The following is a 144,179-nucleotide window of genomic DNA, read 5'->3' as shown; positions in this document are numbered from 1 at the left end:
GCTTCTAACACAGTGCCTAGCACAGAGTAGTGATTTTTAAATTATATTTAATCAATCAATGAGGAACCTGAGACTCAGAGAACTTCCCAGGTTTACCTAGGGTTGCACAGATAGTAGGCTGTGTCAAGGCAGCGCCTCGAACCCAGATCTGCTCAGTCTAAACCCAAGGCTCTAACTATCTTGGTCCTGTGCCTCATGTCCCCAAATAGCCTTCATATTCCTTGTAGGCAGGAACACTGTTTTCATCTTTCCCTAGAACTTGAGTTGGTGATTGATAAATGCATTGAATGGATAAAACCAAAGTACTCATTGGCTAGAGGAGCTCATTTTTATACTCTTTTAGATTTTTCCAATATATAGACTAAGGCTTCAGGTGTCCAGTATCTGTGTTTTGGATAAAACCACCTAAGATTAGACAGAGTAGTGGGTACAAAGTGCCCTGTTCTTCCCAAGATGAGAGTCCTCGACTTTCCTGGGTGTCCTGAGCCTCCATCAAGGAAGGAAATAGGACCGCTTTGGATAATTCTCCAAGCTGAGCCCCATAGAACACGAGGTCGCCTGGTCTTGTACTTCTGTAAGAAGTCTGTGTTCTGAGTTTCCTAAAACTTGGCCTCACTGTCTGAGAATTCCCAATACAATTTGCAGACATTCTAAATCCTGAGTGTCTTAGGGTTCTCCAGAGAAACAGAACCAAGGGGATACACATACACACGCATACCCTCATGCGGAGGGGGGGTGGTTTGTGTATCAACCTCCATAATCACGATTATGGAGGCTCAGAAGTCCCCAGCCTTCCTTCTGCAAGCTGGGGACTTGCAGGAAGCTGGTGGTATGATTCACTGAGTCTGAAGGCCTGAGAACCAGGGGAGCCAGCTAGGAAAATCCAAGTCAAGAGCAGATGAGAGGAGATGACCCAGGTCAAGGGGTGAGGCAGACAAAAGGTGTGAATTCCTCCTTCCTGCACCTTTTGTTCAGGCCCTCCCCTGACTGGATGATATCTGCCACACTGGAGAGGACAGTCCACTTTGCTGAGTCAATGGATTCAAATGCTAATCTCATCTGGAAACTTTCTCACTGAGGCACCCAGAAATAATGCTCAACCTGGGCACCCTGAGGCCAGTCAGGTTGACGCCTAAAACGAATGATCGCACTGAGACAGCTTCCCAGCATTTTCCTGATTTAAAAACAACAAATAGATAATTGCATTTCATTCAGCACTTGAACTCTCTCTGGTAACATGGTAATAGGAAACTCACAAGTCAAATGCATTTAGGGTAAATCAGGCTTCTTCACTTTACTGACAAAATTCCACCTTCTAGAAGAGGAATACAAATGTCTGACCTGTCCTGGTCAATTTAAAATCAGTGATCAATGAGCCGGTCTTTGTGCTTGAAGATGGCAGGTACTTTTTCTCTTGTTTGGCAGTACATGGACACAACAAAAAAGTTCCAGGGGATACAAGTTCTGTGTAACCATAAGCTCTATGCAAGAAGCACCACACAAGAAACAAAGAAAGAGATGGAATGACTCCCAACCCTGTAAGATTAGACTGAATGTATAACATAGAAGGTATAACATAGATGAAGCAAGAACATGCTATCAGAAATGGAGTTGGCATCTCCATCCAAGGAATGTTCAAGAATGATGCCCTGCCCAGTTCAAGTTCATCAGAGCTATTGGCTGTGTGTCCCATGTACGGCTAAGAACTGGTCACACACCTCACACCTTAAGGCTATTAAACAGCAGAGCCATCCAACTAGCTCCCTTTGTTCTGATTCCAGGCTCACCAAGCCAGTACTGACAACTGACTTGAAAACTCTTCTATAGGAAGAGACAGGTACAGATATCATTATAATGTATTTTATCTACACGACAGTTGAGTTTTTCTGTATAAGTCAAGCAAGTGGCATGCTGATTTGATCCACAAGCCTATACATTTGACTAGAGCAAATCTTCCTCACACTTTGGCTCTGCTCTCATGCTGACCAAACCAAGCTGTCAAAAGGCCAGAGGCAGAGCCTAGTCCCTGGGGAGGTCATCAATACCAATACCACTTTAGGTGTCGGCCGACCTCACTCTAGACCCTCAGGTCACGTCCATAACTTCCACTGGAGTTGTTTGGTTTCCGGGGCTGTGTTCAGCTGCCCTGAGCCTCGTCTCCTAGAACCAAGGACATAACTTGGCAAGATGTCTACCCATGAATGTTTTTCCCTTTGATCGGTTACCTGTTATCTTTGGGGATTAAACTCACAACCCAGGTGTCTGGGCACCCAGCTCTGATCAACTGAACAGAAAAATTCTGGTGGAGGCAACCGAACCCTCCTGATTCCACACATCTCCCATGGGGTGGGATCCCCAGAGGGTCAGCAATGGCTTTCAAAGTGAACAGAGGACTTACCAGCCTCTTTTCTCCTCAACCAGGTTCTCACAGGCTCACCTAATGGGCAGCTTTCCCAGGAGGTCAGCCTGCTATTCATATGGGTAACCCAGTGCCTAAGAGTGCTGGATACACAGCAGGGCTCAGTGAGGCTTGGGAGGTGAATGAGGGGGTGGATACATGCATGCTGTTTCCTTTACCTCCTCCTCACGTCGTCTACAAGCACAACACGTCCCTAGAGTAACGTCTCTCTTCACACAAAGTGATTCTCAGTAGCATGGGAGGGAGGGGGTGTCAGCTGCATATCAAAATATCTGAGGCCTCAGATTTGATAGTGCCCCCACGCCCCCCAGGAGGTTCTCAAGTGTCCATGCTAACCTTTGGAAAGGAGGCTACAGAAAGCACTTGCTGGCTTCCCGCAGCTGGGCCCCTGGCCAACCCCGGACAGAGGCAGGCGGAGCCCTGGGAGCAGTAGTGGGGAGGGAGGTGCGGAGCATCCAAGGCGGCCAGGCGCTGCAGCAACTTCCCCCACCCACACGGACCCCGGCGGACTCATGCACCTGGCTGGGGTTCCTCATTCCCCGCATGGAAAATGGTTACGGTAATTTTGTTTTCAGAGCAACCATCTCCCACTCAAACATGCAATGCCCACAGAGAAGCCAGGGGAGAGGTGAGCTCACCACCGAGTGTGGTGCAGCGTTTCCTTCCTGCCAGAGACAGTTTCTGTCCACTCCTCCACCAGTGGCAGGGAGCTGGCCACTGCCTTGCTTCATCCCTCCACGCTGTGGGAACCTAGGCTGAGCCCCGAGGCCACTGTCACCAGGGCCTAGGAGCACGTGGGCACCCAGAGAGCCAGAGACCCACTTTTGTCACCGTCAGCTGGTGGGCTTGACACTTAGATCCTGCTTCACGCATCACATGGGCTTGGTCAGCAGGCTGTCGCACTGAGAGCAAGCACTCAGTTATGACCACCTTATGAATGAATGATGGAGAGACCGCAGAACAGGACTGAAGGACTGAGACAAAGGAGGGCCCACATGAGGCGAGATTCCCTGGATGGAATCTGAGAGGAGGACCCCAAGCACAAAGCAGTGAGCTGAGAAGAGGCCATCTGAGGCAGCACGTTCCTAGGACAGAAAGTGGTCAAGTTGCAGATCAGGACCGCACAACCCACTGGCCTATGTTCACCTGCCCTTAGTCACCATCCCCATCCCCAGGGATCTCCACAACCCCCCCACTTTTCCAAGAGAGGATGTGGGACGTGGCTGGAGTGGCTGACTGGAGGCACCATCATGGCCTCAAGTTGTCCTTCCTTCCACCAGCCACCAGAGCAACAGCAATGGAGCAGGAGAAGCTTACCCCACAGGCATCGCATGCATGCAGCCCAACGCCTTGCACCGGGACTTTAGGCTTGAAGCCTCACTTGGAGACTTTGTAGCCTGGCGTGGCTGCTCAGGTTCCAGTTAATAATCAAAACGTGCTGCCTGCTCACATCTGCCTTGGTCCCGATCAGAGGTGAGAACAGGAAGATCCCATCAGCGATGCTCTGATACCCCACCAGTGAAAGCCTGCTTGGAGCTGTAAACCCACAAGAGGAGCCGTCCCTGGGGATGGAGTGCTGGCCACGTGCCAGCCCTGGTGCCAAGCATTCCAAGGACCCTCTCCCTTCAAAGGAGAGACCCTTAGTATGCCCTTTGTAAAGGATATTTGGAAGGGTTGAGCCCATGCCCTTGACAATGGGGTCACCCCTTGGTCCAATGGGGTTAATTTATTAGAGCTAGGACTTAGAAATAAGTCTGCTGCTCTAGCAGAGAGTTTCCTCCCAGCTGTGAAAATAGGAGACACCCTCCCCACCCAGGGAGCTTGCCACTGCATCCCTTGCTCCACCTATTAAATAAACACTTGCCAATATGCTCCACATGCCTCTCACCAACCTGCATTAGCATCTCCCTGGATGCTGCTGTGAAACATGTAGCATCAGAATAGTGTCCAGAGGGTCCAGTGCTACTGGACACAACGGTCACAGCCTGGCATATAAGAACAGGGTAATTCACTGGCTCCCTTGTCAGACACATAAGACATGGGGCTCCCTGCGACACTCACTTTACAGACAGCTAAAAGCACCCTCAAAGCAAACTAAGAAGTCTTCAAGGACACCAGGATCCTTCCTTTTTTTTTTAATAAGAAGGAAATAAAAAAGCTTTGCAAAGTGCTGAGAGGACTGAAGTATAAAACATCAGAAGGAGAAGCTTATCTGCTGTTGTCCCTGCACTGGGCAGCCTGCTCAATAAGGAGGAACCTCACAGTCCTGCTCTGGCAAGGAGCACCCGTCCCCAGAAAACCCTGGCCTGTCGCAAGCCCAGGTTTCCCCCAGTCTCCAAAAGTAGAGTGGTCCCATGAGAGCTTTTGTAAGCCAAAATGGCATAAAGAAGCAATTTTACCATTAATTTACATGGAAAAAACTTTTTAAACATTTCCCTACTCCCCAAAAAAAACCTCTCTTAGGCATTTCTGATACCTTTCGAATGCATCTTGCTAACAGACACAAAATAAATCAAGATAAAGCACAGATGCTCACAGATACAGTGTAAAGTGCTGGAGGCTAGATGCCGAGCTGCTCGGTGTGGTTCCCAGGGAAGAGGCCTGGCGGGGGCCCCTGGCTGCTTGGGGTGCGGGCTGCCTCTGTGAGCCTCCCTGCAAACTTTTCACCTCTTCTCCGAAAAGTGAAATCCTCGTCGGAGTTCCTCCAGGGAGCGAAAACAGGCACTAAGGACGGTCTTTCGTAGAAGTGAAGTGGTATAACTCGTTTTCAAGAAGCAGGGATGCCTGGATTAAGCTGGGGCTCCTCCCTTGCAGGGGGGTCTGGAATCCTGATTCTCAGGACCTGGAGCATCCCCAGCACCTGGGAGCTTGTTAGAAACCCAAATGCTCAGCCCCCACCGGCCCGGCAGCCCTACTGAATCAGAAACGTTGGGTGGTGAGCCTGGCAATCTGTGCTTCTAATGCCTGCTAGTTGGAGAACCTCTGCTCTAGAAAATGAGAAATATCTGGGTATCTTTATTCTCTCAGGGGCTGCACCCCAACTTCAAAGCCCACAACCATGAGCCAGGGAGAACCTGCAACCAGTGTAGATCAAGCCCATCACTGAACTGTGACTTTTTGAGTCATCTCAGAGATTAGCGTATTGTTTCCCCAGTCACAGATGCTCCAATTGTCCTGAAATCCCATTTCTGGCCAGACTCTGCCTCATGTTCCCCCTGCCAGGCAACTGGAGGCCGGGCTCCCAGAAGGATCAGCGATCATCACACACTAAATGAAGCCTATCTTCATGAAGGGGCTAAAACTACGTCTGGCCCGTTGTAGGACCTCGAAGACGTTGGCTTCTAATGGTCCTTCTTGCTTATTGAGTCTTTCCAGAGCACAGCACATCCTGACTTAATTTCTTAGATGTTAATAAGAATCACAGACCCTCCATAAGTACCTAAAAGAGCCCCAATAGGGGCACAGCCTCCCACTGTGAGAAAACATCCCAAATCATGTTGTCTAATTGTCCATCCCCACTGATGGCTCTGAAACTACATCAGTGCCTTGTTACTAAAATGTACAGTTCGACACTGTTGTAGCACAGAGCAAAGCGATGCTGTGAAAGCACTTAGTTGGGAATCAGTTGTCAGCACGGGCATGGAGATCCCCAGGAATGCCTAGATGAGACAGGAGGAGAGCCATTCTCCACGCGTGATTTGCCTGCTTTCTCTTTAAGGGATGGGAGGAAAGGGCCCCCAGGGTCATCGCATCCCACCGCTGCATCAGCCTTCGGGGACCACCCCAGACCGTGTGAGATCACACGCAGGCACTGCTTATTCAAAAACCGTGACCGTGTGACACTAGGGAGCCAGTGAGGGTGGCTTCAGCGACCAGGAAGCAGTAAGGAGCCCATGTCCAGGCCTGGGAGCAGCTGGTAATGACCGAGTTCTATTTATGGCTGGGATCCGAGGAGGCCAGTGAGACTGGTTCTCTCACGTTCAGTGGAGGAGGGTTAACTGGCAAGTTATCTGGGGGTGGAAGCCACACAGAAGTGACCTCTGCTGGCCTCACTCCTTCCCCTGCAACTCAGGACCGCTTGTTTTCGTCTGTGAAGAGCCAAGCAGGTTTCTCATCTACTTAACTCAGTGTCCTCTGGATCTGCCAGATGTCACTCTGCTTCAGAGGCCACAGCAGCAGGGCTGGGAGGCAAATTATTTTTAATGAGCCTGAAAGGATCCTTCCTGGGACCAACCAAACCCTGCCTCTTAGAGTTCTCTTCCTTCTCTTCCCCGGCAGAACCTCCTTTCTGTCTCATTGTGGAGCCGGCAGGCAAACAGCATGCAGACCCTTCTACCTCAAAGTCTAAGCTCATTAACAGAGACCAAGAGGGACTGGAGAAAACATCGCTGAATGAAATACGTAATTCCAAAAATGAAATAGGGATTCCTTTTGTCTTCTGTTTAATATTCCCTGACACTTGGGCACAAGCATTTAGCAAATTGTGCTAGCCTGTGCATGGAAAGACAATAGAACCTCATCAGAAAGAAAATTTATGTATTCAGTAAGTATTTATTAAACACACATACTTTAAGCCAAGCATTACACTGGGTCCCAGAGTGACACTGCCAGGCAAACTGACATGGTTCTCCTCTCACTGACTTCCGTGTACAGAGAGGACAAGCACTCAACAAATAAACAAGTACATACATAGATATTTATACATGTATATATAATTACACATATACATTCATACACGTATATATTATATATAAATTATATACATATATATATAATTTATATATATATGTATATAATTGGAATTCCTGTTAAGTGCCATGGTGGAGCAGATTAAAGACAATTCAGAGAAGGCCTTGCTGAGCATGTGACCTTTCAGCCAAGACTTAAAGTATAAAAATGGACCAGCCAGGCAAAGATTCAGGCGGACAAGTGTCCCAGGAAGAAGAAACAGTGTGTCCGAAGACCGGGTACGGGGGCTGTTGCATGGGTTTAAGGAATACAGAGAAGCCGGTGGCCCAGGTGCAGGGGGCAAGGAGGGGACGGGAGCAGCTGGAAAGGCAGGCAGGGGTAGACCAGGCGGGGCCTGGCCGGCTGTGGCGCTGGGTCTGGATTTTTTTCCAACACTTAATGGGAAGTCATTGAAAGGTTTTAAGATGGGGTGTAACACAGAGCAATTTACTTTTTAAAATAGTACTTAGGCCACCGTGTGGAGACTGTATCTGAAGGAACAAGAGAAGCGACAGAAGACAAGGAGACTCCTGCCTCGGCTCAGGTGAGGAATGACGCCGCGTGGACGCATGTATTTAGTCCCAGAGACGCGAGATGTGGGCGGACGATGGCGTCGGAGAGGAAGGATGTGAAGGCAGCCCAATGACTCATCACCGTGGCCAGGGGCCAGGTCCTCGGTGACAAAGGCCACAGGGCGGGTCAGGAATCCAGGGGGCTGCTCTGAACGTGCCCACGTGGAGTCAGTGGGTGTGCGCATGCCTGATATACTGCCCCAAATGTTCTCTGCTCAGTGCCGGCTGTTGCCAGAACTTAGAGAACCAGCAACCCAAGCTCTCCTGGTTTCAGCAGCTCTTCCAAAACAAGGCTGGATTTCTGCTTTCAGCCTTTGGGGTTAAAGCACGACCAGCAGCAACTGAAACACTGTTTGGTGAGAAGATTCACCCCATTCCCACACTGAGAGACAGTGGTGGACCCAAGGACAGAAATGTTGAGTAAGGAAATGAGAAGATTTGGACCCTTCAAAACCCTGATAATCCCAGACACGAAGCACCCACAGCTGCTCTCCCAGGTCCCACCTGACAGTGAACCAGCACTGCCCCCGAATGCATGAGTCCTTAACTCGGATGTAATTGTAAATACCTTGGTGCCCAATGAGACATTGATACCGTGGCTTACGTGGAATGCAAATAACAAACCCAAGAACTGGGCCATGCTGGGATACCCCTCCCAGAGCAGAGCAGATGTCACTTTTCAGTTTTTTAGCAGGCTTGTTGGTCTGTGTGCTCTTGTACAGAAGCTTGGAAGGAAGGTCTTTGGCATGGTCTTGGACCCGTGAGAACTCAGTCAGGCTTGCTGATGGAGGGATTGGCTTGAGAGATGGTTTCTGATGATGATGTCGCAAATTTCCGATGCCATTGTCAGGTGGGCAGTTGAATTCAGACCCACCCCACAGGTGAGCTTGGACAGACAAAACGTAGGATCCCCCAGCTGTCATCCATCTAAGGCAAAAAAGCATTTCCTTTCACAACTACTGAACAGAAGTAGCAACCTGGAACCCTGACGTCAGGGAGAAAACGGAAGGACAGTAAAGGCAGGGACTCTTCTGTTTGCTGCCCAGGGTCAAACGCCAGCACCACCACTTACCCACTTCGTGAACTTGGGCACGCTACTTGATCTCTTCGGACATAGTTTCCTTACCTCTAAAATGAAGATGAGGGTAGTGTTATGGGGATCAATGAGATAATGCATGTGATGGGGTTCAGGGCAGACCACCCCATAACGTACCACTGTGGCATATTGGTTATTTTGAATTAAAGTTACTTGAGAAATAGGTAGTATGAAAACAAACCTCTGACCCTCCTTTTGTCCCCTGGAAGCAGGACATTAATCTCCAGGTGAAAGGCGCCTTCCTGCCCCAGGAGCTAGACAGGCACCTTCGGCGCCACTGACCGGGAATCCAGGGCGGAGCAGGCTGTGCAAACAAACTGCAGAGTCTTCAGTAATGCATACCCAAGCCTAAGTTTGTCTCGTCAATTCCTCACGAACTTAATGTTTCTTTGCCCAAAAAGTATAAAAGCTGCCCACTCTGGTCATTCACAGGCCCCGTATCTACGAGACCTCTGCACTTATGAATTAAATTTAATTTTTTTCCTGTTAATCTGTCTTGTTTTAATTAATGAATCAGACAAAGAACTCAGAAGGGGTAGAGGGAAAATCTCCCCCTCCCCAACACATGTAGACTGCTGATGACTGCTCAAGAGGTGATGGTGATGATAGTGGAGGTGGTGGTGGTGATGGTGGTGGTGGAGGTGGTGGTGGTGATGGTGATGGTGGTGGTGGAGGTGATGGTGGTGGTGGTGATGGTGATGGTGGTGGTGGAGGTGATGGTGGTGGTGGTGATGGTGATGGTGGTGGTGGAGGTGATGGTGGTGGTGGTGATGGTGATGGTGGTGATGGTGATGGTGGTGGTGGAGGTGATAGTGGTGATGGTGATGGTGGTGGTGGAGGTGATGGTGGTGGTGGTGGTGATGGTGATGGTGGTGGTAGAGGTGATGGTGGTGGTGGTGATGGTGATGGTGGTGGTGGAGGTGATAGTGGTGGTGGTGATGGTGATGGTGGAGGTGATGGTGGTGGTGGTGGTGATGGTGATGGTGGTGGTGGAGGTGATAGTGGTGATGGTGATGGTGGTGGTGGAGGTGATGGTGGTGGTGGTGGTGATGGTGATGGTGGTGGTGGAGGTGATAGTGGTGATGGTGATGGTGATGGTGGAGGTGATGGTGGTGGTGGTGGTGATGGTGATGGTGGTGGTGGAGGTGATAGTGGTGGTGGTGATGGTGATGGTGGTGGTGGAGGTGATGGTGGTGGTGGTGGATGATGGTGGAGGTAGAGGTGATGGTGATGGTGGTGGTGATGAATGGTGGTGGTGGAGGTGATGGTGGTGGTGGTGGAGGTGATGGTGGTGGTGGTGGAGGTGATGGTGGAGGTGATGGTGGTGGTGGTGGTGGATGATGGTGGAGGTAGAGGTGATGGTGATGGTGGTGGTGATGAATGGTGGTGGTGGACGTGATGGTGGTGGTGATGGATGGTGGTGGTGGTGGTGATGAATGGTGGTGGTGGAGGTGATGGTGGTGGTGGTGACGGATGATGGTGGTGGAGGTGATGGTGGTGGTGGTGGTGATGGATGATGGTGGTGATGAATGATGGTGGTGGTGGAGGTGATGGTGGTGGTGGTGACGGATGATGGTGGTGGAGGTGATGGTGACCTCTCATGGGGAATGGAAACCAAGAGGAGATCCTCCCAGGCAGTCAGCAGGCCCGGGGGGGTTGCTTTAGGCAGCTTCTAGATGTGGCGGCCTGATGAAATGGAGTGATACATGGCAACACAGGCATTTGTGAGCAGGGCTTTACAGAGGCCATGTAACCACGGCTGTCACTCAGGTCACCCAGAGACATCACAGAACACAGAGCTGTAGTAATCTCCATGGTCTCCTTCTTCCCTTGGCGTCAGACATGAATGTGGCCGTGAAGTGCTGTCTCTCTGCTGGCACCTGCAGCCTGTCTTCCTCAGTAATGTCCCCTCCACACCTTGTCTCTTGATCTCCCATAGACCCATTTACAGAAGATGTTACTTTCAGATACTACTCCTGTATTTCTCAAGATAGTGAGAAAATGCCCAATTACATATAAACCAGCCCAAAGAGAACAATGCCAGTTAGACTGCCAGGCCATTAATAACCCAGCGTGAGAATGCAGACCAAGGGGGCACTGAGAGCCTCTTTCTCAGAGGAAAGAGGAGAGGAAAAGAAAGAGACAGAGCCCGGGCTGCAGTGCGCTCTCGTTTCCTCCCAGCAGACACGTTAGTGGCGTGGAGGGTGCCGTCCCACTTGTCCCTGTCTCTGGCAACTGCACTGCTCCATTCTCACCCTCTTCTAGACTCCTGGGGAGACCCTGGCCCCTTGCTGTGCCCCAGCCCCCTTCATTAGGCTCTGGAATATTGGAGCGGGAGCAATGCCTGGATCTGGATCCACTGCTTCGGCCCCCCTCCTCAGACCTAGCGGTGGTCTGGCCCCACGCCACAAAAGCTCTTTGGCAGAACTAGGTGTTGCTCTTCTCTCAGAAACCTCCCGCTATCAGCCAGTTGTTTCTAGACAATTCCAGACAAAGGAAGGGGGAGCTGAAACCTTTCCAAGTGGCCTCTGTCTGGGCACCTCTGACCCGGAGGAAAAGGCATGAGTTTGATGAGAGATGACCCCAACCAGAGCGGAGCTGAAGGTGTGAATGCCAAGCAGACGCTGGGGCAGCTGTCAGTCCCCCAACTCATCCGAGGTTTGGCAGGGAGATCTGCTGTGGGAAGCAAACCTGACTGAAGGAGCGACTCCAGCCAGGAAGTGCCACCTCCCTCATCACCAGCTAGTAGGATGGACCTTGCAAACAAGGGAATCCAGGACACCCGCCAGAAGCTGCTTCTAGTACATCACGCTCAGCCCCTACACACTTACACATATGCATGCACGCGCCTCCCCACACCCCTGCGTCCCCCACCCCCACGCCCCTAAACACCCATCCCAGACCCAGACACATGCACTGACTTTGTTATGCAGGTGACATCAAGGACTCAGTATTAGAAAAACCTGTGTTTTTAGTACTTTTCCAATAGAACCAAGAGGTTGTGTCTTGAGGACATTTTATATAGCTAGTGCAAATTCAGTTCCATGCACCATAGTGAGGAGGATGGAAAGGGAAAGAGAAGAAACCTCAGGCTGACTCTCCTCCGGCCACCAGGGTGGTGCGAACCCGCTGTCAGCCTCAGTCCCCACAGGCCTCTCACGACGTGAGCGGCTCTCCGTGCTGATGCAGGTGCCCACCCGTGTGCCGGGACCTGTGGGTTCCTGAGATGCAGAACCTACAGCACTAAAACCAGGACAGTTCTAGGCAACTGGGACAGGTGGCCACCTGAGAGTATGGTTCCTGTGTTTAAAGAACCTTCTCTGTGGGGAAGGTGTATTTAAAATGCTGTGAAATTACATTTGCATGTGTCCTCGCTCCTGTATATGACATGCTAGACAATACTTTTGATGGTGGACATTCATGCTGTATAACTTGGCCCAGGATTTCTCACACATTAGAGTTTTACGGTAACATCAGAGATTTTTCAAAGATAAGTTTGAATCGATGAGACTTTCACCTTATCTGATGACTTGGAAGCCCATATAAGATACAAACCCACTGCGCAGGAACCGGGCCATCAATAGCTCAGAGTGAAACCTCCAGACCCAGAAGAATGCCGTTCTGTGGGATGCCAACTGGGCCACACACGGTCGAAGCCATGAGTGGCCACGGCTCACATCAGAAACAGCTCTTCCTTGCCAAGCTAACTGCCAGCCCAGCTGCCCACGTGGAGGGCCAACCCTGTATGAGGCTTTGGGTAAGTTACTGACCCCCTCCATATTCTGCCTGCTTGTATTTTAGAACTGGCTTCAGATCACACACTAAGACATTTGACATGAAAGTCTTTTTACAACGTTAATACGATGTCATCTCAAGGAAGCAAAGCCCCACCCCTCTCCCAGGTCCTCCCACCTGTGGTGCTCACCATCGTGGAGGCACAGGGGGCAGCCACAGTCTGTAACGTAGAGATGAGACCCAGGTGGGCAAGCCGGGCCTGTTCAGGACTCAGCTCCTGCCTACCTTGGGAGAAGGGGATACAGACGGAAGGCTGGTGCACAGCAAGTCCAGGGTGAAGTGTTCCACGGCTCTGAGCAATCTTACACGGGTGCTGGTGTGCGGAGGTGGCCCACCTGAGCTGCATTTTGAAGATGGGGCAGGATTAGCACATGGTACCTGAGAGGGGAAGCATATTCCAGGCAGGGCAACAGAGTAGCCAACGGCAGGGACAACAAGCATTTGTTGAGTGCCCCTGTGCAAGGTGAGGGCAGCTGCGGGGTGCCTGCCGGGCCTGAAGCTGCAAAGCCAGCCTGGCCTTCAGTGCCAGGCCTCCTGCCTCTCCCACTCTGTTCCAGCCTGACTGCCAGCATCACCTTCAGGTTCCATCCCATCCCAACTGCCTGGGCGATCTCAGCAACTCTGGCTTTCCTGTGCTAAAGGGCCTCTGCGCAGCCCAGCCCCTCATTGGCGGCTCTCTCCACGCCTCCCCGTGGCTTTGCTCCCAGCGCACCAACATCACGGCTCCCCACGGTGCCTGCCCTGCATTTGGTGGCGAGAGGCAGAGAAGCGATGGGGAAGGGGGGCGGAGAACCGACCCTGGGCTGGACACTCCAGAGAATTGTTTTGGGGACTCGGGTCTGCAGCTGCTCAGCTCTGGGTCTTGGTGGGTCCTACACCTCCCAGGCCTCGGTGTCCCCACCCCGAGTGGGCAGGCTAGCCTTCATTGTGCAACTCATCCATTCAGTACACCTCATTTAATACCGCTGTTCAACACATTCATTTACTCTTCATGAAAGCCTTATGAAGTAAACACTAAAGTGTGGGTCTTACAAGTAGACCCAGGGAAGCTGGGGTGGGGAGTACTTCAACCCCAAAAGTCCTTGCAGTTAGTATCTGTGATGCCATGAGGGTTTGATTCTGAGGCTGAGTGACAGGAGTGGCCAGAACGCTCCCCTGCTGGTTATGGAGTGCTACATAACCAGTTACTCCGAAACCCCCGAGCCTAAAACGGTGACGCTAATCATCTCATGGTTGCCAGTCAGGATCTGGGAGCAGCTTAGCTGAGTGGGTCTGGCTCTGGGTTTCCAGGACGTTGCTTATGGACCAGAGCCGCAGATCAGGAGCTGGGGGAGCCACTCCAAGCCCAGTCACACGGTTGTTGACCGGCTTCAGGGTGTCACTGGCTACTGCTTGAAGGCCTCAGTTCCTGCCATGCGGAGTTCTCCAGAGAGCTGCTCACAACCTGGCAGCTTGCTTCCCCAGAAGGAACGAGCCATCCAAGAGAACAGAGAAAGCCAGAATCCAAGAGAACAGAGAAAGCCAGAAGTCCCGTTGCCTTTTACGACCTAGTCACACATTATTTTATGACAGAGCCACACATGATCAGGCACCTGTTTCTATTCACTAGCAGCAAATCACCAGATCCAGCCCCAGACAAAAGGAGAATTAAGCTTTACCTCTCAAAGGAAGCAAATCAAAGAAACTGTGGTTCATCTTTCTAAAGCCATCATACTCTCCATTCCAAGAGAAAGACGTTAAGCAGAAGTAAATCCAAGGGAACAAAACATTCTTAACTACGGGAGGTAGTGGATCCAGTGGTTAAGAACACAGGCCCTGAAATGAAACAACCAGTTTTAAATTCCAGTTCCCGGTCACTTAACAAATAGACAACCTGGGGCCAGTCCCTTAATGTCTCTGAGGTGCAGTGTCGGTGTCCTCTGTGAAATGATGACAATAACTTCCTCTCATGGCTACAGAAAAGGAAATAACAGTCGTAAAGCTAATGGGCAGTCATGAGCCATCACAGAGTGGTGGTTATTACCATCAGCTGCTTGGCTCATGGCGATCCCCGCCCACCTGCAGCAACAACAGGTAGTTACTGCGTGAGAAGAACAGGAGGCTCTAGAAGAAATATTGATAAATTTGGGAGAGGGGTGAGGTACCCAGAAAACAGGGTGTTTGATTAGTGAGCACCTTAATTTTTGTAGACGCTGCCAATTTCAACGTGATTATTGTGTATGCTTTGCTTTCGTTGTAATTATATTTCTGTTATTTAAATACTACAATGAGTAGGAATATTAGTTTATTATGGCTTAAAATACCACAAAGATTATTACCACAAAGCTTCTTATGGTTTAAAATACCACAGATTTATTCTCTCTCCATTTCTGTAGGTTACAAGTCCCACACAGTTCCCCGTGGGTTAAAAATCAAGGTGTTAGCAGAGCTGTATTCCTTCTGGAGCAATCTGATTCCCAATCCATTCAGGCTGTTAGAGAAATAAACTCAATTCCTTGCAGTTAGAGGACTGAAGTCCCCACTTCCTTGCTGTCTGGAAGCCGGGACCACCCTTCCCTTGTAGAAGCCATTCTCAGTCTTTGCACGCGGGCACCTACATCTCAACAACAGTGACAACCAAATCCTTCTCACACTTGGAATCTCTCTGCCTCCTCTGATTTCAGCTAGAGAAAATTTTCTACTTTTAAGAGCCCATGCGATTAGCTTGGGCTCACCTGGGCCCAATTATCCACAATAACCTCCCTATTTTAAAGTCTGTAATCTACATTACATCTGCAAAGTCCCCTTTGCTGTGTAGTCCAACCTCTTCCCTCAGAGGTTCCAGAAATTAGGGCATGGACATCTTTGGGTTAGGAAGCTAATGGCTTTCCTGATTGTCAACAAGATATAATAGTCAAGAGTCCTAGCCAGAGGATTTAGATTCAAGGACCGGACCCTAGGCCTTGAGAACTGATGAGAGCACCTCAGAGTCCCTGGGACAGGACTAGCAGGTAAGTGAACCAGGCAGAAATTCGAGACTGGGGCAACTGCACAGAAACCCAGCCCTAGCATGGACTCTGAGTGGATGCACAGCATCTGGCACAAGGCAGAAGCCCAATTACCCTACCCACAGGGTCAAAGTAGCCTGGACCAAGGTTGGCCATATGTTGGGGATTTGGGGCTCCTACATCAGGGATCCCCAGCATTTCTTGACCTAGAACTTCCTACAGGTTGCCTTCCAGTGTCTCCAGCTGGAAAAATTTTGGTTGGAAGGGAGAGAGCGAGCTAAGTCCTCACAGCACTCTTCCTGCCAACTTAGCAGGAAATGTAGCGGGGAAAGGGGCATAACTGACAGACAGCCTGGTCTTAGCGACAGTGCCGCTCCACGTATCAAATACCAAGAGGAGAAAGCATCCTCTATTGGTTCATGGAAATGCCCATGTGCTTTCTTTGTCTTTGATTTCTGCACGTGTGTGTCCTTGATTTTTAAGGTATGTGGCTGCTTCAAAAGAAAAAGGAGACGTGGTGGCCAGCTGTGGAGGCAGGGAGGAGGCCAGGAGGACAAGTAAGGCTCTGGTTGTGACGAACGCATGGAAATTGGGAGCATGAGATACAAAGGTCAGAGCAGCTCGAATCTTGGTGGCCCAAAGTCTGCAGTAGTGGACAAGGACTGGTCTGGTGGCAGAAGGAGATGAATGGGCCTCAGCTCAAGTCTCAGGCTTTCCTGTCTTGGATGGCCCTTCACGGGAGGTGGGGAAAGTCTGAACCTCAGCCGTGTGGGTGAGGCCAACCACACTGATGGCCTCCATAAACTCAGTAGTTCTCTGACTCCAGTGCACATCAGAGTCATTGGGGATCTGGTTAAAAATTCAGATTCCTGGGCCCCACCATCAGAGGCTGTTGCTCTACCATGGGTGTTGACTCAAAGCCCTGGAGTTCCAGTGAGCGGGGAAAGGCCAGCTTCTCCCTTTTGCTCTCGTTATACTACCTAAAAATGGCACAGAGCCCACTTCCTGGCACTCAACTAAGGCTTGCTTAGCCCTTGACTAAGAGGCTGGTGGGCCTCCAGTAGGGCTGAGCGTCCCAGCTGCCAACGGTTTACTTGGTCGTTAAGCCCACATTGCAGAAGCTGTGTTCTTGTTCTGCAGGGGCCGGCTGGCCCGGGCCAGCCCGGGCCAGCCCGTGGGGAAATTCCACCCTGGGTCTGTATCAGGAAGGCTGCTGACACTTGAGAGCAAACTGAAAATGTGACCAGGATTAGATTACCTGCTTTGAGCTGGCCAGGTCGGATTTCCAGATGCAGGAAGGCCTTCTGGGGACAAGGCTTCAAATGGCCTGCCCTTCATAGTGTTCTGCTTTGGACCATCATACTGCCTGCAAAGAAAGAAAGAGAGAGAGTGTGTGTGGGTCCAGCTGTGTGAGTGTGTGCACCCAGGAGTAAAGATGTAAGGCATGTACTCGGGTATGCGACAGTGGCAGATTCTCTGGATGAACATGTACAGGACTCTTTGGAGATTGTTTACTTTTTCTTCCTTTTGCTGAGGATAAGACCTTTTTACTTGGTAAATATTGCCTGAGCACCTCCACCATGGGAGAGACAAAAGCCCTTGTACCATCAGAACTCACAGCCTAACTAAAAATGTTTGCAAGACAAGGATGCATTTTCCTCCATTCACAAAGCCCAGACCACTCCCATTTTGCTACAACCCACTGCTGACCAGCTTTTAGGAGCCCAGTATTGTGCCAGGTGCTCTTGGGTATACCAAGGAAGCACAGTAAAGAATTGGGGAGCAAGTGTATCATGCATGAAACTAATCAGTGAAGAATACAAGAGAAATTTATCACGCCAATAATCAGTACATAACCTAAGGATCTTTCTCCCAAATCATAGTTTTTCTCTTGAGTAATGAACAGTTCCCTAAAAGGAAAAAATCTTCAGGGACATTCCAGTTTGACTTAACATTTTTTATAATGTACTTGAATAAGTATAAACATAAAACTCAGTATACATTTTTAAGTAGATAAATAAATACCAAAGCAAATTTATAAGTTATATACCAAAAAAAAAAAACTTCCTAGAAAAACAGTAGTATTGAAACTAACAATACCAATTTAATGATACAGCGTTGCTGAAACCAAATTAGTGGTGTTGGGTTTAATACAGAAAGAGATAGTCTCAGGTCTCGCTCTTTAGGTGGCTTGGCTTTGTAGTCTGACTTCTATGATACCCATTCAGAGAAGGCCCATTTACGTACAAGGGCTGTTCAAAATTTTATTCACGGTTTCAAAGCTCTGTCTGCTAGTTCAGAATATTCAGACCTCATACTTCACGGGACTTTGCCACTTGCATTTCTCGAATGCCTACTTGAATGATACATCATCTGATGACACTGCGAAGCTCTCTAATTCAGTTAAAAATGAACATTGTGACAACTCTTGGGCCTGCATTAAATTGAATCCCAGTATTGCTTGTATTAGGAGAAGAAAAATTCTTTACTCCTCTAAATACTTATAATAAACTACAAATTGCAAAGTACTCAACTCAGCTGAGCCACACAATGTATCAGCTTATAGGTTGTGATGGTTAATTTTATGTGTCAACTTGACTGGGCACAGGGATGCCCAAACTGTTGGTAAAACATTATTTCTGGGTTTGTCTGTGAGGGTGTTTCCAAGAGATTAGCATTTGCATCAGTGCACCAGTAAAAAAGCAAATGCAGGTGCTCTCACTAACGCAGGTGGGCACCTTGTGTTAAGGGCCTGAATAAACAAGGTGGAGGAAGGGTGAATTTGCTCCCTCCTTGAGCAGGAACATCTGTCCTCTGCCCTCGGGCATCAGCACTGCTGGGTCCCAGCCAATACGACTCAGACTAGGACTTCCACTCGGGCTGCCCCGGTTCTCAGGCCTTTGGAGTTGGACTGGAACTACACCACCAGTTTTCCAGGTCTCCAGCTTGCAGATGCATATCATGGGGCTTCTCAGCTTCCGTCCTCATGTAAGCCAATCCCTCATAATAAGCCTCGTTCTATAGATCTCTGTGTAGCCTATTGACTTCTTGTCTGGAGACCCCTGATTAATGCACGTGTGAACACGCCGTGGTTCTTTGGCACTCAGCTGGCCTGCACCGCTGTACGCCAGGCGCTGACTCAGTCCTCCCGTGTCCCTGCCTTTATCTGAAGCAACAAAGCTTCATTCATACACTGTGATTTACTTTGGCTTCTACTTGGTGCAATTGCAAGCACAAAACTATTATGACAGTTTTGGTTAAAGACTGGTCATTCAGTAGATCTTAGATTAATGTTTTTAGATTTTCACTGAATTAAAATCACAAAGTTAAAAGATTATTGTGAAGAAGTCACAAACCCCTAAGAATGCTGAGATGCACTCACAACCGTCCATTCTGACCTTCCATCTCCCCTCTTTCTCACTGCCAGTCTACCCAGGGGTATACTCACAAGAATTAGGTCAACTAAAAGGATGAACTCAAGGTTGGAGGGAAGAGGTAAAACTGAGCACCAAATAAACACAACTTTCCCAGAGTCCAGAGGGAAAGCATCTTTAAAACATGTCAATACTGACAGTTCACCAAAGAATAAATTCAGATGGCCAACAGACACATGAAAAGATGCTCCACATCGCTTGTCACCAGAGAAGTGCAAATTAAAACCACAATGAGATATCACCTCACACCAGTTAGGATGGCCACCATCCAAAAGACAAACAACAACAAATGTTGGCGAGGTTGTGGAGAAAGGGGAACCCTCCTACACTGCTGGTGGGAATGTAAATTAGTTCAACCATTGTGGAAAGCAGTATGGAGGTTCCTCAGAAAGCTCAAAATAGAAATACCATTTGACCCAGGAATTCCACTTCTAGGAATTTACCCTAAGAATGCAGCAGCCCCTTTTGAAAAAGACATATGCCCTCTGATGTTTACCGCAGCACTATTTACAATAACCAAGAATTGGAAGCAACCTAAGTGCCCATTAGTAGATGAATGGATAAAGAAGATGTGGTACATATACACAATGGAATATTATTCAGCCATAAGAAGAAAACAAATCCTTCCATTTACAACAACATGGATGGAGCTAGAGGGTATTATGCTCAGTGAAATAAGCCACGCAGAGAAAGACAAATACCAAATGATTTCACTCATCTGTGGAGTATAAGAACAAAGGAAAAACTGAAGGAACAAAACAGAAGCAGAACCACAGAACCCAAGAATGGACTAACAGTTACCAAAGAGAAAGGGACTGGGGAGGATGGGTGAGAAGGGAGGGATAAGGCAGGGGAGGAAAGGGGACATCATGATTAGCATGTATAATGTGGGGGGGACATGGGGAGGGCTGTACAACACAGAGAAGACAAGTAGTAACTCTATAGCATCTTACTATGCTGATGGACAGAGACTGTAATGGGGTATGTAGGGGGGACTTGGTGATGGGGAGAGTTTAGTAAACATAATTTTCCTCATGTAATTGTAGATTAATGATACCAAAATATAAAAAAAACATAAATGAAAAAGAAAAAAAAAATAAAAAATAAAACATCAATACCTCCACACTGGGTGTACCCTTAGTTCTTAACCTGGCTCCCAGACCTAGAATTTCTATCCCTCTCAAAATATCCCCTTTAATCCCCAGTTGGAATCTCCAATGCCTCGGGAAAACAAGTCCCTGAACACCAAAAGTCGCCACGCTGCCCACCGTCTCCTTTCTCCCCATTAGTACATTTCTCAAGTATAGATCACTTAGTCTTGAGGAGAGTCCTGAGAATTCTTCTAGTTTATTACCAAGATTACTGTCTTGCCAATGGCTTTCAGCTCCAGGCAAGTTCACTATGGATTCAATGTGACCGAAAAAATTGACAGCAAAATGTTCTTGAGGTGAAAGGGTTATACCCAACTTTATTTCCAGGTGGCAGGTCAGTCACTAGAATCCCATTCACTCAGAGCAAGTCCGCATGCAGCAAGCCGGTCTCTGCCTTTGGGCCCCTCTGTCTGCACAGCCATCCCACACAGCCATCCCCTGGGCCTCTGTCCTCGGTGCTGCCACCACTCCAGCCTCTGCTCTGCTGTCCTGCAGCCTTGCAGCCCTGCCACCGTGTGGCACCCAGAGCACTGGGTTGAGCTCTATAGAGTCAATAGCAATGTATTGCCCACAGGTGTGCAGTGAGCTAGTCAATCACAGCCAGGTGAGAATCCTGGCCACAGGAACTCTCATTTTATATACAGTTACTAACCCCCAAATCCTGTAGAGCAATACAGTGGGAACACCTTTGGAATTCCTTGTGGGTCCAGAAGGATCTACTTAGGTCAAATTGCCTTTGTGATCTCTCACCTGAATGGGTTTTAGGCATGACTGTTCCTTTACCTGTTGGACCTACTGAAACAAGTCCATTCACACACACTAATTCTCAGAGACAGTATGGTAGCTTATACTAGAAAGGAAATATTTCCTGTGTCATAATCTCCAAAGGGCCAACTCCAACCACAAGTTTAGAAAAATCACATTATTATACAGAATAACATATACTTTCTTTCTGTATTCCTTTTCAGGCTTACAGAATGAGAAAAAGATTACACATTCCTTAGGAGCTATTTCCAACAGGTACAAAAGAAGCTTTGAACTGATCACTCTAATGAGGACCATCTAAATTCTCTTACAGTGGCTTTTGCCCTTGGGAGACTGGCCACAGAGGACAGCAAAGGCTGTGAGACTCACTTCCAGTTTCAAGTATTACAGATTCTCAAACCAGGCAAACATCAACATTTTCTAGAATTATCAAGGAGGCTTTGAGGACAAGGTGCAGGTTGAGTCAAGACTTGAGGGATAAGCAGGCTCACCACAGGTATCATGGAGATGTGAGGTGGGCAGATGGGGAGGAAAATAGGAGTGAAGGACATGGAACAACAGGAAAGGCACAGAGCTGGTGTGGGCCGGTGTGTGAGGACACAGGAGCAGGGGGAAACAGCGGGAGGTGGGAGTACACAGTTAGGATGGGCAGCTTACAGGGCCACTGAAATACCAGACTGAGTTTAGGCTTAGTCCAAAAGGCCATGGGGAACCACTGTATTTCCCTGAGTAGAGAAGAGAGAATTTAGAAGTGAGGTGCTACTTCAGACAGATAAAAATCTTGCAGAGGTGAGCAGAATGGATTGGTCTGGACCCAAGTTAAGGAGCTATAACCAGCAGTAATCCAGCTGATGAAGCCCTGATTTTAGACTTTTGTTCCACGTGGGCAAGTGTTGTGTCACACTGCGATGAGCCCAAAGTCTACAAGTGTGTCGCACATGGAGGAGATGCTCACTCCTTCAACTCAACAGGCAAATCACATCCAGTCACCAGGAGGTGTCAACAGTGAGGCCCTGTGCAGGATTACAAAAATCCCTTCCTGTATCCAGATAGATACCACTCCTGTACACCTATGGCTCAAAGAGCCATGATCTTCTGTTTCCTTTTTATGAAAATAGTTCCCCAGGGTCCCTCAGCACTTTCCCAGTCTAGCCTGGAGCAGCACAGAGATGAGGCAAGAGGCAAGCCTAATCGTTCCCAGAATCTCCAGGGTAGGAATACCTCTGCAGGCCCTCCCATTCTGTGAGAGTGTCAGCTACCTATTGCCTAACAAACAACCACGAAACGCCAGTGGAGCCCAAAAACAGACATTTCCTTTTGTTCATGAATCCACGCATTGGCTGCTCCGTCCCGCTGATCTGAGCAGGCACACGCATTCCTGGCAGGTTAGTTGAGGTCCAACTGGTTTCAGATGGCCTCGGCTGGGATGACTCAGCTCCGTGTCTCTCCTCCTCCAGAAGGCTAGTCCGGGTTTGTTCACATACAGTAGCAGGTGTTGAAGATAAAGAAGGAAGGAAACAGTTTTTTTTTGCAAATCTATACTCTCATCCAGTTTGCCCATGTCCCAAAAGCCACCACAAGTCACATGTCCCAGAATTAGAGTGGGCAGAGATGGCAAAGTAACACAGCACAGCATATAGATACAGAGAGGTCATTAATTGGGAGACAGAGAGAGACAGAGAGATCATTAATGAGACCAATCTGTCTCAGTGCCTAAAAGAAAAAAGACTGGAAGAGATTGGAATTCCAAGCACGGATCAAGACCTGGACTGAGAAAGGAAATCTCCAGGGTAGTGTTAGGAAGGAAATGATAGAATTTGTCACTAGGAGAAATGAGTCTTTAGTGTTAAAAAGACTGATAAGCCTCAAACTGACTCTGGCTCTGTCTTGCCTTCTCCACACCTGTGAGCAGTGCAGGCTTGGGCAAAGAGTGGCTATTTCAGTTTTCACTGCAGGCAATCATAAATGCATTTGCTTTCCCTACCAACTGCATCTTTCCCTTCTGCATTTTTCAAATATGGTCTGTTCATCTTAAATAAACTCTCACTTGATTTCATCGGCCTCTCCACTACTGGCATTCTCAAAATGTAAGGAAGAGACTGAATAGATGGGAAGCAAGAAATACTGGTAACCTTACATGATTGCTCCCTTCAAACCAGCATCATGAGACTAAGTTGGGAGGAGGAGGAGGACTCGGTCATGACTGCTGGGGAGAGGCGAGGAGGGGTCCCGACCTACCTACTTCATTGGCAAAGACTGCAAAGGTTGGAATGTGAGGCTATCATGCATCTTTTACTCTTGACTATGAGATGTGGAATCATCCCACATGCATTGGATGTCTGCAGCCCCCTCAAAAACTGACAGGACAGGTTCATGCAAGAAATTCCCAGGGATGATCCCTGCAGAAGGAGGGCACCCAGAACAGAGGTGTGATGTTTAGGAAGGCTCTTTGTTTCCTTTTGAGGCACAGGATGATTGAGGCAGGTGACTGGAAGCAAGCAGAGAGCTGGGGAACACCACAAGAAGCCTGCAGGAGCTGGGAGCAATCGGCATGTGAGAAACGGGGTACTGAGAGCGTGGGGACAGCCTCCAGGGAGGACCCCCGGAGGAGGGCTCAGCTCAGAGAAGCAGGGGAAGAAACTGAGGAGCCACCATCAGAAGAGAGCTCAGCAAACAATGCCAGAGGTGACGGCCGGAGGGAGCCCTAGCCAGGCCGGGAGGCACGGCAGCTCTGTTCCAGCCAGGGTCAGAGAGTGGAGCTGGCATCTGTGACCAAGATGGGCCAAAGGAAAAACCTTGGCCTCAGGTGGGGGCATTCAGGTGGACCGCCAAGTGGATCACCAAGAGAACAGGCATGCCGGGGCCTGTAAGTTAGCCGAAGCAAGGAACTGGCCAGGGCCGAAGGAGATGACGGGGGTACCTAAGGGGAGTGGTCACTGCCTCCCTCTGGGCCAGGCTGGAAGAGGGACAAGGGACTGTGTCTCTAAGTTACCACCTGAGCAGCACGTGTGCCCTCTAGCCCTGGCACTTGCAGTGGGACTTAAGTGTGGAAGCGAATCGGTGATGTGCAGAAGCAGAGAATGGACGAGCAGAGGTGGAGGAACAGGAGGAAACCGTGAGTTCAGAAGGAGAACTCTGCCACCTTCTGTGTCTTCCATCTGGAGATGGAGGATGCTCTGGTGACTTATCAGAAGCAGGGCATCTGTTATAATTTCCTCTCCATCTATGAACAAAAGACTCACCAGCAACAGCGCTTTTTCTACTCCATTCCCCCAGGAGTGAAACAATTCCTGCTGACTCATATGCTCACAAAGATACATTTGTAAGGTAGCAGGCCAGCGACTTGACCTTAACATTGCTCAGCTCAGACTAATTGCCCGAAAGCAATGGATTACAACACGAAGAGGAGTCCAACTCTGGCTGCCAGGTCAATAGCTAACATTTTTCTAATTGTCACCTTCTCCTAAGAAGAGAGCGCCATCTTGTGTAGACACACTGAAGTTCAGGATGTGCCAACCCATTTTTTTTCTTTCAGGTCACCAGGTCTCTACCAGGTCTATGCCTCGTTTGATTTCCAGACTACACTGAGACATTGCATCGTATGAAATGTAAGGAGTCCCCGAGCATGTTAAGCTGTTGCTCAGTACAGGAGACAATGCTAAAGATGTAACTGATCCCAAGAGGGTACTTTTCAGTATAGTTTTTGAAGACCAGTGGCTTGTCTTCTTCAATTTGGGGCTTATTAAAAGTAGAAAATCTGCCTACCTGATATTCTCCATGTAAAGCACGTCTGTGGATTAACAGTGTTCTACAGGCTCTTCTGTTCAAGTCTGAAACATCCCGTTGAGCTTTCTCCCCGAGTGGGGGTGCTGGTGAATGCTGCCAGGAGCGAGCCAGAGGTGTGGGGGGTAAGCGAGCCCCCAGGGCGAGGGTGGCCCTGCTTGGCAGCATTTGCAACTTCCCCCACAGCTGATTTCAAGCACCAGTGTGACATCCCGTCTGCGGAGCTGGGGAGGGATGCGTCCCACCAGCTCTGCAGCAGGTGCAAGTCGGCTCCAGAGCACCACCACCACACAGACTCCTAGCTTTGGGCTCATCTAGGGAGAATGTCCCCCACTCACTGCTCAGAAGTAACCAGCCAAAAGGCACAGAAAAGCTGACGGAAACAGACCTGACTTGGGGACCCAAAGAGCTACAAAAACACCAGGCAATGCCAAGAAGTGGGTTGGGAAACAAAGAAAAGTTTCCTTTCCACCTTTTACAAAGACACAGAATTCTGGGGACAGGGTCCTGGATGCTGTGTCCTGGAAGAGTTGACTTTCACCAGGGGAGTAGTACATGGAGGTGCTTAAAACGGTGCCTAACATAGAGCATGCGCTCAATGGGTTGTTGGGGTCGCGAAGATTGCACCTTTCTGAGGTACCTCAATAGGCCACTATCTTGATAAATTTGTTATTTTCTTCAAGTTAGATCCAAGAGGAATAATGATATCTTCTTCAGCTTCCAACAGATATACTCAGCATCTCTAGAAGGCCCTGGATATTTTCATTTGAAAAGGGCCAATAGTGAGGTTGATAACCACTCATTCAACCAGCACAACACTTCTGGAGAAAATAGCATTTAGTGAGCACCTAAAATGCCAGGCGATTAATATAAGATCACATTCCTTTCTTGAAGCAACCCTGTAAAGGGGGTGTTATAACTTTCTTTTCACAAATAAGGAAACTAGGATTCTGAGATGTTAAGAGATTAGGCCAGAGCCATTGGTAAGACAGTGACAGACTTAGGGTGATTCAAATTGGGACCTTTTGGGCTCAGAATACATCACCCTCTCCATGTGTTTATACAGACTGTGAATGAGAAAATTAAGAGCACAAAGAAAGCATTTTCATCAGGTCACAGACCCCACTCTGCAGATCACATCACTGTGTGTGAATGGATGCGTGCGGTGCACAGCCTGTGTGCGTTTCCCTCCCCTCTTCTCTGTTATTTGTACCACAGGATCCTTTTCTTTTTTCCCAGCTTACCCCAAAGCAGAAATAAAAGTCCAAAGAAAACACTCACTTCCACTTGAATGAAAGATGAAGACCGTCTCCTCAGAGGCCTGAAGAAGGCAAGAGAACCGACGGCAGCCACTGAAAACAGGAATGGAAGACGGTCTGAATTCCAGGGGAATGAGGAGCACTGCAAACAGAGGAACAGAGACCCTGCTTTCAGAGAGAGCCAGGGAGGAGAACAGGCCGCCCCCAGTGGAACGTCCCTGACAAGTTCTCCTGTGATGATATCCGAGACATACCTAAGTCCCTCTGATCCGCAGGTGGGGACCCTGGGGTAAAGGACACCCTTCTGTGCGGGCACAAAGGGACAACTGAGTCCCTGGGCAAGAGGATTGTACAGAAACCAGTGTGGGCATTTTCCTGTCAGCAGGGACAGCATGGGACCCCCAGCTGCCTCACAAGTAACTACAAAGCCCCCCATACCTGCCATATATGAACAGTGTAAGCGGTGCTGGGCATAAAATTATCATCTCAAAAAGCTACCACCAAAATTTCTATTCAAGAGGAACCTCTTGGTCTGGAAGAGTAACTTGGCAAACGCCCAGGCTCAGTGGTGAGCCCGAAGGGGCATGGATGCAGTGGGCACACGAGCTTCTGAGGAGAAGGGAGCCAGCGCCACACTGCTGGAGAGGAGGTATGGTGGGGTGCTGGAGGGTCAACAGGACAGGAGGGTGTCAAGTCAGCGAGAGGAGGGGAAGCTGTGTGGAGGGATGGGGCACCCGCCTCTACGGAACATACTCAACTGGTATGAAAGGGACTGTCCCGCAGCTGAAGCAGCAGCTGTGGTGACCTCTGGGCAGCTGAGGTGGCTTATTTGAGTTTAGATGATGGAGGGAGGAAACGTAAATCCCAGCACGGGAAGGCTCAGAGATCACTTCACAGAACATTCGAGCTTCGCTACCCAAGAAGGTGCTGCAGTGCGTGTGCTCAGAGGCCCTTCTCCACATTGTCACCCATTAGACATCACCCCACCCTCTCTCTGCTGGACACAGTCAAGTGTGAGAGGGAGAGAAAGGCAGGTTTCTCCCTGGTTCTTCTGAAAGTGTGGAACAGCTTGCAGAGAAATGTCAGATGGGGGAGAGAAAAGATTTCCCCACCCTAAAAAGAAGCCTCGCTGGTTATGTTTGCCTTCCATCAAATGACCTCTAGATATTGCAGAGGACTAGAGGGCTAAATATTTCGCCCCTTACAATTGATCAGGAAAAAACCCTTATGTAAATTTGGAAGACTCAGGAACAAAGAATCTACTTTTATGCATGGGAATAATTGGACTATTTTGGCATGTCTAAATGTGAGTATTTCAAAGACACTCCTCTGCCTAAAACCAGGACAATCCTTGTGGTATAACTTGCATTGAATCCATTAGAAATGCAACTCCAACCAGCTGCCAGCGGCAGGGTCAGCGAACAGCTGGAAGACGGCCGCCCTGAGCTTCGGACTGTGAAGGGACAGCGGAGGTTTTGAAGGCAGAGGGCACTGTCCTGCAGGAGACGGAGCTGGAGCTTGCCCTGAGGGCTCCTCTAGCTTGCTGAAACTGCGGAAACTGGAAGGGAGGGCTCCCATCCAAGCACTCCAGAGGCAGCCAAGATCTTCCCAGCCTGCGCGACAGGTTTCTCTGGTTTGATTGTTTGCCTTCCTTTGATCCTGCTGTTCAAAGGAAATAGTGTGTGTTGATGTTTTGGATAAAGAATGTGCTTTCTGGGTGATCGAATTCATCATGCAGTAGAATGAAAAGGTAGCGAAGGGGCAAAAGGAAGCAGGTCTCATGGACTACCTGGATAGAATGGGCACGTGTGAGTTTTTCATACAATGTTGTATGAATGTGGATATGTCATTCTGCTGTCCTCCATCTGACCCCTTAAACTGTGGGCAACAAAAACATAACTGGTGTGAAGAATAAATGTTACATGGGGTAGAGATGAGGGGTGGGCACATGGGGAACTAACAGGCTTGACACAAAAAGAAGTAAAACATCTTATCTCAATCCTCTCAACTGCCTAAAGAGCAACTAGTATACAAGCAAATAAAAACAAAACCAAACTAGTTTTGGTAACTAGTATATGAGCAAATAAAAACAAAAACAAAGCCACCACGTGGCTCACAAAGAAAAGCCACTTAGCTGGGAAGCATTAGACACAAGACTCGAGTCCAGTTCGGTCTAAGGCCAAAGGCCCTTCTCTTTCCTGCCTCCCAAAGGCACTGAGGACTCTGGAAGCCACAAAGCAGCTTTGCCATGTGTGGAAGTTCCTGGTCTGGCAACCTTAGGCCGAATGTACTCACCCCTCAAAATCCTTAGCTTAACAGAGGTCTCAGAGACTGAGAATAGAGGTGGTATGGGTGAGATATTCTTAGCTAACCTACTTAATGTCATTCTGTTTGGCTATACTATTTGCAGTATGGTATTAGGTAAGGTAGGTAATGGGATTTTGCCCTTAAGAAGGTTAAACTTCCACCCCTAAGTAGCTGTGGTATGCCAGGATTAGAGAGTGATTTTGCCTTCTAAGACAGGTCAGGGCCCAGAAAGTGGGTTACTGAGGGAGCACAAGTTGACACATGCCCCAAGTCCAAATCTGGAAGAAGTGGGCAGAGAGGTGAGCCAGAGAGGTGGGTATTAGCCTCTGCCCCTCATTTTCATTTCATTTGGCTTGGACTGGTCTTTAATCACAGTCTGTGCTGCTATAAGAAAAGCTGAGGCTCTGTCTACACCAGCCTGAAACAGCCTGGAGATTGTCAGCCATTCAGCTCTTCGCTACAGATGCCAATGGTCCCTGTACGTGCTGAGGTTTTCATCCTTCACCCAGATGTTTGGGCTTATATGTTCAATACACAGAGATGCCAGGGTTCCAGACATTTGTACTGGGAAACACTGGGAATATACACACAATTGGCATTTTGTTCAGATAAGTGGCATCACAAAAAGACAATTAAGTTTTAGTAATAAAGTCTACGAATGGATAGGGATGGCTAGTGGTAGGAGGGACTTATGCTTATCTAGGTCATGTGTGTATTTTTAAAACCTGTGAACATTTTATTGGGCTAAAGTTCTGCTTGGCCTGAGGTCACCCACCACGTGGTCAAAGGAGGACCCACAAATCAGCAAGGTCACAGCTGCCGGAGCTGAGCTGGACTCAAATTTTACCTAACGTAACCAAGAACAGGCAGGGCAAGTAAAACTGTTCTAAGGAGGTTTTTGGACCAGACTAGAGAAGCCAATTTTATTGTCAGAAAAAAGCCCAGGGGTAAGGAATCAAGTAACAGTCACACAAAGATCAGAAGGAGGAGAGAGGAGGTCCAAGACCATCTCTGAATGGGGCTGATGTGACTGAGCCTCATCTCGATTAAATTCAGGCTAAGTGCTGGTGTGAAGGCGTAGGACTGGCGAGGACCATCTTGTAGGGCATGGAACCTCTGGGTCTGTTCAGGAACAGCTTTCTCAGGGGACCTACCTGACCCCTGAGATTTACACTTCAGCCCTTCCAGGGCAAGTCCTCTTTAAGGCAAGCTCAGCCTGACAAGGGCAGATGGTTTGTTTTGGTGTCATCCAGGCCAAGGCACCACACCCCTACCCAGTGGGTGGAGAGGATATTAAAAACACATGAACACAGCCCCCATTAAACTTCAGGTCTTGGAGGAGGTAGGAACAGAAATGTGGTCTAGGCTAGAAATAGATAGCTAATCGTTAAAATCACGGGCCTCAGATTCAGACAGACCACTGTTCAGATCCTCACTCTGCAACTTAATAGGTCTTTGGAGATAGGGACTAACTTCTCTGAAACTGCAGCAGCCCCATCTGTAAAGCAAGCATAAAAATGGCACCTACACCTCAGGACGCTTATGAGGCTTGAAGCGCATGGCAATTAGCTGACGTACCCTGACAGGTGCTGAGTCATCACACACTTGGCAAGTGGTAAGAGCACACTTGTTTGTTATAATAACCATCTACATTCTGAAATACTTACAAAGGAAATATAGTATAAAGAATGTTAACCAAGCAACACAAAAGACACGTTTTTTAGACTCAAGTTACTACTCATGAACCTTCAGCAAAACAATGGTATATGGGATATGTCTGAGGAACAGGCCCGGGCGTCGTGGGGAATGCAAAGATGAACTCGTGATGCTGTCTGCTCTTGAGGAGTTTCTGGTCTAGGAGGGAAGATAGGCAGATAGACACAAAAATAACTGCTAACTATCATATAAGTGAGTGTGTGTGTGCTGAAATCAAGATAGAAAGAGAACATTACGAGCAAGAGGGGAAGGCCTCTTTGCATCTGGACGAGAGAATGGAGCCTCGTGGAGGAGGAAGTGTGGACGTGGCAGACACTGATGGTGGGCTCAACCCACAGCCATTCCCTCCTTCCTTCCCGCTTGCTCACCTCCCAACCTCTCACTTTCGCAGCCTCCCAGCAGCTAGAGTAGGGGAGGCCATGTGAACAATGCTGGACATGTAACTTCCCCAAAGATTGTGGAGTCTTCTGAAAATGATTTACCATTTGATAAAAAAGGGGGGAGGGGCAATTCATCACTGGTGACACCTGTGCCTTTCTTCTTACTCTGAACATGGACAGGATGCCTGGAGCTACGGCAGACACTTTGCAGCCATATTGCTACATGCTGAGATCATGGAAAAGGATCAACAGGACCTGGGCCTCTCATGACACGGCTGAGCTGCCGTGCAGCACTGAACTGCCCACCTCTGGGCTTCTTATTACCTGAGTGACAGAATGTTTTCCTTGTGTAAGTCACTACCGGTTAGGATTTATGTTACCTGCAGCTGAATGCATTCCTCATGGATGAGAGGAGCAGAGAGCAAAAGCACAAGTGGGAAAACACAGAGCACTTACCAGGGAAGGTGAATAAGCCCTGCTTTGTCAAAGCACGAGAAGTGAATGAGGGACCACAGAAAACCAGACCAGGAACCTAGGCTGGAGCCTTGTGTAAAATAACAGGGGGTTTAGATTTGGCCATGGGGGAGTTAATGAGGCTTTTGTAAGGGAGAATGATGCAATAGTTTGGAAGATTAAACCGTGGGCAGTTTGGTTTGTGGGGCAGAGGTGCTGGAAGCTAGGAGGGCTGTCGGTCAGCACGCTCCAGCAGGCCTGCTGGGGAAAGGCGGGGAATGCCTGTCCCGGGTGGTGGAAGTGGAAAAGAGGGTGGTGTAGGTCCAGACTGAATTCCCTTTTAATTTTGCCTCAAATATGGAGAAATTTAGCTCTCAAAGCAGAACTTACAAGGATCTTTTTTATGGACTACCTATATTTCAACCAAGAAGAACTCTGTGACTTGCTATTTCTCTTAATGTAAAAAAATAAATATGGCTAGCACCTGTGCCCCAGAGTGCCACCGTCTCCCTGATGCCTTCATCTGCCACCCAGGAAGGATCCGTGCTTCAGATTTACTTGCTGGGAAAATAAGACCTAGAAAGTACTAGAGATGTGCAGGAACAGAAGTACAAGCTGTCAGCACCTACCTTGTGCCAATCCCAGTTCTAGAAACATCCACCTCACATTTACCAGCTTTCAAGACCCGTATTACTCTTCCTTTTACAGCTGAGAAAACTAAGGGTGAGAAAAGTTGTGTCCCTTACTCACATTTATATACCTATTAAATGGCAGTGCTGGAACTGGGTTCCAAACTGAAAATACTGTGACAAGGCTCACAGCATGGGCTATAGACTGAAGTGTGTCTCCCCAAAACCTATATGTTGAAGTCCTAATTGGCTAATTTTATGTGCATTTTGCCTCAATTATTTTTAAAGTGCCAGAAACAGGGTAGAGAACAGAGAAGAAAGGGGACCTACAAAGACATGTGAGGAAGCACACAGCGGTGAGAGGGACACTAGCCCAGGATGGGGAGGAGAACAGCCCTGCCACAGCCAGCTGAGTGACAGGCAGTGCTGAGTCACCCGCGCTCTCCGGGCGTCTGTTTTCTCCTTTGCTAGGACAGCCGGCTCTATAAGTAAACACTATACAGAGGTTAGCTATTGCTGGGAATTTACTGTTATTAATTTTTTGTGTGTATATAGAGGAGTGTGTGTGTGTGTGTGTGTGTGTGTGTGTGTGTGTTTCTCTAATAGCTTTCTCCTAGATACATCCTGGTCTTTAAATCAGTTCACTGGTTCAATCATAGCCAAATCCCAAGACAAAACCCAGTGTCAGACAGGCCAGAAGAGCCTGCTATTCTGATAAATGTTTTTATGTTGAATTAGGGGAAATAAAAGGCAGAGAAGAGGCAGCAATTGGTGAGTTGAGGGAGCAGACATTTTTCTGGCCAAGACTGTTAAAGAAGTATCTTTTTCTTCCCCACCCTGCAAAGCTAATAAATAAGCCACTGTATATGAGTGAAGATGACATTGTTTGTGCATATGATTTGTAAGCGGTGAGGCTGAAGATCTGATATGTAGCCATGGGAGCACATAAGGGCGAGAACTGGCTGAGGACACTGGCTATGATGAAACCGATACCTGCCCTGCCAGGGAGCCCACGAGGTTAGGGCCGCGATGGCCAGGCTGCATGACTGTTTTCCCCAGGATGACAGTCCACGCTGGAAAGGCTGCAGGCAGTGGTGACTCTGCAGGACACAGCCCCAGACACATTCTGGAGGCTGCAAATCTCCAGGGCAACATAGAGCTGTGGCGTTACACCCTGCTCCACCTTCCAGAGAACAAAGCCCAAGTCCTCCCTCCTTCCCCAGCCACGCTGCAGAGAAGGGCTCCAGCTCCCCGAGGCAATGCCAAGCAACCCGCGGGCCCCAGCAACCCGGCAGGGCGGGGCAGGCCATGGTTGCATGGGAGGCTCCCCTGGGATGACAGATTCTGCTCCAGCGTGCCACCCTCTCTTGCCTGCCAACAGCTGGCTAGCCCTGGGAGCTCTTGCGTACAAGGAAAAGAAATGCACAGATTCATGTAGAGCCCCTGCATTCTGATGGTACGAGCTCTGCCTTGGCCAAAAACACTTGAACAAGGGGAAAACCCAAGCTCTGTTCACCTGGGGTCTACACGGCACTCAGCCGGCTCAATGTGCCAACTTCTATACTGACAGAAACGATAGCATGTTTATTCCACACCCAAACACTCATTAGCACTGACAGTGTTACCAGCACAGTGAGAAGCTCATAAGAAAAAGAAGGCATGTCCTCTGACTTACGGGCTTAATTTGTTGATTCATGGAGTCATTCCACTTTTGAGCCATCTATCATGTGCCAGATCCTGATGTTAGCAGTTTAAAGTCAACATAAGGAGGGAAAGTGCTCATACCACTAACAGCTAGAGAATAATCTCAAACAGACACATCATTGCCGGCAAATTGTGACAAATGCTGGCACGTGTTTCAGGTTTGCCCATTTGAGTTAATCATTATACATGAATCCAGGCACTTCTGATCTAGAAAGGGACCGAGTCACCACTGAGTCCAGTGGTCCCTACCCAGGGGTAATAATACATCTAAAAGATTTGAAAGCAGGGTCTCAAGGAAGTATTTGTACACCCTAGTCACAGCAACATTACTCCCAGTAGCCAAAACATAGAAGCAACCCAAGTGTCCATGGATGGATGAAGGTGGACAAGCAAAATGTGGTTATCCACAGAAGGCAGTATTATTCAGCCTTAAAGAGGGAAGAAATTCTGGAGTATGTTACAACATGGATGAACCTTATAATGAGGACATTATGCTAAATGAAATAAGCCAATCACAAAAACACAAACACTTTATGATTTCAGTTATTACAAAGTACCAAGGGTAGTTGAATTCACAGGACAGAAAGCAGAATGGTGGTTGCCAGGGGCTGGGGGAAGGGGGGAGTGCGGGGTGTCTAATAGATACTAAGTTTCAGTTTTGCAAGATGAAAAAGTTCTAGAGATTGGTCACTCAACAATGTCAATGTACCTAACACTGTTGAAATGTGTAGTTAAAAATAGTCAAGATGGTCAAATGTCATGTATATTTTACCACAGAAATGCAGGTTCCTGGGCCCCTCCCAAAGATTCAGATCCGACTCAGTAAGTCTGGAGTGGGACCCAGGAACCTGTGTTTCTAAAGCTCCTGGGGAAAGGCTGATAGGCAGCCAATTTGGACGCCTCCAAAATGAAGAGGAAACTGCAGTCCACGGTAGTAGTGATTTGCCAGAGGTCACCCTGCTCCCCAGGGGCTGTGCGGGGACAAGCCTAGATTGGTGGTTTCTGTCCATGGCCTGACATCTGAGTCACTCACTGGGCCCTGACCCAGGCCCACTAAATCACGATTTCTGGGAGAAGAGGCCTGAGCAGCTGAGATGTGTAAACACTCCAGTTCTTAAACTTCTGATGTGTGGCCAGAATTGAAGGCTTCTCACCAAGCCTTCTGATTCTTTTCACACTCAAACTAGACATGGAATTACTGCTGTGAATTGGGACTCATGGGTCTGCTGTTCACGAGGGCTGCTACCAACGGAACCTGCAGCCAATTCTGGTGGGTTAGCAACCCTGGTTCTCATCCTCTCAGGAAATAGTTTTTGATAAACCAAAAGACCTCATGACTGTATATTTTGGGGTCTACTACATTGCCTCTGTTTCCTTGAAGCAACTGAGAACACGGTACTTAGAGAACCAGACATGGAAGAAGGACAAGGTGTAACTGCTGTGTTTCACTTCATTAGCCTGGGATGCAAACGAAAGTCACACTTCTTATAAAGCCTCTAAGCCCCCAGCAGCCCAAGTTAGTAAGAAGCTGAGACCTACTTTCAGAACTTACTTGCAAAACTTGGTCCACAAAGTCCCAGGATTGCTCATGCAGACCAAAGGGCATCCTGCCTACTCTCCCCACCAAGCAGCTGGGCACTCGAGCTTTCCTGCTTAAATCAGATCAGATTCCAAAGGGCCATCACTGGTCTCAAGTTAACAAGACATCTCTGGACTCACTGCCATCAACAGAATTGTGAAGCTTCAACACCACTTGTGGATCACACATGTCCTTTGGGCCGGTCTTCTCTAAAATATGCCAACGTGGCTGTCATTTAAAAGATAAGAGACAACACATGTTGGCAAATGTGTAGAGAAAAGGCAGCCTTTGTGCCCTGTTGGTGGGAATGTAAACTGGTGCAGCCACTATGGAGTCTGGAGTCTGGAGTATGGAAGTTCCTCAAAAAATTAAAATAGAAATACCATATGATCCAACTATCCCATTTCTGGGTATATATCCAAAGGAAATGAAAACAGGACCTTAAAGAGGTACCTGTTCTGCCATGTTCACTGCAGCATTATTCACAATAGACAAGACAGAGAAACAACTTAAGTGTCCATCAATGGATGAATGATGGATAAAGAAGATATGACGGATAGAAATATTACTCAGCCATAATAATGAAGGATATCCTGCCATTTGCTACACCTTGGATAGATATTGAGGACATTATGCAAAGTGAAATAAGTGAGGCAGAGAAAGACAAATACTCTAAGATATCTCTTACATGTAGACTATAAAAAAGTTGAAATGAGTATAGAGTAGTGGGACTGGGATGTGGGGAAAATAGGGAGATATTGGTCAAAGGGTACAAACTTCCAGTTGTAAGATTAACTGTAGGAATTGAATGTACAGAAAGCTGATTATAGCTAATAATGTATTATATACTTAGTAGTAGGAGAGTAAATCTTAAGCATTCTCACCATAAAAAAGAAACAATAATTGTGTGGGACAGTTGTATTAGCTAACACTCTGGTGTTAATGGTTTTGCAATATACAAATATATCAAATCAATACACTGTACATCTTCAGCTTACACAATATGTCAATTATATCTCAATAAAGCTTGGAAATTAATTAATTAATAATAGACTAAGCCAGTATCACCTACACTGAGCACCTGTTGAGGCAAGAATCTTCCTTCCTGGATGACCTCTGCAAATATCTTTAAAAAATCCTTAGGAACTCCAGGCCACTGTACCTGCAATCACCCCCTTGAATTCACACTTTGATGCTGAGAAGATTTGAACAGGCCTTGAATTATGGGCCACCAATGGCTTGTGATGTTTCCACAGCAACATTTTCACTACCTATAGACTTTAAGGCCCTGAAAAAACTCCCAGCTCTCACTGGAACCAATGTTAAGCCAAGACTTCTGACAATGGTAGTGAGTCTCTCATCACAGCTGCAAATTTTGATTCCATCAGCCACTTTTCCTTGTCTCCTTGTGACCTGACAAGCATCTGGTGTGTTGCTTGATCTACTCTTTGCCCTTCTAACCACTCCAACTGTCTAGTAACAGTTCGCTACACATACGCACACATACAGCAAACTAATGAACAGTAGGGCTGCTAGGAAGGGACCTTGCGTGCCCTCCACCATGGCCGCCTGCTGGGGAAGGCAGAGTGGACACACTGTGGCTCTGAAGCTGGGCTGTGGTTGGAGGTTCGGACATGGAGATGTGCCTGTGCTCTGCTCAGTCACCCAAAAGCCCTATTTTCCATCCTTGATTCCTCTACTCCTAAAACATGGTGTCACTTCCATTACCACGGGTCCAACAGTCCAGGACAGGCCCATTTACCCCAGGAGTCACCAGGGCAATGTAGTAGAGACTTAAATCCACATAAATAGAGGCAGTAAAACATACAATGCTCAACTGCAGCTGGGGACCGTGCAGGGGCCTATCACCCCCCAGCACTGCCCCCAGCCATGGTTCATCCCATGAAAAGGGGTAGGAACTCAAACTTCAAATGTTACAGGTCCAATAACCCACTCTGTCCATGCACATACCCAGGAAGATACCCATAACACACACACAGCCATTTTTTCCCCCAAAGCCACATTCATGGCTCCAAGATTAGTTCCTGAATCAGCCCAACACTGTGGCCAAAATCAGCTCTCTCTGAGTCGTAGGCAAGACTAGGCCATCCTATGGTGAACTTTCCTTCAGAGCCTCCTGTTTCCTTTCCTGACTTCTGATCTTTGTTTGGCAACTCTATGTATATATTGTAACAATATTGAATTTTTTCCCATTTTTACTGCGATATAACTGACATGTAACGTGTAAGTTTAAGGTATACAACATAACAATTTGATATATGTCTATATTGCAAATGATCACTACAGTAAGTTCAGTTAACATCCAGAACCTCCTCTAGTTACACATTGTTTTCCTTGTGATAAGAACTTTTAAGATCTACTCTCTTAGCAACTTACAAATAGATACCACAGCATTGCTAACTATAGTCACGATGCTGTACACTATATCCCCAGGACTTATTTCTCTTATAATTGGAAGTTTATACCTTTTGACCACTTTCACCTAATTCTCCCACCCCACACCCCCTGACTACAGATCTGATCTCTGTTGCTGTGAGTTTGATTTTTTTTAGGTTCCACATTTAAGTGAGATCAGACAGTATTACCCTTCTCTGAATTATTTCATTTAGTATAATGTTCTCAACGTCCAACCATATTGCTGCAAATAACAGGATTTCCTTCACTTTTATGGTTGAATATATTCCTCTGTGTATGTGTGTGTGTGTGTGTGTGTGTGTGTCTGTGTGTGCACATGCGTGTGCATATACACACACCACATTTTCTTTATCCACTCATCCATTGATGGACACTTAGGCTGTTTCCATGCCTTGGCTACTGTAAATCATGCTGCAGGTATCTCTTCAGGACAGCGATTTCATTTCCTTAGGATATATATCCACAAGAGAAACTGCTGGATTATATGGTGGTTATAATTCTAATTTTATGAGGGACCTCCATACTGTTTTCCATAGTGGCTGCACCAATTTTCATTCCCATCTGAACTTTGTAAAGAAAGGATTAGTCTCCATTATTCCCTCCCTGGAGACAGCTGTGCTCCGTATGTAACCATACCCAACTTCTCTATTACAGTGAACTTGCTCTGCATGCACATGACTGAAGAGCCATCCCATTGATTTTCCTAGAACAAGACAAGGGAAAGTAGTTAGAGACAAAAATGGGGAAGGAAGAAATAAGACATCACTGTTCACTATGATTATGTGCCAGAAAACCCAAGAAAACTGACAGAACTTTCTCAGACCATAAGAATATTTAGCAACAGGACAGGCTACAGAATTATTAAACAAACAATAACCAGTCAGAAAATATCATGGGGAGGGGGGGCGGAGAATACCTCCCACTTACAATAGGACCAGAGAGCAAAAAGACTAAAAAAAAAACTTAATCAAAAATGTTCAAAGCCCATAGGAAGAAAACTTGAAAAGTTCTGAGAGAAACAAAAGAAGACTTGAACGAGTAGACATACTACATTATGATATGTCAATATTCTCTAAATTCATAAATTTAAGGTTCTATTAATATTAAGTACCAATAGACTTTTTTTTAACCCTGGGGCTAGAAAAAGTGATTCTAAAGTCCTCAGAGAAAAATAAAGTAGAAAAATTCTGAAAAGCAGGAGCAATAAATGATATTCACATATATTATTAGGCCTCAAAATTTTAAACTGTGTGGTACCAGTATATAAATAAGCAGACAGACAAATATAACAATAGAAAGTTCAGGAACAGTCTCAAATACATAAAGGAATTAGGTATACAATAAAATTTGAAAATCAGTGGGAAAGACATAAACTTTTTAATAACAAGTGTTATTACAACTGGGTAGACCATCTGGAAAAAGTTTGTAAGCCATGCCTTATGTCATACACCAGGATAATTTTCAAAAGAATCAAGAATAACTTAAATGTAATGACCAGAGAAACCTATCAGAAAGCATGGGAGAATTCTTTTATAACCTCAGAATGGGTAAGACCTTTTTAAAATGATTCAAAATCCAGATGTCATGAAAGATAAGATTCAACATTTTTGCTATATAAAAATTTAAACTTCTGCATGGTTAAAACCAAACACCATATGAACTATTATAAACAAAGACTAATGACAAACAGAAAAATTTTTGCAACTCACATCCCATAAATACAAAAAACTCTTACAAATTGACAAGTTAAAAGATCAATGGCCCAGAGAAAAATGGGAAGAGGAAAGCTCACTGAAAAGGACATAGAAATGCCCTAACTCAGCCATAATAAGAGATGCAAGTTAAAGCCACTGAGATACCATTTTTCGACTTAACAGATTGGCAAGAATCCAAATGTTTAATAAGGCAGAAGCCTGTGGAGGAAGCAGGTTCTCTTGCTCCTGGCTAGTGGGAGTGTAAACTGATACAATCTGTTTGCAAGCAATTTGGCAATATCTGTTAAATCACAAAGGCATGTTCCCTTCTGCTCAACAATTCTACTTCCAGGGATTTATCCTAGAGTCCTTTTATACACACCCAAAATGACCCATGCGCGATGTTATTTACTGATGCGTTGTATGCAGTGGCATAAGGTTGGAATCCAATTAGATGTATATCAATAAGAAACTGATTAAATAAATTGTGGTACAGCCACAGAATGGAATATTGTGCAGCCCTAAAAAGGAACAAGAACCCTCTTAAAGAACTGACATGGAAAATTCTCCAAACTAAGATGTGAAGAGGAAGAAGTAAGGTATAGAATATAAAGAACACTGTTCGTTTTTTTAATTTGGGAGAGGAAAGACGATATTCCTATTTGTTTGTACCTGTTTTCATAATGCCTCTCAAAGGATACCTTAAAAAATGAGATAGTATTGGATACTTGCTGGAGGAAGGGAAACTGGGAGGACTGGGGACAGATTTAGGAAGGAGCCAATTTACCTCATCTATATATAGTTTTCCTTTTGAAACTCTGCAAATATATTATCTATTTTAAAAAGAAAATAGTAATTTTTCTAAAGAATATTCTGAACAAGGGGGATGAAATGGTAGTTCCCTTGCTTACACAAGTTGTTAAAGCCACTCTCCAAAACATCTTGTCATAAAAGTGAGTTGCGCTTCTGTCTGCATATTGCATGGGGGCCACTGTGCCAGCATATTCCACTCCTTATCCCCAATCTCAGCCCCTAGGACTGGGATAGTGGGCCATCAGCTCACATTGAGATAAAAATTCCTTTTGGAGCAAAAACACAAAAGAATAAAAAAGCCCAAATGTATCTAACATCTTCCACTGGTTCTCCATAATCTGTACTTTCAGATATGATGCTGATGTTCAACAGTTTTCTCAGAAGCAACATTTTATCCTGACGAGTACTCCACCGCTTGCTGTCTTACTTTTGGATACATTATGGTTTCGTTCTTCTGTCTTAGATAACATGGATGTAGGCACATTTATGGATTACTTTCTTCCATGAGAACTGTGGCTATTTAAGCCCTTGGAGCAATAAAACACCTTGACTTGGGCTTCCACTGAGTTCAGATGGGGAAGTGGGGCCATTCGTGGTTGCCCTTTGTGGACCTACCTCTGCCCTAGACATGTGTGCTCAGCAAAGAGCATGTTTGGAAAGGAGAGTTTGCTCTCTTTCTGGGTGGCCATGCCCCTTCTGTAGTAGTTCCTATTTTCTCAGCGAGGTGTCCCAAGGTAGCAGGGTCAAAGGCAAGGACTGGGGAGGGGCATGAAGGGAGCGGTGTGGCTCCACATGCCAGGAGTCACCCCCACCCCCTCCACTGATCTCTTTCACCTTGTTTGCCTGCCTAAGCCATATTCATGCTTCGCGACCCAAATGAGGTGTCAGCTCCTTTACGAAGCCTTCTCTGACTCTCCTACTACATGAGTGCCCATCCTTACTTCTTCATCAGTTTCCTGGGCCGATCTTTTACCAAAGCACTAATTACACTATAATTATCTTACTGCATGTCTACTATCTCCTAAACTGTAAGCTCTCTGAAGCCAGGAACTGTGCCTTATTCATCTGAGTCCCCAAAGACTAAAAATATATCACCCGGCACACAGTAGATGCTCAGCAAAGATTTGATGTATGAATGATGAGGTCAGAGAAAGGAAATCTGACCCACCGATCATTAGGAGATAGCAGACACAGCTAACAAACCCAGGGGGATTATTTAAGCCTGGGAAATACCCAGGTACACAGGCTGTCCATGAAATTCCATCTCTGGCAGCAAATCTTTAAGGGGGTCATTTTTGCTTCCCGTGGATAGTTGGGCATGACCCAAGTAGACATGACTGCAACAATTGCACCTGCATGTTTCCCCATAAAGCATCTGAGTCCTGGAAACTGACCCGTGGGGGCTGAAGAGTGCAGAAGACAAGAGAGTGAGGCAGTCCCAATGGGAAAAGCCCTAGTGGAAAGCTGAGTCTCAAAGAAAGGACATTCAAGACCTGGATTGTTGGAGAAGAGGGGAAAGTGGACAGAGGCAAATGACAGGGTGGCCAAGACAGGCCAGTCAGAGGAAGAAGGGGACCCCGCTCTTTCCCTCCCACCTTCCTCTTCCTCCCTGAGAATGCTGCCTATGAGCTAGAGGGGGATATAAAGTTGAGTAAAAAATCCCACCGTATGATCATGTAGTCATGAAATAGGAAGGGCAGAGGAGGAGCAATCACACCCGGAGCGGGAGGGAGGAACGGCAAGAGCAAAGGTGGAGAATTCCTTCCTGACTGCAGTGCACAAAGTGAGTCGCAGTAGGACAGTCAGGTGGCCGCGCCAAGGCGTCTCCATGAAGTGCTGGGGAGGATGGGAGCTAGGGTGAAAGTTAAAGCAAATATTCCATTTCTAAGCAAGAAGAAAATTCTGTCTTGAGGACAGATTGAACATCAGGTATGAAGTGCAGGAAGAGGCATCCTAGCAGATGCTGAAGTTTCTATAACCTTGACTGAAAGACCGGCTGTGCCCTGGTGGGAACTGGGAATCGGGAACCTAACCTGGGGTTCAGGTGGGAAGATGATCAATGAGGTTAACTATGGAGATGAGTGACACATGGGGACAGGCCTGGGGGCGGGGGTGGCAGGATCATCTCCACTCAGTGGCCTCACTAGCTTTTCGTGGAAGGCACCCTGCCCACCTGTGCCGACTGTGCGTCTGTGCTGCCCAACATCAGTGCGTGTTTTCATATTTTACCTACAAGACAGTTTTTACACTATATGACTTTTAAGTAAACTCAGAAAAGGCTTAAAGTTTTACTGTTATTTGGGGGCTCACTCTTTTTGAACTCAAAGTGTCACTGAGTTTAATGAGCCGCAAATTTACAAGCTCTGAATGTGCTATACCTAAGCTGCTCTGCTCGCCAATTTGCAAGGCGGCTGTTTTTACCTTTGGTCTCATATAATTATGTGTCTGTGTGTCTCACTTCACACCACTCATAGCAACTTGGCCTCTGAATGAGTTTGGTGTTGAGTCAGGCATTCAAACTTCATAGAAAACACCTTTACTTACTGTTGCATTGAAGTCATTTTCAAAAGGAAAAAGCAGCTCAGGATAGAAATATTCTTCTTCCAGAAATACACCCCCTCTCCCAAACCAAGTCAATATGGGGAGGGATCCCTGGAAAGTGCAAGCCCCGGAAGGGTGGGGGGAAGGCAGAGGCTATTTTTAGGCTGTGATATTACCTCCTGATGGGCCAGCCCTTTGGACTGTATTCCTCAGCCCACATTCCAGGAGCTGCTGGCTGGCCAACAGTTATTTTCTGCAAGGAGAAATGCTCTGTCCAGATGAATGGTGGGTCTGTCTGGGGACTTGCTGGAAAAGGTCTTGGTATATTTCAAAAGTAATCCTGGCTGGAGGACTAGTGCTCTGTGTCCAGGCCTGCCCGGGTCTCCTCCCCTCCCTTCTTGCCTGTCCTCCTTTGCCTTCCCTCACCGCCAGCCCTCCTCCCCTTCAATATTCCACCGGAGTTGCTGTGGCGAGGAAGGAAGGGGGCAGATGCACACGCCCCTCAGCAGGAAGGAGGAACTGCTGCAGCCACAGGTTACAGGATCCCCACTGGGATGCGAGGTTGTCGGAAACTAGGTCTTTCAGTGGCTGCAGGCAGGCAGGACCCGATGTACTGACTCTCATGCAGGTGGACTCAAATGTTACCTGGCGTGCTCTGAGATTCTATCTTAGTCATCGAAACAAAAAATAGTATCAGTCAGCATGATTTAATTCAAGACAAAAGAGCCCTGGAACCAGGGTAATGGGGTTGAACAAGACTAAATTAACTTCAAGGCATCGCATCTTATTTGGGATTCAGGAGCCCATTCATTTCCCTGCCTAAAATAGGGCCTGGCTCAACCCCAGAACCTACTGGTGGCCTGCAAATGAAAATGGAGACTGTTCACTGGCCCCCTGTTTGGGTTGGTAGGGTTCCAACTGCCAGGCTGGTCTTCATGAAGTTATTTTTGATAACTAGATATACAAGGAACAAGCACAGGCCCGAGAATGGGGACTCAGAGACCCTCATCTCTCAGAGAAGCAGGTACTTCTCTTGCAAAAATGGTAGGCAGCCAGTAGCCTAGCCTAGAGGGTGTGCCTATTATGAGACTCACCTCAAAAATACCTCAGCATATATATAGGTATCCCTGAACAAACCTTATCTGGTGTTTTCATGTTCGCAATTTTTATATAAATGGAGTCACTGGAGATGTGTTCATTTGTAAATAGCTCCTTTCACTCAACACTGTTGCTGAGATTTTATCTTCCAGGTTAATGCATAAGCTGTGGTTCATTAATTTTCACTCTAAGTAGCACAATTTACACATTCATTTTCTCCTGGGTATTTGTGTAGTTTCCAATTTTGTTGTTATTAACAACAGTTCTGCTTTGAATATTCTTGTGCCATCTCTCCTCATGCTCACTGGAAGAGTTTCTCTATGGGGCAAATAATGAAATTTCTGTACAACTATTGTATTGTGCATCTTTAGCTTTTCTAGAAAATGCCAGCTTTTTACCAAAGTACTAATTTACACTCCCACCAGTAGTGCTTTGCTTCACACTGAATTATTTTTTGCCAGCCTGGTGGTATAAAATAGTATCTCCTCCTTGTTAATTTGCATTCCATGATTACGAAGTTGAGCATTTTTCATATGTTCTTATCTGTGTTTCCTTTTCTATATTTTTACTGTTTGAATGTCTTCTCTATTTGCATATTGTGTGGTTTACCTGTATATATTCTGGATAATATTCTTTTTTTGCTTATCTGTGCTACAAATGGTCTCTCCCTGTTTGGAACTTTTACTCACTCTTTTTATAGAGTCTTATAACAGCTCTTAATGAAGGTAGTAGAATCAGCAGTCTTTTCCTGGATGGCTGGCACTTTTGTGTAATGTCTAAGAAATCCTTCCCTACCCTGAGGTTTTAAAGATGTTTCCATGTTTTTTTCTAAAAGGCTTAAAGTTTTACCTTTCAGTCCTTAACCCAGAATTGGTTTTTACACATGGGGTGATACAGGGCTCCAATGTCATTTATTTTCTACATGGATTATTAAATAATCTTGCACTTGCCCACTTTCCTGAATGCTGCTTTTATCATTTATCAACTTCCCAAATATGCTTAGGTCTGTGTTTGGGCTCTGTTTTGTTCCAGTGGTCTTTTCGTCTATCCCTCCACCAATACCTCACTGTCTTAATTATTATTGCTTTGTAATGATGCTTGATAGCCAACAGGGTAAATCCCTCTCCTAGACTGTGTGGGCTATTCCCGGACTTTGCCCTTCCACATAAATATTAGAATCAGCTTGCCAACTTCCATGAAAAATCGTGTTGGTATTTTTACTGGAAATGCTTTAAATCTCAAACTCAGATTTGGAAAAATGGACCTAATTTCCTTATATTTTTATTGCTGTTGTAAGTGATAGCTTTATCTAATTAAATTTTCCAGATGTTACTGGTATATAAAAATGCAGTTGGCTCGTGCTGGATTTATAACTGGCAAACTTGCTTATAAATTCTAATAAACTGCCTATGAATCTATGCAAACAATCATGTCACCTATGAATGATGACAGTTTTGTTCCTCCCTTTCTAATCCTTACCCCTTATCAGTGTTTTTGCCCTATTGTACTGGCTATAGGAACTGGAGAGGCAGGGATCCTTGTCTTGTTCCTGATTCCTAAAGGACTTGCTTTTTCTATCTCATTGTTAGGTGTATCATTTGCTGTAAATTCATTCTAATTCATGTGCCTTTATTGGGTTCAGAAAGTTCCCTTCTATTTCCTGGTTATGCTAAGTTTATCATAAGCTGATGTTGGATTTTATCAGTCTTTCTGCTTTTATTGAGAGAATGCCATGTGGATTTTCTCATTTGTTCTATGAATGTGGTGAATTATATCAGCCAATCTCAAATGCTGAACCAGTCTTGAACTTTTGGGATAAACCCAGTTTCTACTTAGTGATAATTTGCTGTCTTTTTATATACTGTTCATTCAGTTTGTAATATTTTTATTAGGATATTTGTATCTGTGTTCATGAGTAAAATCACTCTATAATCCTCCCCTGCTTTGGTTATGAAAATTTTTTACAAGCTTCATGAACTGAGCCAGGGAGTGTCCCCTCTTTTTCCATTCTCTGTAAGAGTTTGTGTAGTATTTTAATGCTCTACTACTTGAAGTCTATTGAAACCTACTTATACAACTATCTAAGCCTGGCATTTCCCTAATAGGAAGATTCTTTATAATAATAAAGAATATTTATATAACTAAAATAATAGTTCAATTTATTTAACTCAATCATTATGGAACTATACAATTTTTCTTTTAAGTCAGTTTTGGCAAGTTGTATTTTCCCCTTAATATGTCCATTTTACCCATGTTTCTGATTTACTGGCATAAATTTGTTCTTAATAGTCTCTTGCAATATTTGTAATATCTAATGTCTCTGCTATGTTTCCCTTTTTATTCCTAATATTGACTATTTCTGTCTTCTTTGTCTTTCTAAATCTTCCTGAAAATTTGTTAATGTTGTTAGTAATATCAAAGAACAAACTCTATGTATTGTTTGTCTCTTTTATTTTACATTTTATTCCATTGTTTACTATTTCATTAATTTCTTCTTAAATCTTTATCATTTTCTTTATCCTACTTTATTCGGGTTATTTCTTAGATGCTCAGTTCCTTGATATTTAGCCATTCTCATTTTACACAAATTTAAGGCAGTAAAATTGCCTCCAAATACCATTTAGCTACATCTCAAATTTCGGTATGTAGTATTTTCATTATTTCAAGCTATTTTTCACGAAGCTCCATGATATAGCTCCATGATTTATTACAAAATGAACACTCAAGTAACCACCAACTGTGTCAAAAAATAGAATATTACTTTGTACCCCAGAAAGCCTGTGTCCCTTCTCACTGTACTATCCCACCCTCCTGACTTATGGATATCTTTTCCTTCAGTTTCAACTCTCAAGTGTTCACCCCAAAATGCAGCTGTTTTGTGTTGTAATTTTTTTTGGTTTGGTTTTCTGTTTGTTTATAAATGGTTCATACAGAAACCATATATGCTTTTGAATTCGGTTTCTTTCCCTCAACATTGTGCTTGTAAGATGCATCCACATTACTGATTATAGCTAGAGTTTATTCATTAATTGCTAGAGTTCTCTGTCATATGAACCTATCATGATTTATTTATCATTCTAAATGGGCATTTGTGCTATCTCCAGTTTGGGGCCATTATAAACACTGTGCTCATGAATGAACTTGTAGGTCTCTAGTGTATAGGTACCTGTATTTCTGTTAATAAACATCTGTCAGTAGAATTGCTAGCTCAAAGAGTATGGGAATCTTCAACGTCAGTGAATACTGACAACTGTTGTCTACAAGCGTCGGATCAAATCACTCTCCCGCAGCAAAGCAGCTAGCGTTCCCCAGTCTTATCAACACTTAGAATTGTTTTCCTTTCAATTTTAGGCCTTCTAATAAGAGGGTAATCATTTCTATTTGCATTTTCCTGATTACAGTGCTGGTGAACACCTTTTCGTATGTTTATTGAGCAGAAGAGAATATTAACCACTTCTAAAGAAAGAATTTGGAGTAAATCCCAGTAATATGGAAGACAGATTTGGAGATATGACTCAGAATACAGCATGGGGGAAAATGATGATTAAGTAGGAGTTAAATGACATGAAAGACATAAATATGTTATATTTAACATATAATTACTTGGAATTCTGGAATAAGGTAATATAAACATTGGGAAGAAGTAATATTTAAGGAGACATTAACTGAATTTTTCCAAGAATGGATGAAAAACACATATTGTCAGAATCAGGAAGCCCCATGAATTCCAAGAAGTACAAATAAGAAAGAATCCACATTAAGATTCTTAGAGTCAAAATACAAAATACCAACATGAAAGAGAAGATCATTAACCAGAGAGAAAAGAAAAATTACCTATGCTGGAATAGCTATTAAATTCACTTCTGACTTTTCAACAACAACAAATGAGGCCAGAAGAGAGTGGACTAATATTTTCAAAGGCCAAAGAGTCAACTTATACAATCAAATGTATAATGTATATCCAGTGATAGTTTATTTCAGGAGTAAAGATGAAATGAATATATTTCAGACCAACAAAAACTGAAAAAATTTACTAACAGACATTAGCAGAATTTAGCAGACTCTTACTGAAGCAAAAGACCACATCATTGGTAAAAATGTTGTGGAGGCCATCAAAAAACAAGAAATTCACAGGAACCAAAAAAAAAAAAAGATATAATAGATATCTTTAAGATGTAATCCACTCCTCCTCCCTTTTTTCTGAGAACTAAAAAATATATAATTTTCAAAAAGTTAACAATATGATTCCCATACAAATACAAAGTAAGCATACGTCAAGATTTGTTCAGTTCATTTAGGAGGGAATCAGGAGAGTGGGGCTGATTCAAAGAAGTATAGGTTGAAGGATTATATCATCATTAAAGAAAGAAAATGTTGGAAGAAGATTGCTAGATTAGGTACAAAACTAGTTAATGTGCTAAGGGCAACAAAATACAGCCTTTGGTTATATTTTCTGCCAGATGGAAAGCATTTGACTACCTACTAGACAAAATCTATAAATTACCATGTACCTTCCCAGAGTCTAGACCTTTCATCAGCAGTAGAAAATGAGTCAAATAAAAGTACATTCCCTAGATAATTAATAAACACTGAGGTAGTTTAAAATAATGTTCCAATATGACATTGAAAGCCCAGCCTGGCCTCCTTTGCCTCATTTCCAAATTTGAAGTAATTATTCTTAACAGAACAAGTCCCCCCTAATGAAATGAACCACGGCAGTAAGTCATATCCCATGACTCACTCTGTCCCTGGCTACAGCCTAGGTCACAATGGACGCAGCCTGGACTGCTCTGCTTCTCTGCTGGTTCTGGGACTCGGGGCATCTGCAGGGCTCCCCCTTGAACGATGGAACAAAGTCTGCCGTTTTGTGGCAGCTGTGTTGTCTGGGCTCATACCGGAGAAGGAAAAGCTGGTCTACAGAGAAAAGGAAGCACAGACCAAACATGGAGAAAGAAGCAACGAGTCCAGGGGACCCCCAGTGAGAAAGAAAAGTGAGGATGAAATACTCATCTAGGTTTTTGGTGTCCGTCCACCCACTTCCTGGTTCCAGGCCTTCATGGGGCTTGGGCTGTGGACCTCGGCCTTGGGTTCTGTGAGATACTGCAGTGCTCTTCCAACAGATTCCCCTGTGTGCTTAAAGGGAGTTAAGTGACTTTAGAAAAGAGAGAGAGAGTAACCCATGAATTGAAAACCCAGATAATCAAGACAAAGAACAATGAGATTTTCCAGTCTCTACGACTCCAGTGCAAAACCCCCTTGATATGCTAAAAAGATATCAGCTCTTCTGTGCTGCCTGGTAACTCCAGGTGAGGGTACTCTGAGTCAAGTGCCACATAGTAGGCAGTCACAGGACTTAGCATGAGCCAAAAGCTGCACCGGGCTGAGCCCATGAACTCACTTATGCAACACATGTGGCAGATTCAGGAAGACAGTCACGTCCCTCCCCTTTTCATCTCCTCGTTACTCATTCAGAAGGCTCACAGTTTATGTCTCACAGCCTGCGGTACGTCCTCCGTTGCCTATATTGGTATAAAGGAAAACACAAGAAAATCTCTGCAGCTCTTTGGTTTGATTTATCAGGTCAATCTGAAACTATGAAATGAAAATGCCCACATCTCGAGGAGGTATTTTCACTTTTACATTGAACATTTTTCTAAAGGTTCAAGCTTCCATCCCAATACTTCCTGGACACCTCTAGAAAGACCCAAGGAAAAAGGAGAGAGACCCACAGGGAGGAGGAGAAGGAGGGGCAGCGATGAATGCATGGGAAGGTGCCCGGGTGGGTACAGGCCCTGTGACAGAGAGAAGGGGGGCTGAGATGACATAAATGGATAATCTACCGCAAACAAGGGAAAGCCAGATACTACCAACTGTTTGCCCTGTAGAAATCTTTTTAAGATTACCCTGGTGCATGTGATGACAAATAGGAAACTAAAAAGGGGCTTTTATGAACAGGCTTCTCAGAATGTGTGAAATAACAAAAGGTCTGGTTTCCCATCTCAGCTCTTTTGTGCAATCAAATCAAACAGAAACTCAGCAGGCCTGAGGGCCTCTGCTGCTTCTAATTAAGGCCCCAAGGTAAGGCAGCACTTCAGGGGGTATCAACCCAGCAAAACACAAATTCCACCTCTGTCTCTAGCAGCAGAAGGCTGATTTGGGCTCAGTATGCTGTGTTTGTTCTCAGCGTGCATTAAAAGTGGCAGGCCACACCTGCTTCCCAGTCACCCTACAAGCAAGTTTGTTCAAACGCTGACTGTCTTGTTCAAACAGCTCAGAGCATGGGTAACAGATGTTAAAGGAAGAATGAGAAGCAAAGCATTTTCCCCCTTTATGTGCATTTTCGTGTGCATGCATGGGTATGCAGGAGGGGTATGTGCATAAAAGAATTACTATTGCTTTCCTGTGCAAAAATGATACCCCCAGGTCACCATCAGCAGAACAAATAGGCATCCTACAGTATGGGAGAATATATTCATAAATGACTCATCTGATAAGGAGTTAACATCCAAAATATATAAAGAACTCATATGCCTCAACACCCAAAAAACAAATAACCCAGTTAAAAAATGGGTGGAGGACCTGAACAGACACTTCTCCAAAGAAGAAATACAGATGGCCAACAGGCACATGAAAAGATGCTCCACATCGCTAATCATCGGGGAAATGTAAATTGAAACCACAATGAGATATCACCTCACACCTGTTAGAATGGCCACTATCCAAAAGACAAGAAATAACAAATGTTGGCAAGGATGTGGAAAAATGAGAACCCTCCCACACTGTTGGTAGGCATGTAAATTGGTGCAGCTGCTATGGAAAGCAGTATAGAGATTCCTCAAAAAACTTAAAATACAAATACCATTTGTCCCAGAATTTCTACTCCTAGGAATTTACCCAAAAAAAGCAAGATCCCTGATTCAAAAAGATATATGCACCCTTATGTTTATCGCTGTACTATTTGCAATAGCAAAGATATGGAAGCAACCTAAGTGTTCATCAATAGATGAATGGATAAAGAAGTGGTACACATATACAATGGGATATTATTCAGCCATAAAAAGAAAAGAAATCCTGCCATTTGCAACAATTGTGAATGGATCTAGAGGGTATTATGCTCAGTGAAATAAGCCAGGTGGAGAAAGACAAATACCATATGATTTCACTTATTTGTGGAATATAAAAACAAAGCAAAACAGAAGAAACAAAACAGCAGTAGACTTCATAGACACTGAGAAGTGACTAGGGAGTCCGGTCACAGGGACAGTAGTACAGCATGGAGAATACAGTCAAGGATTCTGTAACATCTTTCTGTGTGGATAAACAGTAAATGCACTACAGGAAGTGAGGATTTAATGATATGGGTGACAGTTGAACAATTGTGTTGTACACTTGAAACCAATTTAAGAATGTATATCAATGATCCTTCAGTATAAAAAAAATGATACCCCCATCCTTCACAGGTGTCAACTCTAAAATTTTGGGTGCAGGGAAAGAATATATTCGTGAATGACTCATCTGATAAGGAGTTAACATCCAAAATATATAAAGAAAAATATATTTCAGCCGCGCGTCTCAAGGAGAGTGGTTCTCTAACTTAAGCGATCATGAGAACCATCTGAAAAGCCTCTTAACATGCAGATCATCAGCTCCTCCCAGGGTCTCTGATTCAGCAGGTCTGGGGTGGAGTCCAAGAATTAGCACTGCCAATAATGTACCAGGTAAGGCTGATGCTGCCAGTTCAAGGACCACCCTTTGAGAATCACGGTTCTAGGACAATAAAGAAAAAGAGAAAAAGTGCAGAATCCTTATCTAGGTATCCTTAGAGCCAGCCTGCTGGGTTTTTTGAGACACAGCTGGTAGACAAAGAAGAGACGGCTGTGTCTGGACCTGAGCAGGTACGTGAAAGGGGAGCAGGCAGCAGGCAAGAGGGTTTGTGAATGATCACCAAGTATGGAACAGTTCGTTTGAGGAGGAGGCACTTAGCCAGAGGGACTGGGATCCGCGTCTGCTGCAGGAGGGCGTGGGTCTCCTTGACCCACCAAGGCCCTGGGTGGGGCCCTCGCTCCTCGCCCGCTCCCTCCCCCACCCCAGGGGTTTGTCACCCTTCTTGCACCTCCCGTTCCCCTAGCTCCCCTCGCAGGAAAAGCTGGCTGGTGGAGACAGGGGCTTCCTCAGCTCAGCCCCCCGTGAAGGAGGGCTGAGAGGCTCCCCATTCTGGGCTCTGTTGTTTTAAGCCTGAGCTGCAGGGTTCTTTCTGCCTCCAACCCCGTTCCCGGCCAAGCACCCCTCACACCCAGCCAGTCCTACCAAAGGTGGGTCCTTTTATCAATTGTGGGGGGTGAGGAAGGGGGTCTACCACAGAGAGGATGTCAAATTAATTAACCAAGGAGGCCACCAGACCAAGGTGGCTCTCATGCTGTGGCGGCCGGCATAAGCAAATCCACATCAAAAGGCTGAGCACCACCTACACCCAGTCACGAACAGCCACCTCGGCCTTAAGCTATTTTCAAATAATTTCCTCTCTCAGCTTCCATGCTTTCTCTGCGTAAGCCTTTCCCCGGCTCCTGCGGGCAGAGGGCTCCTCATCACTTCTGGTTTGGCACCGCCTGGTTCAGACCGATTTATACTCAAACTCTTAACATTTGTAATATGCCTCACTGTATCTTTTAACAAGGGAAATAGGAGTACAGCATTCATTTGTGCCTGACGTTTCCCCGTCCTCACTGACCCCAGCTGCCCACCAGCTCTCGGTGAGACAGCAGAGCTGTGCTGAGAGAACAGCCGATGCTCCTGTGCGCGGCATCGCAGTACGAGTACGATACTGGGCAGGACTGACCGCACGATTTTCAGGGCCCAGGGTAGAATGGAAATGCAGGGCCCCTTGTTCAAAAAGATGGCAACAGCAGAGCTTTAAGCCACATATGGGACTCCTTTATGTGTGGGGCTCTGTGGTCGATGTCCATGGGCCTGCACCATGTCATGGCATCTCTGTGGGAGCCTTAGCATTCAGGTGGGGATCTCTGAGCTCCCCCTAAACTGGGCTGCTGCCCCCACGGGGCTGGAGGGAGCCTCCCCATTGCAGGCCCTGTGAAAGGAAGTAGAGGGGGGAGTGAAGTCAGTCTAGCAAGAATGCAATCCCCACCCAGAAACCGTCGCGGGCCTTGGGGAGGCAGACACACCGACCGCTGAAGATCAGCTTCTGGAAACAACTGCACGCAGGCGGGATGCTACAGCTGACCAATTATATGCCCAACTCTGTTTGTTTCCCAGCAAAGTTATCCAGGAAAGGTAAACACAGGAGACCCTTCACCTTCCAGGACACTGAAAAGGAGGCTCAGGAACCTTCTGTGTGATCACAGCACTTAGCAGGTTCTGGACGCCTCTGACAATACTCCGAATTCTTATGTGCCAATCAGAGAGTTGGCCTACCACTAGGCCTCTTCATTTTCACCCCTTCTCTCTACCATCGCCTTGGCAGAGCCTGCCACTTTCCAAAGCACACCTCAGCCCCACTCCCCTCACACACAGAGACTCTCTTTCTCTGCCTGCTTCTAACTTCAGCTCGGTCCTCCTTCTCACTCTAGAATTCCAAGAAAAACCAATGTTTTCATGCTACAGATTTTGAAATGCTCATTCTTTACCACCCCTTTCATGAGGTCTTTATTACTTGGGCACCTGACAGTTTCTGCAATGATCCAACCCCAGTGCCATCACTCCCCTGCAGCAGAGTCCTCTCACCTTTGTTGCTATGGTAACTGTCTCTGGGCCCCCACACTGCCATCTGCATGCTTAGGGCACCTTCTCCAATAGTCTCTGGCAAAACAGTACCCACGCTTTCAGACCATCCTTCCCCATTACACCTTTTCCACGTAACCTCACCCACGGCCATCCTTGCCTCATTTTAAGTTCCAGTGTAGCTCCTTCTGCCTGCTCTCTGTGCCAGTTCTCTCCCTGTCACCTAAGCACCACACGGGCACTGCTGCTAGCTCGTCACACATGTGTGTCATGTCATTCCCCACGAAAATGCAAATCTCTCAACACCAGAGACCACAGCTTATGCAGGGTTATTAGCTTTTTTTTTCCCCCTTAGTATAGAGGACAGGATTGGGGCATCAAAATATACACTCTAAAAATGTGGACTTGAAATTAAATGTCTAAAAATGTATGTAAATTGTACCAAGACTACCCTAGGCACTTAATGTTATTTAATTTAACTCCTATATTTAATTCTCACCCTGTACCACTATTACCTTCTGTTGGATCTAATTTTAACAAAATTCCACCAACAGGAAATAATTTGGAAATCTCACACAGCTCATTATAATGGGATTGGCATGTGGTACAAGCACAGCTCAAAATGCCAAGTAAAGGCCTGAACCTCGTCAGGTAGGGTCAGCGGCAGTTTTCCCGGCAGGTGAGCTGAGTTGCGTTAGGAGGGACATGGCTCAGGCTCCAGGCAGAGGACGGGACAGACAAGCCTCACCAGGGGAACCAGCCATTTGAGGGCAAGGGACAAGAGTAGGTCTCCTACTCTAGAGGCGAGGATCCATGTAGGAGTTGTGGGGAAGGAAGGAAGTTGAACTGATGGGTGGATCCCAAATCCCACATCCTCAGAAAAGTCAGGCTTTAATTGTTTTACTATGTATTTTACAGAAATTGGAACCAGGGAGAAAAAGAACAAGCCACAGAAATTCATTCTTGGCTCCTATTAGACAACGGAGCCCCACATCTTGATCTCAAAGTCCGCTTGCTACTGAGCAGGGAATTTGATGACCAGAAGGCACTGGCACCCCAAGTGGGCTTACGGGCCGCGTTGCTGAGCTGCAGGGCTGGAAACATTTGCCAGCAGCCTGCTCTGGTACACTCTGTCCCTGCCCCAATCTACTGCAGTGATTAGCTTCACTTGTTAGTTTCAAGTACATAATCTCCTTGTCACAGCTGGGATCCTTTATCAGAACAGTGGACATTAGGGTTGGCAGAAGCAAGTGATTCTTTTCCGCTGGAATTCCCTGGAACACTAAGTCATGACCCAGAGATCTCAACGAGGCAGGGAAGCTTCCAAAGATGTCTACAAATACGGAAGGACAGCTGTGGTATTAAGAGGTGGAAGTATCAGGTATTAAAAACAAACAAAAGAGTAAAAAGCCAAAAAAAAAATAAGAAAACCCAAAACCCAACAACCTTTGGAATGTTTATCTGTCTTTTCTTCAATTCAGCTTAATGGCTCAGACCAACAAACATAAGTATCTGCTATGGGCCAGGAAATGTAGTCCTGCCCTCAGGAAGCACCCGGTCTGTGGGTGGGAGACTGATAAGCAAAGTGGTAACAAATGCCTAACAGCATCAATGCACCCATAATGCTAACAGCGGAATGGGAATGCGCAGAGGCCAGGCGCCCTAAACCTGCCCCGGTCTCCAGGGAGGACTCCCTGCAGATGTGACTCCAGCACTGATTTAAGAAAGACAAGGAGCAGCCAGCAGCTCTCCTGCAAGGCTTGCAGAGTAAGGAGGCATGGGGTTAATTCTGAGCTTTTTAAAACAATTGGCAGGGAAGATGGCGGCATGAGTAGAGCAGCGGAAATCTCCTCCCAAAACCACACATATCTATGAAAATATAACAAAGACAACCCTTCCTAGAATAAAGACCAGAGGACACAGGACAATATCCAGACCACATCCCCACCTGAGAGAACCCAGCGCCTCGCGAAGGGGGTAAGATATAAGCCCCGGCCCCGCGGGAGCCGAGCGCCCCTCCCCCCAGCTCCCGGCGGGAGAAGAGCAGGCAGAGCGGGAGGGAGACGGAGCCCAGGACTGCCGGACACCCAGCCCCAGCCATCCGGGCCAGAGCGCAGGGCGCTTGATACTAGGAAAACAGGGCAGCAAGAACAGTGAGCAGGCACTGGAGGCTGGGCGACAGAGGGCATAAGAAAAGCGCGCGACCATTTTTTATTTCGCTTTTTTGCTGTTTTGTTTTGGCGAGCGCTTTTTGGAAGTCTTAAAGGGATAGGGACCCCAATACTAGGGAAACAGGGCAGCAAGACTGGTGAGCAGAGGCCTGAGGCTGGCACCCTAGAATAAAGAAAAACGAGGACCACCTTTTTTTTTTAATTAAAAAAAAATTTTTTTTTTAATTTAATTTTTTTTTTTTAATTAAAATTTTTTTTTTTTTTTTTTTTTTTTTTTGGTGGTCGTTGTTTTGTTTTGGCGGGTGCTTTTTGGAAGTCTTAAAGGGGCAGGGCGGGACACTTAATGCAGAGGTAGGGAATCCGGGGATCTCTGGGCACCCTAACCCCTGGGCTGCAGGGAGCAGGGAGGCCCCTTGCGGAGATAAATAGCCTCCCAGCAGCTCCTGCTCCAACGCGACTCCACCATTTTGGAGTAGCTGCCCGAGCCAGGCCACGCCCACAGCAACAGCGGAGATTAACTCCATAGCAGCCGGGCAGGAAGCAGAAGCCCTGTCTGCGCGCAGCTGCGCAGCACAAGCCACTAGAGGCCGCTGTTCTCCCAGGAGAGGAGGGCCACAAACCAACAAGAAAGGAAGTCCTTCCAGCCGTCACTCGTCCCAGTTCTGCAGACTATTCCTATCACCATGAAAAGGCAAAGCTACAGGCAGACAAAGATCACAGAGACAACACCAGAGAAGGAGACAGACCTAACCAGTCTTCCTGACAAAGAATTCAAAATAAGAATCACAAACATGCTGACAGAGATGCAGAGAAATACGCAAGAGAAATGGGATGAAGTCCGGAGGGAGATCACAGATGCCAGAAAGGAGATTGCAGAAATGAAATAAACTCTGGAAGGGTTTATAAGAAGAATGGATAGGATGCAAGAGGCCATTGATGGAATTGAAACCAGAGAACAGGAACGCATAGAAGCTGACATAGAGAGAGACAAAAGGATCTCCAGGAATGAAACAATATTAAGAGAACTGTGTGACCAATCCAAAAGGAACAATATCCGTATTATAGGGGTCCCAGAAGAAGAAGACAGAGGAAAAGAGATGGAAAGTATCTTAGAAGAAATAATTGCTGAAAACTTCCCCAAACTGGGGGAGGAAATAATCGAACAGACCACGGAAATACACAGAACCCCCAACAGAAAGGATCCAAGGAGGACAACACCAAGACACATAATAATTAAAATGGCAAAGATCAAGGACAAGGAAAGAGTTTTAAAGGCAGCTAGAGAGAAAAAGGTCACCTATAAAGGGTAACCCATCAGGCTAACATCAGATTTCTCAACAGAAACCCTACAGGCCAGAAGAGAATGGCATGATATATTTAATACAATGAAACAGAAGGGCCTTGAACCAAGGATACTGTATCCAGCACGACTATCATTCAAATATGACGGTGGGATTAAACAATTCCCAGACAAACAAAAGCTGAGGGAATTTGCTTTCCACAAACCACCTCTACAGAACATCTTACAGGGACTGCTCTAGATGGGAGCACTCCTAGAAAGAGCACAGCACAAAACCCCCAACATATGAAGAATAGAGGAGGAGGAACAAGAAGGGAGAGAAGAAAAGAATCTCCAGACAGTGTATATAACAGCTCAATAAGCGAGCTAAGTTAGGCAGTAAGATACTAAAGAGGCTAACCTTGAACCTTTGGTAACCACGAATTTAAAGCCTGCAATGGCAATAAGTACATATCTTTCAATAGTCACCCTAAATGTTAATGGGTTGAATGCACCAATCAAAAGACACAGAGTAACAGAATGGATAAAAAAGCAAGACCCATCTATATGCTGCTTACAAGAAACTCACCTCAAACCCAAAGACATGTACAGACTAAAAGTCAAGGGATGGAAAAACATATTTCAAGCAAACAACAGTGAGAAGAAAGCAGGGGTTGCAGTACTAATATCAGACAAAATAGACTTCAAAACAAAGAAAGTAACAAGAGATAAAGAAGGACACTACATAATGATAAAGGGCTCAGTCAAACAAGAGGATATAACCATTCTAAATATATATGCACCCAACACAGGAGCACCAGCATATGTGAAACAAATACTAACAGAACTAAAGGGGGATATAGACTGCAATGCATTCATTCTAGGAGACTTCAACACACCACTCACCCCAAAGGATAGATCCACTGGGCAGAAAATAAGTAAGGACACGGAAGCACTGAACAACACAGTAGAGCAGATGGACCTAATAGACATCTATAGAACTCTACATCCAAAAGCAGCGGGATATACATTCTTCTCAAGTGCACATGGAACATTCTCCAGAATAGACCACATACTAGGCCACAAAAAGAGCCTCAGAAAATTCCAAAAGATTGAAATCCTACCAACCACCTTTGCAGACCACAAAGGCATAAAACTAGAAATAAACTGTACAAAGAAAGCAAAGAGGCTCACAAACACATGGAGGCTTAACAACACGCTCCTAAATAATCAATGGATCGATGACCAAATCAAAATGGAGATCCAGCAATATATGGAAACAAATGACAACAACAACACTAAGCCCCAACTTCTGTGGGACACAGCAAAAGCAGTCTTAAGAGGAAAGTATATAGCAATCCAAGCATATTTAAAAAAGGAAGAGCAATCCCAAATGAATGGTCTAATGTCACAATTATCGAAATTGGAAAAAGAAGAACAGATGAGGCCTAAGGTCAGCAGAAGGAGGGACATAATAAAGATCAGAGAAGAAATAAATAAAATTGAGAAGAATAAAACAATAGCAAAAATCAGTGAAACCAAGAGCTGGTTCTTCGAGAAAATAAACAAAATAGATAAGCCTCTAGCCAGACTTATTAAGAAGAAAAGAGAGTCAACACAAATCAACAGTATCAGAAACGAGAAAGGAAAAATCACGACGGACCCCACGGAAATGCAAAGAATTATTGGAGACTACTATGAAAACCTATATGCTAACAAGCTGGGAAACCTAGGAGAAATGGACAACTTCCTAGAAAAATACAACCTTCCAAGACTGACCCAGAAAGAAACAGAAAATCTAAACAGACCAATTACCAGCAACGAAATTGAAGCAGTAATCAAAAAACTACCAAAGAACAAAACCCCCGGGCCAGACGAATTTACCTCGGAATTTTATCAGACATACAGGGAAGACATAATACCCATTCTCCTTAAAGTTTTCCAAAAAATAGAGGAGGAGGGGATACTCCCAAACTCATTCTATGAAGCTAACATCACCCTAATACCAAAACCAGGCAAAGACCCCACCAAAAAAGAAAACTACAGACCAATATCCCTGATGAACGTAGATGCAAAAATACTCAACAAAATATTAGCAAACCGAATTCAAAAATACATCAAAAGGATCATACACCATGACCAAGTGGGATTCATCCCAGGGATGCAGGGATGGTACAACATTCGAAAGTCCATCAACATCATCCACCACATCAACAAAAAGAAAGACAAAAACCACATGATCATCTCCATAGATGCTGAAAAAGCATTTGACAAAGTTCAACATCCATTCATGATAAAAACTCTCAGCAAAATGGGAATAGAGGGCAAGTACCTCAACATAATAAAGGCCATCTATGATAAACCCACAGCCAACATTATATTGAACAGCGAGAAGCTGAAAGCATTTCCTCTGAGATCGGGAACTAGACAGGGATGCCCACTCTCTCCACTGTTATTTAACATAGTACTGGAGGTCCTAGCCACGGCAATCAGACAAAACAAAGATATACAAGGAATCCAGATTGGTAAAGAAGAAGTTAAACTGTCACGATTTGTAGATGACATGATACTGTACATAAAAAACCCTAAAGACTCCACCCCAAAACTACTAGAACTGGTATCAGAATACAGCAAAGTTGCAGGATACAAGATCAACACACAGAAATCTGTGGCTTTCCTATATACTAACAATGAACCAACAGAAAGAGAAATCAGGAAAACAACTCCATTCACAATTGCATCAAAAATATAAAATACCTAGGAATAAACCTAACCAAAGAAGTGAAAGACTTATACTCTGAAAACTACAAGTCACTCTTAAGAGAAATTAAAGGGGACACTAACAGATGGAAACTCATCCCATGCTCGTGGCTAGGAAGAATTAATATCGTCAAAATGGCCATCCTGCCCAAAGCAATATACAGATTTGATGCAATCCCTATGAAACTACCAGCAACATTCTTCAATGAACTGGAACAAATAATTCAAAAATTCATATGGAAACACCAAAGACCCCGAATAGCCAAAGCAATCCTGAGAAAGAAGAATAAAGTAGGGGGGATCTCACTCCCCAACTTCAAGCTCTACTATAAAGCCATAGTAATCAAGACAATTTGGTACTGGCACAAGAGCAGAGCCACAGACCAATGGAACAGACTAGAGAATCCAGATATTAACCCAGATATATATGGTCAATTAATATTTGATAAAGGAGCCATGGACATACAATGGCAAAATGACAGTCTCTTCAACAGGTGGTGCTGGCAAAACTGGACAGCTACATGTAGGAGAATGAAACTGGACCATTGTCTAACCCCATATACAAAAGTAAACTCAAAATGGATCAAAGACCTGAATGTAAGTCATGAAACCATTAAACTCTTGGAAGAAAACATAGGCAAAAACCTCTTAGACATAAACATGAGTGACCTCTTCTTGAACATATCTCCCCGGGCAAGGAAAACAACAGCAAAAATGAGTAAGTGGGACTATATTAAGCTGAAAAGCTTCTGTACAGCAAAAGACACCATCAATAGAACAAAAAGGAGCCCTACAGTATGGGAGAATATATTTGAAAATGACACATCCGATAAAGGCTTGACGTCCAGAATATATAAAGAGCTCACACGCCTCAACAAACAAAAAACAAATAACCCAATTAAAAAATGGGCAGAGGAACTGAACAGACAGTTCTCCAAAAAAGAAATACAGATGGCCAACAGACACATGAAAAGATGCTCCACATCACTAGTCACCAGAGAAGTGCAAATTAAAACTACAATGAGGTATCACCTCACACCAGTAAGGATGGCTGCCATCCAAAAGACAAACAACAACAAATGTTGGCGAGGCTGTGGAGAAAGGGGAAACCTCCTACACTGCTGGTGGGAATGTAAGTTAGTTCAACCATTGTGGAAAGCAGTATGGAGGTACATCAAAATGCTCAAAACAGACTTACCATTTGACCCAGGAATTGCACTTCTAGGAATTTACCCTAAGAATGCAGCAATCAAGTATGAGAAAGATCAGTGCACCCCTATGTTTATCGCAGCACTATTTACAATAGCCAAGAATTGGAAGCAACCTAAATGTCCATCGATAGATGAATGGATAAAGAAGATGTGGTACATATACACAATGGAATACTATTCAGCCATAAGAAAAGGGCAAATCCAATCATTTGCAGCAACATGGATGGAGCTGGAGGGTATTATGCTCAGTGAAACAAGCCAAGTGGAGAAAGAGAAATACCAAATGATTTCACTTATCTGTGGAGTGGAGTATAAGAACAAAGGAAAAACTGAAGGAACAAAACAGCAGCAGAATCACAGATCTCAAGAATGGACTAACAGGTACCAAAGGGAAAGGGACTGGGGAGGATGGGTGGGTGGTGAAGGATAAGGGGGGGGAGAAGTTGGGGGGTATTAAGATTAACATGCATGGGGGGGTAGGAGAAAAGGGAGGGCTGTACAACACAGAGAAGGCAAGTAGTGATTCTACAACATTTTGCTATGCTGATGGACATTGACTGTAAAGGGGTTTATGGGGGAGACCTGGTATAGGGGAGAGCCTAGTAAACATAATATTCGTCATGTAAATGTAGATTAGTGATACCAAAAACAAAACAAAACAAAACCAAAAAAAAGGGCAGTTCCTGTGTGGTAACCTCCAATGAGTTCTACACAAGGGTATAAAGGGCATATAAAAGTGTAGGCAAAGGGTCTGTTTGCATTTATACAGAAGATCAAAGCCTAATTGGGCTACCCCGAAAATGAACTAAGATACGATATGAAAGAGAACTTCCAACATCAGCACTCTCTGGAAGACTCATGCCAGAAGATGATCATCAAAAAACCCCAACAAAGATCCACGCACTGCTACAGCTGTAGATGCACTCATCCCACCAGCTCCTGGACTTGCCATGGGAATGAAGGAGATATCTAAGCTGGCCTGTGCATACAGTAAAACAACAAATTTGACTGGATCTATACTGTTGGAACTCAACCAAGAATTTGGAGAAGTGCAAATTGTAGCACTCCAAAATCTTACAACTACAGACTATTTACTGTTAAAAGAACATAAGGGATGTGAACATTCCCCAGGAATGGGTTGTTTTAATTTGTCTGATTTCTCTCAGACTGTTCAAGTTCTGTTGGACAATATCCACCATATCATAGATAAGTTTTCACAAATGCCTAAGGTGCCTAACTGGTTTTCTTGGTTTCACTGGAGATGGCTGGTAATTACAGATATGCTTTGGTTATGTAACTATACTCCTATTATGTTAATGTGTGTGCGCAATTTAAGTAGTAGCTTAAAACCTATACATGCTGAAGTTACTCTACAAGAAGATATGTCAAAGAAATAATCAATCTTCCCATGTTTTCTTCCGCCTGCTACTTCTATAGCTTTTTTTTCTTCCTTCCTAATTACAACCCTTAAATAGAATTCGTGCCTCATATCAAATTTACCGAGTATCATAATTCTTCCAAGTGGTAAAGATACCTCAAGACAAATGCTGGGCATAGAAGCTACAGGGCATAAATATGCAAAGAAATAAAAAGCTAACCATTTCAAACAATAAGGCTTCTCTCTCACTTGCCAACTTTACATTTCCCTGTATGGCCCCGGAAGATGACTGGTTAGCCAGAGACGGGTAAGATTCCTCAAGGGAGGAACAACCTAAGACAGGCACAGTCGCAGGGGGGTTATCAGGTGAGAAATTGGGGATCAACAGAGGTGAGGCTTCGAACCTCACCCCCCCGTTCTGAGAGAAATCTTCTGCATACGTGGATGTTTTATTGCCCTTGTCTAGCTTGGATTAACACATAGTCTACAGGCACACACCTGATCATCTACATTTGCTCTCTTACAACACTAAACTTTGTTTTCTACCTTTATCTTGTATCTACCTACCACTTCAGCATTTTATTAAAAATAATAATAATAGAGAAATGTGGTATCCACATATAAATCAAGTATAAAAACCAAATGAGTATTCATATTTGAACTGTTTATAGTTCATAATGCATGAGCAAAACCGAAGGTTTCTGTGATGACTGCCCTTGTACTGTTCACTATGTAACTTATTCATTATGTAAGAATTTGTTCTCCATGTAAGAACTTGTTTGTTATGCCTCAGAAGATTGGAGACTGACGAAAATTAGGCTTGGGGTGGATTAATGATTGTGCATTGAGTATTGACCCCCCTATACAGAAATTTATTGTCGTTAACAACCATTTGATCAATAAATATGAGAGATGTCCTCACAAAAAAAAAAAAAAAAAGGACAGACTTCCAATGGTAAAATAAATAAGTAACCGGGATGTAATGTATAGCATAAGGAATATAGTCAAGATATTGTAACAGCTTGGTAGGGTGATAGCTGGAACCTAGAATTATGTATATAAATGTTTTATTACTGTGTTGTACACTTGAAACTAATGTAATGTAATACTGTGCAACAACTACCCTTCAATAAAAAATAATTATCCTAAAAAAAAATAAAATAAAATAAAACAATTGGCAAAATACAAGTTCTCATCCTCTATCGCTTGGCAACTCACCATTGTGCTCATTTCAAAGAAGGAGAAAATGGGAAGAGAGACCTCAGCCCTGCCCCTGATTGCCTGTGGGTTGACGCTGGCAGGGCAGTGCCACCATGGTGAGGCAGGACCCCCGTCGACTTCAGAGAGTGCCCGGTGGTGGCAGACACCTTGTCCCTGACGCTTTCAGCTCGGCCTCCCAATGACTGCCAGGGACACCTGCAGCACCTTAGTGCCAGGGGGGAATAATTGCTGCCAGAAAGGATACCAGACCACTTACAGCCTCAAAGCCTGCCTGAGCCAGAGCTCAACACCAAATCCCTTTCTCCTTCAGTGTGGCAGACCCTCACCATGGAATTTAACCCAGGGCTGCCCAATAGGAAAAAGGAGGCTTGCGTAGTTAGAGGGCAAAAGGGATACGTTTTCCCTTACATTGACTGGAAAATACAAATTAGAGAGAAAAAGAAGGCAAAAAGTAAATAATTGCACAGTGGCTAAAATAATTGTGTGGGCTTTGGAATCAGACAGAGCTGGGTTTAACTTCCTGCCGTGCCACTTCCTAGCCATATGGGCACGGTCCTTGATCCCCCTGAACTCCACTGTGCTCATCTGCAAAGTGGGTGTGATAATAGCACTTACCCTAGAGGGGCATTGTGAGAATTAAATGCAGGAATATGTATTTATGAATGCACATAATGTGTTTGGCTCACAGTAACTATTCAACAAATATTAGCCATTGTTTCTTTTCTATATGCATCCCCTATATGAATGCACAGGATGCCTGAATCCACCAAGGTTTTTACCTGAATCACCTAAACAGTTGCCTTTATTCAGTTAGAGACAGCCAATGATTTTTTTATGCTAGTGGGTTTTTCTTCCTTTAGCCAGAAAATGAGATCCTTTCTAGCAGTGAAGAGGAGTTCGGCGGAAGATGAGAGCTAGAACAAACACAGGTGGCCACCACAGAGCGGGTTCTCCATTCCTCTGGGGCAGAAGGGGCATATTTAATGGGACTTAGCCTTACTGCTCAGGGCACATTTGGAGATGTGTGATGTCTCCCAGTGGACAATCCCTTCGAGCAGCCTGCTGGACCAGGGTGTCCCAAGCCCTGGGGTGAGCTTAAGCAGAGATGAGAGAGCCTTCACTGCTCATTCATTTGGACTATGTCACTGTGACTCTGATTAGAAGCTACTATGTTCAAGGCTCTGCTTTATAAATCACTGTCACAGAAAGGGACAACAGGGGCAGAGTCACCAACAATAGGGACTGCCCCTTTTTTATGAAATCAACACTCTCAATCCACACTTGTAATCATTATCAGCAAACTATACTTATAGCTATATAATAGCTCAGCACTTGAAATATGCATTCATATCCCTAAGCTCCCTGAGAGAGGCAATCTGGGGTTTTTCTCCCTGTCTTACAGAGGAGAAAACAATCTCTGAGAGAGTTCAAGTACTTTCAACTAGAAAAGGTAAGAAACCACGGCTTGCCTCCTGATTCCAAAGCTCTGTCACTAAATCAGGCAGCTTTTGGTGTATGGAGGGGACACTGCACACTATTTATTCTTTGAAACCTGGAAAACACATTTCTAAGAGAGACGGCTCAAGTCAAGGTATACCGGCTATGACCCCTAAACCCCATTTACGCCATGATCCATCCATCCAAAGACAGAACTTTGCAACTGGCTTGACAACACTCCAAATTCTGATGTTACCTGAATTAGACATATGCAGTCAGCTGGCCAAGACCAAGTGGAGGGAAACCTCCAGGACTTACAGGTCTTCTAGGGGGAAGAGGACAGCCTGATTCAACCTCAGCAGGAAGCTGCACAGACAGCTCCAGCTAGTCATGCTTTCTGACCTTCAGGCCACACACCAGCTCTTCTCAGGTTTTGGTTTTCAGGAATAAAATGAAACGGCACTGAGTGGAGAGTGAGGATCCTTTGTTTGGGAGAGAAGACGTTCTGACCACCGCTCTCCTGTACAGCATTTTTAGTGGAGGGCTCAGGAAAAGGTCACCCTGTGCCAGAGAGCCCACCAAGATCCCAGCACCAAACTGGATGTGGCTGTGTTCTTGGAACCCTCCCAACAGAGGGGAGGCCCCAGGGGGCACCTAGACAGGGGCAGATGGCTATGGGGAATGAATGAAACACTCAACTACTCATCAAGATGAATGGCAGACAAAACATCCGAATGGTGGGCTTTTCGTCAGGTGGCAAAGAGGCAGCCACAGGATGCCAGGGCTGCCGGAATATTCCAGCCATTTCCTTCTGGGGCACTGCCACTTACTTAACACTGGTTCCAAGCCCTTATTGCTTGCCCTCCTCTACTGGGGGACGGTAGATGCCATCCCTACCAGACGACACACTCCAGCACTGAGTCAGCCTGTCCTGCCGCTTCTGCACTGCTTGTCTTACGCGAAAAGAACCCCGAAGATTCAAGCTGGTGGATAGGGGTTTTCTCACCCCTGCAGCCTAGTGCATTCCACTCAGCCATAGCCCTGCAGAGCCTTCCTCCTGGGCCCTCACTGGACTCCTGGCCTTCGGGAGGAGGGGGTGAGCACAACTGACTGGCTCTGACTCACGCAGAGCAGGACAGGGACTCAGATGCCCTGTGCTCAGCAAAACTCAACCCAAATTTGCCCAGAAGGCTGGGGGTACTTCTGCTCATGGGAGCCCCAACAGAGATGGCAGTAAGACAGGCAGCTTCACCCCCCACCTCCTCTGTCCCCACTCTTCTTGCTCCCCAATCCCCACCCCCTGTTCTCCTGAACTGCCAGACCCTTTAATGTCTGCGCTTTCTCCATATTCTCTCTTTGTGGGTCAACCTGTCACTCAGCCCCCACAAGAATTACCTGTCCTAAGATCCAATAACCCCTAAACCCTGCTCTCAGCCAAACACTGAGTTAGACAGACTCTAAAGAACTAATTCATTCTAAAGGGATAATGGCTTAATATGTTTCTCAGGTACATGGGCTTTTTTTTTTTTTTTAAGGAGAAGATCATTAACCTAAAGGCTTTGGGCAGAGCTTTGGACACTGTGACAGGCAGTGAGGAAACACTTTGCAGCAAAGGGCTGGATCACCATATGGGGGGTGCCGGGCAGGTCCCTCTCCCCACCCACCCCTGGCCAGTATGGTCAGCCCTGGGTCACTGCTTTTCCCTTGCAATCAGAATCTCCCCATCCAGCCTCTGGGAAGAGAGGACAAAGCTGCCCATTGATCATTATTCAAGAGCAAAGCAGACCGTTTACTTCAGCAGGTTCAGAGCCATTATCTCCCCAGGACACTTGCTGCGGTGTGTGCCAGCTTTCTCCAGCCACATTTCCTTCTGCCCTCACATCCTTAAAGAGGGTGTTGTTCCTCGTGCTGCAGCAAGACAAAAGGGGTGGAGAAAGCAATCCGGTTTAGCAATGACCTACGGAAGCTTCTCTCTCCTTCCTGTGCTGCCTGGACTTCGAGGCATTAGGATTTCCTGTCTCTTCTAGAAACTCCAGGTGGATGAGAGAAGGTCTAACAGGACTCCGGCAGCCATCTTCCATTTGAAATAGGGGTAGCCCACCACCCCCAGCTTGTTACCAAGAATTCAGCTCTCTTTTCAGCAAGAGCCTCAAGAAAGGATTGCCAGATTAAAAAATGCCTCGTTAAATCTGAATTTTGGATGAATGACAAATAATTTTTAAGCATGTAAGTACATCCCGTGTAATACTGGGACATACCTATACTACAAATACATCATTCACTCTTCATCGAAAATTTAGATTTAACTGGGTGTCCTGTATCTTTATGTGCTAAATCTGGCACCCGATCATGTCACCTCACCCTCCCCATCCCCATCTCCTGTACCGTCCCCCCCAAAGTCAGCTCTGGCCACCACACAATCCTGGACGGATCACCTGAAGCGCAACGGAATCCCATGGCTGCTGCTGAGGACTTGCGAGCTACATGCCTGAGGCATATAAATGATGCAGATCCGTATTCAGCATTAAACAGTGTCAGAAATAAATCTCCTGGGAGATGCTTCACACCTGGCTGCTTCAGACTTGCTGATGGTCATGCCAAACACCTAAAAATCCAATAAATATGTTCTGTGCTCAGAGAAACCCAGGACCTCTCCTCCAGAGAAGACAGTGGGATTGATGAGAGTGGGGCCTGCTTGCCAACATTAATCTCCCCAGACCCCATCTGAAAACTGTGAGGTTTAGAGCAGACGCCTAAAATCCTGCTCGAAATTCTGTGGGTCTGTCCACCCCTGGTTGGTTGTAAGTCCAGGGTCCCTTCCTGTGGTGCTGCGGGGACCTGCTCCCATCCCAGGGCACCTGGGGGCCCCACTCCTGCCCAGTTCCTTCTCTCCCTGGCAGTCCCAGTGGCAAACCATTTCCCAACTCTCCCTGAAACACGGACGCTTTTCCACCTTCCTAATGTCTCCTCCTGCCCCAAATGTGGGCCTGTGTGAGGACCCCGGGCCTCGGGTTGTCCCACAGGTCCTGGTTTATCCTGTCCTTCCCCAGGAGCAAAGAGCCAGTAATATCAATGGCCATTATTACCCCTGATAGTCACCCACCCAAATTTAGGCCGAAGAGCAGTCCCGTGAATTCTGACACCAGAGGGCCAGGCGTGAGGGCTTCATGACGGAGTCCCTGGTGCACACCAGCGGCTTTGTAAAACTCACTTTGAAAGTGATATTAACCCAATAGTCCCCACTTTTCCCTCCCTGCCGTGCCTTTATTCCCTTTTTGGTCCTGACTTCTGTTTTAACTGGGTTCTCTTTCACTATTTCTGTGCAAATCAATTTGTTCATAAAGTCCTCGGAAAAGTCCATTTAAAAAAAAATTAATTCCCCTGTAAGATCAATCTAACCAGTAGCTTGTATTTTCTCTCAGTCTCTTCCATTTTTTTCTGCCCCAAGTAAACCATAAACATTAAGTTTCAGTGAATTTCAAGATTTTGTAACTTTGCACATAGTCTTCTGAAAGTCCTTTTTATTTCCTTACAAATATATTGTTTGGAAAATAGACACAGAAGGGTTTAGTTACCTACCCAAATTTTGGTGAAAATTTTGGGATTAAGATAAAACAATATGATAGGACTTTGTGGTAGACATTTCAATATTTTACTTTTGACTTTCCTAACACCAAAACTGTCTGATTCTGTAACAAATATCCTCTCACAGCTCCCATGGCTGCTAATTGCAGTATTTCGGGGCTTTTTAAACTATGAGAATCTCAGAGTTTAACATTCCAGAATGCTGGCTTTATCCCCAGCAAAAAAAATCTCTTCAGTATAGTACCTATTCGCACTGTTTGGTTAGAATGAAAAGAAGCCGCATAATCAAGTCTGGAGCTTCACTGAGAAAAGGAGCTCCAGGGGAAGATGCCCCTGTGGGGCTGTGACAGCAGGGGACAAAGCAGATGAAGGCGAGGCCCCCACGTCACTCAGATAGGCAGAATGTCATGCAGGTCATTCTCCTGCCTCTCCTCCAATATGATATTAAATATTCAGTGCATAAAAGTTTGCATTTCAGGGTCTCCCAGGAAGTTATTTCATTCATTCACTCATTCATTCACTGAAAATCATTTTTTTTTTATTACGTCTTTATCACATGACAGGTACTATGCAGGACACAGGAGACATAAAGGTGAATCAGACCCTGTTTGGGACCTCAAAGAATTCACGGATAGAGGCATGAGACAGATCTACAAATCAGTGCATCACGACGCAGCTTCACGCACTGAACTGAAAGACCTGGCTCTGCTGCAGGGGCTCTCAGCTGTGGGCGGTTTTGTCCTCAGAAGACATTTTGCAATGTCTGGGGGCATTCTGGGTTGTCACAACTAGGGTAAGGGTAAGGGGTGCTACTGGCATCTACTGAGTGGAAGAGCCAGGGCCCCACAACAAGGAATTACCCAGCCCTAAATGTGGACAGCACCAAGACCGAAAAGCCCTGTTCTAGATGGACAAACCTGAAGGTGTCGTTTGCATCTGGTTGGCTCAGGAATTGGGTCCACACAGCCACCTGAGTTCTTTTCCTGGTCCTGTCATTGGTTCAGTCTTACCCTAAACAAGTTACTTTGCCCCTTGGCTTAAATTTCCTCATCTACAAAACAGAGTTGGAGTCTCTCATCTCCAAATCCCTTCCTGTCTGAGAATCTATGGTTTCCCTGGGCCAGTATTTGTTCTGCCACTGAAACCTGCTCCTATTAGGAGAATGCCTTGGCCAAGGACTGTTTACTCCACTCCAAGTCAAGGAGAGAAACTGGTTTCCTGTGTTTATCCTGAGTCTTAATCAGGGAGGATGAGTGTGACCTCTACCAAAGACCTCCAGTGAGGAGGCCTCTATCTTTACAGCCTAAGTTTTCCCATCAGCAAATGAGAGGCACTTAACTCGTCTGCCTTCCTGGGTCAGGAGGAAAGGACTGAGTAAATGAAGCAAGATGGAAATCTACCCAGATGGGTAATAGGATACCCTACAACCCAGTGATTAGGTCCAAACCATACACTCCGCTCTTAGCCCTTCTGGGGGCTCTGGGGCATGAAAGGGTGGGAGAACCCCTGCTCAGGATCAGCTCTGGGGCCCAGGGTAGTGGGCTCGGGATGGATTGGTATGTCTTTAGGTGTCTTTAGAATTGCCTGGAGGAGGGCCTTTGTCATTTGTCTCCCCAAGGGGAAGCTAGGCTGGGATCCTCCGCCATCTATTTCAGGCACCAGGGCTGGGTGTCAGTCAAGTGCCCCCAGACCCTCTCTCATTTGTTCTTTCCTTCTCTCTCCCTCTCTCTCTCTCTCTCTCTCTCTCTCTCTCTCTCTCTCTCTCCCTGGCTTCAAACTCATTCACCGAACAGAAACAGCCTTTCAGGGCCAGTGGGCAGGAGAACAAGAGCAGCTCTGGAGCACAGGGAAGCAAGGCCCTGGGAGGAGGGAGGGAAGCTCCCGTCCGGGCCTGAGAGGCCTTTCTATGCTCCTGCAGGGCTGGCCGACCAGGAAGGCTGGAAAAGGAGACAGGGCAGGGCTGGCATCGGCAGCTATGTTCGTTTCTGTGTTACTGTACTGGCAGAACAGCATCAAGGCCTGTCGCTGGAGTCTGTGTCCTCACCACGGCCTGACCACTGAGTGCCATTTGACGTGGCAGAGTCTGTGTGCAATAAACAAATGAACCCTCTTTTTTTAAACAGAAGAAAAACTAAAATCCAGAGACATAAAGTAACATGCCCAAATTACTTAAACTGCTAAGCAAGGGGACTCGTATTAATGTTGCTTACTATTAGATTTGCTTCATTGGGCTTACCAACAATAAATGTTCCTAAGTCAGTTAACCACTTATTTCCCATTGTGTATACATCCACTATTTGGGTTTGGGTGTTGGCTTTTTTTTCTGCTATAATTTACATTTAGTGAAATGTGCTAACCTTAAGTATACAGCTCAATGAAATATATACAGATGCACATGTATACACACACACACACCCATACAGCATGCACCTAGATAAAAATATAAAACATTCCCACCACTACAGTAGTTTCCCTCATGCCCTGTTCCAGTCAGTAGTCACCCTCACCCCAAGATGTAACCACTTTTTTTTACTTCTATCACTGTAATAGTGTTCTGCCTATTCTTCAACTGTATATTAACTCATGTTCTTTTGCTCAATTTGATGTTTTTTAGGTTCATCCATGATGTGTTGGTAATTTGTTCTTTTTTATTGTTGGATAGTATTCCACTGCATGAACATGCCACATTTAATCCATTCTCCTATTGATGGATATTTGCAATTTTTTCAGTTTGAGACTATTATGTTCATTTGATTTTCTTTGTTAATTAGTTTCATCTTCCTATTTTAGTTCAAATGAACTTTGAAGGAAGTCACTCTCCATAGGTCACAGCATGATGAGAGAGAAAGAGGTAGTAGATGACCTCCAAGGTCTTTGCCGCCATGAGATCTGCTAACTCAAAGCCTTCTGTGAGAGCTGCTCTCAAGCCCCTGGTGGCACAGGGCTCATGACGATGTTTTCTGAGTTCTAGAGCAGAGAGTGGTTGCTTCCTCATAAACAGAGATGTGACTCCTGCACCACTGAGTTCACCAACAAAGACTAGAGATCTTGTTTAAGAAACACATCTATTCTCTCCACCAGCCAACATCTATTCTCAAAGGAAAGATGCTCTCTTTTTCTACCCACTGGAAGCAACCTGAGAGAAGCTGGCAGAAATGGTGAGATGTAAGTAAATGTATCTCCTTCAGCCAATTCTTTTGCACGCCACGAAAACAACAGTGTTTTCTCCTTTGAGATTAGTGAGAGAGAGTAAGGCCCACAGGGGGACTACTAACCAGATCTCCAAAGCACTTCATCAGAAGGAGGTTACAAACCCTTACATGAATTCCTAACATTCCTTCTTATTCTCTCTGATTTGTGTTTTGCCTCATCCTAGCACTAACAAGTTCATACTATACCTTGTAAGTCTAACTACATGCACAAACTCCATCATGAAGTCAGGCGTCCACTCACCCACAGAATGGGATTTATACGGCTCCTGGGCATGCAGAGGAAAGATTGGGAACCATCATTTGGATGATACACATTAAAAAAGAAAAAACACTTTCCCTTAAGATGTATTCAACAAATATTTATTGAACCACAAAGATTGAACTCCCAGTGGCCTGAATTATTACCACGTTCTCCAACATCCAGTCTGGGCGCAAGCCAGTGAAGCCTCCCCAGCCCTGCCATAACCCCGGGCGGAGCACCCCACCGGCCGGGCAGTGGGTGAGGGGTAACACAAACTCAGTCCTATTCCCTCTCACCCCTCCTATCAGCCCGGATGCCTCCTTTCTTCCACACCTCTCCTCTTCCTAATGAGTGCCATCTCTCTACTGATCTCCACTCTTGATGGGTTCGCAAAAGTAGGGAAGAGGATGACCAGGTGTAAATATTAAAACTAAAAATAGCCTTTACTAGAACCATCCAGATTCCTATCCCCTCTTTAGGTATAGTGTTTGTCTCTCAAAATCACCCTGCCCGTACTCCACGAATACCTCATCTATACCCACCGACCTCCTGTTTTCCAACCCCTTCAAATCAAGACACATCCCCTCCCACATGCCACCCACTTTGCTTTTCCAAGGCAGGGAATGCAGCCGTCCGTGGTAATACTTGTGATCACATCTCCCATCCTCACACAGGCAGGGGTGGGGCTAGTCTGTCACTTGACTCGTGTTCCTTTCCCTAAGCTGGGCCCACCCTTTTCTTAAAATGATGACGCGTGTATGATTCTAATCAGCTCCTGACAGCCCATCCCAGCTCCCGGCAGCACCCGCTCTGACAAAGCCATCTAAAACCCAGCGTATTTTTCTAACCTCTCCCCATCCTCCAATCCACCTCTTCTTCTTTCAAGAACAGATTCTTTCTCCTGACATTTCTAAATTGAGGAAAAGAAAAAAAAAGAGTTTCTTTCATTTTGATGGCCAATGACAATCAACTAGTTGTCAGTTATTGACTAAAATTTAAATTAAAAATGAGGCAATTTTAGACTGAGTTTGGGTTTTAAGGACAAACCTGAAAGAGCTTCTGAGGTATTTTTTTTGAAAACTCACCAAGAGTGGCCAAGAAGTGAATTTGTGAGGCTGTGGTTATTGGCATTAAGGATTGCAAAGCAGGAAATTCCCTGCATAACTAGTCTCTCTTCCCGAAGCCTGCTGGGATCAGGAAACCCCAACTCCTCCCTGGCTATTTCTCCTGGGTTCCCAGCCCAGCCACCTCTGGGTCCAAGCAGAACTGACCCCCCACTTCCTGTAAGTTATAGCATGACCCGCCACTTCCTGTAAGTTATAGCTTCATAGCATATTTTCACATCCATTTATCAAATCCCTTCTAAGCAAAAGTTCAGGAGGGAAGATGGGATTTAACTTGCAGAGACAACAACCACTTCCTCCATAAAGTCTCAGCAGCATATTCTTCCAGGGAATCTAACCAAAGAGCACCCAAGATGCCTACCCCAGAGAATTTCCATTCTGAGAAATGCCCTCCAGAATCACCCAACCACCACCTCCACCCCTCTGGCGCCAACTCCCACCTCCCCGCCTCCCACACACGTAGAGTATATCAGTCAGGGCAGGCCCAAGGGACATAGCAGACATTCCCCACATCTCCATGGATTAACGTACAGAGGGGTTATTTGTCTCTCACATTTAATGCCTGCAGCTCTTACCAAGTATTACCTTGACTCTCATTTTTTTCCCTAAATTATACATCTTGCCTTCTAGGTCACAATTCTTTGAGGAACTGTGACTTATACATCTTTATGTAACTGAGATGTCCTCCCTTACAGTTTGTCATACAAATAGTATGCTTCAACCAGGTCCCAGGGTCAGTAGTGGCTGAAAATCCAGTCTGTATTTTCCAAGGCCCCTAGTCCCTTGCTTTTCCATATCCAACCATATCTGAGTTCTTCGTGGAAGGCAGGTAGGGGATGGGGGAGGGTATGAGAAGGCTTGGGGAGGGGTCAAAGCTGATTTCGTCCTCTCTAGCTGTGCCAGCAGCAGTGACAGGCTGGGAGCTAGAGAAAAGGTTCACCTTCCTGGGTGTGTAGTCAAGAGAAGCAAAGGGCCTCCCGGAAGCCACAGCAGTGGTCCCTCTGGGCTACGCTCAGTCAAGGAAACGCCACCAGCTGGAAGGGGAACTGCAGGAAGGTGGTCAGAAGAATCAAAATTCCAGTTGTAAGATTAATAAGTATACTAAGGATGTAAAGTACACCATGAGCATAGCTAACACAGCTGAATGATACATAGGAAAGTCGCTAAGAGAGCAGATCCTAAGAGCTCTTATCACAAGGAGAATTTTCTTTCCTTTTCTTTTTATTGTATCTACATAAGATGCTGGATGTTAACTAAACCTATGGTGGTAATCATTTCACAATGTGTGTAAATCAAACCATCACACTGAACACCTTAAACTTACACAGTGATGTATGCCAATTATTTCTCAACAAAATGGGGGGAAAAGAAAAATAAAACTACACCAAAGAGCTGAGCCCCTTCCCTAAGAAGTCCTGCAACTACTTCCCAGGGCAGGCCAACCCCAGGGGACCCGGATCAGGGTGGGCTCCAGCAAGCAGCTCACAGACCCAGAGCATCACCTGCTTCTCTCCCGCCTCAGGCTGGAGGAGCCGTCAGTCCTCTCTACCTCTATTTCTAGCTCGATCGATCCCAAACTTCCTGGTAACTTCATCTGGGGCATCTAGTTGTCCACCCCAGGGACAAGCCATAGGTGCACCCAGCCTGATGCTGACTGCAATAGATGTCCCTAATTCGGAATCTCAGGAGGAGAGTGTAAATACATGTGGCAGATTATATTAATTTTACCAGCTGTTACACCATTTTTCCATCATAAGGGAGAATTATACAACTGTGATGCTGAGCTCAGGAATTGCCCTGAGACTGGTTTTAGCCATTTAAACGTGGGAGGAATTGAAATGTGCCACTTTGGAGCCAAAATCTGAAGAACTAGAGTGTGGCGTACACAAATCTTCTCTCTGCTATGATGACCAAACAGTGCTTCCAATGGGAGCTGCTCCACTGGTCAGGGGCTCAGCTGAAGACCACATGGAGGAAAACCCTGGCCAACTCGTGATGAATATGAGTTGTTATTATTATTATTACTGTTGTGGTTGTAAGTCACTGAAGCTTTGGAGTCACTTGTTAAAGCAGAAAAACCTTGCAAATCCTGACTAATAAAGTGACTACCCAGTCCTTTCCTTGCTGAATACCCTGAGGTTTCTTGTGCAAATTTGACCACTTTCTCCCCAGAGTTTCTCTTGCCAAAGGAAGCCTCTCAAAGGACTCATTTTGCATCTTTCCTCTGGGTCTGCCTGCCTTATGTCTGCTTACTAAATGAGGAGTCCAAACATCTGCCCTGAGGGGCCTGCTACTTGGGCTCCAGCAGAAATTGGCAGTGCCCTTGGCTAAAGAAGGAAACGATAGAGACCTCTCAGGGGACAGTGCCCCCACTTATGCTTTCCCCACAGTGGCTTGCAAATGGTGGACACCAGCAGATGTTTGTTATCTAAGACAACTGAGATAATCTGAGAGGAATTACTAGCAGCACTGGTATAGTTAGAACACCTGGGAGATGTATGGCACCATCTAGTTGTTCCATCTAAATCTCTAGATGGTTTTGTCCCCCTTTTAGCAACCTCCCTCAGGAAGAACAAAACAAAACCCAAAAAAGCCTTAGATGCAAAGGGTATAATTGGTTATTTTTAATGTGAGAAACACAAAGATCCCGGTCCGGACAAGTCAAACAAAAATTCAGTCTCTTCCTCTCCCTGGCCTTCCCTAGACAAGGCACCTGCCTGCTGAAGAGAGATTATGCTGTCATTTGGTCTATATAGCGCCAAGCGGCTGAACTGACTGCATTTCAGATGCTTTAGTGGCCCATAAACCCAGCTGTGACTTTGCCAGGGCAGCCTGAGCTTGACGGTGTTTCCTCAGGGCGGAGATCTGGCCAGTTTTGGTCAGCTGGCCCATCGGTCAGCGGGCCTCGGCTTCACTCCCCCGACTTCCTGCTCTGGCTAGCAGAGCTGGGAGCCACCGGAGGCGGAGGCCTCGCCCCGACACAGGCCACACTGCCCTCCTGTTGCTTTCCCTCTGTGCACAGTGGGCCTCCACGCCACTGGTGGGGGGCCGGGCCCAGCCCGGCCCACAGGAGTGCTCGTCCTGCTGCGTCCCCGACGGCTGTAGCCCTTGAGGGCCAATGGCTTTCTGCTTGGGAGGCTGGCACCCCACATTACAGCTGTGCTTCTGTTGTCATACCAGATTGTCTCACCTGCAGCCATAAAATGGAATCCAGCCTAGAGGTGCTGGCTGTGCAAAGAGGGAGGTTGAGCAAGACTCAGAGATTGGGTGATGAGCCAGAGGGCAGGGCTGGAAGCTAGACACAAAAGTCCTTGCTGTTAAAACCTGCGTCTCCTCTCTTCTTAACTCATGGTGGAAACAGAGCAGTGCCGTAAAATCGTCTGTTCCCAAACTAGAAATGAGAATTAACTTGGAGTCTGTCTCTGCCTCGCTCCCATGCATTCATTCACCATCTTACTGGACAGGATCTACTCCCTTACGCCCAGATCACCGTCCCCCTAGGTCTCTCTGTGCTGGGCTGAGGAGGCCAAATTCTGCAGACCACGTTGCCAAGCTCCTTTGCCCTCCAGCTGCCAGCTGGGTCAGGCTGCTGCAAACGGGAGATGGAAACTGGAAAGTGGGAGAGGGGAGAGGTCAAAGCATGTATTCCCCTCTTCCCTCCCTGCTAGGCCACTGTCCGCACTAGTGGTGCTCTCCTGCCTGGTCCACAGTTCCTGGCAGGCAGCCTCTCTGCTACAGTTCATTGTGAACAGTTTAATCCCGCCCCTCGTCCCTTCAGGCCCCAGAGTAGCGCGTTTGTTTCCTAGGGCTACTGTAACACAGTACCACAGACGGGGTGGCTTAAACCATTATCAACGTATCATCTCACGGTTCTGGAGGGTTAGAAGTCTGAAATCAAGGTGCTGGCAAGGCCGTGCTCCCTCTGAAACAAGGAGGGGAGAACCCTTCCTTGCCTCTCCTGGCTTCCAGTAGATGTCAAGAATCTTTGGCATTCCTCGGCTTGTAGACACAGCACCCCAATCTCTGTCTCCATCATCACATGGCTGACTTCTCCCTGTGCATCTGTCTGCGTCTCCTCTGCTAAGGACCAGTCATAATGGATGAGGGCCCACCCTCAGGACCTCATCTGGCCTTGATTACATCTACAAAGATCCTATTTCCAAATAAGATCACATTAACAAAACTAGGGGTTAGAACTGCAAAATGTCTTCTTGGAAGACTTATTTCAATCCACAACAGCCTCCCACTTATGGCTAGTGTCTGGACTGATTGCTGAAGTTTTTCTCTCCTTTATAAATAGTCCCTTCATTAGATCCTTTTCAATTCCATTTTAGAAAGTGCCACCTGTTTGCCGCCAGGACCTTGACTGACACCCCTACTGCTTGACTGCCTTGCTGGTAGAACATCTACTAAGCGCCAGAAGGTACTGAGAATACAAAGGTTAGCAAAATAGTCCCTGTCTTCACAAGGCTTACAGGCTATGGTTTACTAGGCATAATAAAAATATCACACAGTAAAATTACAACAGGGATGAGATACAAAGGACAGGTTCACAGTGCTGTGAACATGCTTGATTGTGAGGCATCACTAGTTAGAGAGGCCAGGAAGGGTTTCCCAGGGAGAGGGATGACTGGACCAGAATGTGAAGGGTGAATGGAGTCACCCAGATAAAGAGAGGATCTTCAGGCCCCCTGTGGGCTAAGGGAGAAGACCCGGAGGAGCTGTGTCACGGTGTCCGTGTTTACATTATTCTACTACATTACAGTGTCCATATTTCCTTCTAATGGGGGGCCTATTTTCATTCATATCCCAATCCACCCACAAGAGACTCTTTTCTCCCAGAATTTACACTGTCTCCCATTCTCACAGCTGCAGATCAAAGCAGAGAACCCACATGCAGAAGACAGGGGGCCAGAAACCATTCCCAGGGCTCACGGTAAAGAGCAGAGGCCTGCCAGAGAGCGGGTGCCCTAGAAGCCAAGTAACAGACACTCCAGCGCCTCTGGCGTTCAACACCTCCAACGCTGACTCACACCATTTCTGAAACCAGCACCTCCTCCCTCTGTGCTCTTGGGCTCAGCTGGGGACACCCCAGAGCCTCTTGTCTGCTCCCTTCCTGCCCCTCACGACGGGCTTCTGGTTTTGCCTCTGCAGCCTTTCTCAAAGCCATGCCCTCCTCTCCCTCCCCATGAGCAACTGCCCTGTCTCGGGTCCTTATTGTCCGTCTTTCCCTAGAACTTGGCCTCTGTTCCCTCCTTGACTGCCTCTACCCTGTCACATCCACCCTCAACGGCACAGCCACCAGAAAGCTAACCCCTGACAGCGACCCTCGGTGACCCCTGTTCCCACAGGGTACAGTCCAGGCATGAGAGGCGAGGCTCTCCTTGGGCCCTGCCTTCCCACCAGCCTGCCCCCTGCTGCTGCCCAGCTCATCCTTGATCTTCCAAAAAAGGCCAAACCATTTGTGCTTCCTCACATACATCAAGTGGTCTCTCCCCTCTGTGCCGTTTTTCAGGGTGTCCCATCCCTCACCACACCTTCCACCACAATCTAATTAAATCCAACTCATTCCTAAAAATGTAATTCTGTTATCAACCCTTCCAAAGCCTTCCCTGATAGCCCTCCCCTCTCACTTCCTACCACAGGATCCTCTATCATTAGATCTAATATGATGCATTCTACATATCTGTGGAAGTGTCTGTTTTCCCCACAATAATGAAGGTTTTTAATGACAGAGACCATGTTTTATTTGGTTTGATATACTTACTGTATGGCCCAGAAGGATGCTCAACAGCTAGTTGAGTGAGTGAGTGAATGGCAAATAAATGGGTGTTGACTGTGCCATTTCTGTGCTGGAGTCCTCACAGTGAGCACAGTCTTCCCAGACCTATTACTCTCTCATGGGGCCTAGCCCAGCTCTCCCCATAAGGCATCACCCAGCCAATGTCTAGAAGCCACTTTATTGCTATTTTGTTTTCATTTCAGTCCTTGCTAAGGCAGTATACAGAAGCGTTTCCCATTTGGCACTTGTGTGACCCTAGTCATTTATCCTTTCTAAGCTTCAGTTTGCTGCATGTAAAATGGACTCTATTATAGCATCCACTTAAGAGAATGGCTGTTAAAATTGAATGAAAGAAAATAAGGTGTGTGGTCAGAACTCAGTAAATGGGGGATGTAACTAAGCTAGGAAATGATAGCTTCTGACAAGAGATAGACAGGTGGGCGCAGTGGGAGTTCAGAGGTGAAAATGTGCTTGAACACTGCTGCCTTAGGTAGAACATCCCCCGCCCCGAAGTATTCCTACAGCTCTAGGAAGCTCCACTGTTGCAGGTCTACAGCGCTGTTGCAAAAAGGCAGTGCTTTCATTCATTTGCTTGCCAGTCTCAACCAGGATGCACAGAATTGCAGCAAGAACAGGAAAAACATGCAGAGGGGTGAGAAAAACTCAGACCATTAGGCCAGGGTTTCCCGAGAGTTCAGTCAGGCTCCTGCAGAAACTCTAGACATTTGCCCCCTGCTGCCAAGTTGTAATGGTGGGAGAGAAGCCTGGTTTATCAACTTATGACACAAAAATAGTTACAAACACACTCGTTTCCAGCCCAAATCCAAAAGCGAATCCTCTTTTAAGCTTAGTTAAGTAGTAGGTGACAGTTGGATGATTTGAGCCAGCAGATGAAACAGTCCAGGACTGGAAGCCGAGATCCTGATTTCTGGTTCTGGTTTCCCCGTGGCCAGGCAAGTCATGTCCATTTTAGCTCCTTAGCAATTTGCTCACTCACGGGAGTGCTGGCAAGAGAACAGGGGGAGCTAAAGCTTTCTTGGCTTCAGCATCAATCAGTACACATTCAGGGGGCAGCTACAGAGCACCCAGTACCAGGCTGGGTCCTTTAGGCAGTCTTTGCAGATTTAAAAAGAAAGTTCATGAACAGTAAAGGAAACCACCAACAAAATGAGAAGACAAGCTATAGAATGGGAGGAAATATTTGCAAATCATATAACCAATAAGGGATTAATATCTAAGGTATATAAAGAACTCATACAACTCAACAGCAAAAAATAATACAATTTTAAAAATCAGCAGAGGAACTGAATATTTTTCCAAAGAAGACATACAAATGGCCAAGAGACATACAAAAAGATGCTCAACATCACCAATCATCAGGGAAATAAAAATCAAAAACCGCAATGAGATACCACCTCACACTGTTAGAATGGCTATTAACAAAAAGAAGAGATAACAAGTGTTAGCAAAGATGTGGAGAAAGAGAACCCTTGTACATTTTTGGCGGGAATGTAAATTGGTGCAGCCACTATGGAAAGCAGTAAGGACGTTCCTCAAAAAGTTAAAAACAGAACTACCATATGATCCAGCAATTTCATTCCTAGGCATATAGTCTAAGGAAACAGAATCACTCTCTCAGAAAGATCTGCACCCCCATGTTCACTGCAGCATTATTCACAATAGCCAAGACATGGAAACAACATAAACGTCCATCAATAGATGAATAGATGAAGAAAATGTGTTATACATACACACATAGACACATGGAATATTATTCAACCATAAAAGAGAAGGAAAAGATGCTATTTGCCACATGGATGGACTTTGAAGGCATAATGCTAGTGTCAGGCAGAAAGACAAATACTATATGATCTCACTTATATTTAGAATCTGGAAAAAACAAACTCATAGAAACACAGATCAGACTGGTGGTTGCCAGAGGAGGAAAAAATGGGGGAAGGTGGTCAAAAGGTACAAACTTCCAGTTATAAGATAAATAAACTCCGGGAATGTAATACACATCACGGTGACTATAATTAATAATACTATATCATAGATTTGAATGTTGCTAAGAGAGTAAATCTTACAGGTTCTCATCACATAAACAGTGTGTAACTACATGAGATGATGGGTGTTAACAAGACTCACTGTGCAGACCTGGGTGCAGAGCCTGCCCTCTTACCACCCAGCCCTGCACAGCCCAGTGCTAAAGCCACTGGCCACATGTGGCAGTTGATACTTGAAATGTATCTTCTCTGAATAAGCTGTGCTCTGAGTATGAAATTCACATTGGATTTCAAAGACTTGGTATTAAAAAGAATAGAAAATACCTTGTTAATATTGCTATTGATTGCTAGAAATGATATTTTAGATACGTTTCATTAAATAAAATATATTATTACAATTAATTTGCCTCTTTCTTTTTACTTTTTTAACATGGTTACTAGAAAATTTTAAATTACATTTGTGACTTGTATTTTATTTCTGCTGGAGAGGCTGTCCCACACTGATATCATAACTTAGTGCGACTATTAACTCAATCAATATAAGGAGAGGATCTAGGACAGTGCCTGGAACAAATTAACACCCAAGAGCTATTGTTAATATTACTAAGATTCATAAAATTTTCAAATTTCATCATCAAGTTTTTTTGTCAAGCAAGTCTTCTAACAACAGATAGACAAGGGGTTCTGATTGAAGCAGAAGAGATCCCCCTCTATTCACCCCAGACACCACTCCACAGGTGGAAACCCCCAGGGTTAAATCATCCTAAAATGTCCTTCAGGGTTTAGCATTACAACATCTGTCATTTCAGAGAAGGTGAGGAAATGGTATTGGACAAAATCAAGGTGTCTACGGCATGCTTTAAAAATGATCATGCATCTTAAACGATCTGATCACAAAAAGAAATAATTATGTGACATGATGGAGTGGTTAGCTCACACTATGGTGGCGATCATATTGCAATACATACAAGTGTATCAAATCAATGTGTTGTACCCCTTAAGCTTATACAGTGTTATGTGTCAATTATAGCTCAATAAAAATTAATTAATACCAAAAAAACACTAACATTTTGCCTGGGAGAATTCAAGTGTTTGGTCCCAGGTCTACACACAGTCCAGAATCATGGTGTCATGAATGTGAGAGGCGAGAGGATCACCTAAGGGCCCCTGGATCATTATCTGCATAAACAATACCTACATGCCATGGCACCTTTCTACTTCTGCTCCTCCCCACCTGCCAGCTCCCCCGCCATCCAGAATCCAGGGAAGGCTCCCAGAGCTGCCTCTAGGCACTAATATCACTAGGTCTAGCTCCAGGGAAGAGCAACAAGTGACAGTCCAGACGCCACAGTGACTTTGCTGTCCTGAAGGCAACTCTGGGCTCAGCCAGCCCCGCGTCCGCCAGGCAAGCCTCCCAGCGATTGCTGCAACCCTCGCCCCTGGCTGTGGTGTGTATGGGACGGGGACAGCAGCCAGGTCTTCGCCAGGCTCTCTAACAACTTCCACGAGTCTGTTTGCAAAAGAAAAATTCCAGTGGGTGCATCCAACACATGGAACTCAAGTACAGAAATTATATTTATCCGCCCCACTGCCAAGGAGATCACATGCCCTGTGAGTCACTCCAGATGTGCTCAAAAACAGAGTCTCTCTGTGGAAGGCCAGTCTCCCAATTCCGGAGAGAGTCAGATTAACAGGAGTCCCAATCCCCGTTCCCCCCAGCAGGCAGCTTCTGCCTCCGCCCGAGCTGGGCGAGGGCATCTCTGCATTTATAAAGGGGAGGGGTGGTAAGAACTCCACCTCTGCACAGGGAGGACCAGTGTGGGCACACCTGTAGCTCCTGGGGTCCCACTGGGTTTGAGGGCAACTGTTCACCTTTTTGAAGGAAAAGATGTCTTGGAAGACGTTGCTGCTTCTGCTGTTGTATTATGATGCTCAGGCCACTGTGCCCCCCAGGTGGGGCAGGGGTGAGTTGCTTTTGATTTATTTGTTTGTTGGATGTTCATTATTCTTTCTTAAATACAAGTAGGAATTGGGGGGTAGGGGAAGGAAGTGGGGAGAGTGGAGGAGCTGGAAAGAAACTCGAAGTCTCTCTTTTTATCTCATAGCTGACAACTGCTTTATGCTTCTTGACATTTTGGAAGGTGACAGGGGAAATGACACTGAAAAAAATCAAAGCCACTGAGGGAACATGGATGAGGTGGAGAGCGCAGAGGGCATCCTTTCTGACATGCTGGGGCGAAGTCACCTGTGCTTCACAGAATGTGGACAGACTCCCTGGAGTCCCCCCAGCCGGGCAGGGTGGGTGGGGAGCGGTGCCGAGCACTGACACTAACACCAGGGCACTGTGGGTGCCCAGTGCAAAAGGCCTGCTATGCGGGGACCCAACAAAAGGCCCTGAGTGTAGGCTGTGCACTTGGAGGTCAGCATGCTGCTTTCTGAGCGGGGATGGACACAGCCTTCCAGCAGGGGAGAGCTGGCCCAGTGGCAGGAGGGGAAGAGCACCCTTCAGCACCCACGTGTCTGTCCCCCTGCAACTCCCCTGGCCCTGTCAGTCTGCCTGGAAAGGAAAGGGCCCGGCAAGGCTTTTCCCTCACAGCCGACTTTCTTTCCTTGGGATGTAGCTCCTTAAAGTCAGCCTGGCATCTTTTCCCCCATGCCCTGGACGGGCTCGAGTTGGCAGCCCTTGGCAGCCCCTGCAGCCAATTACTTTTGGGTTGCCAAAAGCCAATTACTCTCACTGTTAGGAAGAGAAGGCCGAGGGGTGCTGCCCACTCCTCGCCCATCTCCACTGAAATCTTTCCGCTGCCTAATGTCAGCTGAGGTCTTTCTCCTGAAAAGAACTGGAAAAAGACGTCAGGTTCACAGGTGTTGCTAGACATCCCAAATAGGACAGAGACTGGCATGGCAGCGGCTGAGCCTCCTGGCTCCCAAGGAGCGTCAGGGAGGAAAGGAGTGGCCGGTGAGGGAGGAGAGCAGTACAGAGCAACTGGATCTGAAGTGCAGGGAGGCAAATACCACGGCACTTGTTTGGGGTTTATTCCCTCATTTTTAAGCCTGAAATTAGGAATTTACCAATTCTCTGAGCTAAGCTGTGAAATGATTGCTGCCCAGAGGCAAATAACAAATGTAACATTTTCTCTATCTTCTGATAACCCCTCTCTCTCTCTCTCTCTCTCTCTCTCTCTCTCTCACACACACACACACACACACACACACACACACACACACACACACCCCTCCCTGCTTATGATATGTGCACTAACTTCTAGGGCAACACTTAGAAGTTGAGAGCAAACAGACTTTGGCACTGGGTTCTGCCACTTACCCCTGTGTGGTACTGGGGCCTCCCTTAATTTGCCTATTAAAAAAGGATGACAATATCCACTCTTCCTGACACACAGGCCACCAGAAAGCCAAAAGAGATTACTGGATTTGTAACATGCATGTGAACATAAAGCCATGTTATGAGCTCCCCTGCAAGGAACTCAGAGATTTAAGTTCTGCCTCTCCTTGGCTGTGTGATGTTTGGGAAGTCTCTTCACCTCTCTGTGCTTTAGTTCACTGACAGGTAACATTAACAATAACAACCCTTACCCCGTGTTGTTGTGAAGGTCATATTCAGAAATGCTGATGAAGTGCTCTGTAAATGATGAGGAACCCTATAAACGTTAGCTATTGACTAGCATTTCAAAAAATGAAAAATGTCCCGAAAGAAAGTTTGAGGTTCTCAGCAGGCAGTCCTATAGCAACCCCCTGAGAGCGAGGAATTGGGCCCTGCCCCCTCACTGGGGCAGGTCTGCCCCCAACAGCGTCCAGATAAGACGCGAGGCCAGAGCAGGCGAGGCGGCAGCCAGCGTGAGGGCTGGACGGCAGCCACGGCCACACGGTGCTCAGGGCACACAAGCTGACAAAGTTCCTCTGACCACCATCAGAAGTCTTCCAAGTGGTGAACTGTTTTTCATTTTTAACATTTTTTTCCTAATTATAAAAGGAAAACACAATCCTCATTTTTTAAAAGACAGAATGGGAGTCACACCCAAAGGAAAACAATTTCTCCAAATGTCCTCGCTGTTGCCCTCACCTGCCTCCTTACCCAGCCCCCGCCCAGCTCCAGGACTAATTGAGAATTCCCTTTGGAAACAGAGGGCTACTTCTCCCTGCAAGATCCCCCTCCTCCACCCCAAGCCCAGCCTCCACCCGCACCCGCCCCTGCCCCATGTAGAAGTGTGGAAATAAACCCAAAAGGAACACACCCTGCCGGTGGGACAGCCTTTTTCCTACCATTCTCCCAGCTTCTCCCGGAGATGCTCTCTAGGATTCTGCCCTGGGAGGCAGCTTTCCCCACCAGGGTCGCGGGCACCGCCGTTCCAGCCCCACCAACCCCATGAAGGCCCAGTGACTCACCTGTGGCCAGGGGGCTGCTGGGGAGGCGGCACGCCTGGCCCGAGTCCCGGCCAGCCCAGATCCTGCCAGAGCACCACTTGGTGGGCAGGGAACTAGTTAATCTTAAAAAAAGAAATACATGGATTATGCACTTTATCTATGTTTTTACTAAATACTGTAAATGAGCTCTTGTAAAAGCAGTTTAACAGGGAAGGCTGGCCCTTCAGTTACCTGGATGTATGTCATTTTCCGGTGTCATTTCAGTGTGGTGTGTTTTCTGTCATGACTGTCCCCTGGAGGGAAGGGCCTTTGGCCAGCAGTCAGTGAGTACTGACTGGCTAACTGGACTACATTACTGAGCACAACACACATAGCCACCGTGTTCATGCCACAGGGCAGGTGCTATGCTGACCTTCACAGCTTAGGCAGCCAGATGATGGGCCGTGCCCCGGGTCTCTCAGCTGACTGGATAGAGCTGGGTCTTGACACCCACCCCCAGTATATGGCAGCAGAGTCTAGCTGTCCTCATTCATCCCGTCTCCATCCCTTCCTGGGGTGCCCCTGTTTCCAGCAGCCAGAAGCTCCCTTGGGTAGTGGGAGCTCCCCAGGTGGTGGGACATTCTGGGTAGGGGAGCTGACTCACAGCAGCCCATCAGAAGCACCTCCAGAGGACCCCAGCACACAGGCCAAAGTCTTGGCTAGCTCAGAGTATCACTGCTTCTAAAGGGTTGGCCCAGGAGCAACGAAGTGAATGACATCAGTAGGATCTGGCAAAAGATCTTTTAGAAACTAGAGCTTTTCCTTTCCACACCCACTGTCCTTTCCATAAAGCTGCTTCAAGTTATTCACTAAAAATATGGTTGTACTTTGGCTTGATATGGTGTCTTCTCAATGGTTTCAGCCCCAAGCAAGTCCACTATGGATTCAGTGAGACCAAAGAATGACAATGGAACGCTCCTGTGGTGAAAGGGTTTATACCCAACTTTATTCCCACAGTGGCAGGTCAAGCACTAGAATCCCATCTACTCAGATCGAGTCTGCATGCAGCAAGCCGGTCCCTGCCTCTGGGCCCCTCTGCCCTCCACAGCCGTCTCGGTCTCTGTCCTCAGCGCTGCCACCACCCCAGTCTCTGCTCTCCTATAGCCATGCAACCCTGCAGCCCTGTTGCCGTGCCACCATGTAGCCCAGAGCACTGGGTGGATCTCTTTTATATAGAGTCAATAGCAACGTATTGCCCACATGTGTGTAGTGAGCTAGCAGACCAGGGCCAGGTGAGAGTCCTGGCCACAGGAACCTTCGCTTTATCCACATATGGTCTTCAGTTTGAACCTTTCCAACAAGCTCATTGGTAAAAAATGCTGCACACAGTTACATGGAAACCATAATTAGCTTTGACACTTTTCTGTTATAGTGAACATATTTGGAGATGGGAGGAAAAAAGATTCTTATCCCAGATTATAAAATGTCAAAGAGATCAGTCTGCAAAACAAAGACAAGCTCTTCTACTCAGGGTTTCTGCCTGTATATCTGGGCAAGAAGGTTTGGACAGGCTAAGGTGTGGGGGAGGCAGGTGTCAGTTTTGACTGAGATAATTAAAAATAAGTTCTTGTAGGCCAGAACAGGGGCTCCTCAGGCTTCTGATAATCAGCTGCAAATAAGCTCTAGAATCATCCTGGAAAAGGATTTAGTGAAGCACTCTGAAAAGAACAGTTTAGTGACAAAGGTAGTTAATGTGTTTCTTTAGGATTGTTTATTCATTCAACAAATAGTTATGGGCAGGATGCTAGGTGCCAGGAACGCAGTGGTAAACAAAATGAAATCCCATTCCCTCATGGAGCTCACATTTTAGTGAGAAGGAAACAATTAAAACATATATAAGACATCTGCTTTGCTAGATGGCAACAAATTAGGGACAGAGGCATAGAGGATTATAATTTTAAATAGAACAGTCAGGGAGGAGCTTCCTGAGGAGGTGACTAAAGACCTGAAGGCAATGTGGGAGTGAGCCCTGTAGTCACTGGAGAAAGAGTATTCCAGGCAGAAGGAACAGAAATGTAAAGGTCCTGTGGCAGAAGCATGCCTGGTGTGCTCAATGCACAATGAGGAGGCCTGTGGCAGGGGCGGCAGGAGCCAGGGCGAAAGCAGATTGAGTTCAGACAGGTACCAAGAAGTCAGGTGTATAGTACCTGGTAGCCATCTGAAGAGCTCTGGCTTTTTCTGAGTGAGGGAAAGCCCTAGAGGGTTCTGGGCACAGGAGTGACATCGTCTGACCTTGGTTTTCACAGAATTACCTTAGTCTGCTGTTCAGAATGGAATGAGGGTGGGAACCAAGGATGGCAGTAGAGGCACCATTAGGAGCGATGCTCAAGGTTCAGACCAGGAGGCCAGCAGCGATGCAGCAAGAAATAGCCAGATTCCAGATACATTTTGAAGGCAGAGCTGACAAGATTTGCTGATTAGTTAGATGTGGGACCTGAAAGAAAAAGAAGAATCAAGGAAGAATCGAGGATGACTCCCAGGTTGCTGGCCTGAGCAATGGAGAGGGATGAGGAAGAAGATTGCAAACAAAGCAGGAGTGTGTGTGTGAGTGTGAGTGTGAGTGTGAGTGTGTGCGTGTGGCCTGGAAATATGAAGCTAGAAGTCAGTGTGGCTGAAGGGGGAGAGCCACAGCTGAGGCCGGTGCGGGCCAGGCAGATAGAGAGGGTTGTGCTCTTGCCAGGTGGCTGCAAAGCCCAAGGAGCTGAGGGTATACGCAGGAGAGTGATCACAGGGTCACAGTTATTTGACCTTGTGTCTCATATTATCATGAATTAAAGTTAGAGATCTTTTTAAAGTATGTATGAAGGACTTCAGAATGTTTTATACCAAACGCATTCATTCATTCATAATCAACTACACTATCCTTCCTGGTGTGATTCAGAAGTGAAAAACACCTAGTTAGGGGCAGAGATGTACCTTCAAAAAGATAACATTGTTCACTTTATCAGTGAGATTGGGTTTTTTTTGGAGCCTGAGACATCTGGGTTTCAATCTCAGTCCCCTGGCAAACAAACTGGGTGACCCAGGGCAAGTTTCTTAACCTCCAAATTCCTTCATCTATAAAATGAAACAATTCTACTTACCTCCCAAGGCCCATGTGGAAAACACAAAGCACGCTGACTGGCCCACAGTGGGCTCGTGAGCTGTTAGTCCACGAGCACAGCTATTTTATGAGCACACTGTGGCTCATGAACTCCACATTTTAACAACTTTGGTCTGAGGTCTGAATGCACCTTTCAACAGAAGACATGCACTGAACATGCTATAACATGACTCCTGGATTTTTGGATCCAGCCTGGACTAACATAGTGCATAGTGCAGGTGGCATGATTGTTAACAAGTGAATCATTCGTTCTATGCTGCTGGGTCCCATGTATTGCCGACAACTTCCCAAGGGCTCATTTGTCCAGGGAGTCAGGGAGGAGGGGAGAAGCTCCAGCACCCTCCCCCAAGGCCCAGTCTGCAGCAGACCTTCATGTCAGGAGCCTGGTAATCTCTGGTGTCCCCTGGTCACACTGAGTGGCCCTCCTGGGCATTTTCACATCTTGAAGGAATATCTGGCTATGGCAAAGAATAAAACAAATTGGCTGTTTGACACCAAGCAGAGAGTATACAAAGTCGGTGATTTTGACAAATCTGTCCCAACAGCCTTCTTGTCCGAGGCTCAGTGCTCAAGTGGCACCGAGGAGGGAGTGGGATCCTTCTGCCAGTCTCTGGTCTCCCCCCTCTCAGAGATGTGGATGCTCCTGGCCATCCAGTGGGAGACTCAGGTCCCCCTGTGACCAGCCTTCAGTGCTGCCTGAAGCCGTTCACTGACCACTCGGCGAGGAGAGAACAGAAGTTAAGGGGACCCTATACACCTAGGGGGCAGTAGAAGGGATGGGGAGAAAGGTCAGGAAAGTCTGAAGAGTCTCCACACCGCTGTTTTGTTTGGTTGAGTTGTTTAAAAATAGCTGTTTTATTTTTTAAATCATTCCAAAATATATATTGAGCCTGTGCTGGGAGCCCAGCTTCAGGCAGATGCTGAGGTCAAGCAAGGGAAGCATAAAATGTATTCCTTCCCTCCCCAGAGCCGGCAATCCCGATGAGTCCTTGCAGGGTGATAGACAGCGAAGTGTGAAACGTGTGGAAGAGGTACAGAAAGCATAACAGAGAAGGAACCATGGTGTTCAGTGGGGCTGCGGGACAGGCCTCCTGGGGAGCACGGTGGTTTTGCTAACTATGTGGGAGCCAATCTAGGTTAAAGCTTTGCACACATATACCTCTGAGGGTTGGGCATCTCTTGTTTGGGCCATTTGCACTTCTGGTAGGGTCTAGCCTTCACGGTTACAGACCAGAACATCTGGGGTGACTGTACATTGAACTTTTTACCCAAATGTTTTGGCACGGACCAGCAGCTTATTTCTCGCCCACCACCTCCAGTATCCCCGTGGAGGGGCACTCACTCTCTCCAGGCCTCGTCTTGGCCTGAAGGCAAAGACTTCCATGGCCTAAGTGGGCAGAAAAGCACGTGCCGGACACACAGTCCCAGCAGCCACAGCAATGTGAGGGGACCAGCAGAAGGAAGTGGAACCATGCGGGGAGTGGGCGGAAGGAGTGGTGGTCCATCTTTCAGGTTTCTGAGCTCCCGCCACACTTCCCAAAGCAGCAATCATCCCTTAGTCTAGAGGTTGAAGCTACTTCCAACAGTCTTCCCCTAACTGTGTTGCTTCTTCAACAAGCGTGGGAAAACGGGTTATCGGAAAGCACATGGTCCCGTTATTACACTGAGCTTCGAATAAGGCAGCATTTTCTTCCCCACTCCTTGAGAACGGAGTCCACCTGGGCTGTGCGTGTCGAAGGAGTACGGTGTGCACAGGGAAACACTGAGCCAGCAGACGAAGTTCCCGAAAGGCTGCCATCCCAGGTCTCAGGCGACAGAGCAGAAAGGGCTCTGAGCCCAGGTCCTTCATTCCTATCCCTTTGATTTTGGGGGTGTGAAATTTTTTTAAGGGAAAATACCTTTAATTTCACAGTAAGAGAGGAATTCTGGGATAAGAGTTAAAGGAGTAAAGTTGCTTTTAGATCCCATCCTGAGAAGGGAGTTTCCTCCATCCTTTCATAGTAGGAAGCAAAGAAGGGCAAGCGGACACAAACAGGTCACATCCTGGTGTGGGTGCAGGCCTGGTCCCAGCATCACCGCTCACCGAGGAGAAGCAGTTAAGGCACGTGCACTGCGTGCCTCTAGTCATTTGTCTCCGAAAGCATGACGGCCTTGGTCCCTCCAGATGCTGCTGTGAGGGCCCCTCAAATGGCAGTGGGCTTTGCATGGCAGCAGGGCAGCACTGGCTGCTGGGCCATGGGTCTGGGCACCCCACTGATCATCAGCCCTGCCTGCCCTAATGATCACCTGGGAGCTGTAACAAGTCCTGGTGCCTACATCATCCCAGAGAGGCCCATCGATTGGCCTTGGATGTGACCTTGAGCATTTGGGTTTTTAAAGACCCCAGGAGATTCTAATGTACAGTCAAGGTTGAGAATCACTGGGCTGGCACCGCCAGGGCAGCCCCTTCTAAAAACCCAAGTGCCCTCTGATTCTCAACCTCGGCTGTCATTAAAACCATGTAAGAAGCTTTTTATAATCTTACTGTCCCAGTTGCACCCTAGTTCAGTTAAATCAGAACCTCTGGAGGCAGGACCCAGGCATCCATATATTTTTTTTTATTAAGGTGTCATTGATACACAATCTTATGAAGGTTTCATATTAACAACACTGTGGTTACTACATTCACCCATATTATCAAGTCCCCCCACATACCCCATTGCAGACACTGTCCATCAGCATAGTAAGATGCTATAGAGTCACTACTTGTCTTCTCTTGCTATACTCTAGGCATCCATATTTTTTAAAGCAGCAGCCGGAGCAATGTGGTGATTAGAATCACTGTGGGTGATTCTAATGTGTGGGTGAGGTTGTAAACCTGTGGAGTAGGAGGCACCTCGCTCTCCTGAGCTCCACCAGCAACTACAGGTAGAGGCCATGTATGAACAGAGGCAAAGGTTTCCTCAAGCCTGAAATCTATGATTTGATGGAAATTGGCACTTTCCTGGCAAAGAGAACAAATTCTACTACAATGCTAGGCCAGAATATACTGCTTTGGAGTTCACAGTCTCCTTCCCCAAAAGTGGGTGGGGGAAGCAGGGCTGGTCACTCTGCCTCCTTCACTGCAGGGAATGACCAGCCAACAGCTGTGCCCAGCACACACCCTAGAAGCCTGGGTCTCCAGAAAATCGATTTACCCTAGCCCCTGAGGAGCTTGTGGTGTAGATAAGAAGTGAGTTACAGAGAAAGCAATGTTACAACAGTACTACAGCCAGCCAGTGTTTTCCAGCAAGTGGGAGATTCCTACCAGTGAGCTTTCTCAAGATATGTCCTTTATGTTGAAGATGCTTCATTTTTATCACTTTTGATAGCAATCCTTCTAAAATGCTAATGCAGTTTCCTGCCTTTGTTAACACAGTACCCTGGAAATCACTGGACCCTTTCTTGATGGCCCAAGGGCACCATTATCAAGAAGCAGAGCTGTCTTGCGTGGCCACATGAGTTGTGCTTTGCACAACTTCAGGGGCGCTACTTACCTTGGATTTCACAGACTGGTACAGTTAAGTTGTCCAGTTTTCTGGCAGATCACAATCAAGCGTCTTGAAGAAGCTGCCCCTTTTTTCTATCAACTGGGAGCAGGCTTACCAATTCCTGCTGCACTGCGCCCTGGTACCTAGAGGGGCTGCAGGGAGGACAGGGCTGTCTCCTCCTAGCCTGGAGAACTGCAATTGGTAATGAGTCCTCCTCCACTCTGTGATATTCTGACTTGCCCTTCACGTGTCCTTAGTCTGTTCCTAATTCTTGCTACCCCTCTCTCTCTAGCGGCCCATCCATCTTCTTCCAGATACCACTTCTAAATACAAACACCCTGAACACTGTTGGCAAGTCACTGACTCCACACCAAATGCATTTCTAAGGCAGCTGGCCCTTGGGGGAAGCCCTGAGCTTGGCTCCACACACCCCTGAGTCAAGTCCCAGGGTTTGCGGCAGCTCTTTCTTTACTCTGTCACCGGTGTTCAGATTTGTGGCAGCTACATTCCAGATGCTGGGGAATAGCCAGAAGTCTGATCCTCTGATTAAAAGGGATGTCAACAAAGACAAACCAGCTTTGAACTGATCAACAGCTCAAATGTGCTCTATTAAGGACCAGTATTATTAGGAAACTAGGAGGGAATGGTGTTATTACTATTGGGGAGCAGTATTACTAGAGAGCTCATTTGTTGAATTTGGTGGGTGTTGTTTGCTCATTTCTGTTTTGTTTCATTTTGTGTTGTTTTCATATAAATACCCCAGGGTATACATATCCCTGGATATATTTTTTTCCCAAACTTTGTGGGATGATTCTGATGAGCAAATCTGAAATCACTGGTCTGAATTAGCTTGTCTGTCACCTCTCCCTGCTTTATGTCCACCACCACTTGGAGCCAGTCATGTTCAAGTCTGCACCTTCAACCTTGACCTCAGGGTTAAGCAGAGGAAGGAGGCCAGAGCACACAGCAGCCCTAGAGCTCACTCTTGTTTCTTACAGCCATGCTTTTCCCTGCTGCCCATCGGCCAAAGAGATCCTCATCAATGCCCTTGAACCCCATCCTGCAGAGCTCCCTGGAGGAAGTAGAACTGCTCTATGAGGTAGGCAGATGGGACAGTGGGCAATTCAAGCTCCCCAAAATGCACTGCTCTGCTCCTTCTCTATGTTTTCTGGAGGAGAAGTAATGTGAATCCCTTCTGAGTGGCCTCTGCTGCCGCAGGGACTGGCCTGGACTAATTTGGGAGGTCACTGAATCCTGCCCATCCCAAAGTAAGCTACTCCTCCCTTCCTACATGTCTTAAGAGGGAATGATGGCATTAGGAGTTCAGTCGAGGGAAAAGTAGAGATTTAGGTTTGGCCCAGAGATGCCACTGCCACCTTGTCGGCAGCAGAGCGGGTCAATCCTCTCAAGGAAGGCTTTGAGGCAGGATTCGTCACTAGCGTTCAGGTGCTGCCAAGCCACACGTCTGAGCGGAGTTGTGTCTCTAGTACCTGCGCAGTGTGACAGCTCAGTTTCGGACAGTCTAGGCCACTCCAGAGGCTTCTTTCTCTGCCTCCCACACCACCACCCCTAAGACCCACTTGTCCTCCAAACCACAGGTAAATTTCCCAAGGCCACTTGGTTTGGTTCAATGACAAAACCCCAGGTTCAAGTTCTGAGATTCAGTTCCGGTTCTGCCCCCCGATGAGCTACATGACCTTGCACAAGTCATCATTTCTCTTTCCTCAACTGTTAAGTGAGGAACTACAATGTTCTCCACAATCACCCTCTGCCCCGACATCCTCTGACACCCCCATGGATGAGACTGTCTGGCCCAAGAAAGGGACAGCCTGCCGCAGCCAAGCAGCTGAGCCAAGGGGGAGACTTCAGTTCCTTCCTCAGGGATCAAGCTGGAAAATACGGGCATATCCTTTGCCAAGTCTTGAACATGGGGGTCAGATGAACACATTTGTTTCAGAAAGATAACAGGAGGACAGACTGGAGTCAGGGGAAGTCGGAGACAGAGAAAAGAGCTAAAATCCTGAGTCCAAGAGATATTAGGTTCCTGTGTGGAACCCACCCCTACTCTTAAAGAACAGGTGAGGCACAAGGACAAACCTCTCCATCCCCCTGAATTCCTAGCACAGTTCTCTACATTCTTCAAATTCCCAGCTTCTGACTTTAAATTATCCAAAATAGCCAGTTTATGCTTTAGAAGATCTTTGGTGGATGGAAGGGGAAAAGGCAAGAAGGGGTTGGTCCGGGGACATCAGGAAGAATAAGTAGTCACTTGAGTGAGGCTTTGGACCCGACATGGTGTTAGATGTTGTCCAATTTGTCCCACTTACTTCCCACATTGTCCCAGCGCAGCACTGCTGCCACTCATCGTTTCAGAGGAGAACGAGGCTCAGAGAAGTTAAGTAACGCGTCCAAGCTGACCCAGTCAGCGGGGAAGTTGAAATCCAGGTCTCCTGGACTCCAGAGCTCTTCCCACAGCTGCCTCCCTCCAGGGGCACATGTGATAATGAATAATGGTGTCCTCAGCAAAGCTCAAATGCCTCATGTCTTTCCACATCCTGTATTTCCCCCCAGTTCCTGTTAGCTGAACTTGAGATCAGCCCCGACCTGAAAATCTCCATCAAGGACGAGGAGCTCTCCTCCTTGCGGAAGGCCGCTGACTTCCGCACCGTCTGCAATGAAGTGATCCCCAAGCACATCCCAGACATCCGCCGGCTCAGCGCCAGCCTCTCCAGCCACCCCGGCATCCTCAAGAAAGAGGACTTTGAAAGGACAGCCCTGACTCTGGCCTACACAGCCTACCGCACAGCCCAGTCCCAGGGGCATCAGAAGGACATCTGGGCCCAGTCCCTCCTCAGCCTCTTCCAAGCCCTGAGGCATGACTTGATGAAGTCCTCAGGCCCCAGAGCATCTCGCTGAGACTGGCCTGCACCAGGACCACAGAGCCAGCACCGGCACACACAGTAATCCAGAAAGTCTTCATTCTCTACTCTGTTTCCAGGGACCAGCAACAAAATACATACCACCGACTCAGAGCAGCAAAGATAAAATAAGTAACCCCAATGCCCTTTGCCCCTTGTAGCTTCCTGACAGGCACATCTGATTCATGTCAGAATGTGACCTGGGCTGGAAGGAAGGACTGGAGTGGCAATTCAAGATGGCTCCAGGGGCTGAAAGGTTTGCCTGATGGCATGCTTCACACTGAGTGACGGCCACCAACACCCAGGACCAGGAGTGAGGACACAGCTAGAGGAGCTCGTAGAGGGTTGGGCATGGCGGGAGGGTGGGGGACAGATTTGTTTGGTCCCAAGAGATCAGGGTATGGGTTTGAATGAATATATCTCCACAGGTTCTGTAGTAAGATATAAAGAAAGTAGAGCTATAGCCAAATAAATAAATACACTGTTAGCCAAGGATATATTTCTCAACTTCTCCCAGAGTCACCCAGAAGAATCTGTTAGAAAGTCAGTAACTTTATGACCTACATGTCTTGACTCTTCTTTTCTGAAGACTGAGCTGATCCAGATGACAAACAGGAAGAGGGGCCCGGGATGCTACAGACATGCCTTGTCTTTTGAACAGGGAAACCAAGCTGTGGCAGAGAGGGTCATGCTAAGAAGAAATGGTACCAACAGCCATGCCTGTCCACGCTAATGCTAAAATGATTTAGCTACATCAAATACAAATGACTTCCAGATGACAAAATTTTACTCTTTCAAATGCCAAAACTTTCATTTTAGAAATACTGACCTGATATCTTCTGAACTATGAACTCTATATGAAATTCCTTAAGCCTATATTTAGTACATTTGAAGAAACACTGTAATGATGGAGTTAGATAAGATAACCTCTAACAGTCCTCTACTTCATGGAAGTTCCACATTCAGATAACCGAGCGATATTACAGGGCGGACACGGGGACCTGCACTATCTGTGCCGACCCGGAAAGGTTCCGGGCTTTGCTAAATCTCGGTCTGGGGTAAGCCTTCCTGCTGCTTTCCTCACTCCCAGCCTCTAAGAGTGCACTGTCCTTGGTTGCCAACATCACTTCCCCATTGCAATCCGTTTCTGTTTTAGCTGCCATTATCTAAAAAATAAGATTGCTAGGCTTGTCATAATTCTATGTTAAATAAGAGTTGGTAGATGAAGGCCTCTGCTAGGAGGAAAGCACTGGCTCAGAGGCCCCTCTGGCTTCTCCTGGGTTTACGGCTGGGTTCTAGAGGCTAAAGCTGCAAGCACTTTGCTTGATCTTTGCACGAGTGAAGATTCAGTGGTCTAATTTTGATTCTGAAATGGGTATTTAACAGTCATCATCTAATGATGATGAAAGCTGGTCTGGACTTCTTTAAAGTCTTTGAATGAGTGAGCTTTGCCTAGCAGCACAAGCTGCACAATCTTTCTGGAGAAATACCAGGGTTCAGGAAGAAGGTATTCATCATCAGAAAAATACAGCTTTGCATCCTGATGTTCTCAGGCTAAGATTAAGTGTCGGTCTGTCTGGTTCTCATTCCCTGAGTATACTGCTTTTTTACCTCCCTCATATGTGGACTCTGATATGGTATTTCTCCTCAACTTTTGTCTTTCTAATATTACATGCTCACTCTGACATGGCCATTCCACTTGTCTCTTCTATTTTATTTTAGTTGGTGTCTCTGCTGCTCTATCTTTGGGCCCAGTTCTAATTATCCTGAGGTACCCCCCAGGTCTCTTCTGGCTGACTTTTGCCTGCCCTGTCTGTCTGCCCCTACTCTGACACTCTTCTAGTCTCCTTAGGGTATCAATGTCCTACTAAAACAAAGGTCAGTGTACAGTCAGGGATGGGATTGCCTGGAAGGTGGATCAGCCTGTCTGCCTACCTTCACTATTTGTGCTTCTCCTGGGAAGGGGTCAAGAGAGGCCTGACTCCCTAGACACTGGGCGATACCCTGACAGTCAGAGCCTGCTTCTCACCCTGGGGTTCCACCCTTGGGGCTCACATCCATTCCAGCTCAGTGTATCTCAGGCTTTCTTTTGTTCACCAGGTGGGAAGACCCGCCCCGTAGACCCTGCCTACCATGTTATGACACACAGGGCTGCTCCCAGGGATAGGAGATCCATGAATGGGAAGATGGTTCCCAGGACCAGTGACAGCAATGGTAGTTCGTTCACCCTGCAACAAGAAAATAAAGGCACTTTTGTACTCATACATCTGGGCCCATATTTATGTGGCAAGCAATGACTAAACAAAACAGAAATGAGAAGGGCATGGTCTTTTTAAAGACAAATGAAAATTTCATTTTCAGGAGCTAGACACTTAAACACTATTTTAGTCTGAATACAAATTAGTTGTTTACCCACAAAAGGTTGTATAACAATAACTTCACTTACACGCAAAATCAAATATGCTCACCACTACCACCCAAAAACCTGGCTCTTTGTCCTGGACGGACTGGACAGAAAGGGACGCTCCCATTTTGTCTTATTAATGACACCCTGTACATACCACAGTCACAAATGAGTCATTTTTTGTCATTTTTACTCAGACAGAATGATTTGGGGTGTGATGCTTGTAGTGGCAACTTGCTGTTGACTTATGGAATACTGCTGGGAAGTTTTAGGATCTAAAACTTCTGGAAGTTTCCTCTATAGTTGACATGCTCATGGCTTCCTTTGGTGTCACCTGAGACACTGAAAAACATCCATGTGCTAAAACTTACATTGCTCTGTCATCTCACCTGGAATCTAACTACAAAAGAATCACCAAAACAAGTGGTAAATCAGTCAGAATGTATTTCCACAGGTAAACTGGTCTAAAGTTAAATGTTTATTAAATGACTTTACATGGTGCCTCTTATTTTCCTAACTCACTTTAATGTCTTACATTTTGTTATTATTGTGGTAATAAAAAAACACATGATTTGAAATTTACCATCTGAACCATGTTTAAGTGTAAGTGCAATAATGTTGAGTTCATGCACATTGTTTTGTCACAGATCGCTCAGACTTTTTCATCTGGCAAAAAATGATCCCTATGGAACAACTCCCCTTTTCCCTTTTCCTCCAGTCCCTGGCAACTACCATTCTACTTTCTGTTTCTAAGAATTTGACTACTTTAGATACCTCATGTAAGTGGAATCTGTCTTACATTTCTTAAACATCATATTCTAGAAAATGTTTTCTTCATCTGAAAAATGGATAGAGTCCTGAAGGAGAATTACAAGTCTTACTGGGTCACTCACCTTGCCTGTATTTTATTTAACACATACTTACTTATGGTGTAATAAAAATGCCATGATCAAGTTACTAGCCTCAGTGAAATCTTTGTTATCTCAGATTATCTCGCCAAGGAATTTGAAGCAGCTCATGGATTTAACAGGGATGTGGATTTCCATAGCTATTTATTATTACCCAGTCTCTTTAATGTCTGCCACTAAAACATGTGGTATTATTCACTGTGAGCTTTAAAATCATCACAAAAATGTACATGCTAAGTACAGTAGCCAGGCCTTAACATGCATTTGAAGAGATGAGTCAAGACAGCCCATCTTCCAACAGCAAGTAATTAATTCCAGAGGGGACGCAAGCTGTCCACGGTTGCCCCTGCCTTAGAAGTCAAGAAGAACTGGTTTTCTGGAGTCATTTCTCTGCTCACCTTCCCTTTAGCCTGGTCATCATTCCCAACCAGTATAGCTGCAGGCCTTGGAATGCTGTTCGCAGCATTCTGCAGTCAAGAAAACCTTAATTGCATAATCCTTGATTTTGTTTAGCAACTCCCAGATCAAGGCAATGCTTGCCAAGGACTACTACTTAGAGAATGTTTGGGGTTTTCCTTTTTTTTCTCCCTTGCCCCAAAGTCACAAGTTCTTTCTGAGAAAAAAGGCTGACAGCTTCTCGCAGTCTGTAAGCAGCAGGAATTCCAGAGGTCAACAGCTGCTAAGGCCCTGACCCCGAACTTGTCAACTTTTTCCCTGCCCTCCTACCAGCTCCCTGCATACCAGCCAAAGGGGCCTTCTGCCTGTTTCTTGATAAAGAGCCTCAGAGAGGAGCATTTGAGCACCTACCTCAGCCAGAACACCACTGACATCTGGGCTCCAAGGACCTTTGAAATGAGCCTGACACCTAGACTTCTCCAGAGAGGCAGCTCCCCTCCCCATTCTCCCAGAAAGGGTCTGTGGTCTTTCTTCCCCGCTATCACCCTCTGCTGACCCAGGCACTTGAGCATTCATCCAGATGCTGAAGCAAACTATCTCTGCCACCAGGGAAGCCCGAAAGGCTTGATATTGTACACTCTGGGGCAAATGGCTCCAGAATTAATACTTTATTTTCTCCCTACCACCAGACACAACTTGCTAAGGACTAGGCCAGCAAGTGGTCCTCCCGGGAAAGTTCTGTGTGCTGTGGCCCGCGGTGATAAGGCAGTGCTTCGGGAAGTGGGACTCTGTTTATGAGGAAGGTCATCACTCCGGCCCCTAGGATGCTGGAGAAATAAAAATAAGCTCTGCACGTTGCGGGGGTTCTGCACAGTCAGCAGGCCCCTGCTGGGACCAGTCAAGAGCTGCCTTTGGAAGAGATCCTGACTTTCCAACGCGCAGATTGGCCTGGAGGAATGGGAGGGGCTGCTGCCTCTGCCCCGCTTCCCATAGGTGAATGAAAGTCAAGGTGGGCCTCCAGCAGGGTTTTGTCCTGTGACAAGGAATGTCTCCAGGACTTTTTTTCTGCTTTGGAGGCCCAGGATCAAGGCAAATTACAAGCGGGAAACCAATGTGAAGGAAAAACGAACCAAGTTAAGGTGCCAGATCCTGGGAGAGAAGACCAGCCCTCTCAGAAGCCTGAATCTGCTGCCGACAAACTCGGGGGGAAGGGGCTTGTTTTAAGGGAAAGGGGATACCAGATTTTTTTAAGAGAAGGGGGCACAGCAAGCACAGGTAGGAGGTGAAACTGGTACTGCCCAAAACAGGCCATCAGAGAGAGGAAAATGATGGAGGGCACAACATGCTCTGGGTATTTTTAATTTTTAAAGCCTTTAAGTGACTTCTTCCAGGCCGAGCAGCAGCAGCTTGGTGAAGGGGACTTTTGCTGAGCCCAGAATGAGGTTCCGCTCTTACTGACCAAATAGAGGGAACCCACGATGTCCCCGTCTGTCACCCTTGCCCGTTCCCTTTTGCTGGGCATGAAACGATGCTCACCGATCCCAGCTAAAACAGGAGACGAAGAGCCCAGCCTTCTGTGCAAACCGGGGCTGTAACTGCGCTCTTCTGCCCCCAAGACGGGACAGGACTCCTGGAAGCCGAGGTCTAAGAAGGCTCCCTGGACTGACTGGGCGCTGAGCAGTGCCAGGGGGAGCCAGGCCCTTAGCTGCCGCTCGGAGCCAGAGGGATGGGTTTGCTCAAGGGCCTCCTGCGAGCCCGGAACCTGCTGCTCGTCGTCTTCGCGCCGCTCCTGCTGCTCCCTCTGCCCGTGCTGCACCCCAGCAGCGTAAGTACAGGCCCGTCCCCTCCAGGCCAGGGTTTGGGGGGCTCGGGGCATGGGGTACCGATCAGTGCCTCCGTGTGGTTTTCTGTTGGACGTGGTTTTCTGGAGGACACTGAAATGCTTTCTTCCCCCAAACTGCCATTTTCGTCCCTCCACCCATTGCCAGTGCCCCAACCCCATGGCCCTCAGCCAAGAGGAAGATCAGAGTGGCAGGACGGGCTGATGTGTGCTGCGGGGGCCAGGGGCCAGCCTGCCCACAGCAGCAGGGGGACCAATAAGGAGAAGGCCCCCCTGGGCAGCCCCTATTGGTCAGCAGCCAACATGTGGCCATCTTCTTCTGAGAGCCCCAGGAGATGCAGGCAGGGCTCCCAGTGGTGCTGAGGAGGATGGGGCAGGGAGGCAACTACAGCCCCAAGACTCAGGTGGGTGGGGTGGCATGGCATCCCAGGGGCTCTCCCACACCTGCCCAGCACCTGTGGTGAGTGGGCTCAGAATACCAAAAGCTGAAACTCAATCTCTGAAGTTCCCTCTGCTTGAAGTTGGAAGCAGAGCTTGGCATCATGCCCTGGTCCCATGGACAAGGCCCTTTGATTATTTGCATCCTGTGTCTTCTCTGTGCTCTGTTGACATCAAATGCCATAATAAAAAAGAAACAGGAGCCCCCAGCTCTAGGCCACGGCCGAATTTTGGCAGGGTTTGTGCAAGCAGAGACACCCAAGCCTTGTCTCTGCACCCGGCTCGCTTCTCAGTCAGGGGCTGGCCTCCTTCCTTCCTTTCCCTGCCCTCCACCTCCTCCTCTCTGTGGCTTTACCCCTTCACCCCGGGGGGCACTGCCCTTGAGACTTTAGGAAAAATAAGCTAAGAGGTTAATCGTGTTTGCAGGAGGGGAAGAGCTCTTCCATGCTCGCTGAGTAACTTGGTAACTAAGATTAAGTTATGAAGTTAAATAGAGGGGATTAGGATGGCTTGCCTTAAAAACAAACTGGCTTAAATCTTTAGTTGAATAAATACCCCAGAATGGCAGGGAGATGCTGATTAACCCAGCCGGGAGCAGCAGACTGATCGCTGCTGACAGCTTTCCTGGGCTGTATGCACACTAGTCCGTTTTCTGCTTTGTCCAAAAGGGGCTGGTATTTTTTTATTTTCATGGTTGGCTGGCTGGTTTTTTCACTCAGTGTCAGATGGATTTAAGGGAAAGCTAACTGAAGATACATTACCCTCTTCTCCAAAGCAGTAGCAGGCACCCCTTGGGTCTCCCTAAAGTCAGCACCACAGTTGGGGATGACTCTAGCGTGTGGTGTTCCCTACATTTCATTCTGGGACCCTGGGTTTGGGCTTCTCAGTTACCAATATCTAGTGAGAAGTATCTACAAGATGGAAAAAAAAAGTATTGAGATAGGCAAAATAATCTATAAATTTAATGGAAAAGGGGCATTAAAACAGAAGAGGAGAGAAAGGGAAGGCCAGGTGAGCCTCTGCTCTGTTTGGGTTTATAAATAATTTCTCAACAGATTTTTAAAGCTGGGTTTACGAAGACCAAGAGGCATTGCCCTTCCTTAACTTAGCCCCTTCTCCCAGACTTTCACTTGCAGACAGGGTTTCTCAACAGCAGCACGAGGGACGCTGGGCCCCGCTCCTTCTTCCGGGCAGAGGAGGGCTGTGCAGCACAGGGTGTTCGGCAGCGTCACTGGTCTCGACTGACAGCTGCCAGTAGCACACACTGCCCTCCGCTATGACTGCGAAAATGCTTCCAGATATTTCCAAACATGCCCTGGGTGGGGAGTTGCCCCCAGTTGAGAGCCAGTGCCTTAAGAAAATGGAAATATGCTACCTCAGAGCTCCCCAGTCAGCGCACATGGGTTAACGGAGAGCAGGTGTTCAGCCTCCATGGCCCCCGGGGCAGCCAGGTGCAGGCTGGGGGACCAGTGCCCTCAGAGCTGGAGGAAACTTGCTCCCCGCGTGCCCCGGCATGCCCTGCGATGGTTCTGTGTGTGTGTGTGACAGTGTCAACAAGGTACTGCTTCTCCTCCTCATGATGATATAAAAGCACCTAAAGATCTCCAGTGCCCACCAGAGGCACAAAACAGCACACAGAACGTCTCTCACCCATCCTTCCCCCATTCCATCACACTTTCAGATTCTGATATGTAGTTCTTAAGTTTCTTAATGGACTTGATTGCTCAGAGCTGGAGCTGAGGGAGGTGCCACGGCAGAAGCTCCTGGCTTGCAGTTCTGATGGCTCTTCAAAGTGACAAGCACATCTTAGGAAGGACCAGGATGACTTTCCCCTTTTTGCTGCCCAGCTCACTAAAACCAGGGGCCTGGGTTCGGTTTACCATATTAGAGAAGAGGGCACAGGAGGGAGTGTCACTCACTACACCCTGCTTCTGTGTCTCTGGTGAGATAAAAGTTGCATACAACTTCCAAGCTAGATTTCAAAAAGGCCTCCCTGTCATTTATGACAGCAAACAAACAGCCCTCAAGCTCCTACCAGAGAAGTGTGAATGGTATATCACTGGGGTCAGACTGCTTGGAAAGGAGTAGATGCAAATACATTTAGTAGCAGAGTCAGGAAACACTCAAAATGGGGAAATATCACTTGTGAACTCTCTCTTTTATTTGAAAACAAGAGCAGAAAAGTACTGACAATACTCTGACTTAAAGGCACTGTGTGAATTCTCACCATCCCTGCCCACCTGCTGCCCAGTGGCAGTACTAAGGGGCTGGAGGTTTCCATTCTCTGTCCAGCGGGTAAGAAAGACCTGATAGCCAGCAGAGGAACCCAATTCAGGGCAGCAAACACCGACTAAGCTACCTGCCACCCACCAGCCAGATGTGGGGCCACAGGATTCCTGGACTCAAGCTTCGCAGAGTATTTTGGGTTGTCTCAACAGAAGCTTACCTACCTGTCTGAATTTTGAGAAGGCTGAGAAGGGGGCAAAGGAAGCTCACGTGAATCTCACGGACGAACGGAGTGGTGAGCGTAAGGAGAGGCCCTCTGACGGTGCTCTCCTGGTCATTCTTCTTTGTAAGCAAAGTCCAAATAAAAATGGTAGTTTACCCTGATCTCAATTCTGCTGATGTAGGTGGCTTAGTGACTCCTTCCAGCAACCTACTGTAATTCCTCACAACAGTTACAATAAAAAGTTTATCTCCTGTGAATTGTGGCCCTGTAAGGACCAGGACAAGAAAGACTGAAGGTTCTCTGGAAGGAGCAAGGGCTCCACAGTGAGGGACATTCTGTCCTCTTTATCTTCAGCCAGAGTCAAGACCAGCCATTCCGTCTCCTTCTCAGAAACAACAGGAGAGTGAGTGGGCTCAGGTGGGCTAAAGAGCTTTGACCTCCTCTAGGTAGTTATACGTCTGCAACAAAGGGGTATTTCTCTAAATTGCATTCTTTTCCAAATGGAGCCTTTTTTCCCCCACTATTGATTGTGTTGTCTTATCGGCATTTCCAAAAGTTTTAACTTCTCCCTGATCCTTTGACCCCAGAGAAAATCTCAGTGGGAGCTACAGTCAACAACTGCTGGGCCCAGTTCCCATTTCTTAAACCCAATCCCATAATCCATGCATATCAGGAGGGAGCAAGGTCCTGTCCAGCCAAGCTGGGTTAATCACTTCTGATGCCCCTCACTGATCATGGCGACCTTTTGTAACTTTTGTGCAACAGTTTGAGAACGCGTGTTCTGAACCCAAGGGAGAGATAAACAGAATAAGATTTGTCAGGTTCCTTGATCATTAGCCAGGCTCAGGGCAGGTCAGACCTGAGCCCAGATGGCTTAGAACTATGTATAAATTGAGGAACCCCCAGCCAGCTTGCATCTACCATACAGTGGACCTCCCAGTCCACTGGTAAGGCACTTAGACAGTAACCTCCCCCAAGAGCAAGGCGACCTTTCTCAACACCATTAATCAGCGCCATTCCAAGCAACCATCATTACCGGAGGCCAAGGTTATGGAGTGCTGATTTTTCATAAGAATGTGTACTTACCTTTTCTGTATACTCCCAGGTGGTGCCACCAGCAAAGTGCGTGGGCTGGGGAAAACTCTGGTCAGTTCCTAGGCCTTCCCTTCTAGGCAGACAGCATTCCTTACTCCCTTTGGCAGAAGGATGTTTCCATGTGCATCAGGCAGGTGGAATGAAGTCCCAGGGCAATAAGATCCAGGTACTGCTTAGGGCACTGGTTCAAAACCAGAGACACACTTTCCCCCCAAGGAACATTTGGCAACATCCAGAGACATGTTTAATTGTTTGTTACAACTGGGGAGGTGCTACTGACATCTAGTGGGTAGAGGCCAGAGATGCTGCTAAACTTCTTAAAATGCACAGGACGGGCCAATAGCAATGAATTATCTGGCGCACATGTGAACCAACTACACAGATTGATCTCTGTCCTCAACTACTCTGAGAACCTCTGTGTCCAATGCTAAAATATCCTTCCCCTGTCCAAGCTAAAGCTGTGATCGCAACCTTTGCAGTATATTATCGTGGGTTTGGACACTGCAGTTAATTTCAATCCCCTGCTGCACAGTTTCAGGAACCAGCAGAGCAGTGATACAATAGTCCAAGGGGGCCACCCTACTGGAAACCAGTTCAAGCCACGTGCCAGGCATCAGTCCATCCAAGGAGCAACCATCACTTCACACATCAAAGTATGGACGCCCCACCCCACGTAGCACACATTCACCTGCCAAGGCCACTTTGTGCCTCCCAGGGCTGGATCCTGGGGCCTGAGGCCTCCCCGTGGCAGTGGCTGTCGCTGTGCTGACAGTCCCCTTTCTCCCCCTTCCAGGAGGCCGCCTGTGCTTACGTGCTGATTGTGACTGCCGTGTACTGGGTGTCGGAGGCCGTGCCTCTCGGAGCTGCAGCCCTGGTGCCCGCCTTCCTCTACCCGTTCTTCGGAGTTCTCCGATCTAGTGAGGTCAGAGCCCTTGGGGCCCAGTCCCTACTTGGGGCCCGGCCATGCCAGTGAAATAGGGGCCAAGGTGAAGGGGATCCACAGAGCACTTGAGGAAGGGGCTGTCACCCTCGGCAACAACCCTTCAGCACTAAGCCTCTGCCCCTGTTGTTCCAACCCTGAGCTCCAAGTTCCTTTCCTTCACCCCGTGACCCTCATCTCCCTCAAACTGCTTCTTTCAGGAAGCCTTACTTGATTAACCACACATCCAGTAGCTCCTTCAGTCTGAAATCCTTTAGGAACTGGATGATTGGCTCAAATAACTAGGCTCTCGATGATCTTTCTGTCTTTTTTATGTCCATTTTGACTATAAGCACTCAGTCAGGAATCAGACCTCCCTGGTCTTCTGAGTCTCATCATAAAGCTGAGCCCACACAGAGCCCGCATCCAATAAATGGTGACTGAGAGACTTACCAGGTTCCCCTGAGTCCTGACAATGTCTTCATTCACTTCCCCTAAAAAACATTTCTGCTCCTCCTTCCCCAACTCAAGGTCACTGCGTTTTGTTTCCTTGGCTGCCCTCTCACCCACCCAGAGCCTGACCTCTCTGTTCACTTTCTCTCTATGGCTTTCTGAAAAGCTCAAACAGAAACTGTCAATATGAAGCCCAGGATGTGGTCAAATTTCAGGGCAAACACTTAAGCCTCCCACAAACAGGGAAGAAGGAAATCACAGCCTGAAGCTGGGAGCAAGTCTCCATTCAGGAACGCTTGGTTCCATCTGGACTGTCTTGTTTAGCACCTAGTCTCTGCTTGGAGTTTCTGATGCAGATGAATGATAGAGGTTAAGGACAAAGGCACAAAATAAAAAGGAAAGGGAACTAATGTTTGAGTGCCTACTAAGAATTAGGCACTACATGGCAAGTGCTATGTTAGTTATGTAATACTCCCAAGATCTCTACAAGGTGACCGTTAGTATTTCCATGCTACAGATGAGGAAAAAGGCTCAGAGAGTTAAGAAACTCACCAAGACCACGATGCAGGAAGTAGCAGAACTGGATTCAGACTCATACCTATTAGATTCTAAAGTCTATGCTCTTGCTTACTATGCCAGAAGAAATACACTCCGTAAAGTATCGTGTAGTTTCCTGATGAATTGTGACTAAGACCTGTGGCTCTCTTTTCCCATGTGACATGAGGAAGGAATCATGAAGCTGGGCCTATGGGATGCCTTAATGATGGATAACAAAACTTTTTTGAGATTCCAAAAACAGAATAAGATGATCCCCTAATTGTTGTACTTGACCGCAAATGAATGATAGGCTTTCTACCGGAAGGACTCAACTGGCCAGTTTTGTTTGTTTGTTTAGGTTTGGGGTTGCTTTCATTTCACTTTGTTTTGTTTTTTTGTTTAGAGGGACTTTTTTTTTGTGGCACTGAGTAGCCATAATACTCTCAGGGTTCCAAAAAGGATGCAATCCCCCAAACCCTCCACTTTTATTCCTGGAGATGGCTACATAACCAATATCTGGGGGACCCCCATAAAAGTTAGCCTGCAACCTGAATCTCCAGGCCACCACTCCAATTCTCCCTCTTCCTTTGTGGCAAAGAAGAGAGGTAGTTCGGTTCTGTGCATGTGCCTGAAAGAACCATCAACCTTACATGTGACTTTTCTTAAGAGAAACGTATGAACTTGTTCTATAGGTTTCTCTTTGAAATTGTGAAACCAAAATCCATTGAGTCAGGGGGTGAAAGTAGAGGGCGGGAAAAGAACGAAGTTATGAAAAGAACTGAATCTTAAGTAACATTTAAAGTGGGCTATTAGTTAAAAGGCCTCTATCTTTGTATTTCACTACAGGCAGCCCTGAAGCCAGTAACATGAGTTGGCCTTAAAGTAAATGATGTCTCTCGTGCTCCAAGGGCTGCCTGCAGGTGGGCCCGTCAGCCCCTGCACACAGCAGAGATGTTGCTGGGCGACAGTTCATCCCAGGGCCACCCCTCTGCACAGCCAGCATGGGCAAACCTGTAAGGAGGCTACGGAGGCAGTCTGTGAGGGTAACAGGACTTTGTGAGAGAAAAGGGCTTCAGGCATTGTTTTTGCTGAGGCTGGAGCCAAGAAACGTTGGAGAAGCTAGAGGGCAAGTTTTGTCATTTGAGCTGGAAAGCCCGACCCCATCTGTCTGATAAGGTGGCAGTGTCTGGTGATGCTATTTAGCAGTTGGGCTGCAGGGAGCAGCTGAGCCATATAGTTGTTTAAGTGGCCTTCTCAACTCAGATTAGAGGAGGGTGCTGATAAGATAGAGGAAAGGAGCTAGAGCCCTCTGTGAACCAATTAACTCTGCAGGCAGAGAAAACACCTATTCCACCCCCTCACTGGCATTCACCAGGGCCCACTGGGAGGAGCTAGGCTCGGGGTCTGCATAAGCCCCCATCCCAGGACTTGTCATTCACCAAACCCACCTTGTGCTTTCCCAGTCCCTTGCCTTCACTCAGGCTGTTCTGCCACCTTGGAAAGTTCCCTCCAATTTCTTCAACTTTTAAATTCTACCCAATTACACCCTTCAGGAAAACTCCTCACAGATCTCACATGTAAGTGTTGTTCCCTTCCCTTGGAGCCTATTGGATGTCTTAATCCTTTAAAGGTACATCAAATACACCTGACACAAATGTTTTGTAGATGCGTCCTCTCTGCACAAACACTCACACCCCCTCAGATCTCTGATGTCTTATGTCTTAGATGCAGCCCAGGCCATCTTTGCACTAGCCCCTAGTTAAAGGTTCTTGACTGCAATGTTCTTCATGGCGTGTCAATAGTGCACTTTTCACATGAAGGAAGGCATGGAAATAGGACCAGTATGATTCTGGGAATGTGGGTTTTGTCCCCCATGGTATTCACTCAAAGTTCAGAAAAATATTTTCTGATTTCTGTACCTACCATGTGCAATATGGGGTGTTACAGGTACCCTGCAGGCGACAAAACTAAAACACAGAGTTTCTGCCCTCTTGAATCTCACAGGCAATGCTTCTGAGCTTCTGGCTGTCAGCTGGATGTGCGCATACAAAAGGTTAACTTTATGGCTTTTTGATCAGCAGGTATTAAGAGTTTGTTGTGCACAAACCTTAGACAGCTTTCTCTCTGCGGAACTCAGGTACTGAAGAGAGATACAAAATGATAGAAATGACTTCTGACCTTGGGAAGTTTCTATTCTAGCAGAAAGAGCACAAAGCACATGGGAAAACACATAAAAACTATGCAATAATGCCTCATTTTCTGGCATCGCAGAGGATTCACACAATCCATATGAGGGAATGTTTTAAATAAATGAGATTTACCCTGTCAAGTACCCAAACTTTATGTTGACCACATTTTGATTGATGTCTTTCTAAAAGGTTTTATAATTTCCCTCGCTTCTTAAACAGAAGTTGTTGGACACAAGTTAACTTTTTCTTTGGAGCCAATTCAAAATTTCTGGGGGAGAAAATTCCTCAATCAAAGGAGCCAGTGTGGGCTGGATGATGGCACAGTTGAGTAACAGTGCTAGCTGAGCAGCTGAGCCTAGAGAATCTTGAGTAACATGTCGGCATTGGACTGGATGGAGTCGGCCTAAATGAAATGTAAAAGGCATGTTCCTGGGTTTGCAGACGACCTGAAGCTGCCCGGGCTAGCTAACGTATGGTGACAGAATCAATGCTGACAAGATGAGACAGTGGATTAGAACTGACAAAATGAAGTTTAATAAGGGTAAGTGTTAGGGGTTGGTGTGAAAGACCCTTGGCTTTTAGCTGAGTACAGACCCAGTATGAGTTGTTGATCAGTCCAATGTGGCTGCCAAAATTTTGAGCATTTACTATGTGCCAGGCACTATGGGAGGCCCATTACAGGCACTGTCACTTAATCCTCCATAAAGTGGCCATTATTTTTATCTTCACTTTATAGAGGAGGAAGCTGAAGTTCAGAGAGGTTAACTTACTTGAGGTCACACAGCTGGTAAACAGTGGAGCCAGGCCTTGAACGGAGGAGCATATTATCCAGAACTTGGGCTCTTAACCTCTTGGCCAGTATGTACTAAAATCTGTTGAATTAATAAATGTATGTGTCCACAGCATCAAATTCTGGGTAAGGAGCTAATTCAGAGGTGGGTGGCCAAGATGTCAAGAATCTAGAACAGGAGCCACAGGAGGAATGAAGAGAGGACAAGAGGGAGGATTCTGGTTTCTGCAGCTCAACACACGAGGCTCAAAGGGTCAACTCAGAATCTCGTTCTGTGTGAGGGAAGACTCGGAAATGGGCTGCCATGTGTGGCCCTGGTCCTCCTGTCCCTGGGAGGACAAGGCAGGGGATCATGTCACGGCATTAGAGGTAGACCTGGCGAGTGGGAGGAAAGGTCAGACTCTACAAGTCCTTTGGCTTCACGCTTCTATGATCCTGTGGCATCTGGCTATTCGCTCTGGCACACAGAGCTCACTCCTGTATTTTAGATTTGTTTTTAGGTTTGGTGTAGTTTGTTTTGCCTCTATTATGACTCCCATTTGCTCTCATAGGTGCTTCAAAAGTCCTCTAAGCCCTTCCAACATGTTGCCACAGCCTGGGACAGTATGCATGTCAATCAAGTTAGTTAAGATTTCCTGTTATAGGAAAACAGCACAGAGGGCTCTCTGGCAGGGTAAAAGGCATAGTTTGAATGCTGGGGCTTGGAAATCATCTCCAGGATGCCCAGCGTCAGAAGCTGCTTCTGGTAGCGATTACATTGGAGGGAGCAAGGCAGCTCCAGCTGGGAAAACACAAGCCTCTGCTGCCAGGTGTCACCTGAGTCTGACATCATGAGGCTGCCTCCCTGTTTGCTCCTGATCTTTCTGACCTCCTGAATTCCTGACCATCCCTAGACTCTGGCTTTCTGTTTAACCCTGGGGGCATTTCATATACCCCTCTCTACTCTGCCTTTCTGTCCCGTATTCGCCATGGAGGCTGACCCTCCTGCACACAGGCCTGTGGGGATGCAGGCTGAGCATCTGGGCCTGGCCATGCCTCAACCCAAGCTGCCCATCACTGACAGCAGTCCAGATGCAGCCCTGAGCTGGGCTGTACAACCAGTGTGCACGTGGGGCCTGCAATCAGCAATCTACAGATGCTGCAGTCTTTTGAGGCCAAACTAATGTTTCTGTGGGAAGAATTCCTCCCTACATACACATGAGCCCACCCCTCTGCCTCTGGGCTCAGAGCCCCACCCCTGACTTACTTCCCTCTGCTGGGGCACTTCCTACTATCCGTAGAAGAAACTGGGGGGCTTTATGCATCTGCATCTCCGGCTGTGCAAGGGCTGGGCCAGCTCCTGGGCCAGGGCAGCACTCACCTGGTTCTCTCTGCATTAGACTTCTCGAGGGTAGGGCTTGCAAAGCGTGTTTTTTATGCAACAGAACTTTCCCTTTGCACCAAATCTTAGGAGACCCAATACATAAAGCAGATAAAAGAGGAGTCCTACTCACACTGGGCACAGGGACCCGGCGCCCTGGCTGCCTGGGCCATCCCTGATGGTACCTCATGGCCACCCCCTTCCCGCAGCAGCCTTGAAGTTTCAGAGGCAGCAAGTGGGTTTGAAACTCTGTCCTCAGGGAATGCAAATAAGGTGACTAGGAGGCTGTCTGTGCCCACATAGACTTGCCCAGCAGAAAGGCACTCCTGTCCCTAAAGGAAGGCGGAGAGCCGCCACCCTGGGTTTGGCCGCATTGCTGGAGCACTGGATGGAATGGTGTCGTGTGGGCTCTGGCTCTGACTGGGGGCTTAGCTCAGCACAGTGGGGGAGCCAACCCAAGCGTCCCCTCCTGGGGTCTAGAGGATTTCACTGCAAAATTGCTCAGATGCAGCTAAAGAGCCTCCATATAGGTCCACTGTAAGCAGCCACCACTGGTCCCCTGAGGGTCTGCCACGTTCCCACCATTTGAGAAGGCCCACCTACAACTGACTTGCAAAGATGGCCTGGATGTATGTGGCCAGCAGCAGGGCACCGATTGGCTGCACTTCTGAGAAACCCCCACCCCACCCCAAGGCAACCAACACACCATGTCAGGAGGTGGCCATCCACACATCCTGCCGGCTTCTGCCACCACCACGGGCAAGTAGAGGGGCAATGTGGAAAGGGTCAGGGTCCAAGTTGGAAGTAGGGCAGACTGAGTTTGAACCCAGTGTTGTCACTAACTCGTCTTGAGCAAGTTGTATAATCTCTCTGCCATTTACTGGAAGATGAGAATAATAGACCTATCTCATGGGGAGTTATGAGTTTAGACTATTCTGAGCATAAAATTGCCTCTCGTAGCCTGGGGCACGAGCGATGGCTGGCTGTCCTCCCTCCTTGGGGATGGCCCCAGGGAGGAAGAGTTACATGATCTCCGTGAGCAAAGCACTGAGCTAAGGCTAATGTCCAGATTTCCATTCCCCTCAAACTTCTAGTAATGGAGCCATAACTACTCCCTCCCCTTTTTAAAAAGCTTTTTAAAAATTCAAAACCTAATATATCTAGAGAACAATAAATAGCTCTGTGTCCAAAGAAATCCTATCATTAAGCTTTTTGTGGTAATGTTTTAAAAAGCTTATTGTTAATAGATGTCACCTGCAATTCACTAACAATGAACTAGTTAGTTAACAGATGACTTGCTAGTACTCTGCCCTCGTGCTCTTCAATCCAGGCTGGGCCAGAAAGCTTTTTCCCTGCACTCATGCTTTGCTTAAGAAAAATCGTCTTTGTCTTTTGGGTCTACCTTGCCCCTTCTTATTTCATTCACTTCCCTTGTTCCCTCATGTGATCATGCTGGCATACCTGATTGCAAACCCTCAATCTTACCTTGAAGCTTTTTATCATTTTTTACTTCTTTAATGCTAACAACAGACATTTATCAAACATTTTCTACATGCCAGGCACTGTACTAAGAGCCCACCTGCAATATCTTATTGAAGGCCACACCAGGACAGGTTATGAGCCATTACTATTGCCACTGAAAAGGTTGGAGTGAGAGGGGCCCAGGGGCTCAGCAGTTTGTCCAGTGGCAAACAACTCATTCTGCAGGGAGCAGCCACTTAAATCCAGGGAGTCTGAGCTTCAGAGCCCACGCTGTCACCATTCGTCTCTCCACCTGCTCAAAGTGGCCTCCTTGAGCCCATCTCTTCTAAAACGCAGTCCAGAAATGCCTCTGCTCTCCAAGCTCAGTGTTTTGGCATAATGAGAAAAACCACAGAGCAGAAAAGCAATACAATTGCCAACGCAAACGTCACAAAGATCATGCGTTCTACTCATGGAAGGCGTGCTCATTTTGCAAGTTTCTTTGCAAATAATTCTAACGAGCTTCATTATCTGTTTCCCAACTCACACAGTATTAGTCTCGGAAGTTAGTGGGGAACGGCATGCTCGTGGCAACCATGAGTGTGCAGCTCACTTTAGAAAATGATTAAAATAATCCTCAAGAATCCTGGAACTCTGGTGTTCCCTGAGGGCTTCCAAATAACCAAGGTTTTATTGTAAAAGAAAAATCAATGAGCTAAACAACTAACAAGCACCACCATCGGACAGGATTTTCATTTATGAAAGTGAAAAGGCAGCCTTGTGACTGGCCCGTTCTGTCTGCTAGTGGCCTGAAGCAGGGCAGTCTCTGGATGGACCACTTGTGGCAGGAAGAGCGGCCAAGAATCCTGGCTGCCAAGGTGGCAGACCATGCTGGCTGGTTTGCATGTGTCATTTAATCTTCACAAAAGCTTTATAAGAGATAGGGACTCACCTAATCCCTACTGTTTTTTTAGATGAGAAAACAAAGCCCAGAGGGTTGAACAACACTCATAGAGTCACACAGCTGATTCCTGGCTGACCCTGGGGTCCTCACTCTTCCCCACTTGACTGGGCTACCTCGTAATTACAAACTATACAGAGGCTTCATTGCTCCAGCACATGACATCGCTTACAAGGGGACAGGGAGGGCCTGTGAACAGATCTGAGTCCACCAAACACCCAGGCTTACATTGGCCCAGGCCCAGATAGTTACAGCCAGTGTCAGGGCTGTCATCATAGATGAAGATGAAAAATGTGTGTTGACCTATGGTGTCTGAGAGTCCAAGAAAACTCCCCTTGAGCTGAAGTAGTTGAATGGTTTCCAGTTGTCTCACCCCAAGCGCCATGTTGTCTAGGAGTTTTGGATCCACACTGTGACCTTGGAAACCTTCCTTAATCTCTCTGAGTCTGTTTTCTCACCTGCAAAGTGAGAAATTAACAGTATCCTCCTTCTGAGACTGTTGTGGAGCACAAATGAGAATGGGAATGCAGAATGAACATTTTCTGGCATGGAGAAGACACTCTATACATGTTGACTCCTTTCTTCTTCCCTTTGAAAGGAACCCAGAGAAAGCAGCCCCACTGTTCTGTAGGCTCTGAGCCTCCTAAAAGGCCAGCACAAACAGGTGTTCCATTACGACATGTGCCAGAGGCAGAAAATTAACATGTCAGTCCCCTGGTACCATAATAGCTACCGTAATAACCCTGACAGGGCCAGTGGAGGGACAGTCACCCAGGATTACCATGTCTTATGCCTTATGTGGGTTTCCCTCTTCTGTAGAGAGAGGAAAATAAAACACCGATTTCACCACTGAGCTGCTTCCTAGTCACTTGGGAAGGTAAGGGTGCAGTGAGAAAGGTCCCAGGTATCCCAGAGGTGCTCCACCTCCCCCTAGGGGGCAGCATCTTCACCCATGTCACAGCTCAGAGACCTTCCCACCCTTCCCAGAGGGAATTCTGTCCTAGACTCACAAGCCCAGCAGAACAGGAGGCCTTCTCAGCACTCAGAGAGCATTACAGTGTCAGCTGAGGACTGGCTTTGGGGACCAGAATTAGATTACAGCTAACCCTTGAAAAACACCTATTGGAACTGCATATCCAATAATACACACTTTTTTTCAATAAATACATATTGGAAAAATTTGGGGAGACTTGCAACAGCTTAAAATTTTTTCCTTTTCTCTACCTTACTTTAATATTAGTATATATAATGAATATAACATTCAAAATATGTGTTAACTGTTTTTGCTATTGATAAGGATACTGGTCAACAGTAGGCTATTAGTAGTTAAGTTTTTGGGGAGCCAAAAGTTATATGTGGATTTTTGACTGCATGTGAGTCAGCGCCCCTAACCCCCACATTGTATATACAAGGGTCAACTATAACGAGAAGCAGAGGGCTCTTCCAGGAAGTGATCACAGAGGGGTCAGATGACCCTTCTCTTACACAAATCTCATAACCATACACAAGGAAATCTCCACGGGGCAAAAGAAAAAAGGGGAAAATAGAGCAAGTTGCCTTTATTTTGTGTTTTATGCTATCAAAGTGTTACCTGCAGAGTTTAAAAATCAAATAATACTGAGAAGCTCATAATGAAAAACCTGGTCCACTAGGTGTTAAGAGATATAGAAAGAAACATGGTCTTTGGCATTTTGCAACCTAAAATTTAGAGAGACAAGACAGGTATGCATAAGAAAACAAATAGTACAAGTATGAAGCATTGCCCTATGTGCTCTGTAGTGTGTGGAATTAATGGTGCACCCAGAGAAGGTTCTGGAGTAAGAAGCTAGAGTCACAAGAAAGGTTTTCTGGAGGCCACCTGGCCTGCACTGGGCTTTGAAGTCTGAGCAGTATGTAAAGCAGAGATGAGAACGTTCCACATGTGGGAATCAATGAAAAGTTTCGCAAACATGAGAAACATCTTAACAAACGTAGGTCACAATTTCCTCATCATTAAAAAGTAGAAAGAAGTTATAACTGGTAGTGTGGTTGTGTAAGAGAAAATCCCTATTATTAGGAAACACACTGAAGTGTTTAGGGGTAAAGGGCCGAATGTATGGAGCTTACCCTCAAATGGTTCAGAAAAAACAATATAGGCAGTGTACAGGTGTTCCTTATACTATTTCCATTTTGGAACTCTTTGGACTTTGGAATTATTTGGAGTTCTTTAAATTTAAAAATTTTTGTAAAGATTTAAGGCAAATTATAGAGGCACCTTCAAAGACTCTCTTAAAGAAATAATCACATTTATATAAGGTGACCAATTTAAGCAGAAAACTGTTCTTTGCTCCATTTATAGTAGTAAAAAAGAAAAAGAAAAAGCAATCAACCTAAATAATCAACAAAAGGAAAATGGCCACATCAAATCTGTGGTACACTATGCTGCTATTAACATGAATTTTTCTAACAGATTTAGGTCTCATCAGAAAATGTTTCAGGGTATGTTATAAAATGGAAAAAAAAACAGATATAAACTATACATACTGTATAAGTCCAATTTATGCATCATATTAAATTGAAGGAAATATACCAAAGTTTAAACAGTTGTAGGATTAAGGGAATTTAGTCTTTAAATTTTTTTATGTTTGAAGTTTTCTATATTAAGCATATATTAACTTTCTAATAAAAAAAATAACATAATTTTCTAAAAAGCTAAAGAAAAAAATGAGTTTGAGGTAAAAACCCAGGATAGTTTTAGTAGTTTTTAAGGCTTAAGATAAAATTAAAAACATATGTTCTTTGAAGTTCTATTTATATCATAATTAAATACAGTGTTTTTATATTTTTTTAGAAGTGGAGATTATCCCCCCTAAGGGGTTACTGGCCAGATTAAATGAAATAATCTTTGTAATGTGCTTAGCACAGTGCTGCCCAAGGCAGTGTATGTGGATGTATATGTAGCACCCATCTATATAGATATCTCACAGTTGGCTATTTTAATAACCCTCATCTCCCTGCTTCTTATTTGCCGGACTTCAGTTGAGAATGACTGTTGTGGGGCACAGCCCAAGCCCCTCCAGGCTGCACCTAGGGTTGGGGAGGGAGCTGACCTGCGCTGGCCTCCTGCAGGTGGCCGCGGAGTACTTCAAGAACACCACGCTGCTGCTGGTGGGCGTCATCTGTGTGGCGGCTGCTGTGGAGAAGTGGAACCTACATAAGCGCATTGCTCTGCGCATGGTCATGATTGCTGGAGCCAAGCCGGGCATGTAAGTCGCACTTGGGGTACCTGGCCATAGTGCATCCCCCCAGCTCCCAGTAGGCCACCTGGACAGTGGTCCTAGGGCACAGGGATGTCCACTTCAGGCTGTTCTACTAATGGGGTAAGGGATGGCATCGGGGCCACCAGGCTCCTATGCACCCCTCCAGTGAGAGGGCTCATGCTCAAAGAATAGAGATTTGAGTGTATGACACTGGTGTCATTTATCATCACAATCTAAGTAACTTACTTGAGCAACCTAGTCTGCAAGGGCAGTAGGTCACAAGACATATGGGGCTCCTTACGTAAAAAACGATGGACCAACAGAACTGTTTCCCAACCTTCTTCCAGTGTATCAGGAAACAGGCTGCATGAGGAAGTGGGTGTGTTCTCCTTTGTCATATAAGGAGAGTGAAGTTTCCATCTGCCCTGGGATTCCACTGTCATTGGCTCAGACCACAGGCCTGGTTACACATGCTGCATTTGACCTGCGTCTACAATGCACTATGCCCTAGCTGCTTCCTCTTTTCTCTCTGCTGTCAAGAGGGCTGTAGAGAGATTCCCAGCCTTGGGATATGTCTAGGAAATTCAGGATTGACGGTTCTGTGTTAAAGCTCACCTCTGCTCCATTGGATAACTCGGCCCATCTTCCTTTTGGAACTGGATCTCACCTCCTTCCAGTGTACAACTTTCTTGAGACACTTTTTGTAAGCTGCCCTGACTCCTTTGGGATTCCAACAGAGCATAAATAATCAATATAGCATTCATTTTCAACATTAGTCACTTAGATGAATACAGGTTAGGCTTAAAGGTATGTTCCTGCCTCCCACTAAGCTACACTTAATTCAGCATTGTTCACCCCTCATTCAGTAATAATCTTGTACCCCTCTCTCAACCTTCTAGGCACACAACAGCATTTCCTCACATCATGGGGGGACTCTGCAACTCTTTAAAACCTCTGTGTACTATGTTTGAGAATGCTTATTCCATTAGTTTTCACTCTTCTCCACTTATGCCATCCCCCAGCATGTTTCCACCCCTATGGAAACCCTGTGTCCAGCACAGGTGAACTCATGTCACTGTCAGCCTAAAGAAAAACACCATCAGGACTTGGGCCTCTGCCCAGACATAATCCATGTGACAAGAGTGCTATCCCCAAGTTGTGCAAAGTCAATGATCCCACCTAAAGTAATAAACATGGGTCGTCTTCATGTGGGCTTACCTTACAGAAATGAGAACCACGTCCGTACAAACACACATTGCATGTTTTCAGAGTCAAAGAGAAATAACTGGAGAGTTATCTTTTAGTGTTTTCCTCTGAAAGTTGACTCTTTAAGATAAGCAGCTGAAAAAGTGCAGTGATATGGGACACTTAAAGTCACAGGACTTTAAGGCCTTTACTTTCAGCATGCTGACAGTGGGAGAAGTAGTGGGAGGGACTGTAAGCTCTATGCATTACTATTTAGTCACTAATAACTGTGGTGACTTGGTTGCAAAGCAAGAAATGTAATAGTGCTTGTAGAATTGCTGGCTTCAAGAGCAAAAAAAAAGAATTCCTTTATACACAAAAACACACACCATCACCAAGAGCTAATGTCTGCAAAGACAGACAAGCAATCAGCAAGTACTTGCCCTGTGACCCAACTACAGAAGCTATTCTTTCTTTAAGTAAGGTTTTTTTCCCCTGGCTAAGGCCACTAGCTCATGAAGTGTGATTCCTTCATCCAACAGTCACTTACTCAATGTTTACTCTATGCCAAGCCTGGGAGCCCAGAGTTGAATGGATGACATAAAAATCCGATTTTCTGGATAATGCCAGAACGTCGGGTTTGCAGGGAACCCCAAAGGAGCCCTGTGAGGTGCGAGGTTTGGCCCCTGGAGATGGCGGCACCAGCAGCGCTCAGCCTGGCCCTCCCTTCCCTGCAGGCTGCTGCTCTGCTTCATGTGCTGCACCACACTGCTGTCCATGTGGCTCTCCAACACGTCCACCACCGCCATGGTGATGCCCATCGTGGAGGCTGTGCTGCAGGCGCTGGTCAGTGCCGAGGAGGAGCAGCTCGTGGCTGGCAACTCCAGCACCGAAGAGGCCGAGCCCATCAGTACAGTTTGCTGGAGTTCATCTCCCCTTTGCTCCCCCACCCTCTTCTGCGACGTAGCCCAGCTCGGTGCCCATCCCCGTGGCCCCCTCACCTGTGACCCTGACCCCACCTGCTGCTGCTTCCCCATACAGCTCTGGCTTCCCTCCGGCCCCATTCCCAGCTCTTCCTCCCCCACTTGCAGCAGCCACCACTGCTCCTTCCCCCAAACGCTCCAGGTTATGACAGCCCCGGGCCTGTCTGTCCACGGGCCCTGCCAGGCCCCACGTCAGCCGCAGGAGCCTTTATGCCCGCTCGCACACTCAGCCCCAGCCCTGAGCCCCTGCCTCCAGGGCTGCTCCAGCCCCCAACATCCCACTAACAGCTTTCCTTTGCCACTGTAGGTCTGGAGGTAAACAGCCAACCTTCTCTGGAACTCATCTTTGTCAATGAAGAGTGAGTATGAACTGCTTCCTCCCGGAGCCTCTCCAGGTCTCCTCCAGGTCAGGGAAGCTGGGACCTGAGCCCATACACAGCAGTGTTACATGGGGGCACCAAGCTCACTTCTTGCCACACTACCACTTCCCCCTGCCCAGTTTCCTCTCCACACCCAGGAAAGACCTGACCCGACCTTGAGGGCAACTTCCTTAACCACAGGGTATTGCAGTGATAAGGGAAGAGAGAAAACTATACCAAGGGATCTCGGGGGGGGGGGGTATATGGATGGTCCATACACCTTCCTTAGGAATTAATTTAATCTATTAATGGAAAAATACTCCCATAAGAGGTATCACTGGAGACTCTTAGAGAATCACAAAGTAGTTTTCAGATGTTCAGTGTGGTCTTACTAGATGTGACCTTGTTAGATATGACAGAAGAGGCTCAGGTGACAGGGAGGGGGCTCGAGGACGGCGGCGGGAGAGCCACGCTAAGTAAGGCGGGTGGGGAGAGCTGCCCCACTCCACCCGCTCACCCCAACTTGGCCAGGGCCGGGCAGAGGCTGGGGCGCAGGGAAGGTGCAGGCAGAAAGGGGCTGGGCTGCAGGGCTTACAGTGCGGCTGTGCCTCTCTGACCCTCGGACCCCAGCTCTCTTGTCAGGCCCCCACCTCCAGTGTCTGAGGAGTGTCTCTTTGAGGTGACCTCTGCAGAGCACGATGGCAGGGGTGAGGCACTTCCCCCTGGCTGTGTCTCTGGTGCTTCACCCCCACCCCCCAGAGCCCTTTGCTCTGGGGCTGCTCCGCCTCTTGGGCAGGGCCTTCTGAGCATGGCTCTAGCCCGCCATCCTCTGTGTGCCCACCCCTGAGACGCCCATCACTGCCCTGCTGACATGGATGTCACAGAGATGACAGCCGCTCCCGCTGCAGCAGGTCTCCCCCGCTCACTCTGGCCCCTCAGGAGTGCCCACCAACTTCCTGCCTTTGTCCCCAGATGCCACAGCAAAAGCTCCAAGTGTCCCTAGAACTCTCATCGGGAGCGCTGGCGGGAGCCAGGCTGTTGGCCGTGTGAGGACAGCAGTGTTCTCCCGTGGCCAGCCTCTCCCACGCTGTCCGAGGGGTTCCTTGCCTGCCCTCCTCACCCATCTGGGAAGGACGGGGAGGAACACCGTAACTCTACCCATCAGGCTACAATGCCCCCCAGCAAATGCATCCCTCTGAGCCCTCAGCAACCTGTCCTCCCGATGGGGCCTGGAGAAGGGCGAGGCCAGGGGCTCCAGGTCGTGGGTGCGCACCCACACCTCGTCTTCATAGTGAGCTCACAGCACCCCATCCTCAGAACTACGCGTGCATTCAGTACTCAGTGTAGGTCAGTACTGCTGAAGGTTAAATCCACCCGCCCCTACTCCAGGCCGAGGGGAGAGTCTGCGCTGGTGCAGCTGCCGGCAGCCCGGAGGTGCAGGCGCTGATCAGCTTCTCCCTCAGGTGTTCCCGCCTGCCTTTCACGGGGGGCAGCCAGGCCCTCCCTGCTCCCATCGCCTCAGATAAGATTTCAAAAGTTTCTCTTTCTAGATAGTGACCTTCACTGAGCCAGCCAGTGAGAGAGTAAGTGGTCAGGGGCCCAGGCTCTCAGACAGAAGATGGGTGCCACCACATAGCGTCCCGGTGCCCTGGGAAGGTTCGGAACCTCTCTCTGCCTGCTTTCCTACTCTGTAAAGCAGAAATAGCTGCAGCCCAATCTGGTATGAGGATGAACCATGCTGTGAGGGTTGAAGCCCAAACTTAGTGCTCGGCACCTAATAAGCTCTGCATGTTAGTTATGATTAGCAGTGTGTCACTTCAAAGGAAATGCCATCCCTGTCTCCACGAATCCCAACAGCATCTCTGAAAGGTGAGGAAGACTAGGGTGAGATTAGTCTTCTTTGTAGCCTAGAAAACCAGAGTCTAAGAGGTCATTCATACAAATGCCAATGTGTGGGGAGAATTCCCAGCTCGTGAAGTTTGGTCCACCATTGTTTTTCCATCTCCTTTGCTTTGTTTCAGCTCGTCGACTGCAAACTTCACTTCTCTGATGCAGAACAAGGTACAGCCTTGGGTTTTTCTGTGCTTTGAGATCACTTGAAAGTCCCTCAAGGTAACTCAGGGACAGAAATGCCTGGCAGCTTGTCCTGAGCCCAGAGGCCACTGATGTGAGAACAGAGTGGGGTTCACACGAGCCCAGACCCAAGACGGGCTGGCCGGGCTCCTGAGAGGGTCTGCGGAGCTCTGCAGCCCAGTCCTGAGTGGGCTTAGCCACATCAAGTACAGGATAACCTTTTCCATGGAAATCTAATACTCAGCCATCCAGACTTTCAGGAGCCACATATTCACCCTCAGAATTCCTTGACTGGGGACTCTATTTACAGTAATTGTATTCTAAAAAGGGACACATTTATACAGGAAAACAAAGTTTACCTGCACACTGCTACTTGGCCTCTCCCTCGTCCCCCAAAGCTGGGTTCACATCTCTTCTTAACATTGGTCCAAACAGATGGACTTTGATCAGTTCCAGCTGTGGACATTTGTTGCGTATGATTCTTTCTTTTCCTTGTGTCAAAGAAAAATGATAATGTATCATTTTTGCATGTTCTGCTGGCTTCTGGTCTCCGATTCCCACAGTGTTGAGGCATGAGGTGCCCTAGGATAGTAAGAGGGTCCTTGAGGCCCACCACATCCTCTTCCTGAGAGTGTGACGATCTTTGTTGTGACAGAACCTGAACGGTGTGCCCAGGATTGCCAATCCCACCAAAACAGCAAACCAGCTGGGCAAGCAGCCGCCACTGTCCCAGGTAATGGAACTACACCTCCTGGCCCTGTTTCCTATGTGAAATGCCTTGAACTACCCATGGGGCACTGGTGTTGAAGCTGTGAGGGCATCAGGGCTAGGCACTCTATCCACAGACATGTCTGGCCTGCATGTGCCATGGAGATAAACACCTAACACACTGATGATTTCAGCAAGTCATCCTACCGTCTGAGCCCCAGTTTCTTCATCTACAAAACTGAAAGCTGGTCTAGATCAGAGGTGTTCAAATTGTTTCTCAAAGGTGCTTCAGGGACATTGCAAATATTTTATTTGCCTATCCTAAGATTTTAAGAAAACTGCTTTTCTGGGTGAATAAGGATTTTCCTGGTACTATACCACTGAAACAAAATGCAAAAATAAAGTAAATGTTGAAGCTGGTATAAAATTACAACTGTTACTTACAATCCTTTATTTCAAATTTTTTTATCCATCAAAATAATCTCAATTATTTAACATCCATCATCATCAGAAATAACTGCCACCACTTACTGAACACTTACTATGTACCAAGCCCTGTGCAAAGAATTTTCTCTCTAGTCTTGGCTCAGTGAGGGAGCAATCTTGAACTCCACTTTTGCAGATGAGGCAGGGAGATGAAATCATGTGCCTAACGCCTCAGAGCGAGTGAGAGGAGCACCTCAATTCAAACCCAAGTCTCTCTGACCACGTGTATGCTTTCAGTTACAAAACAGATGTGTGCTAATCAAATGCTACATTTATGTTTTTTATATTGGAGAGCCCTGTAAAATGTCATTAGAAGAGAGGATCATGGAAAACCACTGGACCAGAGAATCTATGAAGTCTCTTCCAGTTCTGATAACCAATGAGTCTTTCAGGAAGGTTTGGAAGGGTCCAGGCTGACCTGGGCCCTCCTAGGGGGATGGGGCAGTGGCTAAGGGCTTTGAGAAATGAGGCAATGTAGACTCTTTGCCATCGTTTTCCTATGGCCTGGTCTGCTGATATTTACACCAGGCCACTCCTAGTCTCACGAAGCCTCAGTGAGGGAAGGCCAGGCCCGGAGGGGCAGATGGCATGTACTTCTTTAATCTACACTTGAGACCAGCAGCCTCTGACTCCGAAAGGCCATCACCTGGACCACAAGGGGCCTGAGAGGACCACAGGGAGGCCATGACACCTGCAAGGGGAGGCGGGTATGGGGAGGAAACCAACAGGCAAGGAGGAGAAAAACATAAGGAAGGGAGGAAGGACAGAACCTCCCATTTCAACCCTGGGCCCTGTGAAAGCTAGGTTCCTGCTGTAATCCAAGCCTTATTTTTCAGTCATCTCCAAACCAGGACTGTCATTCTAACTCCAGACAGAATAACCACCTTCTATTTGTTATTCAAAGACAAAGTGGAGAACAATCAGTTTTACTGGAGTTCAAGTAAAAAACAGAGTGTGCTGTTCACCTTAGTAACAAAAATGGTAATAGCTTACCATTCTAAATGTCAGGAAGCGTTTTAAGTGCTTTACATGTATTACTTCATTTACTCTCACAACAATCTGGCAGAGAAAATAGGATTTTCCCCATTTTACAGAAGAAACTGCAGCTCAGAAGGGCTGCCCAAGTTGGTAAATAGCAGAACTGGGATTGGCATTTGTCTTTCTGATACCGAGGCACAAAATCTTTCCACAGTTCCACATGCCCCTGGTGTCCATGCTCTGGGTGTTGGGCAGCCCACATGGTGTTGGAGAGAGTCACTGATTTTCTTTCGATAGGAAAAGACCAACGCAGTCTTGACCACGGGCCCCAGGAACCAACTCAACAGAAGGTACAAGTCCCAGCATGACCAAATGATCTGCAAGTGCCTCTCTCTGAGCATATCTTACTCGGCTACCATTGGGGGCCTGACCACCATCATTGGCACCTCCACCAGCCTCATTTTCCTGGAACACTTCAACAGGTAAGTAATTCACTTTTTTTTTACTAACTACCCGCTATGTGTCAGAAACAGAACTAGGTGCTAAGGATACAGCAGAAAATGAAACTAGCAATTTCTGTGCCAAGAAAGGAGATGATGACCAAGTCATGACAATTCACTGTGATGGGAGAAGGGTAGGCCTCTGCTGGGGTCACGCTTCTGAGGGAGCTCACCCAGGCTAGGGGGAGGAAGTGTGTCCCCAAAGAGCTAACGATGAAGGTGGAGCCCTGAAGCAGGAGCTGGAGGAAAGCAGACGAAAGGAGCTTTTCCAGACAAGAAAACAGTGCGTAGGAGGACTCAGAGGCTAGCGCATAGAGCACATAAAAGGAAATGACAGAGGGCAAACGGAGGCCAAGGAGGTAGACATGAAGATCACAAGCACCTCACAAAGCCCATTAAAGTACTTGGACTTCATCCAAAAGGCCATGAGAAGCCTTTGAAGAATTTTAGGCAGGGAATGAGATGATCAGATTTCGCTTTGAAAACTCATTCTAAAATTTTTAAATGGAGAATGGCTTAGAAAGGGAAGAGCAGACAGCAGGAAGACAATTTAGGACACTGCTGCAGATGCCCAGGAGAGAGCTGATGGTGGCTTAGATAACAGTGGCCATGGGGAGGAGAAACGGTCAGATGTGAGAGATTCAGAGGTAGACCTGACTGGCCTTTGGAGGATTAGAGAGAGGCTGAGAGAGAGAAAGGCCACGTCTGAATGTGAGGCTAGTGGCTTCGGCAGCTGGAGAGGTACCCGTGACCTAAATGAAGGGACAGATGAGGAAATGACATGGAGGTTGAGATATCCAGTTGGAGACGCAGCTCTGAATCTCAAGAGGAATTTTCAGGTTAAAGGTATAGATTTGGTGTCAGTGGCCTGCAAAGCTGTCTTCACAGGCATGCAACACAGGGCCACCTGCTCGGAAGGGCCCACACTTGACCTCATGCTCTGCTGTCACTATCTGGCAATTCTTAATAATTTTTTAACATCATGGCTCCCCAAGGAACAACACCTGGACTGGGGCCCCAGCTCTGCCTGTGGATGAATGGAGAAGCCTCTGGGTAACCTCCCTGGCATCCTAAGACAGCAGAGGATGTTGACAAAAGAGAGATGCCAAGTCCTGTGTCCTATGGACACAGTTAACACCTGGAACCTTCATGAGGCTCTAGAGTCCCAAGTTCTCCAGAACTGGTACCTTGTGTCCTCCAATCAAAACTCATATTCCTTCAGTGCCTTTATAAACAAAGTATACACCACACTGGCCTCTCCATTCTGTTGTCATGCAAATGAATGAGTAAACTGATCAGAGTCTTCATGTAAATTAAGCCAAGAGGTCCTGAGTGCAGAGTGTATACCCTTCGGTGACAGCAATTTTGGTTGCTTAGATGCCTTTTTTTTTTAGCTTACTCTGTAATTCTTGCCTGGGCTCTGGACAGTTACAACTATCAAATAAGGGAGACCTAGATACCATGTTACCATATTGTTACTGTTCTGTTAGCTCTCTGTATGTCTTCTTAAAGAGTATTTAGCTTATTACCCCAAAATACTGCATGCAAATCTACCTTTTCTAATTGTTGGCCTGGCTCTTCCCCCTCCAGCCAGTACCCAGATGCAGAAGTGGTCAACTTCGGCACCTGGTTCCTCTTCAGCTTCCCCATCTCCCTCATCATGCTGGTGGTCAGCTGGTTCTGGATGCACTGGCTCTTCCTGGGCTGCAAGTGAGTGCCAGGGCCCTGCCAGCAAGAAGCTCAGGCTCCCCTGTCCATCCAAGGCCGTGGCACAAGCCCTGGAGGGCACCGATCAAGAAGGAGCTGCCGCGTAACCACAGAGGATGCCCTGAGAAGAATGCAGTGGGCTAGATGGGGAGTCAGGCACAACTGGTTCTAGACACTCTGCCCTGCACTATAAGCTCAACAATGAAATGTTCTTAATTCCAACTAACTGGTTTGAGGAACTATGAATTTATAAGAAGTCTGAGTTGAAAAGTATTTTTTTAGTAACTCAAAAACTATTGTCAAATCAATGATAGCTGTACACTATCCCAACGTTGCTAACAGAAAACTAACACCACTTTCATCCCAGACAAGCCTTTTCTCTAGTCAGATAAACATGCACACACCTATGTATACATGCACACAAACATATAAACATCTACACACATATGCCACATTACATTGATTCTCACTTACGTAGTAGACATGTAGAAACCATCCACATAAACAAACTTGCACCAGTCCAGACATGATTTCACATTGATATACCAATAGTATACTCAGATGGATACACCCAAAATGCTAGGGAGAAGGCTGAGAAGAGACTGTGCAACCTGGCAGATAAAAGGTGTATGATGGAGGTTCGAGGGGCAGAGCGTGTGAGTGAGGAGGAGAAAACCGATCACGGCAAGCCAGTAGTACAGTTCAGTATTTGCTTAAAACTTGGTCTCCTCTGGGCCTCAGAAGCATGCTTTATTCTTTTGCTCACTGTTCCTTCTCAGTTTTAAAGAGACCTGTTCTCTAAGCAAGAAGAAGAAGACCAAAAGGGAAGAGTTGTTGGAGAAGAGGATCCAAGAGGAATATGAAAAGCTCGGAGCCATTAGGTAAAAATCAGCCATTTTACCTTCTCTCCTCCAGGAGAGAAACCAGGGCAGGTAAAGTGAGCACAGAAGCAGCCTTGTTCTCAACAGCCCCTTGAGCTGGGGAAATTTTCCACAATTATGAATCCGGGCATTTAGAGGTGCTACTCAATGCCAATGTCTGGCTGGCCCAGGTTCCAGACGTCCACCCTTGCTCTTTGCTATATTCCAAGCCTAAGGTACAGCCGTGGCATCGGGGTGGAGTAGAAGGGGCAGCCAGAGGAAGGACAACACAAGACAGCAGGGCCACACTCTGGGGACAGGCGGAATTTCCCTCAGGGCAGCACTCCCCACATTGCTGTGAAGGGGCCCCCATGGGTCCAGTGGCTGCAAGGGGACTCTGCACTGCACTTAGAGCATCAGACAGCATCAAACACAGACTGAGGACAGAGGGTCCAAGAAATCACCGCGAACCCTCAGCCAGTTTATTTTTATCAGTTTTCCCAGTGACCCAGCATCCTATTTGGTGCCATTTCTCCTTTTATGGCAATTGGCAGGTACAACTTTGGGTAGAAGGATTCAGGTATAAGGTGTATTTTTTTAAACTTTAGTTTATATAAGGAATACATGTTCACTGTAGAACATTTAGAAAATACAGGAAACTATAAACAAAAAATTAAAACTGATTTGTATTCCTAGAATTCCAACATTAACCGTTAAGACCTGTTACAATGATGTACTCTTGCTTCCATGCTTTTTTTTGAGCAAAATTATGTAATTTTTTGGTAAAATGCAGTCCATCCTGAACACAAGTTTTATATCTTGCCTTTTTTCACTTAGCATTAGACTGTCATTATGTTCCCAGGTCATTTAATTCTGCTGTGGAAATAAGATTATTAGGTGCATCTCATTTTAACATACAGTTATACCAAAATGTATTTAATGTCATTTAATATCACTAGATAACTGGATATGTAGGCTGTTTCCACTTTTTAATGCTTAATTTTTTAATAAGTAATGTGTTACTGTACATTTCTGGTTATTTTCTCAGAGGAGTGACCAAATTTCAGGCTCCTGAAACATTCTGTCAAATTGCCTCAGAAAGGTTGTTGTAGCGATTCCCACCCCCACCAGCAGGACTCGAGGGGCCAATTTCACTGCCTTCTCCTTTGCAGGCTGTACTTTAAATTATTTGATAAATGTATGGTGCTGTATCATCTTTCCCTTCCCACCTACATTTCTCCAGTAAAATGGGTAATTTCGTATCTCCTGGCATCATCTCAGCCCTCTTCCCACTTCACCATCAGCCATTCTGAGCGGGGCAGAAGTCACTGTGTGTTCTGTCCTGCAGCTCTGAGTATAGGAGCAGCCCGGGGCAAAGTACGAAAGCTGACAGAAGCTTCCCAGGTCCTGGAGGGGTCTTTCTGTTTTATTGTATAGCTACCCTGAAATGGTGACTGGATTTTTCTTCATCCTGATGACCTTGCTGTGGTTCACCCGGGAGCCTGGCTTTGTTCCAGGCTGGGATTCTTTCTTTGAAAAGTAAGTGCTGTTGTCTGCTCCAAAACAATCCCATCACCCAGACTCTTCAGGCCTTCCCAGCCAGGTCCCTGCTGGGCTCTTAGGGGCAGTCATGAGCCGAGGAAGCACTTCATTCTCTTGAAAGTTCCCTTTTCAGGGACGCTGCAGCTGGAGTCAGGAAGAAAAAATACAGTCTTGAGATCTGAGTCGGGTTGGGATCCAGTGCTGCCACTTAGCAGACCGTGACTTGGTCTTGTTACTTAAGCTCTTGGGACCTCAGTTACCTACGAGGTTGTCACAAGAGTTAAAGAAGATATAATACCAACCATAAAGAGACTACACCCATGGAGTGGTTGAGGCCTCTGGAGGGTGCAGCAAGGTAAATTCCTGCCCCATGCCTGCATATTCCTAGTCGAGGGCCAAGCCCACAGGTCACAGGCTCTCTCAGCATGGCTTCTTTTGAGAAAAGATACACGTGAAGGTGTGAGCCTCTATGAAGAGGGCTCATCCTTTTCTACTCTCCTTTACCTAAATGACTCCAATCACTGCTAGCAGGCCCACAAATCCACACTAGTCATCTACCCTAGCCAGGCCCTGCCTCCAGACATTAACATTGCCCAATAAATCCACTGCTGGATACCAGGCAGCAACCGCAAGAAGTCAGGCAGACGTCCCCAGTAAACAAGGCCCTAAAAAGAGGCACTGTGTTCAGACAGACTGGCCTGAGCCAGCACATAGCCCTGAGGCTTCCCGACCCTCCTCCAGCCCTGTCTGTCTCTTTGCTAGAAAAGGCTACCGCACCGATGCCACAGTCTCTGTCTTCCTGGGCTTCCTCCTCTTCCTGATTCCAGCAAAGAAGCCTGGCTTTGGGAAAAAGACTGACGGTGAGAGAAGTTCAAGGGAAGAAGCTGGGGCTGGCTCCAGAGAATAACACGCAAGTCAGAATTTCCAGAAGGAGCCCCACCAAAGGCCTTCTGACTCCCCCAGGAGCAGAGCGGTCAAATCATCAGGTTCATCAGTTAGGCCCTAATCACAAGTCCCACCCACTAGGGTTCATCTGGCTCTGCCTCTCTGTGTGTCCGTGCTCCAGGGGAGAACCAGGAGTCCTCACTGGGGACGGAGCCCATCATCACGTGGAAGGACTTCCAGAAGACCATGCCCTGGGAGATTGTCATTCTGGTCGGTGGAGGCTATGCTCTGGCTTCTGGCAGCAAGGTACCACTTGAATTCTGTTCTTATTGGGCCAAATATTTTTCCAGCAGCTTTACCTAGTGAGTTATTATGATTCTGGTAAGGAATATTCAAAGGCACTGAGGCACAGATGAATGCTCACCCAAGTCACTGGGAAGGAAAGCCATACAGCCAGGAATGGATATCCTGTCAGGCCCTCAGCTTTTTAGCTGGCACTACTGGGAACAGTTACAGATCAGCTGCACCATGGAGTCATGGCATGCAGGCACTCACACCTCATTTACAGGGCCACACTGCCACAGCAAAAATATACTGGATTTCATAGTCATCTTCTTCTGGGCATCTGACAATGTGATAGGACATGTGTCTGTAAGAGCTCAGAGACACCCCAATTTGACACACAGCAAAATGTCCCTCAGTCCACACACATGCACTGAGTGCCTTGCTCCCTGAGTTTCTGATTGGAAGTGTTTGGGATGAGATCTTTTAGAGGAGGCTACAGTGCAATAGCTGAATTTCCCAACATGATACACCTCCCTAGAATAGAAGCGATCCTAAGAACAAATCACGTTATGGTTCACACGGTTCCTCCCTCCACCTCCTCTTGATACATTAACCCAATCTACACTTGGCTCCCTTCTGACTGCCCATTCCCTGTGGGCTAGTGCTGTCTGCAACACTAATAATGAGGTCACAAAATCCTGTACCTGGAAGGAACCTTGAAAGACACCAAGTCCCATCTCCTACTCAATGTGAGACTTCCCTCTGTGACACCTGTGGCATGTCATGTGCCTTGACCTGTGACAGGGCACTCCCTAGGCAGGAAACAAAGAATAGCTGTTCTGCACTTTCAGCTCAGGTCTTCTGTCTTCCACTGCTGGCTCAGGCTCTGTTCTCTGGAACCCTGTCCTCGGTAATAATTATTAAAATAATAAAGACAGTTGTTAGATTCTCTTAGATCCTGTTTTTTCCAACTAAAATCCTTGTTCCTGAAACCATTCCTCATGGAAGTAGCAACCCCTCACTATGCAGTCTCTCTCCTCAAGACTCATTGTTTGCCCTTGGCCTTATTCAAATGTGGGCCAGAGGGGGTCAGCCTACCACCGAGTGAAGCAGTTTTACGCCCCAAGCACCATCCTGTATTTTTTAATGTAAGCTTTTATAAGGCTTCATTGGCCCTCATGTCAACACTTACACTGACGTTGCAGTCAGCTAAAACCCTCCCTCTTTCGCTAGCCACTATTAAGCCTGAAGTTCTTCAACCAATGCTGTATATATGCTGTCAATATTTCTGTCAGTATTTCTACTTCCAAGTTCAGAATATCATATTTATCCTCACTGCAATTTAGTTTAGTTTTCACCCGAGTCTTGCCTGAAAAGATTTTTTTAACCATAATTATGTAGGTATTACAGACCAAATAGTTGATATTTCTATAAAACCTACTTTTACTAATTTTAATTGTATAATTCAGGTATAATATTTGATTCCTACTGAGTTTAAAATAATTTTGTCATCTTGACATTAGTGAGGAAAACCCAATGTAAAATATTTTCAGACCAAAGGTTTAAAAAATCAAGACTTCCTTTGTTGTGTTTTTTCCCCTAACTTTGCAGTCAAATTTATCAATTTATTTCAAATTATAGTACAAAATAGTTCTTCTGGAAAAAATAACTGCCATTATTTCACTTTACTTACAAGTACTACATGGATAATGTGATAAATAAAGCTCCATTTCTCTATAAAATACACTGTTTCCACTCAACCAACTGCTCTTCCTCCCCCGTCTCTGTCCAGTGAGCACCATTTAATGTGCTTCAAGAGATAACAGAGTCCTTGTAGGCCTCCAGGCTCTGTACCATTAATTGCTGTAGTCCCCATATATTTGATTTGTAGTTCTTAGTCAGTTGAGAGAAAAAGGAAAGAAAAGTGCTCCAAAGTAAAATGGCTAAAACAGAGAATTCTAAAGGCCTCTAGTCATCAGCTGTCTATGAGTTGGCCATGGCTGGCCAGGGTGCTTAGGAGATCAAATGAGCTTTTGATGAATCTGGAAATGAGGAGAAAAAGTAGCCTGCTGACAATATAGTAGGGCTTGTTTTAACAGTAAAACATGAGTAGTACTTACAGCTTAAAGGATCATAAAATTCTCACCTTCCTTTTGGCCCTACTCCCTATTTCTTTTTGCATTTGCTGTCTCTAGGGTAAATGTGCAAAGTCAGAGCATGCCAACCACAGAAGGTAGAGGAGGGAGGGAAGGAGGCTGCATATGGCAACCAGGAGTTTTGCTGCAAAAACTCAATGGTGCCCTTCATTTTTTAGGGGAGGGGAGAGAGCCACTAGCAGATGAACAGCTTCCAAGTAGGAATATTCAGTTATTGGACTGGATATGTATAAATGCTGCTAATGGAAAAGATTCAAGAGTGTCAATATGCCTTCAGATCTTGTGTCGTCACAAAGCACTGGCAGATTCTAGGTCCTGATGTTGGCTCATGATGAGATCTGAACCTAAAACAGGATGGGGCTGAATGACTTTGCTTATAGGCCACTGAGGCAGTACTGTCCCCATTAAATGGAGATAGGTTTGTAATCCCTCTCTCCTTCATTACTCATGTAAAACTTCAAATGCTCAGCCCTTCCCACTCACTGCGCACACCGCAAGAAAGGTTACTATGCAAAGATGTTAATTCTTTCCCTTTCACAGGTGATAAAATAAGAAATAGATTTCAGAAGCAGAATTAAGGATTACACTTGGCAGTCTGCATAAAGCTCACAGGTTGGGTGCATACAGTGCAAGTGTCAGAGTCCTGAGAAAGAGTAATGAGATTCAAGTTGAGGGGCTGATCACTCCAAATATCTCCAACCCCTGCCAAGCCATCACTGCAAGGTCCTAAGAGAGATCATGGCAATTAGCATGGGCAGCTGTCCATGCCATGTAAGAGTGACTTACCAGGAAACCCTACAGCTAAATGTTGTACAATCACAAAAAATAATTTTCTGGGCTACAAAAATGATCTAATCATAAAAGCCAGGAATGCCTCTGGATTCAATCTGCCTGAAAATGGGGAGGAGAATTAGATAACCCCCCAGCATCCCTGACCTTCTGAAGTCTAACAATTCCATGGGGAATCGCCTTGCCTTCCTGCAGAGCTCTGGCCTCTCCACGTGGATTGGGCACCAGATGCTGTCTCTGAGTAACCTCCCACCGTGGGCCGTCACCCTGTTGGCATGCATCCTGGTGTCCATTGTCACAGAGTTCGTGAGCAACCCAGCCACCATCACCATCTTCCTGCCCATCCTGTGCAGCCTGGTGAGTAGAGCAGGGCTTCCAAATGTCCAGAAGGACAGGCTTGGCCCCAGGGGTCCGTTCCCTGGCTGTCCTCTTCCTCTGGTCATTGCCATAACCTTTACTGACTGGTGCTCAAGCCACACTGTGAATATGAAGCGTCTCAAACAGCAGTTGATAAGTAAATAGACAAATTAATAAATCACAGCAAGGGTTCTAGAAGCCCTTTTCCAAAAGTCTAGGATTAGCTGAGGGCCAGCCCTGAATGGAAACAAGAACGGACAAAATAACCTAAAAACCCTAGGATTCCAATTCCCACAATCATCATGAGCCTTTCTCTCCTGAGATAAAACCTAACAGTAGGGCTGCATAAGTAATTACAGAACACAGAGGCAAAATCCGCCCAGAAGTACACTCTGCTGCAAAGTCCAAGACTACAGTTCCAACTGGCATCGCCACTTTCACCCAGTGCCTCTGTCCAGGAGGGTCTGAAAATCGTGAGCAATGCCAGCCTCATTCCAGTTTGTTATCAATTAACAATTTGTTACTAGTGGAATAGGGTAGGGGAGCAACTGGCTAAACAGTCCCACAGGTAAGGCTGCATTCAAAATGCTCCATCTGTCCCCTTCTGTGAGGTGGAACCTGTGAAGGCTCCTCCCCATCCCCAACAAAATAACAACCCTCCTGCTCCTTCTAAGGCCAAACTTCCCCCAGTCACTCTCTCTCCTCATTGCTCAGATGTCTCCCTCCCACTTCTCCCTCCCATCATCTCAGGTGTGTGAGCATAGGAGTGCACTTAGTTAAAATCTGGCAACACTGAAAGCCAAGACCATGGGTTCAAACCCCATACAAACAAGCATCTTACCCAGAAAAAAACATCTTAGTTCTGCACCTAAGAATGAGGGATCCCTACTTCAATCAAAGCAGTTTACTCATGAGATTTGAGTTCAAAAAAAGAACTTCTCAGCTAAGAAGAAATTTGGACCACCCAGAAATGAAACATCCCTTCTAGGAAGTAACTCAAACCCATGTCTCCATGGGAAGTGAGGGAGCAACAGGAGTCCATCCGGGTTGCCCAGCACTGCATGGCCTTGAGGGCAGAATTAACTTCCCCTTACACAGTATCCAGCTCAGCTTATCCAACACCAAGCCATCATTTAAAGCACATTTGTGATGTTAAGCACAAGAAAAGCCAGCCAAACCTCAATGCTCGTGTTTCTGTGAAACCTCTCTTCCCCTAGGCTGAAACGCTGCACATTAATCCCCTCTACACCCTGATCCCCGTCACCATGTGCATCTCGTTTGCAGTGATGCTGCCTGTGGGCAACCCCCCCAACGCCATCATCTTCAGCTACGGGCACTGCCAGATCAAAGACATGGTGAGTCGTGGGTGGCCTCTTCCTGCCAGGCCCAGCTACTGGAAGGACAGGGATGACTGGCTCCACAGTCTTCGCCTCAAGTCTGTTATTTTGTAGCAGTGTCCTTGGCCTGTGAACCCTCAATTTGTGTGCTCAAAAAAAATGGGACTGGTAAAAAGGATTCTGGTTGGTCCATAAGCACCAAGAATAGCAATGAAGTGTTCTCCTCACCCCTTATCTGGGAGGAAGTGGGTATACTGACAGAGAAAGCTGGATGAGACACAGGGCGTGGCCCTGTTCCAGAAGGCATGAACCTGCACAAGCCTTTGCCTTAGTTTCTTCATTGGCCCAGGGGAGATACTCATTCAAAAAGCAGCTCGTTTATTCACAGAAGGTGAAGTATGTGAAACCATATGAACCTAGGGTGAAAGGTTATTTTGTGAGAACAGGCTCAGCTGTTGAACATACCCCCAAGCAAGAGCCCCTGAAGCAACAGTGGCAAAATGAAGCACCCACAGCTCATTCCTGAGCTGTCAGCTGAGCCCGCAGAAGATAGCTAAGGAGACATTTTGTCACAGATTTTAGAGTTGGGCATAACTACTCTCCATTCCTCAACCTATACTCACTGCTATGCTCCTTACTATCCATGGCTGATGGGGCTGGAGGGGAGGCTGAAAAAAACAAATGCAAATTACTGGGGCCCTTTCATCCTCACTGAAGCTCTCAAAATTGTTTTTTACTAGAGTCCACAAACTCATTCTCAGCAGTCCCGTAAATACCAAGTAGGGGAAAAGAAGGAAGAGCCTCAGGCTGTAGCAAATGCTCAGATACTTTCTACTATGCATGCCGCTCATCTAAATTATCTGTAGTTTAGGGAAGGTAGGTCACAGCCACCCATCTCCCCCTCATCTTACTACACAACCCTGTCTGCTCAAGAGTTGAGCTCTGTCCCAACTCTCCTGCCCCCCCCACTTCCTCTGCCTTATGCCCCCACCATTCTACCCTGGAATCAAGTGATCAGAGACAGTAACTTTGACAGGCACCAGATGACAAGAAATGAGCCAGTCCTGGGTTCTATTCTGATTCAAGATTTTAATTTCCTCATCTGCTAAATGAGGAAGTTCAAGCAAGATGCTCTACATGGTCCATTTCAGTTCTAATTTATGACCTCTTCTATTATAAATGACCTTATAAATGAGTTCTTTATAATCTTCCCCCTCCCACCTGCTAGGGAACATGGGCGTTCTCCAAGCCAAAAGCCCAAGATGATTAGTAAGTCCATGGCTTCCACCAGAGAGCAGAGAAATGACATGTCTAGCTCTTTGCTTGGAACAATTTCCTAGCATTCATTTTTTCCTCACAACTTTCCCAACTTACCGCTGGCTAGTGCACTGTGGCTACACGCTGTGTGCTTGGTTACTCCCTGGCAAGATGTCAGCTATCCTTATGGGTATTTTCCGTCTGGCCCTGGCTCTGCCCGCCGTCATCCCTCACATCCCCCTCAGCCTGCGAGTGTCAATGCCAAGGCAGAAATGGAAGGGCCAGAGTTGTTGAGGTGACATTCTCTCAGAAGAAAGAAGCATGCCTGTGTCACCTTCCCATGAGAGGACAAGCAGAAGCAGCTGACCTGGTTCTCCAAGTGCACCCAAGGCACACTACTCCATTTGCTGTCCCTTGTGGGGAAGAAAAGGTGGCAGTGGCAAAAGCTTCATAGAAATAGTCTCTTCTACAGGTCCCCATGTGTCAGCACAATGAAGGCTCTGAGAAGTTCCTGCTTTAAAGAGCTCTGGTTAATTTTGTTTAACACATTTCCCTTCCATGTGGCTGCAGGACCACTTTTTAGCATAAGTCTTTACATTCCAAGATCTGGTGTTCCAAGCACACACCTCCTAGGTCTCCACTTGGCAGTCAAAGTGCTACAAATGGAGATGGTCCTAAGGGACCTCCCTGCCCAAGCCCTTCCTGCCTTTCCCATCCTTCCACAGTCCCATGCCACCCTACAAGGCAACCCTAGAGGGAACAGATCAGGACCAACCGCATGGACTGTGGTCATGTTAGCGGCAAGGCTTAGGCGGGGCATGGGTAGGGAGAACGTGGGGATATGTGCTGCCTGCTCACAGTGACTCAGGTGTGCTGGCTTGTGTCCTGCAGGTGAAAGCTGGCCTGGGGGTCAATGTCATTGGCTTGGTGATAGTGATGGTGGCCATCAATACATGGGGAGTTAGCCTCTTCCACCTGGACACTTTTCCGGCCTGGGCTCAGGTCAGTAACATCACTGATCAATTCTAACACAAGAGGGCACGTGGCCCAACCAAAAGAGCAGCCATGCCAGTGTCCAGCAGAATCTGGCCAGGCAGCCAAGGAAAGTGCCAGCAGTGCCGCGGGAGTCTGCATCCACCGCCCAAGGCGGCGCCCAAAGCCTCCGATGACTGCAAACGCACACTGGGATGTTACTGTCTTCCCTGGCCTCCTTCCGAGGTGCCGGGGCTCAAGAAACCTAAAATCCTTCTCACTTCCTGCTGGCCAGTCTCTCCAGTTTTTCCGAAGACAGGAAAAGAAGACAGACTGTCTTAGTTGCTCCTCAGTGGCTAGGCCTCCCCTGCTGGCCAGCCTCAGTAAGTTGGATGTTACTCTTCTTTTCTGAATCCCAACTTAGGAGTTACAGGAGAAACCCAGATCATCCCACCTGTGCACAGAGAGTGAAACCAGTGCCATCTCCTCTTCTGGGAGAACGGCTCACCTGAACTTGAGACCTGGTGACAGCTCCTTTCTCTGAAGTGTTTCTATCCTAAGTTCTCTCCACAAAAAGGCAATTCTTGGTAAATGCTCTCTGTGGCAATCAGGGCTCATATATCACTACTGATTCCCTGGCAGGCATTTTCTTCAGTGGTTTCCTTTTACCTTGGCACCAAATCCTGTAAAGTCATAGTATTCCCCTTTAGAAAGAGGTTGGTGCTCTTCTCTTTGTCAAAGGAAAAGGAAGAAAGAAGACACACTGACTCAGTACAGGTATCCCCCACTTTCTGCTTCGCACTATGACACTTCACTTTCACAAAAGACCTGCATCATCAGTGCCTGTTTTCGCTACCTGAAAGAAATCCAAAGAGGAGTTTCGCTTTTACAAAACAGGTGAAAAGCAAAAAGAGTGCTCCGTGTTTGTTTGGCAGAGAGATTTACGGAGGCCCCAGGCACCTGCACAGCAAGAGTGGCCCTGCCAGGTTCCTCTCCCAAAACCACACTCAGCAGCTTGATATCAAGCTACCAGAGCTTTACACCATATGTGTCTGTGCTTTATCTAGATTTATCTTGTGCATCTATTAGCAATACGTGTCCAGAGATATCAGAAAAGCATGGGTGAGACTATTTTTTGGGTCTGGGGATGTGAGAAATTTTTCCATCTAAATTAATGGTAACTGGTTCTTCACTTGATGCCATTTTGACTTTGGAAAGGTCTCACAGGAATGTTCCACTTTTAGACAGCAGAAGGAAGCCTCTCTTTCTCTTTGTTCATCACAAAGCATCAATACTGTTGCACTGGTTAAGTTTGTGAGGGAGAAAAAAACCTTTCATACCTGTCTTACTAAGGAAGCTAAACTGTAACTAAAATCACAGCACTACTAATGATATTTGACTGACTTTCTTCTGGACATAATGGGTAGTCTGCTCCTAAGAAGACAAGTACAAAAAAGTCCAAACACATCAGCCACTTTCTGTAAGTCTGTGAGGCCCTGGAAGGGAGGAGAGAGATCTTACGTCTCTTTAAGTCCCAAGCAACTTATACAATATAGTAAACTGTATATGTTTTCCTTGTGAAAAATCACTTTGGAAACCAAAGCCTCTTTTTTCCTCCTGAAATCCCAGGCCACATTCTCCATGACGGATGTCCTTGCTCTACGACTGGGTATAGCTCCCAGTGCCCCCAGTATGTAGGTATTATAGATTTCTGATTTCTACCACTAGTTACCTGCTAACTCCACCTTATGGGGAAGTAGTATCCAATTGTTATTACATTGTTTTTGTTGATTTTAAGTCACTATGGATAGCATATGCAGTTCTCCCACAGTAACTTACCAATAAAGTCACTCCTGTAGTTTATGAAGTACCCGTGAACTGTTGTTTCTTTTGTGCCAGTCAACACTTACACACTCTGACCACAGCACGTGACTGATCAGGTTTAACCAGGAATATTACTGCTTCTGCCCTGTCAATTAGCTTAGGCCATGTTATTTGGCCACAAATAAAATACCAATATTAGGTAGCTGGTTTGATAAGCCAGCATCTCTAGTTATTTTACTTTAAAATGTTCTAGAGAGTCAAGGAGTTATTCCTATTGTCAGAGTAGCCAAATCATCAAATGTCCGACCCATTACAGACCTTAAGACACCAAGCTTCTAAGTCAGACAGTAAGACAAAGGTGCAGATAATCAATAAGATTCTGGGAGTATAAATAAGTAAAAAGAGAAAGAAAGGTTGACTTGTAATTCGCAGCCATTGTTCAGTTATTTGAGAACCTGACCCACTCCTAATGGGAACACAGCGCAAGTCCCACTGCAGCAACCACCAGGTGCTGCCGCTGCTCATGCTTCAGGCAGCCCGTGTACAAGGAGCGCTTATTTCAGTCCCGTCTATTGACCGTTCTAAAGAACAGCACTGTTCTCCCCCAAAACCAGAGATTCAGAGCCAACGAGACTACTCATCCGAGACAAGAAATACCAGGTATGACCAACAACTCCCTGTCATCTAAAATCCCTCCACAGCTGGACAGTATGTAATAGTGCTCATTAGTAGTCTTGAGTCTCCTGCAAATACATAATTTGGCTTTATTCTTCTAATATCTCAATACTCTATGAATGGAAAAGCTGTAAGTGATATAACAGCTCCTTTTATAGATGAGAAAACTGAGAAACAGAGTTAGTTATATATCAAATTTACTTAGGCAAGGTTGTCTTTGAAATTCCTTTAAGTCACTGATGGAATACAAGATGTATGATCATTATGTTAGCATTTATTTACATGGCACAAAGACTCATGTGCCATCTTTTAGCAAATAAAAAATAGCAAGTTTCCCTCCAGTGTCAGAATAGATCCCTGTTTCTTCAACTGAATACGAAATAAAGTAGCTGGCTCCACAATTAAGGACCATATTTGAAAAAGTGTACCTAAACACTAGAATTACTCTCAATACAGCAAGGTGTTCAAACTACTAGAACACAAAGGGGACAGAGGCCCAAGTGCAAAGGCAGTGCATTTTGGGGCACCCTCACTGAATGGATTCTGAGCACAGCTGCCCGCATTACTCACATGCACTTTTTCCTTACCCGCATCCTACACAACTGTTTGTGTAAGGACGGTGCAGCCACACTGCAGGTAGGGTTTCACCACAGAGGCAGCAATTCAAGCAGGCCCAGGACTTAGGTTCCACAATGCTCCAGCCCATGCACTTTCTGCAAAACTCACTGTTCTGCATGGAGAAGACAAGTAAAGACTCTATAGCATCTTACTACATTGATGGACAACCAATGGGTTGGGGGTGGGGGGAGAGACTTGATACTATGGGTGAATGTTATAACCACAATGTTGCTCATGTGAAACCTTCATAAGATTGTATATCAATGATAATTTTAAAAAAAAGATATTGAATGAAGAGGAAAGGCATTTCATTAAAGAAAAACCTCAGTGCTCTGTTGTTTCTCAATGCCTTGCAAAACATGCCATCCGTTAGGTTTTTGGTACTTGATTATAAATATGTTGTACCCAGATTTAGGAAAGGTATAAACTCAACATTTGAAAATATAAGTGTCCCAAGTTCCCTATTAAGACCAGGCAAGTTCTCAAAAATATTTTCCCTTCACTACCCTGGTTCCTTTCCACAAGGCCCTAATAGTCACTAGGGAAAAAAGAACTCATTCATCTGCATAAGGAATGGAAATTCAACGTGCAAAGTGCAAGACGAGAAGTTTAAGAAAAGCCTCATTTGCTCCAGTACAGTATATAGTGTTCCTTCAGGAGGAATAACAGAAAAAGCATTAAAAATGAAGGAAACCTCAGCAGAAAAACAAATACTAGCATAGTATCTAGGGAGTGAACTGCTTAGTGGAAATGAAAACATTATGCATGTGTACATATGTTCTAAGAACCCATATGCACAACTAGAAAAACTACACAACTTTATAGTCACACAAATGAAAATTGAGTAAATGAGTTAGAAAAAACATAAAATTATTCCTTTAAATCAGAAGAAAAGTCTAAAGACATCAATTGTTAACTTCAACTCATAAAACACAGCCCCTTTTGACCAATTTAAATAAGGTTGTTTTGGTCTTTCTCTCCTTTTGGTTGGGAGGGTTACAGTTTAAGGATAAGCTTTTTCAAGTCCAATGTATTTATTAAGTTCTCACATTAATCCTGAAATCTTATTTTTTACGTGAGTCATCTTCAGTAGTATTTTTGGGTAACCTTCCTTTTATGGTCAGGTGTGGCAAGTAGTTTTCTTAAATCACATTAACAGTTTTCAAACTTTTTTAAAAGGCAAAGAAGGCATGTCTTGCAGTGGTTCTTCCCATCCCTCTGTGGGCGAAGCAAGGGTCCCTTCAAAACACCCAGGAACCTAACTATGCATGTTCAACTATAACCCTAAAATCTGCAACAGTTATGGGCTCCTCTTCTATCTCAGGGAAGATACTTGCCTGAGAACTCTGAGCTCCTCTTTATTTCTGTATGAACCTAAAACTAGGAAAGGATACCTGAACAGTGACCACAAAGTCAACCTGTATTCGTTGGGAAGCACTTTACATGCTGAAGGTAAATGCAGAACTGATTTGCTGGATGGCTCCCACTGGTAGAAATTATCCTATCAGCGAGGTTAAAAGCAAGTCCTAAATCCAAATCAACTTTGTTTACAAGGTATAATAGAGAGACCTATTCTCCTAACATCTAAGTGACCTTCATCCCCAAAGAAGCCACATATAAATAACAATGCTACCAAGACTGGTAATAAGAAATCCCTCCTTGGAAACATGTTTCTAAGCTTGTAGTATTTTGAACGCCCTCAAGGATGGTAAGGCTTTATCCTTCAAAATTGTAGTTTATTATAAGGCAGGACAGGGACATGGGACAAGCATCATGATTAATTATTCCTATGATGAAAAATGCTGAAATATAAATAGTATAGTAAGAACAGGAGGGACTCCATTTTAAGGCTAAGATTCCATTTTAAAAACCAGAGAGTTAGAAGATAAGATTCTTAACGTATTTTATGGTAATCAGCCAATAACCGACCCTATCTTAAGGCAGGGCAAGCAGTCCTAAATGGTATGTCCCCGCTACTTGAGGGTAACCACTATCTTGGAGAAGAGGATCAAGAAATTCCTTCTGTTAAGTTTATCTTACAGAATTATCTAGAGGACTGACTATGGCTGGTGACATAACGTCTTTAACCAAGACAGACATCATGAGACCCCAAGTCAAGCCTAAATTGTCCCCCATCTCCCCACCCCACTTTGCCCCATTCTTAAAAGCCTTAAAAGACAGAATCCTAAGCCCTTATGCACATCTCCTCTCTGAGGTTCCCTGTACTTCCTTTTCTTCGAGTGTATACTTTTTGCCTTAAATAAAGACTTCTCACTGCTCAAATTACTGTTTTGTTGCTGAGTTCTTCCAGTGGCAAGCATCTTTGTTACTTCCCTATTTATTTCAATTTTCCAGACTTAAGAACAGTCTTCATTCTCTCTGTCCTTCTCCAGACAAGTAGGGAGGGGCTACTGAGATCTCTGATTTGGGCTTGCAAGTTCCTATTGCCTGAGTGACCCAAACATGACTGCAGCTGTACCATCATGCTTGTTAGGAGCCTGCCTGAAAATCTCCTTTCTTTGCTTTTGGGAAGTTCTCAGAACATAATCTCACTCTATCCAGTGCTCCGGGCCTCCCCCAAATCCTGGGATGATAGGGACTTAGTTCCCACGTCGTGCAGATTCAAGCAGACACTGGATGCCAGGTGACCCTGGCTTTATGAGTTGGAAAGGGATTTGTCCTGTGCCAAGCAGTTCAATGAACTTCCCTTTCCCCCCTCTGTTCTTCCTTGCTCTCTGCTGCCTGCACACCTGCTGACACTAGCTTCTACTCTCAATTTAACAAATTCCTTCCTTACCTACTCATCTGACCTGGTTCTTTCTCCATGAAAGTCAAGAATCCTTCTGTCTGGGTTGAGGTTTCACCCAGTGCAATGGGAGAGGCCTTCCCAGATGCAGTTGCCTGACAACAATTATGCTAACAATTCAGCCTTCAAGATCAAATCTTGCAACCCAAGTGGCATGGTGGTATAACCAAGAGGGATACTGTAGATTTTCATCAGCAACCAAGAAAGGGACCACTGAATAATGACAAATTTTGCATGGTTCATAAACTGATTCCAAAAGTAACTGCTGAAAAACACAAGTATTCTGAACAAAAGCAGCATGTTTGGAAAATATCAACTATTTATTGGGCAATGTGCAAAGCACTATTCAACATGTTACATACATTATCTCAACTGTTTCTCATGGAGGCCCTATGAGGTAGGTATTTGTCCACATCTTACAGAGAATACAACAGTTTCAGAAAAATAAGTCACTTGCCCATGATCACACTACTGGGGAAAAGCCAAACCATAATATGATCGTAATCTGTCTCACACACCAGGACAACCTGACAGGAATAAAACTTATCTCCATGAATGCGAGACCCATGTTTTCAAAGAGAAGCAGAATTACCTCATTTTATAATCACATACGGTATCAATGTCATCACTGTCTGAGAAAAGGTATCTCTAAATAATTCTTCAAGTTTACTGATGCTGCTAAAATGTCTTCACAAATTGCATTCTCAGTGACGCTACCCAACAAGTTCTCAAAAACAAAACTCTCAATGAAATGGGACTTTATCTCCACTTAGTGCAAATGATATTCCTAGGGCTTCAGCGTACAGCTATCCCCTGCACAGAATATATGTAACAATATTAGGTTCAAGGTTATCACTGTAATACCAAAACACAGGAAACAACCTAAACGTTCATCAGTAACAGATTAAATAAATTATGACATATCCATTCGATAGACTCTAACACAGTCAAAAAAGGAAAGAGGTTCACTGTTCCTCACATACTGATATGGAATGAACTCCATTAAAATAAAGTCCAGGGTAAACTCTACATATAGTTTGTTATCATTAGTATGAAAAACCCATATGCAAACTTGTTTAGTTAGGCACAGAATCTTTCTCAAAGTAAATAGTAAACTGGTGACAATGCCTGCCTCCAGTTAGACTAGGAGCTGGAGAGCAGGAGGGGGAGAGGCCCTTTATTCTAAATCAGTTTTCCGTCTTGTCCCAGGGGAAAAATAATATATTGGTTTATTTTAATTTTAAAAATTATGTATAAAAATGTATATGGACTGACTATACATTTGACATATTATGATGGCAATTTCTGACTACAGAAAAAAAAAGTTTTCTTACAAGAATCACTAAGGTTCTAATGTAAATACATTTTTTAATGTGAAAATGCATAAAACTTCCTTTATAGACATCTTGTCATTATCCCATCATGTAATGTCAAATGCACCTGTAATCCCTTAAAGTAAGTATGATTCCTTTGAGGGAAAAGAGCCAGATCAAATACATCATCAAAGGAAAACATGCCTACTAGACTATGAAGTCTACTGAGGACAAAGGCCTTTATTTTACATATTCTTTCGACTCCCCAGTTCCTGACAGGGTTTTCAAAATACAGTTTCTCAGTTACCAAACAGCAAACTGATTTACTGGTTAAATTAGCAACTATGAAACTGCCTGACACCAGTATGGAATAAATGGATAATTCAGCAGAAACTAGCTTTTAGATTTTAATTTTAATTACTGTGAAACAATGTAATTTAGTACCAAATGTTTAAATAGCCATTACAATTGCTAAACTGTGAAATTAGCATTATTAATTCTGATAGGCTATGTAAAACTCATCAGTTTTTCTTTTGAAAAAAGGCAATAAGAAATCCCAAAGAATACGGGAGAGACTAGTAATTAAAGGTCATGTTTACTCATCTAGCACCATCATACCAGTCCAGGACCTCCCAGGCAGCAGGAAGGAGGAAGGGAAGAGGGGAGGATGCTCGAAAAGCAAGGGTAGTTCTGAACTTATGGTGCCATTTGTGCTCCAAGGCAATGCAGGGTCTAGCAAAGAAGAAAATCGCTGAGGCTGGAGAGTAAAACCAAAGCTTTGGTTCAGATGGCAAAGGAGGCCCTCAAGAACAGTAGAATCAGTATATCCAGAAGGCAGTGCTGGAGTCAGCCTCATGAACTAGGGGGTTTCTTCTTAGCGTCCAAGTCCTTTTTAATTTCTTCAAGTTTTTTAGCCAGGTTTGGTATCTTTGAAGAGAAAAAAGAATATTATAATTTTGCATCTACCTAAATGGTATTCTTTTACTTCTCCTCCTCCAAAGATAAATGGTTGTTGTACAAGTTTTCACTTTCCTCTGAAAGAAATCTGAATGGTGGTATTTCTTAGCCTCGTAACTGGGTAAGAATGACCTCAGAAGTTTTAAATTAAAGAATGCTCTGTCACTGAAAGCCAGACCATGACTTCTATTTTTATATACCCACTTAGCCTCTCAATCCAGTGCCAAGCAAAAGTTGTAGTAAAATAAATGTAATATAAATTAATAAAGCCACTGCCTAGAATATACTACATAACTCAAGTGAAGGTTGATGAAGAATTCACTTTGTCTCACCGAAAGCTTCACTACCAAACAAATCAGATGTTAATCCCATGTTTCCCTTCTTTGTCTCTTTAAAACAAGCAACACCTTTCTAGAATTCCCATTCATGAGAAGTTTTCCCACCTGGTTTTCAACTTCCCCTTTTATAAAGTGAGGTGCCTACAACACCCCACTTCACAAAACTCTATCCTCTTTAAATGTGCTGCGCTGTAATAGATCCACCATCAAAATTCTCAGTCACCTCTACTATTCTATAGGAGGACTGAAAAGAGTTTCCAATTCATCTTTAATTTCCCACTTACCACATGATTGTCCACAGAACTGTAAAAATTTAACTTAATAATTACTCTGGGCTAAAAAACACAGCTGAGGATC

At 46.2% G+C, this 144,179-nt stretch overlaps 2 protein-coding genes across 2 annotated transcripts; both read left to right on the top strand.

Moving 5' to 3' along the window:
* Positions 1–82,132: 82,132 nt before the first annotated feature.
* Positions 82,133–97,791, top strand: FAM180A (family with sequence similarity 180 member A). Its single transcript, XM_057504792.1, has 4 exons — positions 82,133–82,445; positions 92,514–92,614; positions 94,087–95,491; positions 96,534–97,791. Exons 1-3 carry the CDS (start codon positions 82,370–82,372, stop codon positions 94,429–94,431), a joined length of 522 nt encoding a protein of 173 aa, XP_057360775.1. The 5' UTR covers positions 82,133–82,369; the 3' UTR covers positions 94,432–95,491; positions 96,534–97,791.
* Positions 97,792–98,856: 1,065 nt separating this feature from the next.
* Positions 98,857–141,664, top strand: SLC13A4 (solute carrier family 13 member 4). The gene is made up of 16 exons (XM_036905533.2): positions 98,857–99,966; positions 104,757–104,885; positions 115,742–115,878; positions 117,795–117,967; positions 118,348–118,399; positions 120,421–120,460; positions 121,128–121,205; positions 122,942–123,126; positions 124,735–124,854; positions 125,631–125,732; positions 127,149–127,250; positions 128,016–128,113; positions 128,320–128,444; positions 131,564–131,725; positions 132,943–133,080; positions 135,211–141,664. Exons 1-16 carry the CDS (start codon positions 99,868–99,870, stop codon positions 135,346–135,348), a joined length of 1,878 nt encoding a protein of 625 aa, XP_036761428.2. The 5' UTR covers positions 98,857–99,867; the 3' UTR covers positions 135,349–141,664.
* The last annotated feature ends 2,515 nt before the right edge of the window (positions 141,665–144,179 follow it).

Source organism: Manis pentadactyla, chromosome 7 (genome assembly GCF_030020395.1).
Source record: "Manis pentadactyla isolate mManPen7 chromosome 7, mManPen7.hap1, whole genome shotgun sequence".
Classification (NCBI taxonomy): Eukaryota; Metazoa; Chordata; class Mammalia; order Pholidota; family Manidae; genus Manis; species Manis pentadactyla.
This window is presented reverse-complemented; position numbering and strand designations above follow the sequence as displayed.

Bases quoted from the DNA above. Each gene is read 5' to 3' on its own strand.
- FAM180A (XM_057504792.1), top strand. From the start codon at position 82,370: ATGTCTTGGAAGACGTTGCTGCTTCTGCTGTTGTATTATGATGCTCAG. The intron at 82,446-92,513 runs GTGAGTTGCTTT...TGTTTCTTACAG, and splicing joins GCCCCCCAGGTGGGGCAGGG to CCATGCTTTTCCCTGCTGCC. The intron at 92,615-94,086 runs GTAGGCAGATGG...ATTTCCCCCCAG, and splicing joins AAGTAGAACTGCTCTATGAG to TTCCTGTTAGCTGAACTTGA.
- SLC13A4 (XM_036905533.2), top strand. From the start codon at position 99,868: ATGGGTTTGCTCAAGGGCCTCCTGCGAGCCCGGAACCTGCTGCTCGTC. The intron at 121,206-122,941 runs GTAATGGAACTA...TTCTTTCGATAG, and splicing joins AGCAGCCGCCACTGTCCCAG to GAAAAGACCAACGCAGTCTT. The intron at 133,081-135,210 runs GTGAGTCGTGGG...TGTGTCCTGCAG, and splicing joins ACTGCCAGATCAAAGACATG to GTGAAAGCTGGCCTGGGGGT.